Genomic DNA, 144,179 nt, shown 5'->3' on the forward strand with positions numbered 1-144,179 from the left:
AAAGCCCTAGAAGAGCCCCAGAAAGTGGTTAGAAGGAGCTATTGCATCTTCTGCTTTAGGCACATCAGGAGTTCAGCAGTGTGAGAGCAGAAAAGGCCAGAACTGTAGTTCATGTCAGAGAAACACGTGTGAGTGGTACAGGCTGGGAGGATGTGATGGATGCATTCAGAAGGAGCAGCCAAACAATCAGTAGTGGTGCTCTTTTCCCTTGAAAAATGCCACTTTATCAAAACTGTGCAGGGGAGAAAGGAAATAGTCATTTCAGAAGAGCACATTGCACAGGGGTTTCAATGCCAAGTTTCATGCCACTGCTCTGTCTACTGCAAACGAGAGACTTGGTCTGGTCAGTGGTGAGACCACCAGTTCTACCAAATCAGTGTGCTCTCTTCTTTTCTGGCATTTCATAGTGAGCTCCAGAAGGTCTCATTTTAATTTCATGTGGGGAGGAAATGTAACTTTGAATGCAGGATTTTCTGCAGAGTGGATTTCTGTTCATCTTAGCTCTAATGCTGACTGACGCTGGGTGAGCGTCAGAAGCCGGGCAGAAGGGACCAGTTGTGATTATGAGTCGGGTCTCCAGCATAACTCAAGTCAGGACTGCACCGAGCACGCCCAGTAAGTCCTCTGTGGCAGGCATAATCAATAGGGTAAGAAACTGGTAGCTAAGTGGGATTTGGAGATGTTAGAAGTAGCCTTTCTCAGCTGAGGGTGGTAGAGAGCCACATTCCTAAGGGAGCTGTGGGATTGACAGTGCTACAGGTCCCTGATCAGGCCAGCCTTGTCAGTGATGATGAAGGTACTGCTGGCTCAGTACACGGGTGACTTCTCCAGGGTGCCTTGTACCCTGTGCACTGTGATATCAGCTCATCTCTTTTTTGAAAGAGGTTGGCTCTTAGGATGAAATGATAGCAAATCCATCATAACTCTTTCCATGTTGTTCTCTTGATGAATTACCTTTGATATTAACAATAAACATGAGCCTTGCCTTGACTTACAGCCTCCAGATCTCACTCTGACTTTGCTGGATTGAGACAGTCCCTCCTTTCAAAAATGTTCTTACTGAGAGGTGAGAGATTTATCAGTCAGGGCTAAGTTTTCTCTGTCATTTTCTTGGACGCCGAGGATCTCAACCATTTGTCTTTTGTGGACAGATTTTCAGCAACACCAAACTATCAGTGGTTATGGTATTAACAGGCTAAATACAGGTGAGCACCAAGAGCATTTTCAAGAGTGGCCCTATGTGAATCCCTGTAGATGTGCTTATTACTGCGACCAAGAGACCAAACTGCTCATGTCTTTCACTGTATCCATATTCTTTGTAGTCCTTAGACTCTCTATGTTCTGCCACTTCTGAAGTGTGGCAACCAGACTTTGGGACTCTTGTGATAGTGGTGTTTGCTGCACTGGGTACAAATGTAACAGAGCACTACTTATTTTTCTCTCTATTGCTCCATCCATCCATGTGTGGGCTTGGTCTCTTCTAGCTGCAGTTCTGTGCAGCAAGCTCCTCTTAGCTGAATCTCTCTTGTGGTTTCCGATTCCCAGAGTCACTGCTTTCTGAGGAAAAAAAATTGCCCAGTCTTGAAGTAATACAGACTGCACAATTCCTCCCCAGAGATTTGATCGGGCTATGTTAAAAGGAAACTTGTTTCTATGAACTCTGTTTCCATGTCAGTTAGTTTATTCTCTTCACCAGACTTACTGCGATCATTAATTACTACTGCATTAGTCTTTGTATCCTTGGCAAACTTAGATTTCCTTCCAGACCACTGATATCTTTATTGGTGTCTGGATTGCAGCAGCTCTGAGAGTCCAGGGAAAGAGGACACAGGATTTCATTTTGCTGGAGAGATAGAGGAGTTGATTGATTGCTGGGGAGGGAAATAAATTACGATGCAAATAGCGAGAGGTCTACGCGGAAGCCAGGGGTTTGTGGGGGAAGCAATGTATTCACCCAGATCCTTTTTACCCAGCACTTTAGGTCAGCAGGGGATGAGGGAGTCTTCAAACCTTGGCCTGGCTGCATGACAGCTGTAATCTCGCATTTACATTTAGCGTTGAATATGCCCTTGCAGTACACAGGAGAAATAAGCAGGTTTTGTTAAGTAAGGTGCAATCTGAATGCATGCAATTTCAGAGGCATCCTTAGGGCAGGATTAATGTCCCAGCACTCCTGTACTGCAGAGCTTGATGGCAGTGGGAGTACCAGGTCTTGTCAGAGTTGCTGCTTTTCCTCCAAGCTCTCCAAACTGGAAGGACCCTTTGCTGAGTGGCAGAGCAATGAGCTGCCCCAGCGAAGCATTGTTCTGCTGAGCCAGCAGGATTTGAGATATGACCTAGCTCAGGCTGCAAATCCTGGGCTTGTGGATTTGGAGACTGGATGAAGGGACAAGCAAAGTTTGGGGTCAGGGAACTCTTCATGGCCTCTTTAGGTCTGTCAGAATCCATTATGTGCACAAAGACATTTATGGGTCTGGAGGGAGTTTGGTATTTCTCCTTGACAGCTTCTGGCCCTTCCTCCCCCTCTTGACCTACTCCAGTGCCACAAAGGTGCATTAAGGAGGTGGATGTCTTCAATCTCCAAGCCTTGACTTGCTCTGAAGCAGATGGTCCCACAGCCCTGCTGGAGGAGCACAATAGGGGTTTCGCTCTCCCTCCCTCCTTTTTATCATTCTCAATCACATAATCGGGCTGGTTTGCCTCAGCCAAGGTCTAATCAGAAAGGATCTCTTTGACTTTCAGAAAAGTCAGCTTGACAGAAACTTTAAATTGAAAGGCTTTTCCTGATGCACTTGGAAATGGTTTGGGTTGAAATTGGTGTCTGGCTGCATGGTTACAACATGAGGAGTTTTCCTTCCTCCCAGGGAGAGGGAGAAGTATGGGCAGCCTCTCAGACCTCCTGAGCCCGGGGGCTTGGGGGACCTGGGCCTGAAGCTACACTGTGGGGTCAGACTCCTCTCTCTACCCAGACCACACCACCTTCTTGCAGGTGACATGTAAATCCAGTCACAACCAGGTTCAGTGTCCATTGGACCTGGGCATCTCTGGCATATTGAAACTATCGGCCAAAATGGGCTACAGGTTGTCATCAAATAGGATTCAAAGAGAACAGTGGGCATGGCTGACCTCTCCTAGGGAGAAGAGTAGGAATTGTCTTGTTCTAAAAGTGCTGCTATCCGGAGGTCTGGGGACTCAATCTCTGCTTTAGACAGAGAAGGGCATGATGTGTGAGTATTCAGCCTCAGACTCACAGCTGGGGTTGTTTGGTGATGCCTGTTCCACCTGTTCTCTTCAAGCTTCTGCTCTGCACTGAAAGCACAGGGGATGTGGTCTTTTTCTAACACACTGTGAATACAGACATAAGACCTGGAGTGAAATTTCAAGTCCACACTTTCCTTCCTCTTCCAGGTTCTTGTAGTTCCTGTGGCTTAAGGCTATTTGACAGGTAGCCATGAGAGGAAAGTCCCTAAGAAAGTGGATGGAGTAAGTTGCTGGGTGGTGGGAGAAGCCCAGTGAGGAAGAGGAGGTAGAGGGAGGAAGAAAGGAATAGAGGCAGCTGTCTGTCCTGTCTTTTAAATTCAGCAGCTCTAGTACAGGCAAGAAATATTTGAGTTTTCTTTCCGGATGTGTAGATGGGTGGTTCTAAGCCCAGAGCAGCTGGCTGTCTGTGTGCCCCTTGCTCAGCAAGGGTGGGCTCTTGGCTCTGCCTTGCACAAGGTGACTTGCAAGCAGAGTGTCCATCCTTCCATTACTCCTTGATAGGAGATCCTTCAGTGAGGCCTCCTCCCTGCACTGCCCTTATGACTGAAGTGCTGTGTGGGAGCTGTCACTGGGCAGGTGTTTGCAGGCTCTTTCTCTTGGACTCCTGCCACTTATGAAGCCACAACTGAAGTGTATCATTGCAAGGACAGCAGTTTTTTATGCCCTGATCCCATTGGGGAAGGCAATGACAGAATGGTTGATGAACAGGACTGTTGGGCTGAGGTCATAAAAACATATGTGTGATGAGCCCACCTTGAACAAGCCTCATGTTTGGCTCTGGCATGTGGGACAGGCACTGATCTGTCTGCAGGGAGGTCTCTCTATATGTGGGAACAGTTTGAGATGGTTCCTGCTACTGCTCCTTTTCAGGCTTCGTTTCAGGGAATTGATCCCAGCAGGTGCTTCCAGAACCCTGGAGACAAAAGTCTATTCAGCCATACAGGAGGCTTGAAGAAAAATGCCTCACAACATTTTCATTTCTAGACAGCCACAGTTCCCTTCAGTGAGGCGAAGCTTTCTTGTGTTGCCCTGCCTCCATCTGATATAGGTCGCAAGTCAACAAGGAGAAATAAAAGCTCCTGCTAAGTAGAAAATCTCTTAAAAAGGAAAAAAAAAAAAGTATGTGAATGTGTAAAATCCTAGTGGAATTATTTCTTTTTCTAGGATGCAGTTAGTTTTGTTGTGTTGGTGCTGTTTGTGGCCTGCTTTTTGCAATAGTGGTTTCATTCTGCAATCTGCCAGCTGTGTACCTGCCCCTTGCTTTAACACCCAGACAAGCCTAACTTCTCCCCAGGCTGGAGCTGGTCTGAAAGACACCAGCTAAACTAATAAATATTTCTTGCGATGAGTTGCAAATTTTGTTTAATTGAATCTTTGAAGGCAAAAAAGGGAGTGAAGGGCCCATTAAATGAATTATTTCAGTATAGTAATCAGGTGATGCAGGCTCTTCTGTGTTTATTGAAAGGCCAAGTCAGCTCTAAACTCAGCTGTGCAAGAACAGCCCAGAAAGCTGGCCAGTTCTTGTACTCTGCTGCTGTTTTAGGGCCAGATCTCTCTCCCCGAATAGCACATTTTAAAGTGGCCGTGTGAATTCTTATTAGGCATCCAAACATAGATATAAACTCACGCATTGTAAACAAAACTACCCTGCACAGAAACTGAGCAAAATACAGTAAGGTATTTTCTTTATCAGGTTACCTAGGCATATTTTTTTTTCAAAAAGTCCACCCACGCAGAGAGACTGGAGAATGCCAAAGCTGCATGAATTTTAATTATGCTAGACATGCAACAAGGGGCTACCTTGTAAAGAATAAAACTAATAAAACACGGATATGGGTTTAATTCTGCTTAATAAGCAGCCCTGGCAATGCACATTTTAGATGTAATTTACACAGCATGGAAATTTGGTAGAATTCTTAAGACGTGTCTGCATGCAGACTTTCAAACTCAACAGTGCCTTCCTATTGGAAGAGATTTGTTGCTATGCTGCTGTAAAATGGTGAATTAGGCCATTCATAATTATTGGCCAGAGATGGGTGTCTTTCTTTTTCCCATTCAACTACAGCAGCATGCACACTATTTTAAAGTGGTATTAAATGTAAATCTCTTCCCTAATTTTCATGTATGCATTTTCAGTAGCTCTGCAGATAAAACAGCAAAAAACCTGCATATGTTTGTATCTGTAGTTAGTTCTGTGTGTACAGAATTAGTAAAGCAGAGATATGCCTAATTACTGAATCTACAAAACATAGCCCATGGCTTTTGAAGGCTCTATGAAAAATAAACAGGATATTCTGTTAGCAACCCTGCGGGAATTATTGCACTTCACTAAGGAAAGATGCCAATAACCTCAGTTTTGACCTAGATAGATCATTCTGTTTAGGAAGGTAAGGGAATGCAATTCTAGATCTCTTCTCTGCTCAAGTCACCAAAGCCCTGAAATTCAGCCAGGCCTTCATTTTAAACCTCAGCACTAAGGACAGAAGAGTTTATTTATCAAGAGAATGAAACTTCAGAAATGGCAATGTCTTGAAATACTGATATTGGTCACTTTCCATAGTGAGGGCCTAATGGAGAGGCTCTTGTTTGGAATGAGGTGGGGATATTTAGTGAGCACAGCGAGTCTGAACCTCTGCCAGATGGGGTCTTTCTCCACAAACTGCAGGAGGAGCACTGGCATGTCTCTCCAGTGTCATCAAAACAGTCTGTCTTGGTCCTTTTATGAATTGGTGCTACTCTTGCATTCCCTTTTCATACAGTGCAGCTTTGCAGACTGGGACTGAAGTGAGGAGGAAGCTCGGGGAGAAGAGGCATGGGAGAAAAACTGCCATAATAACTACATAATATAGATATTATATTACATATAAATATATTTTAAAATTATGTTCCTTAAGGAAAAATGCCGTATTGGCCCAGTTTACTCAAACAATTCAGCTTCCATTGGTAGCAATGAGGAATGCAGCCTGTGCATTTCATGGGGGCTGGTTGGTTTGGAACAGTGTAGGCTGCACAACCATCGAAGAGGTGTAGCTGATACAGATGAAAATGGGAGATGTTTTGAGCCCTGTTTACCCAAATGGAAGTTGAAGGAGAGAACTTCCACTGTTAGAGATAAAAGCACATGGAGGCTTTTCTGTTTTACTTGGCAGCCCACCAAAAGTAATGTTTCACTGATGAGAATGACAGTGAAGGTGCATGATGAGGTTGGTCTTCCATTCTCCAGCTCAAGAGCACTCTGGGCTTGCTTGGTGTTTATAAAAGCTTGGGCTCTTCAGAAAGTTTTGTGAAGTTTGGGGCATGCTCTGACTTGTGTGGGGCAGATGCATGTGTCAGTAATGTCACCAGGAGCTCATGGCACTGTGCCTGTATTCAGAACCAAACCCCGTGGACTCCTTGGCCATCTATAGATATAGACAGACCTGCATGTTGGCAAATACAACACTACATGCAGTTTCACAAGCTCTGGCTTAATTTAATTCAGTCACTGCAGAAGCAGGAAAGACCTGGGAAGAAGCCTTTCTTCTTAAGAGTTGCAGCAACTCTCTTTTCATATCCACAAATCATGAGGAAAAAAAATACTTTGGCCGACTTTATCACTGATTAGGATCATTTTTAAGTGCAGAGCTGCTGCTCCTAGTTTACAGCTGCACAACAAAACAAATGAGTTGCACATCAAAATAACTGGAACTTATCTAATATGGGATGGATAAAGCATTTTTTCACCCGAGATTTGAAGACTACAGGCAAAAAAGTATCTTTATATATAGATGGAAAACCTGTTTCTTGAAAAGATATGAGATATCCTCACATCCTTTGAAGATGAAACTTTGGATAATTCACTGGCAGTTCAGACAGTGATTCTCTGATTGCAAACAGCTTTCTTTAGGCCATGCCTGTACCTTGTACTGCAATAATTCTTTGATGTCAAGTGAAATAATCTGATAGAGAAAATTAAAATATGAAGCATTTTAGCTACAGGAAAGGGAAGAAAAATCTTTATTGATTGGGATGGGCAAACCTGCTCAAAAAAACTTGGCAGTAGTTAAGAAGAGATCAACAGCCTGGAGAATCTGATTCCAGCTTGTTTTGGTATGCATAGAGACTAAGTAAAAATCAGGAAGTAATCTCAGAGATTACTTGATCTTTATGGACATAATGGGTGATTGTTTTAGTTCTCTTTTTCCCCCAATAAATTAAAATAGCTTAGGGCTTAAATCTAGAGGTGAAGAATGAGAAAATTTTTAGAATTTAGAGGCGAAGTAGTTAAAAATATTATTTTGCTAAAGCTGGTTATTCCTAAGGCGTCACCAACTCGTTTAAAATGCTCTTGTCAACTGGGGACATGCATCACGCCTACACCTTTAGGACTGGATTAGTTATGTCCTGCCATTGCTACATTGCATGTATCTGCACCTTCAGTTTTGTTCGGTGCAGTTTTATGGCTGGAGATAGGCGGGAGCCGGCCCGGCACCTGCTGATGGCGGTGTGTCGTGGGACCGCTGTGGCCGGGAGCAGCCCAGCAGTGCCCACCGCCGCTGCAGCCGCCCGCACGCTCCCCGGCTGAGGAACCGGCCCCCGGCCGAGCAGCCCTCGGGCTGCCGGGGTTGTCCTTTCTCTCTGCTTCCACGGAGAAGCAGGGAAAGCCACGGACACGCTCGGCTGCCACGGCTGAGTGCTCGGGCGCCGACAGCAGTGGCCAGGGAGGCGGCCGGGGTGGCTGCACGAGCGGCAGGCGGCTCCGCCGGGAGGGCTGCTGTCCCGGGGAAGCCCGGCTGCCCGCGGGGGCGGCGGGTCTGCCCGGGCGGAGGGGGCAGAGCCACCGCGGAGCTGCAATTGCCTCGCTTTGCCTGCGCGATATTTCTCATCCAAACCTCGATCACGTAGGATTGCGTAGAGGAGGGCGAGCGGGAGCAGCTGCAATTCTCCCCAAGCCCGAAGCCCGGCTCCTGCCCGGCTGCCGCGGGGCTGCGGGGCTCCCCGCCGCCTTGGCAGCAGCCCTGCGCAGCGTGGGCGTCCGGGGGGGGGCTTCCCCGGCCCCTCCTTCCCCTCTCCTCCCCCCACCTTTCCTCGCCTCCCCCCTCCCGGGTCGGGCAGGAGGATGCAGGCGGGAAGCGGGTGCGGCTCGGCTCCTCCTCGCCCCGCCGCCGTCGGGCGGCACCGCGGAGCATCCTGAGCCCCGCACGGAGCAGCAGTGGCAGCCGCACCCCCCCGCCCTTCTCCTCCTCCACCTCCTCCCCGCCTTGCATCGCTCCTCCCGCCGCCGTCCCCGCCGCGGCAGCCGGGCCCGGGGCCGCCCCGGTGCCGAGCGCTCGGGGGCCGCCCGGTCGGCCGGACGATGTGGGTTGTTGCCGTCGGAGAGAGCCGGTGCCGGGGCAGAGGCGGCGAGCAGGGCAGGAGAAGCTGCGCCAGCCATGGCGCTGTGAGCCCGGGACGCCGAGCTGCGGCGATGTGAGCCCGCACTCGCGGCCGGGGGCTTCTTTTTTTTTTTTTTTTTTTTTTTTTTTTTTTTTTTTTTTTTTTTTCTAATTTAATTTTTTCTTCCTTCTTTTTAATTTGTTTGCTGGCCTTCTGCTTTTTCCTGTGGCTGCTTTTCCCTTCCCCTCCCGCCCTCTCTGAGAGCAGAGTGGGTAGGGGGGGAGAGGAGAAAGAGGAGGAGTGCGAACAGAAATGCAGCGCGGCTCTCCCTGAGCCCGGCCGCGGAGCCGCGTCCATGTGCGCGCCCTGCCGCGCAGCGCCTCGGAGCCACCGCGCTGGGGCCGGGGCTGCCCGCGGGCCGAGGGGTCTCTGACTCATCCCACAGCCCCTCGCCGGAGGGCGGCCGGAGGGAGGAAGCGCCGCCGCCTGCGCCCGGGTGGAGCAGAGCGGCACCGCGCCGCAGGGACCCGCGGATCCTCCGCGTCCCCCTATCCTTTGGACACAGCGGACCTTCGCCAGCGGGGCGGCCACTCCCGGATCTACACGGCGCTGCCAACCCGGCCGGGGGTCTCGCCGACGGCCGCCCGCGCCGGGATTTGCGCTCCCTGGGGACAGACCCATGGGCGGCGGAGTCCGGCGTCCAGCCATGGTTGTTAGCCTGGGCGCCCTGCTCCGCCTGGCCGGCTGAGCCCTCCCTGGCGCCGGGACTCGGGGCTGCAGCGCGTTAAGCGGGTTGTCCCGGTCCCCGCGGGGCGCGGCGGCGGCTCGGCCCCAGCGCGCCCGGGCGGCGCACCCCGGAGCTGAGCGGCGAGGGGGGCCCATGAGCGGCGATGGCAGCGGCTATCGCCAGCTCGCTGATCCGGCAGAAGCGGCAAGCGAGGGAGTCCAACAGCGACCGGGTGTCCGCCTCCAAGCGCCGCTCCAGCCCCAGCAAGGACGGGCGCTCCCTATGCGAGAGGCATGTCCTGGGGGTCTTCAGCAAAGTGCGCTTCTGCAGCGGCAGGAAAAGGCCGGTGAGGAGGAGACCGGGTGAGTACGGCGGGCCGGGGCTGTGGGAACCCACTCTACGGAGGGGGGCAGCCCCGGACCCGCCGGGATGGCTGCCCCGGGGCGCTCCCGGCGCCGCCGGGTACCGGCTGGGGACGAGGCTTGCTCCGCGCTCAACTTTGACTTGGGTCCTGGCGGATCTCCTCCCCTGGTCTGATGGGATGGGTGGGCAGTGACCTGCTGCCAGCATCCCTCCACCACTGTCCGAAGCGTGAGCACAGCGGGTCCTCCGGCGGGAGTGGCCCAGCGGCTTCATCTATGTGAGCTTCACCCAGAATTGTATTTTTCTATTTCCTTGTAGATAAGTTTTTAAATGGTCTCTTATTTTCTGCATGGAGATAAGGAAATCGATAAGCCGAGGATCAGTTAAAATTGTGGCCATTTGATAACTAAATCCATCAAGTGCTACTTCACGAGCAGAGTTGCATAGGGAATTTCATTAGCTTAGAAAGCTTTCTCAATGGCAGCTGCACGATGGTTGCACCTGATCCTGAGCTTGCAAGGACCTAGAAATGCTCTTTAGGGTGGTCCTTTTTTGTCTTCTTTCTTTCCTTTATTCTTTTGTGCTTGTGTGTGCTCAGTCTTGGTTCCTTGTGAAGAACTTTGCCCCAGTATACACACTGCTCACATTCCCACGATGAAGTCCCACCACCCACAGTTTCAGTTCTGAGCATTGCTTTGTGCTCTCAGCTGTCCTTGGTAGGCGTGAGAACTCAGCACCTGGCAAGAATAGGCCCTCCATGATTTCTGAGTGGAATTATGATTTATGTCTTGCTTTATTTTTTTCACTGCTATAAATCACCATAAAGGTAAGAAAACAGAGATTAGTTTGAGAAGCTGCTGTGAAGACGTAGTTTTCTCAGGTGTTCTTCAGTATAATGGTTAAAAAAGAGGGATACTTATTCACTTAGCCATTCAGGATGTACTATCAACCTGTGTAACCCTCCCATGTTTTCTATGTACACTGGTTTTGTGTTTGTTGATTGGTCTCATCATGAAGCCCCTTCTCCAAAGCTGGGGTGTCTTGGTAATGGCTCTCCACCGAGGTGTCAGGCTGCTCTTCTGATCTGTAGACTGAGGCACATGACCTGTACTCATCTGAACAAGGGAAGGAAATGGGGCAAAGAAGTGACCTGACCATAGAAGGTCACTTCTGTCAACACTGTCAACAAAGGGGAAAGAATAATTACTCTGGTTTGCTGTCAGCACTCCAGATTCACAGGCTGTGGGGCAGGGACCATATTTAGTTACGAGAATGTTTGGAGACTCAATGCATGGGTTAGGCTGTGCAAACTGGTTTCTTGAATGGTCTGCTTTAAAGCAGGTATCACAAGAGGCTGTAAAACACATACAATATAGCATGACTTGAAATATTCAAAGGGAAAAAAGTTGCCCATCTTTTTTTTCCTACTCAACTTGTGATGACTGGTGGCTTGCTGGACTATCCTATATATTAGCTAATCTGTGAGCCAAGACCAGAACACGGCTCTTGCCCAGAAAATGTTGGCATTTTGTCTTGGGAATCACTCTTTGCAGGATGAAGAATATGAGCTGGGAGTCTCACTGATGTAATCTTTTCCTATTTCTCTTTCCTCTCTGTTTTAATCTGCTATTAAGTGTGGTCTCCTAAGGACTAATAGGGCTGGGAAGTGTAGACTGTTACCTAGATTTCAAGATGCTTTGTCTCATTAAAGTTTGAGTGGCTTCCAGCAGGATGTGGTTGGGAAGGCTTTCTGTTGGTCCTACCCCAGTGCTCCTAGCTGCACAGGTCCAATTCTGCTTCCTTAGATTCAGTAAATGCCTGTGAAGAATCGATGAATTTTAAGAATTCCCTACACTTACATGGACTTTCATGCTGAGGAATGTTTTCGATAACTTACAGTCCAGAGTGATTTAAGGGAATCTTTTTATTGACTTAGAAGGAGGATCAGTACTACTCAGTGTTGTAAAAATAGAACTGCTCAATCTTTAGAGCTGTCAGTCAGCCCCTTGTAACCAGTACTGTATTCATTTTATAAAATCAAAGAAGTAGAGGAATTAAGTTGCTATGAAAAATATCCTAGTGTCCTTTCCTAGGCTGTGGACTGTGTCTGCTTTAGTTCCCTACCTCCATCTTTTAAATAGGGATTTATTTCGCTGATACATTGTATTCCTGGTCTTGGGTGTGCTGCTCAGGAGGCAACAGGCCACAGGCATTCTGCTGCTCAGACTGTTTATTCAAGGGAGTGTATTGTGCCCAGATAACCTGCTCATTTCAGAATTCAGTTTCTGCACGGAAAATGACATGCAAATGAATTGAAAGTGGTTTAAAGAAATGTGCATACATTGTGCAGGGACCCACAACCCCAGTGATTATGTGTACTTAATGGTATGCTGGTTCAGTAGTTTGCAAGTCATTGAAGGGAATGAGAGAAACACCGATGTTCAAAAGAGGTACAGTGGTATTTGGAGATTATACAGTGCTAGGGGATCTCTCCTTACCTTTTTAAACATGACCTTGTCTTACAACTATGGGGAGTAACTGTCAAAATACTTCAAATTTACAGAGTGGTTCTCATCTATAGTACTCAACAAGCTCTACCAAATGGAGAGGATTCTTCCAATTTTACGGAAGGTGAGACTAACTCCAGCTATGGAGCAGTTACCTGACACAGAGACCTAATTCCTGATGCTGGTACCAGCACACCACGCTTTGGGCCCTGCTGCCACTGAGCTCAGGATGCAGCAGTGGTGGAGCTGTAGCTTGCACCTTATACAAATACAGCTCTGATGGAGGTTCACGTTCCCTTTGCTGTTTGCTTCTGTAAAGTAACTGTGTGAGTTTACATCAATTAAGTAAGCGGTTTAATACATGTTTTAATATGTGATTCAAACAGTACTGTAAATATTCAGTAAAGACGTGGGTGAGCAGAGGTACTCGGCACTGGCTGGCACCTTGTGCTCCACTTTGCAGCCTGTGTGAAGTGAGGGTGACATACTCCTGCTCTCGTATGGGAAGGGAGAATTTGCACCCCGGAGCAGTTGAGTCTCGCATACTGGGTATGAGTAGTCGCAGATTTTGGCAAGCTATGGGAACCAGATCCATGCAGGGATATCTTGTATAATCAAAGCTATCAGCTTCTGGGGAAAACAGACTGCAGAAACATCTCGTTTGTTGGTTGCGATAGGGACCGTGTTGTAAAATGAGAACTAGTTTTGTCTGCCTTTTCAGTAGGAAAAGGCAGCTGTGTTACAGGCACACCATGTTCTTTTAGAGCTCTTGCATGTGTTTTGCTCCATGACTTACTAGTTTACAATAGGCCAAATAAGGACACTGAGTGCTGTGGACTAAACTGAACATTTGCACATGGGGGCTTAATCCCATTATTGTGAGTTAATACAGGTCATTTGCTACAATTGTACATCTATAAGTTATATATTTTGCTCTAAACCATAGTGACTCGATAGAGGATTTAAAAGAAATTACTGTGTGGCATGGCTTGTTGGTGCAGCTTCAAGAGGTGGATTCTTCCTCAGGGACTGATGGATCCAAGAATTGAATGCAGAAGACTAGACAAGCAGCTCTCTCCACGTGGCTTCCCTGCTAACAAATAGTTGAACAAAAGTACTTTCATCTCATTTGTGTCTGAATTAAAGCATCCAAGCACGTCCCTTCTTCGGCTGTTTTATAGCAGTCTGGAGAGCCTGGGCTGGTGGGTCCAGCTTGTTTGTGAAAGCTGTCACTGTTGCTTCACCAACCATCTTCTCAGGCAGAGCACACCCCAGAGGGCTGGGGTAGAGGTGGCCTTCCATCATGCCATGGCCACTGGACAGCAAAACTGAGCAGTTTAGCAGCCTTGCACGAAGGGAAACAGACTGGAACATCAGGCACAATATCTCTGGGGATTGCTAGAAATTTTATGCAAGTGAAGTCTACTGAAAGGGTGTTATTACTTGGGGAAATCATGTTTGAATTGAGGCAGCTTTGGGTCAGGTCATGCCAGGCACTGTATAGCATTGTCTCTGTCCCCTCATATGTTGCTTCTGTAGATGAGTTTCCAGTTTAGAATGCAGAGCTCATTCTCAAACAGGTTTTTCACCCCAGGAAAAAAGAATGCATTTTTTTAATTCCTTTTTTTCCCCCCTGCCTGATACATATTTTGGGCTCTTCCAGGGAAAGGATGTTTTTCCTTAAGGATATATAAAGGCTTCTTCCAAAGTGAAGGAAATGGCTTGCATGTAGGAAAAAAGCAATAACTTAAACCATGTTTTCCCTTTGCGGTATTTCTCATTTTGAATAATAAATAGAGATTTGGAACTTAAATATATGGATGTAGATATTTTTGCAGCAGTATAAGTAAAATATAAGAGCAACTTTAGTTGAAGGACGTAGAAAGACTTTGTTCATTCAGAGATTTATTTAAAACATTTGAGAAGTCTGTCATCTGCAAGCTGTTAAATTCCCGGACTTAAATCCTGAAGTCCTTTCTGATTTCATGCAGGGTGAAAATGATAATTGAAGCTCAGGGTAAAAACCACCTTTTTAGCTCATAGTCCTTGCCTCCTTTTATGGAGTGGTACATCTCAGAACAGCTGTAATATCTGCCCAACCTGTAGAATTTGTCCCCTCTGTTGCTACTGTCCAAATGCCAGCTGCATTACCCAGGGCATAGCTGCTCCCTGCAGGATGATTGCGTCTGGATCCCAGCTCTTCTCTGTAAGTGTGTCCATGCATGTCTGGGTGTGTGCCCAGCCAAGGGGGGGTCCATCACATTCTTCTGCCTGCTCCTCCACAGAATTTGGTGCTGTGTCCTGTATCTAAGAAGTGGCTGACAGGAATGGAAATGGCTGGAAATGTGGCATCACCTAGACAGCAAGAGCTTGTAGAAGTGCTAGCTGAGATAAGGGCATGGATGCCAAGTCTCCAGCCAGACATGAGCCTGGATAACACCAAGGGGAAGGGCACAGCCTCGAAGGCATCCATCCTCCTTGGCTGGGGCAGTCTGTCGCAGGTCTGCCGGCGGTGCTGTAAGCTCCTTCTGTGCTACTCGGGCTAATGAATGCCAAAATAATCAGGAGGGAGGAAGAGGCTCCCTCCAGCTCATGACAGCTCGGCAGATGGGTTTCATTTTATCCAGTTGATCCCTGGGGGTGGTATCGCACACATTTGTGACTTGCAGATGTGGTGGCTGTCGTGGTGCGTGGCTGCGCTCGGTTACTGGGAGGCCAGATAGCAGCCCCAAGCTCTCGGTCTCTAAAATCTGGGGAAGAGCTGCAGGTTCCTGGCTTTCTCCAGAGCATGGAAAACTGAGCTGCCAGCCTGCTTCCCAACACAGCTTATGGGCGAGCATGTCCGTCAGTAAGCCACTTTGTACTAGTTCTGGACTGAGTGTGGTTGATGCCAAGAAAATCCATGGAAGTCATCCAAGCTCTGAGAGGGATAGATATCTTCTGTCCCCATGGCCTCAGGGGTAGCTGTGCTTGTGAGAGCAGTGGAAATCGTTAGCCAGCAGAGGCTCACCATTAGAGCAATAGAAATGATTGATTCCTCCGTCACCAGCCAAATGGAAGAGTCAGGGCAAAAAGTGTTTGATGAGTGATTATTTTCCTTCCCCATGAAAGATCCATATAAATCAGTTTACCATTGACTGATACAGCTGTTGGGTCTTTTTTTTGGGGAAGGGGGGGGCGGGGAGGGTGCAATTGCATTTGGAAGATTTTTATATGTGTATTTTTCTTTCTTCTGAAGGTTTTCTTCTAAATGAAATGTTCCTTTGAAATATAAACCCAAAAGCTTGAGTTCCAAAAAAATACCAAAATGGAGACAAGGTTTTTTTCCTTCCTTGCTTTGCTGAATTCAACGCAAATTTAGAATTTCAGTAGCCCAGATACTACATATTTTAACAGAGAAGTTATCTATTAACCAAAACAATCATCAGCTTCACTTGGGCAGTGAGGAGAGCAGAGCTGCCATGGGAGCTGACGAGGCTGTTTAAAAGACAAACATAATCATGAGTCTCTGTGGTAGGTAGCAAGTGCAAACATACTCGGGCTTATCTGCTTTCTTTCCTTCCCCTCCCCAAACAGGAATACCATGAACCACAGTGGCCAGGTAGGCATTTGTTTCATCCCTCTGACATTTGTTTCATTTGATCTATCCTTCTGAACAGTTATGTGCACATTATTTCTGTGATTTTCTACTTCTGCACAGTTGAAACCAAGCTGTGATTTGTTATTACTAAAACCAAAGGAAGAATTTTATCAAGCAAAACATGTAAGAGATTGATATCCCTTTCATATTTGTAAACTCCATGGCTTGGCAGAAGGGGTGACCAAGAGCCCAGACAAGAACAGGTCAGAGAAAGCAGCTCCAAAGAACTAACTTTTAAATAAAGAGCTAACCATTGAGTACAGATACGTTTCTGTATGCTGTCGTAGTGTCATTGCCATGACTGCATTATTGTTGTGTCTTAACCTTGGAAATGTCTTGAGATGTGACCTGTACTGAAGTCATCTACTCTGTGCCTGGGCTGTACAGGCTGTAGTCTACCAGGAAGCAGTGCCTTTGTACTCTGTTCTCCTGTTCAGTGTGTGGTTCATCTCTATTCCCCAGCTAACACAAGATTCTTCATGTTAATGCATTATCCTTTCTGAGCATGGAGTAAGCTACTACATCTATTGTTTTATCTTCACCCTGTTCTGACATGTGTCAGAGTCCTGAAATAACTCGGCCTTTCCAGAGGCTGGTTTTACTTTGCATCTCTATTAAAACCTGTAGGAGAACCACAGACACGCTCATGGGTGCCTCTCATCCAGCTTGCAGGAATGGAGGGGTTTGTGCTTTGAGGGAGTCAGTGCGGAGACTGAGTTTGTGCAGCACGGTCACAGGGCTGTAGGGCTACAGCTTCTTAACAGTACCTCTGAAAATAGCAGCTATAACACATTTCTGAAATGGTAAAGCAGAAGGCATCTTTCTTGAGAGCTGTGGAACACGACTGTGGGATTCACTGTTCAGGCAGACCACTCACTTTGGCTTTTCCAGCCCCCACGCTGCAGCTTAGACAAATAACTGTGCTTGTTCTGAGCACTGAAATGAGACTTTCTGACACCCTGATGGAGCTTATGTGGCTGCTGAGAAAATTTACCTGGGTGCAAGCTGGCACTTGTCAAACACCTCTGCTGTCCTGTGTTCATTCCAGAATGCCCTGGCTAAAGGTGATAGAGAAACAAAGCCATGAACCTGGAGGCAGGGTGGTGGCCTGGGTCCTGAGCCCTTGTCTTCTGGGAGGAGCTGCTGGCTGGTTGCTGGTGTGATGGGACTCCATGCAGCACCTCAGGGCATTTCTGCTCTCTGCCCTTTCCCTGTGGAGTGGGCTGTAGTGGGAGATGAAGGTTAGTGCTAGAAGCAGCAGCATCATGGTCTGTGCAGCTCTGCTCCTACATCTGCTCTGTGGCTTTGGGTTTGTCATAAGGAGGTGACTGTTCTGCTGTGCTGGGGTACCCACTGAGGAGATGCTGCTTGGGGTTCTGCTGCTCTAGGCAGAGCTCTACATTTGGGAGACTGTTGAGCTCTTGTCTCAATAGCAAGGTAGCAGTAGCAGCTCTTCTCTTTTCTTGGCAGCACGTGCACCTGTTGTACCTGAAGTTTTGTGTGGGAGGTGGAATTTTGTCCAATTCAGTCTGATTTGCATCAGTGCCCTCTAGTCTTTCAGTGTTACTGAGCACAAAAACAAACTCGATTTCTGATGGTGCTTGGCTGGCACTGCTGTGTTCCTGAAGAGAAACTCTCAGCTATGGATCTGTGGCACTTCACTGGCCAGAAGGTGGGCAGCTGTGGTGAAAGGAGAGGAGCAGTTATGCTGTCACCTGCCCGTGCTCCCTGTCCTTCCTGGGACCTTCTCAGCATAATAGTTCTTGCTTGGAGTGCACAACTTCATCTTTAGATGTCAGAAAGTGGCTGGTTGCCTCTCATGGTGGGGGCTGTATGTCAGGATGAAGACCCAGGGCTAGATGCAGTCACTACAGTGATGGAGGGCACAGAACTTTTCCCACATCCCACAGCAGCATCCATGGGGTGCTGTGTGCACTCCTGTCTCACCTTCCCTCTAGCAGCCTGCTCTGTTAAGGGCATGTGTTAACATCCAGTGGACAGCTACATGCTGTGAACTGGCAAAATAACCACAGAGAGGCAATGTAATTCTGTTACTAGTGCCTCTTTTCCAGCTGAAACGCAATTGCAGTTATGATAAAGGTAAAATCCCCCTGAAATGTTCCTTTCTTGAGATACTTAAGCATTTTTGATTGAAATGAAGGAACAAAAGAGATAGGTCTTGGGGTTAATAGAACATGCTCACTTAATTGATATTTATCTAGAATAGCATAGTTGGCTGTCCCCTCCCCTTGCTGGCTGCACAGATAGTTTCTTTGCCTAGCAGTTGCCACCCATGTTGCCTGAGCTGCCAAATAAATACATTTCATTCATCCCCCAAAGCAAAACTGTTTGCAAAAGGTCAAGTGATTGGGTCTGCTGCAAATGAAGCCAGGCTGCAAAAAGCCAGTCCACATTTTCCAGAACATTGAGAAGCAGCAGATATTAGCAAAAAGACAGCTGGTTTTGGCTTTCAGTGCCCAGCTTAGGGTCGGGTTGCTGAAGGGTTCCCTGCGGACGGGAGCCACTGGGCTGCAGGAGATGCAGGGATCAGGTGCTGGCAGGTGAGGGGCTTGGACGATCCACCTACTCTGGAGCTGGTGCTTTTCCCTGTCCCAGCTCCTGAAACCGGAGCCGGGGTGAGTCACTGGCTGCCTCTGGTATCGATCTGCAGCCGTCCCTGCGGTCATTCTCTGGTGATCAGCATCACACTCTCGTGGGGATTGTCTGTGATGGTGGCTAAAAAGGCTGGCAGAATGTGTGGTGTAACCAGTAGTTCTCTGCTGGCTTTTATAGTGTGGTGGTGTGCTCATCAGTACGGGCTCTGCCTGCTGGCAGGCACACAGCATCAGTAATGAAACATTTCTGAATATTTCTTTTGGCTTTCTTTTAATTTCATTCTGTGCCACTCCTACCTTTGTTGCATCCATAAACATTTCTTCTTCTGTTTTTCTTCCTATTTCTTCAGTAACACAGCTCTACTTTCCATTAAATAAATTTTAGTATTTTAGAGCTACAGCCCAATAGCAGCTCTTGAATGATTAGCAAGCACCAGGTGAAGTTTGAGAGCTCCTCTCTGAGCCATCCTGGGGAGCTGGAGGAGCAGGAGCTCTGTTCAGAAACCTGTTGGAGAGGCACATTTTCTGTTTTCACTCCATCTGCACTGTGTCATCCTCAGCACGCTCATCCCTGGAGAGGGAGCTCACTGATTTCAGCTCTCTTCCAAGACAGCATTTGGGTGGCAGGTGAACCTGCCTGTTTAACTGGAGTCCTGAGGGCTACCTGATACCAGAAATGAGGTGTTTGTGCTGAGAGATGAGCAATAAAACATCATCATTATTTAAAACAGGGCTTTAGATGGAGCGAAGTGGATGACGGCTTTCTCACACCTGGAGTGTTTTCATTAGTTCGAAGGAAACTTTGGCTTTAATGGAAAATTAAAATCATTATGCAGATTAAAAAAGGTGTATTTTCACAAAGCAAAAGGAAAGAACTTCAAGTGACGTGGAGTTTTGGCCATTTTTAGCATGATCTTGCTCTTTGATGTATAAGGTTTCAGACCAGAATGGCACAAGCAGCACATTTTCAGTATGCATTTGGGTGTTGTGTAAGATTTGTTGAAATTTAGTAACATCATAATTTTGAGTCAAAAATGCTTCCAAACTGCTACAGGAATGCTTAAGCTGCATTAGTGCAGTGAGCAAAAAAAATTCTTGTAATAGAACCCGACTGATTCAAGCTTTAATTTTTCCACATCACAGGCTCATTACCTGTTAAATAAAGGAGTTTCACGTGCTCATCCATTGGAAAATGCTGTGAGATTGCAGGAGGAGTACTGTAGCAAAAGAGGATGTTATCACTTAGGCCTATTTAAAGCTTGCAGAATGACACTGGGACCCAAATTTTTCCCTGAGTTGACATCCAGTGATTATTCAGGGCACTTCTGTGAGAGCCGGTGTTGGTAGGACCAGGTGCCCTCCCCGGGACCGATAGCATCTGAAGTGATTAATTTCTGCTCAGTGCTTTTTGGTAGCATGTTCTGTCCATTTTCCATTTTAATGAATTTACTTTTCTAGGCATTCAGAGCAGGGTGGGAGATTGATGTGGTTGTTTCCATAGTATGTTTTGTTTGTGTGAGGGACTTCTTGGTGTTTCTGCAGTATTTCAGGCCTGTGGGATTGATAGGGGAAGTGAAGAGATTTAGCATCTGAGAATAGCATAAATCCCAGCACTGTGGCAGGCCTGAATAGCAGGGATGGTGTCTGCTTTGCTCATGTGAGCACTGTTAGTGATGGGCTGCCTTGAATACAGAATGTGATAAATGCCACCAAATCATGGTCATCCAGCAGCAGGGCTGAAAGGGACCCCCACTATTGATTGGTCCAGCCTCAGTCCTATGCTGAGTCCAGATATGCATTCCTTAGAAGGATGTTCTTAAACTTGTTTTGTACATCCTCCCACGGACCAAATTCTGGGTAGAATGTACAAATATCCAAACCACATCTTTGTAGGAAACCAGGATGAAATGTGATTAACAGGCAAGAAGTTTTATGTTGTATGTTGGAGTTAAGAGAACAAAACAAAGTCTTTCTAAATGTACACACAGCAGAGCACTCCCACAACATTCCCCAGGATTTCTGAGCCATCAAACAAGTTGTTAGGATGGGTCTGACATGTAGGTCTGTAGGAAACCCTCTCTCTGGGAAACTGCAGGCCAAGAGGTGCTGCAAGTATGGCAAGAGGTCAGAGCTGCTTTTCAGTTTCTCCTTTTGTCAGCTCCAGGCAGCAAACCCTAGCAAGTAGCTTCTCCAGACATCCTCCAAGCCCGCCTTTCCACCTCTCTTGGGATAATGTATGTGGGAATATATCCCTTCTTCTCTGGTGTGGGCTTTGGGCTCAGTCATCCTGAAAGCTCTGCAGTGTGGCTGTTCCCATTTGTTAAATCCTCCCGCAGCTCTTGTGCTCTGATTACTGGCATGGGGAAAGTCAGGATTTTACTCCCAATGTTTCTTCCCCTTTGTGGGTGTCGGCTCAGGAGCTGGCACAGCCCAGGGGGCCAGGGAACCACGCTTGGTTGGTTCATGAGACACGTCTGCAGCCAGATGAAATGTGCTCACTGACTGTGGGCTCATACATAATATTTATGCTATCTTCTGTTTCACTCTTGGTGAATATGCTGTAATTTTGGCTAATTACACAATATGTCAGGAATAATTGCAGGGTGTTCCTCAAAATAAATAATACATCTTGTATGCTCTGCTATCCATACTTATGAGCAAGCTTTAACCTTCAGTAGCCAAGGCATTGACTGTGCTGGAAAATGACAGCTTTGGAGCTGTAGCTACAACTTCTTTTGCATTAAATTTCTCATTTTTTTAATTCCTTTACCTGAAAAAGCTCATCCTGCATAAATTCTGGAACAGCCGTACATCTCCTGTATGCCTTTTGTTCCTGCCTGGCTTTGGTTTTATCATCAGAGCTCAAGTCAATACAGGTGTAGAAAATTGCTCTCTTGAAAGGGAAATGTTTTGAAATTTTGTCTGCTGCTAAAACACACTGGATCAACAAAGCAACATAAACTGCATCCTGGGGGAGGCAGAGACAAACCTGGGAGTGAACTGTATGAAGAATTGATTTTTTTAGTTCTCTGGTCAAATAAAAGAAGTTTCTGGGGAGAAGAGGATTCAGACTTAATGCAGTATTTCATTGTACTCAAAATGAAACTTTGGATTTAATCTCTGGCTCTTTTAATATTTTTTTCATTAAATTTCCAAGGTAAAAGTTGTGTCAAAAAAAAAAAGAAAACTTGCACTATTTTCAGATCTCTCTCTTTTTTTCTGCTAGTGAGATGGAGTTTGTGTATAGCTTTATCTACTCTTACTCTGAGCTTTTCAGCAAAATAGTCAGCTAGACAGTTTTACCCAGAGGTAGTCAGCAATTCTGTGCCAAAATACCTGATGACAGCTTGGCCGTCACTTCTCATCCACTTTTCTGTCCTACTGTTTCACCTGCACTGGTGTTTGGGTTCCTCTTTGGCCCTGCAGTGCTGTGATGGCTGTTTTGTCCTTGGTGTAGAATGGGTAGCTCATGTCATGTACATTAGTTTGGTGTTTGCCTTCTAGGAAAACTCACCCACAACTTTGTACCTCAGTATCCTTGAGCGGTTGACCTTAGGTGGCTGTCACATGGGATCCAGATCTGGGAGAGTGGGTGAGCTGCAGGGTGACTTCTCTACCTTCTGACATCCACAGGCTGTGCTAAGACTATCCACAGACATGGAGCCGTGATTCCATGTGGCACCCCCAATTTTCAATGCTTTATATGACTAATTTCTCTGCCCCTTACCTCAGACTTTCACTAACATCCCTGTGAAGCTGATTCCCTGGATATGGGAGGGCCTACATAAATGCCACAGAGATGCAGTCATATCATTTCCACCTACTCTGCAAGTGAGAAATAAGACTTCCCTGGAGGGACTCATGTTTGTAAGAGCAAAGCAGGCATCATGGAGGGGTGCAGGCAGGCAGCTGTGTTCCATGCTGGAGAGCTAATTACTATTCCTCCTGGCAGGCACCAGCACAGGAAAGGAAATCACTTCTCTGGATGCTCCTTTTGCCTACAAGGTGCCATTCTGCTCTAGTGACTCACTGATGGTGACAGGAGGCGATTGCTTTGATGGGTGCTGTCAACGGCTTGAGCCCATCATCCCTTTGAGTTAGGGAAATGTCATTTTTGGAAGCACGTCCTTCAAACAGAGAGGCCAGCCCTGCCAGCACAGCCTGTTATTTCATGTAATGCATCCTGGAAACACCAGTTGTTTCTTTGTAGTTATTAGCCCTGGGTGGAGATTCACACTTGAGATGAGTAAATACATGAGTGTGCCATGCAGCACTGTTGTCCCAGAGCCATTTTATTCTCCAAATGAATGCTTTGTAATTGGAGGCTGACACTATCCCTGTAATCATGTTAAACTGAAGCTGGGTACAGCCTTCATTCTACATCATTGGGAAAGGAGCTGGGATAGACTGTTTGGTGCCACCAAAACCACGGACCTTGTAAGCAACTCCTGGTGTCAGTAAGTCTGTTTATACCTCTCCATCCTACTCACAGGCTGGGTGACGTGCCAGTGTGTTAAGCCAAAGGGCTGTATCTAAGCTAAAGGGGTTCATGGCGGCTTTGCAAGGTGGGGTTGGATGCCTGCTTTGCGACAGAACCCCATAATGCTTGGGCATTGTTACCCTCCATGACTGGCTGTCTGTGCAGGCAGCCTGAGGAGACATCCAAATAAACACAAATGCTCCCGTGTCACTCACCTCCCTAGGCTCTGCAGTTCTCTGGCCCTCTCCCTGCCTGTTACTCAGGATGCTACAGACAGCATTGTCCAGGCCATCCTGGCTACCTGCTTGTAGGCTTTCTCAAGGAATACCTGTCTTTCAGCTCCGAACAGTTCTGCTGAGTTCAGCAACAGAAACTGGAAAACACTGTGAGGCTGGGAAATAACTGTCTTGCCTGCCTGTGCACTTCTGTGCACTGAGTAACTCCTGTGGGAGCTGAAAACGCTCAGCGCTTTGCAACAGGATTTCCCACCTCCGCACCTGCATGACACAGTTGGAATGTCCTCCAGGATCCCCGCGCGTGGCTCACGATGCTTTGACCTGCTCTGTGCGTGACTCACTGCAGGTACAGCCACAGCCAGCCATGTGCAACATCTGCTGAAGACTTAGAGCCGTGGTCACTACATGGCAGAGTGGGTCGGGGTGTTTGGCCAGAGGAAACACACTCTGGGTCTTCAAGGGCAGCAGCTCCTGTCACAGCTGCAAGTGGTGTTATTCCTGAGCTTCCCAGTTTGGGTGGATACAGTGAATCATTGTTGGGAGTTGAGCTATTAAACTTAATGTCGACAGTAATGCATTTAATTTGAGACAGCCAAATTACTTCATCTTAACTCCAAACACCCTGGAGAACTTGGCAGCTCCTGGCTGGGAAAATAACCCCAACATTTATCTCCCTCAGCTTTTCATCCCTGAGTTCTGTGCTGATGCCTGTCACCATAGTAATCTGCATGGAGCTTCCTGATTTTTGTGCTGATTTATTACAAGCCTTCATTAATATTGTACTTCTGAAGGAGGGATTTCGGTGCCCTTCTCTGTCTACAAAATTTGTGTTTGCAAAATCTGGCTTACCGAGTATTCTGGAAGCCATCCTTTTTAGGGGAGGGGAACTGCGGTTTCTGCAGTGGCACTTAAAATGCAGAGTTAATCTAAGTAAATTAGGAGCAGTTTATGCTCTGACTTGCATGCTGGGTTTGGTGTGCTAAGGATTTGAGTGCTGGTTAGGTGAGTCATAAATCAACCTCCCATTATGACAGCTGCAGCCTGAATAGGGGAAAATAAGAATAATGGAATGTGTAAATTCCAGGCTAAAATGTTTAATTGCAATAAACAAATGTTTGAAGAACATTTAGGTGAAATATGCTCCTGAGATGTATTACAGTTCCTGTGTTTGCAGTCACATTCTCAGCAAAACTGTTGCACAGGCACAGAAGGGAGTCAGCAGCATGCCGAGGTGGTTCAGAAGAGAGCTGGAGGTGCTTTCTCCCTCACCAGACTAATATCCTTAGGAGGTGCCAGAGGGAGTGTTATGGGAGCCTGCTGCTGGCATCTGACAGCCTTGCTATGCTAAGACCAGACAGAGGCACTGAGCTGCAGTGAAAGAGAGCAAACAAATGGGCAAGTCACCTGTGGAAATTCTGCAGTAGGTACCTTCCTTGTACCTTATTGCAGGTTGCTGGATAGAAAATGGCTACTTCCTATCTGAGCTTGCAGAGTCCTCTGTTATTTGACAGCTCATTGTGCAGAGAGCAGTAACCCCAAGAGCTTCAGAGTTTATGCCATAACCCACACTGAGTACCACTGACACCCAGCCCAGTAACTTCTGGATTAGATTTAGAAGCAGTTCTGCACCAGTAACCTCAAGTAGAGGCTTGCCTGCCAACTAAGAGCATTGCTGTGCATTGCAAGAATCCTTGGAGCCAGTGGCTCAAATCCCTCAAAGGTCACTAAGCCCTTCATCTTTTTTAAGAGTTCGTTGAAAAGTGGCTCCTCTGAGTTCTGTGCCATTGAGTTGGAGAATTCAGATTAAGGTGACTTCTCTGAGTAGGGTTGTGTTGAGTGCTTTTATAATTCCCAGCCCAAGGCAAAGTGGGGACTGGCTTGCTGCAGCCTCAGGCCATTGCGTTGCCGTAATAAGGGGCATTCTGTGAGTTACAAGAAATGAGACTATAGTAGACTGCCTTCCATAGTGGAGTTGCAGCTGGAAGAGGGTGTTGTGCCCTATTCTTTGGTCTTCCAGAGGTCAGGGTTTGGAGCAAATTGAGCTACCCTGCAATGATGATAAGAGAGTGGGGTTCCTCCTGCAGGGGTTTAGTGCTGCTGCTTCGCTGGTGGAAATAAACAAGAGTTGGTGCCCTCAAGTGGGGCTTTGCTAAATGCTGCATTAATGCATAACCTCATAGCTCCTCTCTGCATTAAGGGGAGTTATTACACTTGAGTGTTCTCCATTTTCCAGTTAAGGGGTGAGTTGCTTACTCACCTTAAGTAGGAGATCTAATTGAAAAGATCATTAAAGAGGGATATTTCTGTCAGTGCTCTTTCTCTTTTCCCCATAGCACACAGCAGATATCTTCAACAACGCCTGCAGCTTGAAGGTGAGGGAGGTGACTGCAGAGCAGGTGATACAGCCATGATACTCTGGCCTTCAGTGAGTGTGTCTCTGGAGATCAAACAAAGTACATGTGAGCACCCTGCAACTATCATGTCCTTGGCAAGCCCCAGGAGGATGAAGATCACTGTGTAGCTGCATAATAAGGCAGGAAGCACAGCAGCTCACGGTGAACTGAGATGACTTTAAGGCTCAGCAGCAGGACAGCAGAAGTGAATAATGGCAGCATCACATTACCATTTAAGAAGAGACAGGAAGATTAGCAGTCAGATCATGATTTAGTTACCCTCAGCTGTGCCAAAGGGCTCAGAAAGTTAAAAGCAGGGCAGGCAGAAATGGTGAGTTTGGCCTGTGGAAGGGGTAACCAAGCAAGATGCCCTTCAGGAGATGTTCAGTGAGTTGTTAGTGGATGACTGCTCTAAGAAGGGTCATTAGGTGTCAGCTGTGTCTTCACTGTAGGGAAAGTGCCCAGTCTGGCAGATCCTGCAGACTAGGAGAGTTACAGCTTAGTCTTGCTTTGTGTTATTGTTCTGTTCTGCACTCTCGTGTCCCCATTGTGGTGCTTCCTGAGCATGATCTTCTTCCCTTGCATCTTCTGGAATTGCCACATTTGAAGGAACTGAGCTTACTGCACCTGCGTACAGTCCACTGAGTTTTCTCCAGTACTCCCCAGCCCTCAATAGCTGTATATGAGCAACTAGAATAGGATCTTTAAGGAAAGCATCCTAAAGTATAGCAGTATTGCTTATAAAGTAGGGATAAAAATATCCCTTTGTATACTGCATGGGAAACCTGGTAGTATGGGGTCTGCACTGGGAGTACAAGCTGCATGGAAATCTCTTCTGTTGAGTCAGTAGTTTGGGATTAAGGCAGCAAAAACATCTTTCTTAAATCCATTCTAAAGTGCTTGACTTTGTGTTTAGGGAGACACTAAGTTGGTGCTGAAGTCTTGTCCATCTTAGTTCAGTTCCATCTCTGCAGGGAAAGCTGCTTCTACAGCAGAATAGAAGCACACACGGAGGAGCCTGAGTGGGAGGAATAGGCTTATCCCAAGTGTGTTATGCAGTATTGTGCCTTTAAAAGCAAGAGGATTTGGGTCCCATTTGCTGTACAAGGCTGAGGTTAGGGAGTAGGTTTAAGTTTGATTTGTGGTACATTCTATGAATTATAGAAAGGAAATGCTCAGAGCAGAGTTTTTGCTTATCTGTGCTGTATGTTTTCTCTTTATTTTACGGTTTGCTTATCTTTCTTGTCGATTATAGCCTAGAGCAGTATCATTGAGGAAAGTATAGACAAAAAAAAGTATCAAGGTTGTGGGGTTTTATTGTATTTTTTCCCTCTGGTACTCCAATAAGCACTGTCAATATTGTCTGCTGGGAAGGGTGGTTCTCTTTTTATTGCAAAACTGAAAAGTTGTCAGTCTATTTCATTGTCTTTCTCTTCTGACTTATCAGGGTGTCTCAGCATCCTTAATTGACTAGGAGACTTACTGGTTTTGAGGGGTTTCATTCTATAAATTGAGGTTTTCAGCACAAATGCTGCAGCATAAGGGTTAGCAGTGCTGGAAGACTGATAAAATTGCTCTGTAGATGGAAAGAAGTGATGTTAAAATATATGATATGACAAAAGTAGGTCTCTTAAAAGTCACGTGCAACATTTTACGTCTGGGCTAGTAGGAAAATTCCTGTCCTGTGATTATACAATTTTCTCTTCAGGTAGTAGTTCCATAGTGAGAGGGAAAGATGGATAAATCCTTGTTCCTTGTTAAAAGTTGCCTTTGCCTAAAATTTTGTCTGTAGGCCTCCAACCACACTGCTTACGGTGTGAATGGCAAATCCCAGTAGCTCACTTCGTGCCCAGACATAAGACAAGAGGTTCCCTGGTGGGAAGCAGCTACTCCAGCAGCTGTTGTCACCTGTGCACCTGTTCGTGTTCGAGCTGGTTCCTTTGCAGGCACTGCAGAGATGCACATGGTTTCTAGACCCTATGGACCTGGCCTGGCCAGCCTGTTGGGGTTTGAGGATGCAAAGAGAGACCAGTTCAGGTGGAGAGATGGCTGTACTGTGTGAGACAAATCTCCCATTGCCCAGGCAACTTCCCAACCCTCTTTGCATTAGAGGAGAGAATTCGCTGCTGGCTGTGCACCTCTCTGCACTGCTTCTGTGTTTAGTTCAGGTAGGTAAAGGTACCCAAAGGTGCAGCTGCTCACCAGTACTTCTCTCCTATAGAAAGAGACCCACGGAAATACAGAAACCAGGGAAGGAGAGACTGTGTGTCTTCAAAGTGCTCTGATCCTTCAATGTCTGAAAGAGGCATTTTTTGCTGGTGCTACAGGGCATCCTAAAAGAGTCTGGGCAGGGATGTTCCTGCAGAAGAGGATCTGTGCAGTGAGGAGAGACAGGAGCTCCGCTGCTTTCAGACTATGTTAGGGCCAGGAGGAATGTGGTTTTGTATGTGGCTGAGAACTCTTTGCTTCACTCCCTTTGAGTTTTACTTTTGAGTGTGGGTGTGAGCCTTAAAGTTCAGCAAAACCAGGTCATGTAAGACAAGATTTCCCTTCCAATTTGTCCCTAGGAAGGCAATGACTCAGAAAAGGCTGGCATTATGAAGGGGGCAGCTGTTAAGGCTGACCAGGTGTCTGTCAGGTCAGTAATAGAAAAGGGACCCTGGAGCTTTACCCTGTATTTGCTATGGTGATACAGCTTTCTGTTTGCATCTATAGAAAGGATACAAGGAAACATCAGGGGATCTTGGGTGCTATTCTGATAAACTCTAAAAATGTGATAAGTTCTTAATAATAAACAGATTTGGTCAGTGTTTTACTTGGTAGTCTATTTAGTAGAAGTGGGAGAGATTTTCCTTTTCCAAAATGATTTGCATGGTTGAAATATAGTTTGCATCCCAAAGAAGGAGGAAAAGGTGCTATTCTAATTCTATCCTGTAGCTAAGTCATCTTCCAAAGAAAAGAGATAAGGTCAGGTTGTTTTCTCTCCCTGCTCCTCTTCAGAAAGCTTGAAGACAAGACCTCCCCACTTCTCCAGCGTACAGAAAGCCTCAGACTGCAGGACTATCTTCTATATCTTTCCTTCTGGGAGCTCTTCCATTTCGTGCAAAGTACTTAAACATTAAAATTTAACCAGCGAGTAAAATTGAGGCTAAGATTCATTCAGGGATTCAAATGTAGGTGTCTCATATCAAAGAGTGCCTATTAGTGCCTTTACTATTGTGGTATTAGATAAAAGGGAGGAAAGGGACAGACCTGAGGAAGGTGGTGCAGGCATCTGTGCCTGAAAATACAGCTTTTCATTTCCTCTAGCTTTGATGAGATTTTCTAATGAAAAGCAAGTTAAATCAAGCTTCTGCATTCAACAAAATAGATAATTCATTTAGGTAAGAAGAATGAGCTAAGTGTTTTGCTAAGTGTCATTTTGACATGTGTTGGCTTGACCAACACTAGCTCTTAGTAGAGGACCAGTACAACTGTACTTATTTACTGTCCTAACATTGAGTCTTGCTGGGAGAAAGCCTGACTGCAGCCTACAGCGCTCACGGCACTGAAATCACTTCTTTTTTAAGGCAGCATAGAAACCAGCTGATCTGATTTATTCAGTGGCTTTTGTAGCTATGAGAAAGTACCTGACTCTCCCCTGGCTGGTGTAGGGATTGCTGCAACTGAAATCCTTTGCGCCTGCAGCCTGTCTGCATCTGAGATCCCCACTGCTGCTGCAGGGGGCTTGTGAGTGCAGGAGAGCAGGGCGAGGGTTCCCCAAAGGGGAGTCGTGCAGTGATGCAGCTCCGGATGGGAACACTTAACACACAACGTGACCACGGTTATGTAAGGACCATGGCTTATTAAACAGCCTCACTGGGGGCATGAAAAGCAGGAGCCTGATGAGATTTTGGTATGCTACGCTGGATTCCTTCCTGTCCATTGAGCCAGCAGTAATTAGGTCTTATTTATTTAGTTTTGGTGGGTGGTCATGTAAAACCACAACCTCCCGTCACACAAGGAGGATCTTCTCCATCCAGCGAGTGTGTCTGCTCACATGCAGCCAGCTCACTAGTGTTCCAGCAGCAATGCCTGTAACAAATTTTAAGACTTGCATGATTACAATTGAATTTAGTTTTGACCACTTAGTTTGTGTTTGATCAGTTGGGTGATGAGGAGACAGTTAAAGCTGCACGACACCTCTGTCATGTAAAGTTCAAATTGGTTTTGCTTTTTTCATGTTTTCCTTTTCCCCTTCAGCAGGAGGGTATAAAATGTTGCAGAGGCAATAGGAAGACACAGCCAGGGCATGGCTGGCTCATGATACACACGGGCTGGGAAAAGGTCCCTGTTGGAGACAAAGATTCTAATCTGCCAGAGTGTGTGGCATGTTTCAGGAGGGGGGGAACATGCAGGATTTTAAAACAGAGGTGGTCCAAGGTGCCCATAAATGCTTCAGAGGTCAGTTTTGGAGGTGTCTTGTGTCTGTTCCTTTTTGAATTTTGCTCCCCAAGTCCCACAGAGTGGGACTCACATGCAGCCCTGATTCGGCACTCGGTTGCTCTGGGTTTACACCACTGTAATACCAGTGATTTAAATAGCTTTTCATTGGCATAAAACTGTCACTGCATGACAGTGACTCAACCGTACAAAAAGCAAGGTAGTTGGCTTCACAAGCAGAATAAGAAACAATGGGCACATTCTTTGCAACAGTGCTAGCAAATACTCTTCTGAACAAGCAGCATATTCCAAATACATCAACTGTCTAAATACTACTATTTGGTAGGTAACTTACAGAGAATTGATGTTCCATAATCTATTTCTACAGCACCAAGTATGCATTTCATTTTACCTGCTCATCTGATCTCAGTTTTATTTACCTGTATGTCTGTGTATTGTATATGAATATTTTACAACCATGCTTGAAAGGAGTCACCAAAAGTTGTCTTTCCTGCTAAGCACTTCTACATTTACTCAGGGCTTAATGGGGGACAAGCAAATTCAGTCTTGTGCTACTCAGTATATCTGGTAATAATTATTATTTTTGTTTTGCAGAACCCCAGCTGAAAGGAATTGTGACAAGGTTATTCAGCCAGCAGGAATACTTCCTGCAGATGCACCCAGATGGTACAATTGATGGGACCAAGGACGAAAACAGTGACTACAGTAAGAAAAATTAGCCTGTTTTGCAACCCAATTACAATGAAATGCATCACCTAGTGGGTCTCACTTGTGCAGCTTCATTTTTGAAAAGCTCGAATTTGGAGGAAGACAGCTGTTTTCTGCACATTTCTTTCTATCTATCCTTCCCCTTTAAATCTTGCCAGTATAATTTCATATGTTTCCTCTCTGATCTTCTTCCCTCCTGCCCCGATTCTGTAACTGCCATCTGGGTGGGGTGGAGAATAAAACCCATGATTTGAATTGCTGCCAGAAGAGAAGGATTATATTTATACACATGCCACGTGGGTAAAGGATACGGGGAATTCTCTCTCCAAGGAGAAGAGGAGAAAATTGTTTTCACTATTTTAGCCTCAAAAATTCAGCAAGCATCAGGAATTTCTAGGCTGGAGAAAAGCAGCTGTTCACTGAAGTCTCGTGCTTTGAGGCTGGTGTAAAGGCTGAGGGTATCAAATAACCTTGTCAGAGGAGGTCATCTTTCAAAACCGTGTTCAAAGGAGTTGGGTTCGTGCTGGACAGCAAAGTGCACCAGAGGCACACAGTTTAAAATCCATTGCCATGTGCAGGAGCCACACTGGTTTAAATACATGCAAAGTAGTAGTCAGTCTTCCTTTTTAAGAAGAAGTTGTTTTGTTAATACCAAAGCTCTTCAAAAGGTTAAAAAAGGTGTAGAATATTTTCAGCAGCATCTCTGCGTTTCATAGGCATCAGAGTGATGCCCCTAAGTGGGCAGTTAAGCTCAGATCCTTGCTGCCCCAAATTGCATCAATAGAATAGGACTCAAGTCTTGCTTTGTCTTACCTATGTTGGTTTGGAGCTCCCTGTAACCCTGCTAAAGGGGTTTTTAACCTGGCCAGCATGGAATTTGGCTTCCCAGTCATTATTAGAGGTGAACAAAAGTTCATCTGTGTGGTAGGGTTGATGGAAGCAAGCTTCATGGACTTTGTAAAAGGAGGAGCCTGCTTGATTTGTGGACCCATTTTGCTCTAATTTAAGGAAGCTCCTAGCTGGATTGAAGGTGACATTTCTCCAGGAAGGCAGGGCCTGGGCTGCAGGTGAGGGTGTCTGTAGGGGTTCAACACACATGTCAGGGCATTGACATTCTCCTGTGAAGGTGCACTTGGACAGGGGTGCAAGGTGGCTGCAGCCCCACATCCGTGGTGTTTGCCCCATCCCCAGGAAGCTGCAGGGTGCTGTAGCAGGAGCATGGTGTGTTCTGGAGCTGCCCTGCTGCTGGGGGTCCATACAGGAGAGAGGAGCTGTGAGAAGATGGTGGCTGAAATTGCAGGTGGCTGGCAAAGCCCTTGTGGACTGACCCAAGAGGCTGCATCTACCAGAAACGTGGCCTGTATCAAATGCAAGTGTCAGGTTTTAGTCCTTTTTCATACACTGGTGTTGAACAAAGTAAATATTGGAAATTGCAGTAGCACAATTTCTGATTTATGTGCGGAGCAGGAGAATCTGTGGACTTCCACACACACACTTTTACTCTCAGAGACTCAGCAGGTCTCCTTCAAGAAGTGTCTGGCCTTGAGATACTCTCAGGCAGACACCAACACATGAGGTGAGTTCAGTGGGCTGTATTAGCTGCTTTTTCTTAAAGGAAGAAGACGTAGGCTGTTCTTAAACTGCAGAAAATCCCATTGGAGGCCTATTTGTCAAAAACATGGGAAGATATGCTAGAGATGACAGGGATTCATTGCCCTCATCTATCATGGAGGACTGAACAACAAAGTAATGGGCTTAAATGGGAGCAGGGATGAATTTAGGTAAACAGCAGAGAAATGTAAGAGCAGTTCAGCAATATTTCAGACTGACAGGGGAGATGAGGGAAGCTGCTGCACCCGCAGTGGATTCAGGGGAACCTCCTGAGTTCCTATGGCTGAGGTTGGGCCCCAATTTGTCCAAAGAGCTGTGATGTATATATCCCCCCAGGAATGTCAGAGATGAGTTTGGCCAGGTGCTGAGTACTTGAGAGCTGCTTCCACCCAGTCTTCTTAACTGGAAATAGATGGGCTGAAGTACCCTTCTAGAGTGTAAATTTGTCTGGTGAGATGGCAGCCCTGTCTCAGCAGCTTGGTGGGACAGGAGGTATCTCATTGAAGTGTGCCAAGCCACTGGCTCAAAGTCAGGGGCTGAGCTGGAAAGTTTAGGCAAGTTTTTGAGAGAAGATCGAAGCCAAAGAATTCCCCATTTTCTGATCTCAGGGGATCTCAAAAGAGGGAAAGAATCCAACCTGATAATATTTGGCTCCTGAAAATGAAATTAGGACTGTGCTTTATCCGATTTTATGTAACTTTTTACCACATAGTCTCCTCCATAAATCTTCAGCTTGAATGAACATTATAAACTATGTGAAGCTTCCAGTTACGGCTTCAAAACGAAATCACATTTTGCGCTTTGGAAGTGCCAAAATAAAGCTGAGTGTCTTTTTTTCTTTTCTCTTCCTCCAAAAATCTCAATTTTTTACCAGAAGAAAGTCAAAGTTACTTGTCTAAGTAAACAGCTTACAGATTCACTTCACTGCTGTTTTCTGTTTTGAAGTACTTCTCCAGAAGATTCCTGACCAGCCAGTCAGAAGTGTGTGCAAGAGCAAAACTCATCGAAGACTAGATAAATAATATTTTTCCATCCCTGAAGAGGGGTAGGTTAACTTGCATCCACAGCAGAGAAGGGCACTCTTGAGGGCCACAGGAGAAGATCCTTCCCACTGTAGATGACCATCTATTCTCCATGCAGAAGTCATCTTAGCACAGTTAAATACTGATGAACACCATCTTCCATACATTGCTTTGTGTTCTGTGTCCCCACACAGATTATTCAAATTAGCATTGTGAAAGGATGCATAATTTTCATGGAATTAGGAATTAGCTTGGTTTACTCTGGCAAAATAAATGTTTAAAATGAGACACACCATGTCCCTCAGATACATCTGATGCAATTAAAAGTTCTAATAAAAACCCAGTTATTTATACAAGAGGAACTGCTAATATTTAAGCAATTTTTCAATTAATTATTTGTTGCCCATTTTATGTGTGTTCTTGAAGCTGATGGCATTTATTTTCCACCTCCTCTCACTTAAAGAAAAAAAAAACCCAGAAGCCAATTTCTAATGGCATTTGAATGGGCATCCAGCCAGCTTCCCAGGAACCAGCACTTGGGACATCTGTTCCTTCTGCCATGCCGTTAGAGACATGCCATCTCAGTGTAAGCAAGGGGGCACATTCTCTGGCTGCTGGCATTGTGGTATGTGAAGAGTTTTCTTCCCACTGGAGTGCATTTTCATGGTGTATGAGGCCCCTGTTTGTGTTCTCAGGGTGATGTATGAACCCCGTCTTGGGGCAGTATCCTTTCCTTCCGGCTCCACTGATCTCAAATGGCCTTTCAGAGCTCACTGCTGCTGTCAGTGCTTGCATTATTACTGCTTTTCCGTGGGCTGAGCAGGATAATGCCCCTTCATTAGAGCAAGTGGCCTTCCTTGTCTGCCTATATAATCCTGCTGAACATCTGAAAAGCCTTGGCAAACGGACAGTACAGAAAGGATAGGTGAACTGGACTGACCAGGTCGAAACAGCCCAGCATATCTAGGATATTGCTTGGGGCTTTCCAGCCAGAAGCACAAAAAGATTAAGGAGGCTTGCATTTCAGCATCCCACTTGGGTTATCTTCAGCTGTGCAGAGCCTTGTCCAGTTCTTTCAGACATTTCCAGGAATGAGCTATTCCATAACCTCTTGTGTTCCAATGCTGCACTATTCTCCTTGCAGAGAATTTTCTTCATCCAGTCTTCATTTCTGTTTGAGGCTTTTGTTTAGTGCCTCTTCTCCTTTCATTGTGTTCCTCTGAGAAGAATCTGTCTGTGGCTTTCCTTTTTTTGAGCTAAGCAAATGCAGTTCCCTCTGTTTCTTCTTTCATATGTGTTGCACCAGAGCCTCTTGATCGTCTCAGCAGCTTTCCCCACTCCCCTCAGGGTCTTAATCCTCACCACCTCATGGTGCACTGAGGCTGCTGTTGCCCGTTGCATCTTCCATTAGTTCTTGTTATTCACGTGTAACACAAATGTCTTGCTCGAGAACAAATCACCTGTTACAGATGAGTTTAGCTCCTCTGACTTACTACTGTTTAAAGCTGAGCATATGTACCACACTTTGTATAGGGCAGATCTTGCCTCACTCTTCCATTTCTGTAGAGAACTTAGACCCATAGTGAAACATGCATTCAGAATTTAGCTGATAAATTACCATAACATAACAGTGACAACATACTCGTGGGTTTTGGACTGGAGTGTGCTAGAAGTAGTAGGGTCAGGCATAAATACTGCTAGTTGAAGATGGTAAGATGTAATGGAAGAAAAGGGGCACAAATATTCAACGTTTTCAGGTTTTATTTCCTTTTGCCCATGGGGTAAAAGAGCATGTCCCTTCCATGAAACAGCAGATGGCACAATATATGTGCCATTTGCATTTGAGAAACAGTTTTAAAAGCAGTTTTTAATTTTTCTGTTTTTCACATCAGCACACCCAGTGTCCAATTCTATTCTACCACAGCTAGTCCTCTTTCCCATTTTCAAATCTGGTGATTCAAATGAATCAGATTTTTTTTTCCTGACAAAGAATGAGACATCTTGCTTTTGAGGTTGATTGAGGGGTTCCCCCCCGTTTTTATATTCTTACAATAAAGCTTATAAGCTTTTAAATCTCTTCTAAACCAAGATGAAATACTTATTTGGAAGCATGATAATAAAAGGTATCAACTTCTATGAAGGTATTTCTAGATTTGATTGCAGACATAGCTCTGGGAATTTACGAAATCTTGATTGACCCAAACTGCTGGTTTTTTTAATAGAGGAAGATATTTGCTTTCTAAAACTTTTGGTTGCCAGTTACCTATGTCAGCTTTGTGTCCCTATGCTTGCCTGCCCACTTGCTCCCCTGCATTTGAGGAGATGCTCTGCCATGATGATGGGTGCAGCAGGGAGTTTGGGAACTGGCAGTGGTCCTCCTGCTGTAGCATAGCACTGTAGTATTGTTCCTGTGCTCCCTTTGCATGTAGAGGTGGAAAGAGATTTGGAAACATGTGGATGCTTCCAAGTGGAACTTCGCAACCAGTAATTCTGAGTGTTATCACCTTGCTGCCTAATGAATGCTTTGAACAATCTGTCACAAGTTTTCTATGCAAGACAAATTGGCTGTAGGAAATGAGTGATGATGCCCATTTTGTTTCATTATTAGCCATAATATGCTCTATTTTTCAGTAGGGGGAAGAAATAGGGAAGGGGAGTTGCTTATAGACTTGTTAATTGCAGAAGGTTTTAGACCTTCATGGTAGGGAGAAAGGGATAGGTAACACTTTTAATGCTGAGTAGTTGCTCTGGGGTGTGTTTGCCTTGTCTAGGGACAGTAGCAGAGTAGCACTGTCCTTGACTCCAATTACTCACAGACCAATACTCAGGCTGGACCGCATTTGCCATACACATCTATTGACATTCTCCCCCAGAAACACAAATACAGGCACTGGATTTGATAAGCCTTCAGCATGTGCTTTGATGTTTTACTGAATATGGTGCTTAAAAGCACAAGAAGGAGCTGAGAGTAGGGTTTTTTTCACTAGACTTGAGGTGCCTCCATTTTGGGGAGCTCATTGAGGGGAGTCCTCCAGTCTTCCTTGGGAATTAAGTGAAGAAAAAAATTATATTCATGTGTGCTGGAATTTATGGATCGTGTTTTGGAGACAACCTTGAAACCAGCTCAGCCAAGACACGTGGTAGATGTCCTGACCAAAGTGGCATTTCATATTCTTGTTTCAGGGCTGTTGTGTGGGAAGATAACTTGAGCGAAGTATTTCCGCTGTGTTTGTGCTTGTATTTCTGCCTGACCCTGTGCCCATCATTCTGTATCTTCAACTTCCTGGGATGAGTTCTAGTTAGCTCTTTGTAAGCTGAAGCACAAGGGATCTGGCAACATCTAAATACTCTTGTCCTATGAATCTCAGTAGAAACAAAGCTGTGCTAATGCTTCAGTGCTCAGTCTGTCAGTGGTAATAATAGTCTCTTCTTTGAGCCCATGCTGTAGGAAAGCTGACAGTACATTAATGTATATACTCATAGGAAGGGTCTTTCAATGAGATACAGGGTCTGCTGGGTGGGAATCAAGCAATAAAGTAATTAACCAGGAGGAAGTGGTAGCAATGCTTTAATCAGAAGGACTGCAGTAAAACTGAATAATGAAAGATCTTGTCCTCTTCTGTCCTCTCCAGTGCTGCTCCTGAATGGGGAGCAGTGCTGAAGTCCTGGAGTGGAGCACTATTTCTTGAGTTTCTTCATTCCCTTGACAGTCCAGGATCACATGGGCAAACACACAGTCAAGTTAATTTGCATCCTTCTGGCTGTGGTCACTGTCTGTGTACTCTTTTAGCATATGGCAAATACAGGAAAGTGTGACTAGGCTTAAATGTGTTTCAGGGTGAGCTAAACTGAGTTGTGTTGTTGTGTTTGCCACAGGCAAAGTCCTGTATATGTGCAGTTACCTTGGCTCAGCTGGCCCTCAGAAAGCCATCATGATGCACTCACTTGGGAGCACGGATGAGCCCTTGGCATTGCAAAGGCAGTGATCAGACAGACTGATGGGTGTGTTAAGGCATTTGGGAGGCAGCCAAACCCAGTACTTATAAAAATTTCCTGTCACCATCAGCTCCATGGCTGCAGTCCTTCCCTGTGGCTGGAAGCAGGATGGTTGATTCTAGTTCAGTCTCTTTTGTGAAGAGGCAGGAGTGGGGTGGGCTGGCCCTGGAGCAAAAGCAGCAGTGGCCATGCAGGGTGATGTGTCCCTAACATTTGCTTTTCTTTTCCTTCCACAGCCCTTTTCAATCTAATTCCTGTGGGTCTTCGCGTGGTGGCAATCCAAGGGGTGAAGGCAGGTCTATACGTTGCCATGAACGCTGAGGGATATCTCTACAGCTCAGTAAGTACTTTGCACTGTTGGGCTCCTGGAGTGCCTTGGTTTTGTGGGTGGGAGGAAGCAGACTGCGCTGGGACTTCCAGCTTTTTCTGAAAACAGTCACATATCAGCAAACCTTTAAAAGCAAGAGCAGCGGGAGCTGGTGCAAGGCCATGCAATATTCACTTTAAAGTGTCTCCACAGAGAACTGTGGCAATAATTCCTGACCTGTGAAGATACACTTTCTGTTCCTTTGAGTACATACTTAACGTAGGTCACGTTGTAGAGGAGGTTGTGTAGAGTTGGTCATACTCTGATTTCACATTTGTGAAATGGCATGGACTCAATGGGATTGCTTCTGAATTGCACTCAGATACCTGATCATAGGTGGTGCCCCAATGGGTCATATTCTGCTTTTGACTGCAGTGTAAATCCACAGCAATACCCTGACTCCTTAAAAAGGGTTCTGGACTATTCTGTTGGCAGAAATTCCCTGTATTTGTGTGGTCTTTTTAATGCACATAAAAGATAAGTGCAGCAGTTTTTGCCGACTAATTCCCTTATAACTTTCTTAGATGGCATGAAAGGGCATGAGGTTATTCATAAGATTCTCATTTAAAGTAAGTAATTGATTTTCACAGTGAATAATTGATTTGGTGATTTATTAAATATGGCAGCCCTTTGCCAGAATTTTTATGCTTCAAATAACTTTGTTCTAGTTCTACATAGTAAAAAGTGATAGTTAATAATACACTTCTCATTTCTGTAGTTATGATAGCTTTACAGTGTATAGCCAGATTCTTATCTTGTCTGCCTTTGTGTAAGTTTACAGTGCAGCGATTCTGCTCTTGTCTGGGCACTTACTTTGCTTTAAAAGTGTATGTGAGCATGGAGATGGGACCACTGAAAAGACAGCAGCTGGGGTTGCTCTATGCAATTTTTCTGTCTTCCATCTTTTTTCCTGGTCAGTTTTATACCCCTAAATGATTGGGATTTACCCTTTTCCCTTGAGATGTAACAAGGCTCTGTCTCCCCAGCAGCTCAGGGTAGAAAACAAGTGGATGTGTTAGTATGCCTGGCGAGATAGGTCTCAAAACTGGCTGCTTGTCAAGAAGAGACAGAGATCAATCTGGATCTCTGTGGATGCCAGACGCTTCCTGTTCTTTCATAGCCCAGTAAACATAATTGACTGCTTCTAAATAAATTAAATTGCTTTACTAACAATGAAAACTTCCTCTTTTTGTAAAGCTATCAGAGTCCTAAAGGTAATACCAAGCATGGTGTGGTACTGCATTATTGTGCACGTGTTCCTCTGGGTACATTGTCAGGGGCTCAGGACTGCTGCTTTGCCCTGTTTGTGCAGTGCAGAACAGGGTTCTGGCCCAGTGCTGAGGCTCCTTGTACCACCAGTGTCCTGTAAATGAGGATTGCAGGAAATCAGAGTGTGTCACAGAGCCACAGCCAGCCAACAGGGTCTTCTTGGACCAATGAGTGGTCACTATTTTCTGAAAAAATAGTGCAGGGGAGGGAAAGGTGTGGGTCTTGGGCAAAAGAAGAAACAGAGAGTTGGAAAAATGATGTTTGACAGCTGAGAGACTGGAGAAGATGCAGAGAAAAAGTATCTCTTTCTAGTAGTGGTGAGACACGATATAAAGGGTGGGAGGGACACACCAAGAAGTGGTGGTCGGCAGGAAGACCATGTTGTTCAGGAAGCATATCTGTTAGTCATTTCAAGGATCCTAAAAGGCACCAGATCATACATGTATTCAAGTGAGGGTGGTTTAATGGGGCCTGCTTATTTCCAACAAGTGTGCCTGTCTTGAGTAGGAAGGTTAATCAGGGAAGGCTGATGGGGAAGGATGCACTGTGATGGCTGGTGGCTAAAGAAGCGAACCTCATAATATGCCACAGCTTGATGGCATTGAGCTCTGTCTGAGCTAGTAAGAGTGAAACTGTTCATTTTATCAATGGGATCCAAGGTTTCTGCTTGCAGTAAAAGGGTGATACTGGACCGTTTCTACTCCAGGGTGATGGAACTTTTTGGATATTTTCCCTGTGATGACTGGTGGCTCTGTCTTTGTCTTGCAGCAGTAAATCAATGAATTCACTGTGCTTGGGAGCAAACCCCAAGGCAAGAAAATAGAAAATTTGTGGATAAAGTGTGTTAGGAGCAGGGAGTGTGGGTCAAGCTCATTGTAAAGGACAAGGGATGAGATCAGGATGCCATGAAAGAACTGGATATGTCTGAGAAGAGCTCCACCTGTTCAGGCAGTCTCTTTTGGCTGCTGCAGCTTTCCTTGTGGGGTGAGGGTCCCTAGGTTGTGCTGCCTGGACCTCATTGTTGACCACCCCAAGGGACACGTTGTCCCTGCTCTTTGCTTAGCAGACCCTAAACTACAGCTTTTCTGTCTCTGTGCATGTACGTGTCTTTTTTCACTAGCCTTTTTTGGGGGATTTCTGAAAAAAATGGGTCAACATTCCCCACGGATATTATTCACTCACACAGACCAATTGATAAATGAATTGCTTGGGTGCCTTCCATGCTGCATGGAAACCCTGCAAGGACTTCTTAGAACACCCTCAAGTCTAGGACTGGTTTTAGATAAAATTGTCCAGGGTAATGGGTTTTGTTTGTTTGTTTGTTTTTGGTTTGGTTTGGGGTTTTTCCCTCCTCTTGAACCCAGATTGATGCTGTAACTGAACATGTCATCGCTGTGGGTTTGTTTTGGTTTTGTTTTGTGGGGTTTTTTGATGATATTTAATCTCTCTGTGACAGCTGAGGTCTTGGCTGACATCTTCTGCCCTGGATCAAACCACGGGCTGTTATCAGCCTGGTCTTAGGGATGGTTTGTGCCAGCTCCTGAGTTTGGGCCAATGGGCTCTTGAATGAATGGGCTTAGAATAACCAGCCCCTGAAAAAAGTCTTTCTGGTGTTGATTAGCACAGAAGTAGGGCTGAGTAGAGTCCTCTAAAGCCAAACGTGGTGAGACAGCGTTTTGAGGAAACATGTGAGACTTTCTGATGGGCTCGGCTACATTGATACCTTCAGCAATGAGTTTCCTCATCCCTACCTCATTTGTTCAGGTAGGGATAGTGTGAGGTTGGGTTGCTGGGTTGAAGCCAACCATATATTCCTAGCCAGCTTTAGAGGCCTAAATTTATTAGATGCTAAACCTTCTTTGTTTGGGAAGCAGCTGTTGGGACTTGTGCGCTGTTTACTTACACAAGATACCTGATTTTGTTTCCCCCAGACTAAGTTATTGCTGTCTCTGAGGTCGACATGGGAATTAGGTAATAAGTAGACAAGAAAGTCATGTTTTGGTTGGAGGCATCCTGCTTTGCAGAAAGTAGGATGCAAGCCACTGTCTGCATAGCAAGCTTGCAGAGTCATGGTTTATTCACTTTTGATTTCCTGTAATGTACAGCGGCTCTGAATTCCCCGATGGTGCACAAAGGTTTCAGTCAGCACCTGTTCTGGGGAGGGGCATGACTCTCTGGAAGACCCACTGTTAGCATTTGATGGCAAAGTAAAAATGCACAGAATGAATGAAGGGCAATGGGTATAACTTGTCTGTGGTGTCTCAGCACTTGGGAAACTGAGACCAAGGGCTGGTTGTTGCACAGGATTCAGAAACATGGAATAAAGAGGTCTGTCCCACTCCAGTGAGTTTACAGCCTAATTGTAATGGGAGAAGACACAGAACATGCTCTCCTGTCTGTCTGGAGTTAATAGTTCCACCAGAAAATTAATTCCCACTCCTGTGTAACTTTTCTTTGTGAAGTTTCTCTCCTTGGTTCTCATCTTACCCTCTATTATGACTGCAACAACTCACAGGGGCATGGGAAAGGGACTGTCTGTGAATTGTCTGGCTGGGAGGCAAACCTGGTTCTCCTGGAGCAAATCTTTGTCATGGGGCTGTAGAGTCTCCACAGGTCTACCCAATCACTCCAAGTATGCTGAAAGTGCAGCTCTCAATATGATGATATGTATAATTCAGTGGCATTGCAGCTGGGATTGGTTTTGCCCCAAGTGCAAAACACTTCTCTTCTAAAATGTATTGCCCTCAGATATTCCTTGTTGTTTAGCTCAGAATTCTAATTATTTTTTAAATGGCAAATTGTGATACATAATTTATTGGGAAGACTTAGAAAACACTATCAGAGATAGAGAACATAGAGGAAAAAAAAATGGGTCGCTTACAAGAGCTCACTGTGGTTTTTCAGTATAAACCTGTGAGTTTGAAATGCTGAAATTAGAGCCTGAATCACTTCGAAGATTCCTGCTAATAAGGGAATGATTAAAAAAAAAATCTAAGCAGCATTGAGAAAACTCCAGTCACGCTAAAAGCTTAGTGTGTCTTTCCATTTTCTTTTCGTCTCCTTCTTTTCTGCTTTATCATTTTGCATAATAAACACGTCTTGCATAAGAACAAACAAGCATCTGGGGAAGTATGTATGTTAACTGTATTTTTAATCTGCTTGCAATGCTATAACTATTTTGCTACAACTCCTCTAGGGTTGCTGCACTCCTGTTTACATCACTCCAGGGTCAGGGGCTGGAATCAATAATGTTGCATTCTCTCCCCTGATAGGCTTGGGGCATTAAACCCGCTCCTGCCAATGCTGTTTCTTTAATCCCCGTTTGACTCCTGTGGTACTAGTTGATTTGGTCAGAAGTACAGTTAGGCCAGGCAAGTGTCCTGGACATTTTGCAAGTCATACAAGAAAGCACGCTTGCTGGGGGAATTCCCTAGTTTACATGCCTCATTAGGGAGCCAGGTCAGTGGAGAGAGAGAGAAATGTCTCCAAAGGCAAAGCACAGCTGGAGACCGATGTAATGTGCTTTTAATTTCTCTCCAGAGTATCTGCTTTTCTTCCCTGGCTGTTTAAAGGGGCTCGCTGAATGAAGGTATTAACTGGGAGATATAAAACTCCTCCTGTTTCCTGACTTATTCATAGATATGGAAACAAAATTGATACTCAAGGAAGCAGCTGTTCTGAGAAGAGCCAGCCCCTGGGAGCAGATTCCTGCCTTGCATCAAATGTTCCTAAAGTTCAGCTCCTGGCAGGCACCCTGGCATGCCACCCTTGTAGCGTGGAAATTTGTAAATACAGCTGTCATTAATAAAGAGGTCCCTTTTCTGCTGCTGAGTTGCTGCCATCCATGTTGTTCTGCTCCTAAGGTGAGGAGAGTGGCACAGTGAAATTCTGTGGCTTTTAGGGAGCAGGTTTCTCATCTGGTATCTTGTTGAAGTACCTGTATTCCCTGAACTTACCAGCGCAGCACCGTGGCGCGGCTCCCTCAAGGAGGGGTGGGACTGTGTGCCCCTTGTATTCACATCTGGGATGAGTTAGATCAGACTTCGCTGTTCAAGCAAGAGACCTTCAGAGGACAAAATCAGTACCAGCAGGGCCTAATCCTGCTTTTCTAGCTGCTGTTACCTTGTCTTATCTGATAGCAATACAAATTATAAAGGATAAGTAAGCTTTAATAGAGATACTTCTCGTAGCCTTAGTTGCACAGGTTATTTAGGAACCTGAAATGATCTACCTAACACCAGCTGGAGGAGCAGGGATGGGATGTTCTCCTTTGTGAGCAGTGGTCTGTCGGTGCTGGGATGCATTATGATCTTTTGTTGAAATTTCATTTTGGAAGAAAATGGGGGGAAAATGCTTCAGTCAGAGGTGCTGACTCATCTCGTTTTGATGTTTCCCCAAAGAAACATTACAGATTCTCATTTTGAAAGAACTTTAGAGTGGTTTATATTGCCTTATCATTCCTAATGAAATCAGAACAAAATGTTTAGATTTTGGTGGAGCATCTTGATCCCACATGATTGCCTTGAAATTTGGAGGGAGGGTAGAACACCGGCAGGGAGGGGTTGCTGTAAATTAAAGTGCAGGCAAGAGTAGAAATCAGAGATGAATCAGTGGAGGCTGCCATATTCTGCACAGTGTTTCTTTTGCTGATTTCCTTGAGGCCAGACAGGCCTAACCATGGATAAGCAGGTAGGCAAAGCCTTTGGAGCAGGTGCTAGGCAGCAGTAGTGTTGCATAGAACTTGCCCGTTTTTGTCCTGTGTGTTGTGTGTGATCAGTTAACCACTCTAGGGGAAATGATGAGGTTAAAGCAGAACAGTCAGTGGCAATACAGTGTTTGAGTTGGATTTTGGAAGGAAACTCTTAACACGTGTCTAGACTGAGGGCAGGACAGTGTGCGGTGAAGTCCCTGTTTAGCAGAAATGGTGTGCAAGTGGAGCATTTATCCCAGCAGGTAAAAATCAAAAGATGACTGTCAAAATGTCCTTCTGGAGATGCATTTACAGCAGAAATCCCTTTCATTGCCATTCTTTTGCATCCTGCTAGCTGGGGGGTGCAAGACTGACTGATAACTGAGCTTCTCTCTCTGCTACCTGCCTAGTATTTGGCTTTTCCTAGAACTCTCTAGGCTGCTTTGCTTGTTTTTAACACCATTTATCCAGTGTCTATTTTAAAATTAATTTATTGTCAAATAATTTGTCTTTTGTCTGTTTTCCAGAAGCAAAACCTAGAGAGAACTCCAGGATATCCAGGGTTACAGTGGGACTACCATTAACATTTTATTTTGTAGTGGAGGGAGGACAAGTATTGTCCTTCCTGGGTCCAGGACACTGATATGAAGAGAAACAAGGAAAGTTTTGAGTGAGGCTATGTTTGACTGAGGTCAGGTGTGTATTAATGAAATTATTTGGATCTCCTTTCTAATCATTCCAAACTCAAATACAGAATGGGTAAAACTAGGAAGTGGTGTGCCTTTGCCAAACAGTGACTAACAGCTCTGGAGGTGAAAGCTGGAGAGAGGCTAAAAAACCCAAGGAAGAAACTTTACTGACTGTGTGCATGTAATTGTAACTGGGAGCCAAGTGATAGAAAACTTTTAATATGGGAAACATTGAGTTGTAATGCAGTTTTCCAAGGAAAAGGAAGAGAGACAGTCCCTAGGCTGTTTCAAGCCAGACTAGCTGGAACAGTGGGGAATGTAGGGTACTGTAGCAGAAAGGCCTGGGTGGGAGCCTGAACTATCCCTGCTTTTCTGTCAAAGGGTGATGTCCTGACTATGCACCTGCAAAACAAAAATAACTTTATTGAGGTCTCTGAATCATGGGAACTCAATTCAGGTACTATAAATTCTTGTTATCATGCATCCCAAGATACAGGGCTGGCTTCTGGCACAGGACCCCCCTGAAACTGGTGAAGTAGACATGCATAGCAGGAGTTACAAACCTGGCCTGAAATGTGCGTGTACAAGATCTAGTTCAGGGAAGTGCTGGAATTACACCTTGGTGCTTTTGTGAATCTGTGTTCCCTGATGACCCCTGTCGCAGGGACGGAGGCTATGGGGATTACCAGCCTCTCCAGTTGCCTCATTTGGCATCTTTCTGAATGAGACGCTCCATGCTGCAAGGAAAACTCCAAATCTACCCATCTTCTCTTGCAGGGCATCCATTTTTGAAAGGATGCACAGGGTGGAAGGGGTCTGTGTGTGCTGCTATCCCTGCTCTGATGTGTTATGAGGTGGTGTGTGCTGACAAGCGTGCTCGGCTCTGCAGAGGTGTGGGATGGCCAGCGAGCTGTGGCAGGAGCCTGGGAGCTGTGTGCGAGCGGGGAGGAGCTCAGGGGCACCTTGCCAGCAGCACCGCCCAAAGGCAGCAGAGCAGGAAGGCAGGACACAGCTCTGGATCTGCTCCAGGGCCTCCTGAGCCTCGCCTGGTCCTTGCATTTGGCCTCATGGCATCTGAGGTGTGCCAGGGTGGCACTGCAAAGACTGTGTCCTGTGCATGCTGGCCCTGTGACAGGGCTTGGAGGGCACTGGGAAAGCAGCCTGCAGCAGAGGCAGGGCCTGTCCTGCTCCCCCACCACAGCCACTGCCAGAGGGACTGACTTTTTTTAAAAAATATGCCCAACGCTTCTGGGAGACTGAAAATGTCAACCTTGAGGGGAAATGGCTGAGTGTGTCAGGTCTGCTGGTTGTTTATTTCTAGGGCATTTAATTATATTAGTCAACTTGTAAATTTTTAATGAATGAATATCTGCTGTAACACCTGGGTTTTTTTCCATGGGTTTTTTTGCCTCTGGAATGGTACGGGAGTTCTAGGATGGGGCCCACAGGGTTTTGAGATGATGCCACCCAACACCATGGAGACAGGCACATTCTTCAGAAGTCCTTGGTTCTTTAGGGCAGAAAGTTGACACAAGACAATCATTATTACGGTAGAGGCTTTGCTTCACCCTGGACCTTCTGCAGAGCAGGTCAGTTTAGCAATCATCCCAAACCCACTGCAGCACAGTTAGTTTAACTAATGTCCTGCAGAGCAGGTTGTTTCACACGTTGACCTTTACCTGAGCTCAAACACATACAAGGCTCATTCACCCCAGCAGCTGGTCCTTGTCCTGCCCAGGAAGTTGTGACAGTGCAGGATAACAAGCAGGACACTGCATGTGCTTGCACATTCCTGTTTGTGCTGTCAGTAATTCTGATCAGCCTGTGGGCTCGGGACCCCTTTAGAGAAGTGTTAGTTACCCAATGGCCGTGGTTCATGGCCACCAGCCTCACACAATGGTGCGGTGCAGGAGGCAGTAGAGGGTGTAATCATAGATGCAGGATTATGAGAAATTGGGGATTTTGAGAATTCCAGTACTAAAGTCATGGCCTCTTCTGCATCATGAATAAGAGCAGAAAATCCTCGCTTGGCTGGAGGCTGAGCCCAGACAGGATGATTCAGAGCAGAGTTTGGACTTGCAGCTTGGTCCTTCTTTACCAAACTTAAATGAAACACTCTCTGCTGCACCAGCAGTTGTTTTTAGACTGCTTGCAGGACTGGAGAACCAAGTAATCGTAGTTGGACTGGTACCCATTAGGCCCTTTATGGTGTATCATCACCTTTCTGCCTGCAATTAGGTTACATGCTTAATCTTTTGTGACTAATTTCATTTGCTTGCAGCAGGTTTGCTGTTCTTTAGTTAGAATTTCCTATAGCTTCTGCTGCTCACCTTAGTGCTGTCCTCCTTTTTCCTGTTCCTTAACCACTTCTTCTCACTCTCACATCAGTGTGTTTTGGACAACATACCCAAACCAGCAGATTTATCTTAGCATGTGCAAACTACGTATTCTTATGTGTGTGGCCTCCTCAACAGCTTTTGCTTGATTAAAAAGGGGACCTTCTTCCCTGCTGATGAACTAGGGACGGCATGCTTTGTTGTGTGGAGGTAGCTACTCTTCTGTGGAAAAGCCTGACAAGCCCTGAAATGTTTAAATGCCATTAAATTAATTGTTCTTCTGTGAAATCAGTCCCTCACGCACACGTCACAGGTTAATACGATGGTTCAATGTCTCAGCCATTGAGAAGGCAGTAAAGAGACTCTGAGGATGTCCTGCCACCTCCCACATACTGATGGTATCCAAGGTACAGAGGAGCTGTGCTTTGGCAGCAGTGGTAGCCTTTCATGCAACTCTTCCCTATAAGTTAGCTGATTGCAGTAAGTTGAAAGTATTTTGGTATTCACAATGTGCTCCCTAATCCCCCAAATACATATCCATGCAGCAGCCCCCTGCTAAAAGCTTTCTGAAATGTGAACAACCCCTTGACATAAATCAGGTGTGGCACAACAATGGTAAGTCTTTCTATCTCCTCACCACTTTCCTCCTGAGAAGACCAAAGGATTTCCTTCTCTTTATAAGACACTTCCTTGGTCAGCTGCTGAAGGCTGCACATCAAATGCATTATTGATAACAGCCCTTGGAAGTTGCATCCATGCCTTACAGACTCCCAGATGCTGTCTGGAACACTGCAGAGGAATTACTGTAGCTGGACAAAGATTATCTGCTTCTTTCTAAAGCCCCTGAGATAGAAATCAGTGTGAATCTCCTGCACAGCCTTTTCTCTCCCACCATTAGATCATTGTAAGCATGAAATAGAAGAGAAGAAAATAGAACCTCAGGGATTTTGAACAAGGCCATTGAGTGAGGAGGCACCAAGGAAGATAATGTCCAACTTTCTAGGCACTTGCAGAGTGAGATGAGGAGTGAAATTTAGCCTAATTCTGACATTCCCTCAAGCACAGTGGCCATGCTGTGCTGTTCCTTCCCACAGCAGGAATCTGAAGCAAGCAGGGGTTGAGAAGGGCAGTTCTTGGTGTTCCTGCTCAGTGTTCGAAGCCTGTGCACTCATGCCAGCCATGCCTTTAAAGTGACTTTCCTGCTTCTGGTGACTTGAGTCCCCACATTGTCCCATATTGCTCTAAGTTGATTCATGTGCACTGCAGAGAGATTCCCCCCTTCCTCCTGGGGCTGGTGGTGGAGCTGGGGCGGCTTATGGGTTTTGAGCATTGGACTGTACTCGGTGCCAAGGAGAACCGTCACCCTCTGCGGCTGGTGGCTGCTGTCTGTTCCCTGCAGCCCATTCTTCTGTTCTGTGTCCATTCCCATGGCAATTAGGTGGCTGCACAGAGCCCCTTCCTTCCCAGTAGGGTAGAGCACACTGCTGGAAGAAGGATCTTTGCCAAGGATCCAGCCAGCTCAGGAGAAGAGTGCCATGCAGGTGTGCAGCAGCTGGGTTCCATAATGTTGGTTGTTGCCCTCCTAGTTCTTAGGAGAAAAAGTCTTACAGCTGTTACACTGGCTTGTCCAAAGCAACTTCCATCTTCTTGCACCTCTTACTACTGCTCTGGGCATTTTGGCTGGACAAAGCACTTCTTCTTGGTTCTTCTGACATGCTGCAGAAGCTGTTGCTAAACAGCACTGGCTGTGCTGTCCTTAGAGATACTCCGTGTCTTTTTTACCTCCTCCTTGTCTATCTTCATAGAGACTCACCACGATCTTGTCCACAGGAGATGTCTGTGGTGTCCTGTAGACACCTGGTGTGATAGGAAGGCATCTATAAATGCTGAGCTTTTGCTTTTGGGAGAAAAAATACAAAGCACCTCTAAGAGCAGACTGTAGCTTGGCCAACCATGTTAAAATCTTCATAGTCCCGTTGCACTCAAGATTGTTTCTGGTTTAAACCCTGGCCCCCAGTTGATAATTTATTTTTACTGCCCACAGCAGAGTTTCCCCATGGATGCCAAAGATTCCCACCATACACTGGGCTGAGCAGGAAGGGAACAGAGCACAGGGGAGGACTCTCAAAGTGCTTGAGGTGAATTCAGTAATGGGTCATCTGGTGACACCTGCCAGTGTTGGACTGGGAGAACGAGTGAGAGCTCATGCTTAACATGGCTTTGGGTGGGAGTCTGGGTCAGGGATGTGCTGTGTCACTCTAATGCCTGATGGGAGCACCACACAGATGCAGGACCCAGCCTGTGGCTGTCATGTCTGCTAGATAGAAAGTTGTTAAAATGCAATTTTTTTGCCTAAAACTGTATCTATGACTGGCCTCCAGGGATGTGTGGGTTTGAAGGTGTCTGGAACATCTGGATCATTGACAGTGTGAGTAATTAACTTAGCTGGGGCTGTAGAGGCCAGTGAGGTAGGCTCAGAAAAGAATCTGTTATCACTTACCTGTGAGTTCCTCCTGGGCTCTCCCATGCTCTCTGATAATTTTCCACTCAAACTGGGAAACTTTGTCATGTAGTTAAGGAAATTGAGTATAGAGGAGTGATGTGATATGCCCAAGGTCAAGCGTGGAGACTGGATTAGGCCTTCTATTCTCCCTTATCCTAATGCTTTGCCTTAATCACAAGCTTTCTTTTGTATCACTGTGATTGTTTAGGGAACTGGTGCATCAGCAGCAGCACAACTTGTTTGTGTAGCATCTTGTGTCTGAGCAAATCAGTTTGCTTTCAAAGCTGTGCACTGTGTAGGCTGGGATTGCTTTTCCCTCTGTGTTCCCATTGCATTTCTTTTCTGGCTCCTCAGCATTTATGTCCCTAGCAATCATCATTGAGGATAATGGGAGCAGGCAAAAGAACCACAGGAGAGTCATCCTTTGCCAGCCATCTTCCCTTGCACATCTTAATACCATATGTCAAGCGCAGTTGCTCAGGGCTCCACAGATATCTCTTTTTCAGCCACCCAAGGAGCTGGGGTTGTTTACGGTGTCGGCCTCACAAGATGGCAGGTGGAGAATTGGAAACTGCTCCTGAGAAGCTCAGGATTGCAGCAGTGCTCTGAAAAGAAACACTTGGTATGTGCTGATGCCCCCAGGAGCTGAACAGCTGGGTCTTACAAGAAAACTGACTGCAGTAACAAAAGCAGGCATGGGTCTTCAGATAGCTTAAAGCCCTGCTTTCAGAGGTATTGAGCACCCAGTACATCCCCTTGCTCTCTCTGAGGTGAACATAAGGGAGGCCCTTGCGGGTGCATTTAACTCAGTGTCCACCTCCAGTGAGTGCCACTCCCAGTGACAGCTGGAAGAAACCAGTAACAGAGACAGTAAGATAGCGAGCTCTCTGATGTGCAGAAATACTTGTTTTCTCAGAGCTAGGTTGAGTTCTATAAACCATCCAGGTGGCTTGCTGGGCGATCTGTCCAGAATTCACAGAGCTTCAGCAGTGCTTTACAGTGCTGTTATGGTGCCATACACTGCGTCATTCCTTCTCCAGGGCATCTCGTGCCATCAGATCATGACCAGACACTCAGTGAGAACTGTGGGACAACTCTGCACTGGTGATTTTGCTTGGAGGTGGACTGGGTGAGACTCAACAGAAAATATTATTCCGTAGGGTTTTTTCAGTGGTGGAAGCATGGCTGTAAAGCATCACATAACAAGGCAATCAATAGTGGAAGGACCAGCACAATTTGTGTGGTATTGAGGGATATATTTTAGTGTCTGCTGTCACTACCACTGGCTTATACCTAGAGCAAACCAACTGGTATTCATGGTATTCATTAGAAAACTGAGATGAGTGTATTTATTGCAGAATCCCTGAGACTGGTCTGCTCAGTCTTTGGGTAATGTCCAGTGAATGGGTGCATGCTCATGCCACTGTATATATGGAAGACCAATTCCTTTTTGAGGCATCAGAGTATGAATTTTCAGCGAATGTTCTTTGTTAATAGTGGTTGATGGTTTTGGTGAATAAATGGTAATTGATTAGAAATAGTGCCTGCTTTGGAAACTGAAACTCATCATGTCTTTCTGGGATGTAATAGCAAGATTGGCTTGTCTACCAGAAAGTTCAAAGTGTTTTCCAGAAAAAGGAGAGAATTACCCGCTTTTCTACACAAGAAAGGAGAGGTTTGGAAAAGGGAAAGGTGCCTGTTGGCCACACTTTGGTTTGTAATGCCTTGGTGGCAAAGCACCCAGGCTCCCATAGCCTCAGTTTCTTGCATGATATGGGCTAATTTCAAGTAGTCTGTAAAATTTTTCTGCATCCCCATAGAAGTGTTTCCCACTAGATTCCAAGTGTGAATGTCTCAAACTTCCATGGTGCAATAATCTCCATTTTTGTAAGGAGCTCTGAGAGACAATTTATTAAAGGTTTAACAAAGTATTTTATACTTTCTTGCATCTCCAGGAGTTTCTTGCAAAGAAATTCTTTGTGAAAGTTTATTATTCAAATTTGGAGGGAGGGAAGGAAATCAATTTCCTCCTTCAAAACTGCATTTTTTCACTTTTCTATGTGCTTATCACTCTCTGCCTTGCCAGGATTATTCTAATCAGATTTCACATATAAAAAAAAACAATAACGTAAAAATAATTCTCCTCTTTCAAGTCTTTGTGAGGCTTAAGTAAATTAAGACATTGATCAGATTCTGCTCCCTGTTGAAGCTGTGAATACAATGGAGAGTACCTGTTGTGACTGGGGAAAGGATTGTGTCTGATGTGTGTTTTTCATCTTCAGAGGGAGGCCAGAAGGAAGGATTGAAGTCAGGCTCATGCCTGGGGGTTATTTGGTTAAACCTGTATTTCAGGTAGCAGCTGGGATGTGGACCTGCCAGCCACATGGCCACAATCCAGCCCAAAGGGGACAAATGGCAGAGAAGAGATGCTTGTGTGGCTGCAGGTTGTGCTGCAGGAAGCTGCTCCAGCAACCAGACCTTCCAGGCTGTGCTTAACCACCACCTCTTGCATCCAGCTGTTGGAAAGGGGAACCAAGTGTCCGAATTGCTCGAGTCGTTTTGCAAGTCTGTCCTCAGCCTAATGCACCAAAATGCCAGCCTGTAGCAAAGCCAGCACAGCTTCTCTGCATACAGCTTATTTCTGGTTTGGCAGCTGTTTGGGAACCTTATTTGCTGTACATGTCAAGAGTGATAGCGCTCCTATGGGTGCTGTGACCTTGAGCATCCTTTCATTCTTCCTCAGTAAGCTCATTACAAGCTCCTAAATCGTCATCAGGGATTTGCCATGAGCTAAAATGAAAGTGTCTTTCTGTAAATACTGCCACAATGAAGTACATTCAGCTCTCAGATGAGGTCTGGGCTTGTGGGCTTGGTGGAGAAAGGCCACTCTGATACCAGTCCTTGTATGACAATCTATGTTTTTACTGAGTTTGACAAGGAATAACTGTATATTACATAGATCCTCAGAAGGTTCCATAGGGACCTTGTTGATAGTGGCCAAAAGGTGTGGATGAGTGTTTATACTCAGCCTGGAAGAAGACAATGCACAGGCTCCTGGATGTGGTAGTTTTTCTTGGAAGTCCCAGGCACACAAAGTTTGGTACTACTATTTAGTAATAAAACAGGCCTGCAGTCAACATTTAAAAAAAATGTTGTGTCCTTCTTTGCAGATGGGAGTTTTGTATTTAGCGTGCTAATAGGGCAGTCTGTAGGGTTCAGCTCCCTGTTCTCCCACACATACCTTGCCTTGACTTGATGATTCAGTTCAGTTGTCTAAACCTCGACATTCCTCTCCCTCTGCAATGTGCCAGCATCCCCTGCCTGGCTTCCACAAGACCATGGATCTCCCTTAGGACCTGCGTCCTACCTGCCAGCCCTCTTCGTGTCTTGCATGCCCCAGGACATCTTAGATGGCACTGGAAACCTATGTTAAGGCAACTAGATCGAGCCCTTAATCTCTCTGCCTCAGCTGCTCATCAGTATGATAGAGATAAGGTTCCTTTCTTCCTCCCACAGAGACAGTGTGGAGATAAGCGTGTTGCTGATTGACAGGCACTTGGATGCCGTGGTAAGGGCACTGTGTAAGAGCTTGAGTAGATAAGAGAGTGACTACATGACAGCATGAGGTTTTTTTGCGTTGTTCTATACCTCAGAAGATTTTCTCCTTCACATGTCCTTTTCCTATCAGGTTGTTAGTCCTGTGAAAGAGATGAGCTCACATGAGTCTCTCACACCTGAAGCCTTCCAGGGTTGAAATTGCTCCAGACCTAGCTGGGTTTCTCTCTGAGCCCAGCCATCCTGTCCCTGTTTGACCTCTTTGCCCCACATTACTCAACCAAAGAAGTGTCCCAATAATTCAGCCGTGTTTGGAGGCAGCTTCTATTTGGGATAGCTCTGTTATTCATTAGAATAAAAGGCAAAAGGAAGCACTTGGTTTTCAGGTTTGTCAGGTTGGAATGGTATGGGGAAGTAGGGAAATACCGTCTGACTTCAAAATGGAATAAATTGGCCTGACACCACCTTAAAGAATAAACCCAGAAGCTAGATACCGTGTTTTTCAGTTAAATCACTGTTCTGACACCTAGTTACTTCATTACCAGTGGTGCTGTAAATTCTTGCAGCTCCCTGTGGTTTCAGTGGGATTTCAAAGTAATCACAAGCCCTGCAGTTCTTTCCCCTTTTATTTACAGACTTCAAAAGCTCAGTTTTGTGCTCATCATTTAGGACTCTCTTTCCTGTCATCTGTTTGGAGACTGTCTGAAAGAAATTTTCTATAGCCAGGAGATCTTTTCAAAGTTTCCACTAAGGGGACTAAATACCAGGAGTCTCTGGAGCATAAGAGACCAAGACAGTCAAGCTGTAAGACCCCACTGAAATCTGTGGCAGGGTATGAGCTCATCTCTGTGCTAGGGTCTTCTCTTCCCTGGGAAAGATCAAACCATTACCCTCTACAGCAGAGGACTGCCATGCTCAGCAGGGGTGGTGGGTACGTTGAGGGCAGCAAGAGGAAGCTGTAAAGAGCTGTGTGCTCTGCAACCAAAGCTTCAGCCACACGGTTCTCGTAGGAGCCTGTACATCTTTCCAAAAACCCTGCGAGAGACTCTGCAGCATGCACTTCTTAGGTCATTATGTCCTTTTATTTATCTTCACTTTCACAGTGTCTCCTTTCTTTGTGCCTGTAGTCATCAATCATATGTTCAGATACTTGGGTATAATCTGCTCACAGTAGCGTCACTTCAAATTGTAAAATTCTTTATGGTTAATAATTTCACAGTTTCTGTGAACATTGATGTAATTATCAATGATGGACTTTCCCTCCTGCAACTCTTGAATCTTGAGTCATTGAAACCTTCATGAAGTGAGCAAAAGCTGCCAGGCATTCTGAGTGTATTTTTAAGTTGATGTCCTTGCGTAGATTCTCCGATCACTTTTATTCTTTGGGTTTTTTTACTGAAAACACACCTAAGAGAAGGCTGCAGTGGCCATTGCTGTACTTCCATGAATTGCTAGCACTCGGAGCCAGGAGCTGTTCATATCCATCTTGTTCAAGCTGGTTATATCTGGGGCTGATTCAGTGGCCTTATACAGTTACTAAGTCATGAGGGACGCGAGCATATCCTCAATTCAACAGAAAGTCTCTTGTATCTGCAGTTATTCTTCTGGTCAAATTCTTGGCTGAACTGAGGAAGTGTTTTTCTTCAGAAGATCCTGGGGGACTAGCTTTTGATCTAGACCTCAGGGCACCTCTTGTGCTCTGCAGAATTTGGCAGCATCCATGTGGTGAAAATATCCCTCCCTGTGTCTTTCTAACTCATCTCTCTGTAGGAGCCATCTGTCTGTCTAATCTTCCCAGGGCTAACGGATGGCTGTGCTTAAGAGTTTGACCATCCAAATAGAGTCCTCGAGTGATGGAGCCAATGATGCAATGACTGCTGGTGCATGGTGAGCTCTGTGCAGCCTGGCTACAGCTGCCTCCTTGCTTTCTTTGCACCTCTCAAATCTGCAGTATAACTTTTAAAACTGACATCCCAGATGACCCTAATCTTGTGGTTCTAATGCAAATATTGACCACATTTCCTTTGAAAAATGTTTGAGGAAGGAAGGAGGAATAGCTCAGAAGACCTACATTGTCATCTGTACAAAGCTAAATCCACATTGAGTAATACAAAGACGAATTTCCATACTCAGAATGTGTAATTGCATAGCAAGTACAGTGTGCATGCTTGGTAGGTAAATTATATTGCTCTGAGGCTGTCATAACAAAAATGTTGAGGACACAAACCAGATTTACATATTTGGAAAAGTGGGCTTACATATGATTCTTGCTCATTTAGATAAATCAGCTAATGTATTAATGTATTAGCTTAATACTTGATGGAGACAATAGCCTTGACTCCTCAAATATACATGTTCAGAGAAAAATAAAGATTCAGAAGCAATTCTTTCAGTAAATAGGGGGATTATTCACAAATCCAATAAAAATTTGCAGTTTTTTACTTCCCCTCCTACAGTCTTTTATGGTTTGAAAGCATCTGAAATAATGCTATCTTCTGATTAGATACCTTTTTTAAAATTCCCTATCAGTCATTTTCCTTTCTATTTTTTTCAGTTTCTTTTCTGTTTTTTAAATAATAAAAGCCACTGAATAGTTCTTTTGTTTGTGATTGCAGAGTCAGCAGAAAATAACTGTCCAGACTGCAAAAGAGAACTTATTTAACCTGCTCTTTAGATTACGGTGAATAAATGAGAAGGAGAAATGTGTTTCTGGACGTTTTCAGCCTTTAGCAATTCAATGACCGTGCCCTTTTCAACCTCAGCTAACTGAAATACACACTCCTAATGAAGTTCTGCCATTCAATTATTTTCATGTTTTCATTGCTTTGATTTTTTTTTAATCACCTTCATTGCCCAGACAAATGGCACCTCAGTAGCTTTATTAGTCTGTCCCTTTTCTGCTAAGGACATCCCATCACCTTTAGTGTTGGAATACCTGCAGATTTCTTTGAGAAAGCAGTTGCAAGATGGAAAGTGTGACTAAGCTGTCCTGTTCTGTGGAAAGCAAGCTGTGAGGGCCCTGTCAAAATTGGTTGAGTCATTTTTACCTGGAGCAATATTTTAATGTAGCAATTGGGCCAGGACTGAAGGGTTTTCATCCATCCTGTAAGGAGGATGGTGTATTCTGAGTGACTGCTTGTCCTCTCACAGCAGTTTGGAAAGGACCTGAAAAGTTTCATGTGATGTGACAGAGCAGAGCAAATAGAAAACCAATTAGGTGTAGGCACATAGTGGGGCAAAGCAGGTCCTGGAGACAGTAAAGTGTCATAAAGGCTGGTGTGCAGAGAAGAGAGACAAGGAGATGAGTTCAAGCATTGAGGTGAGTCCTTGGAAGCCCAGCCCCATTGAGAAGTCTCAGAGGAGGGTGAGCTTCACTGTCTGAGCATCTCTGACAACATTTTCCAAGAGAGCATTAGCAAGCTTAAAACAGAGAAAAAAGTGTTCTTCACATAATACGTGATGGCTGTAAAGGATACCACAGATGGCTGGAGATCAGGGCTGTGGGCAGTGTTCTTAAACTTTTCACCAGTATAGCCAGTACTGATCCCTACCAGCAACAAAATACTCATCTAGATGCACCCCTGGCAGAAGGAAACCTGTGTTCCAGAGGGTCAAGGAAGAGTGGGTAGAAAAGGTCCTGGAAGACCTGAACATTTACTTTAACTCATGGTGAAAAGTCATCACTCTCCTGCCTTAGTTATTCTTTTTCCTATCTCCTCATGTTTCATGCAGTCTTTTCTCTTGATGTCACATGTCCTGGGGGCATTAGCCCAGAGGCCTGGGAAACAAGGGGGCAAGCTTTTTGGGCAGGGCTGGATTTTTCAGCTGGCTCCAGGTTTGGAGGCAATGGGCACAAAATTAAACACAGGTTCTGTCTGAACACCAGGAAATGTTATTTTACTGTGAGGGTGGCTGAGCACAGGCACAGGTTGCCCAGGGAGGTTTTGGAGTTTCCCTCCTTGGAGGAATTTCCTCCCTCTTTGATTCTTTGCATCCCTGGTATGTTTTAATGGTCTCTGCAGATGTCTCTGGAGATGGTTTGGAAGACTCAGCTGAAGTGGCTTCATGGCTCTGGAAACTAGGGGACCACAGAGTAGAATAAAGCTATCCAATGTCTTTAGATGTCTTTAAGGTGCAAATGCAAATAAGTTTCCAAGATTAGAGCCAGTGAAAGAAGTGCAGCAACAGAGCAACCTGCTACAATAAGCTAGTGCATAAATATTCCAGCAGAAAGGTTCACAGCCATCTGCAAAGACCACTAAAACTTACCAGGGAAGTCAGAAATCAAAAAGAGAGGTAATAATCAGTCTTCAGTGTCTCAGGAGCATACAGGCCTCTTTCCGCATTATGCTACGTGAATGTCTTTTGTATTGCAGTATCAGCCTTTAGGTGATTAAAAAACCAGGGAGGCACAGCAGTTTTAATAAAGCACTCAGATATAGACTGGAGCTATTAACTTGCTGGAAGTCCTGGTTGTTTTGAAGGAACAATCTGGTTGCCATTAAAAAACAACAGTAAAAAATATCTCCTGCCCCCAAAAATTTTGCATGCTTGCATTTGTGTTAATAGTTTCCTTTGTAAGAAGTAGGAGGAAAGTGACAGGAAGGTCACTCCAACAGGAAGGCTAGCGAAGACTTGGGTATGAGAAAGTGGGTTGTGGAAGAGATTCATTATGTCATGCAAAACCTATCACCCCCCTGTCCAGATTCCTCTGTCCAACTCAATACCACTGTAATAAATCTCCACCTCTTGGCTCATGTCTGCATCCAGGACATGTTATCAGTCACTGCTGACAAGGACTATTAGTCACTATTGCTAGTGTAGAAATTCAGTCTGAACAGACTGGATGGGAGAGAAACCAGTTTCTTTGCACTAAGAAATGTTTGCTGCCAGGGATGTGTGATCTAGAAGTTGGTACAGCTGCCTGTTGCCCAACACTGTCCGTGCAGCATTCCCATTTCTTGGGCAATACTCACTGTTTTAATGAGTACCATGTTCCTCTGTGCATTGATTCCTTTGGTGTGCACCAGCACTCCTCCCAGACACTCCAGAAGCTCTGAGATGATCCTGTAATCATCATTAATAAAAATGTTGCCACTTAATTTGTGCTCTCATTTCAGAATGAGGAGGTAACATTCCTGATGATCTGCCTTTAAAGGGAGCTCATTTGTTGCTCTTACTCAGTGAGAAGGGAGGGAGATTATCTTGTTCCATTTGGAAACTGCAGTGTTAATTAACAGGTCTCCAGAACCATCTGTGAGTTTTTATTACAATTTAAGATTTTTTTCCACTTGTTGATGTAGTTGGTGGGGGGAGGGAGCAGGGGTTACAGGTTGAGAGGTTGTAATTGTTTCACTTGCGTGTATAGATACCTGTGAACACATACACAACAAATGTTATTAAGGGCAGTAGTGCTGTCTCCCTGCTTTTCCTCGGCAGATTCCCCCAGCCACCCAAGTTCTCTGTATGGGTGTTGCCTCTCGTTTGGTATCTGACTTTTTTTTTTTTCAGCAGAATTCCTCCAGACGAGCTGTCATGGATTGCTCCAAGCCACGGTCCAACAGGACAGAAGGTGCCTGAGTTAGCTTCAGCAGTGAAATTATACAGCAGAAGGCATTATTAAAAGTGGATCTTTTGTCCAATAAATCCTCCTTTATGACTCAGAGATTGGAAGGAATTCAGAGAAGGGCTACAAAAACAGTTCTGTGGCTGAGGGTCGAGTTAGAGGGGCTATGTTAAGAGAGGGAAAGGTATTGGCATTTGTTAAGGGAGAAAACTGAGCGTGTGATGTGCTGTATTGGCTAAGAGTGGGGATGTTTTCAGGAAACCAGCAATGACCATGAAATGAACACAGCAAATTACATAGGGAGTTTCAACCTGGTGATGGAAGTGCACTGGTTCAGTGCCTTTAGCTGGAAAATGGAGCTTTCCAGGTGTGTAGAGAACATAAATACAGGTATGTGATGGAAATCACTGTCCTTGCACTGCTAGGGATGTATCCCTTTGACCTGGCCCATAACCAAGGGTGGGAAGACAGGGGTTAGTAGTACCCTCTCTTTTGATACCCTTGTAAAATGGACATTTTTGCTGTGACAGAAGAAAAAGCCCTCTCATTTGCAAAGAATAACAAGTAATTTGGAAGCTGGAGAAAGCTTTTATTTTCCACTGAGTGTGTGTTAATTAACTGTCTGTCTCACAAATTAACTATTAGTAGAAGGTGCTTAAGTGAAATGCCCTGAAGCTTCTTAAGCATAGTCTCTGGAAAAAGAAGTTGGGATCTGCTGTAAAGTCCAGTCACAGATCTGAGGAGAGCCTGCAGCAATCCTGCAAGAAGGATGCTGGCAGCATTTCCATCCTAGCTTCATTCTCTGATCTCTTGGCAGGTTTTCATTTCAGCAATGACAGTATTCTTTTAACCCAGCTTTTGTACCTGTTGGGTTTTCCTGGAAGCACTGGTTTTCTCTGGTTTGTGCTGCATATATTCTAGTCTGCTGGACTTTGGATGTCTAAGATAGAGGTGCATCTGATCTTAAAATCTGTTAGTTAAAGGAGCTTCTAGACTTCTGACTCTTAGGTGATGTTTATGTTTTCCCAGCTCATTAGAGGAATAATATGTGCTGTATTCCTGACTTCTGACTCTTGGGCTCCATTGTGGGAGGGAGGGGAATGTGGTTGTTTTCATTTTGCTCTGTTCATGGCTGAAGGTCGTGAGCATCTCCTTATGCCCACTCTGGGTGCAGGCTCTGTGGCCTCCACTTATTAGGGTTTTTAACTCTTCCCCTTAGTTGCTGCCTGTTACTTGCTTCCTGTGCCACTTCTTTTCTTGGGAAAGCATCGTGGTGCTTGAGGCAGCAGCGACTGCTCTGTGAACACCCCCTGCTCCCCTTTGGGGGACAGGGCTTCTCTGTTTAGGGCACATGGGAACCTGAAAAAAGCAGCAGGGATATGCACAAGGATTTGTTCCAGCCTGTCAGCAGCCCATCAGCACAGATGCAGCAGCGTGTTTCAGGCTGATGCCTCAGCACCTCCTTTCTTCATCTCCCTGGGAAGGCAGAACGGACAAGCCCAGCTCTATTTTCACCAGGGGAAAGTGAGAATTACTCACCGCAGCTCCGGGCGAGGCAGTCTGAATTTCTGTCGGCTTGATGGGAGTGGGTGGAGAAGGGGACGCTGGACTGCTTTGCTCCAGCATCAGTGGCCATGCCATGGAGCAGGAATCCTTGCCCTGAGCCTCAGAGCAGGTTTCCAGCAGCAGCAGCAGGAACACATGGGGGGTGGGTGCCGCTCCCTCTGCTCCTGGCATCACTGTTTCATTCCCAGTTTTAGCAGCCAAAGGTACGGGTAACACTTCTGCATACAGAACTTTGCTAGGGCATAACAGCTTGCGTGATTTAATTATTTTAATTGGAATTAACTGTGAAAATAATTCCCTCTTTCAGCAGGAATAAGCAGGATACAGCCTGTCAGAATTTTTTCAAATGAGCTCTGCTGAAGGCAGAGGTGCAGAGATATGTAGTCAGCCTGCTTTAATGAGATTTGGCTGTAATTTTGTGATGAAATTATTCTAGGTTAAACTCAATCACAAAAAAAAAAAAATGTGTTTCATTGTATTAAGGCATATTTGAGACCCACAAATCTCAGTCACATTATTGGTGAGATAAAAACCATCAGAAATTATGTCATTTTGAAAGATTTTCATTTTCCAAATAGATGTTGGAGAACAAATACTGCTCGTAATGCTGGGTGCAGATATACCAGGATGTGATAATTCATGGATTTCTTTCCCGAATAGTTATTAAACTAAGAAAAAGCAGTGCAGATTTGCAAAATATTGAGATTATTATAGAAGTCTTAGACACAGAAAGCGACCTTCAACTGAGAGGCCATGAGTTGTTTCAATTTAAATTAGATGGAAGGCTAAACATTCAACTGTAACAAAGATTTATTATTTCATAAAAGTGAAGGAAACTAGTTATAGAGGCAAACTAGGCTGTAGAGCTGTGGACTTGAATACAAAAGTGGCCTGGATGGATTTTTTAATTTGTGAGAGAGGTAAAAAGCTGTAGAATTAGTATACCAGATCTAGGAAAAGTCTGGTGGGGAGGGAAGGACATTTAGTCTAAGAGATCTTTTGAAAAAAGCAACAACCACCCCTAATAATAATAATAGTAGTATTAATAATAATAGTAATAAACAACCCAAAAAAGAAAACCACAGACAAAGATAAAAAATGGGATATTTGCAGGCAGGAAACCCACAAAAATTCAAAATGCGATTCAGTGAGGAAAGGTACTGCTCTTTGGCCAGAAATCATAGAGGAGAAGTGAGAATTACCAATATGGAGAGGAGTGAGATGACCGTCAAAAAAACAGTGAGAGGAAAAAAGAACGGAGAAAGGAGAACAATTAGTGGAATGCTGTTTAGCCACTAATGTGTGAACAGAAGGAATGGTGCTCTTCATCACTTAATCTGTTGCCAGAGAGGATGGAGAAAGCGAGTGTTTAGGAAGCAGAATGAAGCAATTGCATCTAAATAGGAAACAGTGCCCCAGACTGCTGAAGGATCTGACATCCCAAATCATGAGTCTGTTGACACACAGACATCTGCTCATTCTATGAAGACTACATGAAAAAGTCCTTCATACTGGGGAATATGGAAAATTTTGTTTAAAAATGAGCAAAATAAACATTATGAACATGTAGAGGCTCATCCTTTTGGCTTCAGTGTAGTCCAGAAAGGGAAAAACTGTTTCAAATGATGGAGATAATAAGATAAAATGTAACTTGATTTTAATAAAGGTAGATAGTGCAGGTTATTCTGTTACTGGTGTCCTAGACAGGGGGAATGCAGTAAATCTGGTTTGTCTGGATTTCAGTGAGCATTTGCTGTCATGCCACACGTGTTACTAGTGCAGTTGGGAAGGGCAGGATTAGCAGAAGAGAGGACTGCAAAGGGAGGGACGATCCCTGCAACAGAGCTGACCACAGGTTGTGCTGCAGGGTGAGCCTGTCCTGGCTGCAAAGCTGCTGAAGTTTAACTGAGGGAAGCACGAGGGAAAGCCAGGTCTGGGAGATGCTGTCACTGCAGTGGGCAAATGGAGCACTGTGTAGGAAACACTGTAGTAATTCTGGGGTGCTGGAGTTGGTGCAGCATCAGTGACACAAGAAGTTGTTATGTTATGTAAATATTAAAGAATTTGGCCTAGAAATAAGAATTTGCAGTCCTAAGTTTGCTGTAAAACTGTGAGCCAGTAGTGAAATGCAATTCAGAAAATGCCAAATAACCACACAAGTTGTAGTAGGAACAAATCAGCCACAGAGAGTTGAGCACATACTGAAATGCTAAAAAAATCAACACAGACACCCAGTCTAATTTGTGTGTGCATTAGTTGTATTAAAAAAGGTTGAGCAGAGCAAGTTCAGAGAAAGTCCTTTCATATGATCTGCTTTCCACTGATTTGTTTAGTCCCCAGCAAAATGGAAGATGAAAATGCATTGTAATTACTGTATAAATTACCACCAGGGGGTAAATACTGGCAGTGTTTATGCTGAAGGCCAAAGCTGGCACAAGAACAAATGGTCACTGCATGGCAGTGAATCCAATCCAATAACTCATTTAAAAGTGAAACTTGATGGACTTGTGAAAGAGATGATGAGGTATTGCAAGGAACAGAGCAGTGGTGGACTAGGAGGGTACTTTCCCTCTAGTAATTTTCCTCTGTCTTAGAACAGTAATTTTTTATAGCCAGAAGTCCAGTTATGGTGAGATTGGTTTTTTAAATGGAAGTAGTTTATTAATGACATTGAGAGAAGCAAATTATAAATGGCAAAAACCCTGTAAGTATTCCCTTGGAAAATTGCAGAAGTGTTTATAAATGTGCTTCTGTAGGATGCTGCCTGTGAATTAGAACAGGCAAAAGCGAGGAAATTACAAACCATGGATCATGGTGCTACCAAAGACCACCGCAGTGGAAGCCTGTGTAAATGGCTGAAGTTGTTTTCCTGTGGTTAAACACGTGTCTCACTAAGGGGCTTTTCCCAGCCATGCCCTGGCTGTCTCCAGGACACACCTGGGTGCCCAGCAAGTGCCCTTTGTGTCCATGGCACAACCTTTGCCAAGAGCAGTGCTTCATTTTTCCTGAAGCTAAATGTAGTGAATCACCTGCTCATCTCTTTGCATCTTCTGTGGCTCCCTCACTCTTTGCTGAGAAATGCAGATGTTTATGATGTTTTTGTCTCACTTGCAGCGTGGTGATTAATATTCTGCAAGTTGCTGAGCTTACGGGTACCGATTTCCTGCTCTACTTACTGTACTTAAGTCAGCTTGGTTTGTTTTTCTTCCTCTTGCTAATATCCACCTGGTGAGTTAATTGTGTAGGAAAACAGCCAGTGAAGACAGAAAATGCAGAAAATGTGACATCGAGCTCAGCTGGGAGTATTCTGCAGTTCATTTCTGTGTTGGGAGTGTGTGACGGGCTGGATGGCAAAGTTTGCTGTGTCAGAGGAAGCTGTTTGTGGTGATGTTCCCTTGGTAAGGTCCTGACTTGTGAGCAGGAGTGATGGGCTCTGTCCTGGCTTGATTTTATGGGTGGGCAAACGATGTGTGGTTTCTGGACTTCCTCCCCAGAAGCTTGTGTAAGGGTTCACTGTCATTCTTGAAAGTGAATAGATATTCTTGAAGGTAGTTCCTCTCTTCTTCGATATCTGTTGCCATTCTGTGAATTGATGAGAATTCACACTGCGTTTCTTCTTTTACCTGACATGGAAAAAGATTTTACAAGACTAGATTAAAACCAAAATCTGGAGGAGACGCATATGAGGGTGTTCCCTTCTTGCTGGGGAGTTCATTACCAGGATAAGGTAGATCCTTGTTTACTGAGAGCATCAAGACTTGCATCTCCAAGAAAATCCTGTAAAAAACAGCAGAATTTGGGATGGCTGGACCTGGTACTTTGGTTGCACGCTTCCACTTTGTGTAAATAAATATCCAGTGGATCATGAGTTTGAACAAGTTCCCAGGACCACCAGGCAGAAAGAAGGGTGTATTGGGATGGGGCTGTTCCGGTGTCTCCTGGGGAAAGTGCTCCACTTCATGGAAAGCATCGGTGGTCAGAGTAAGGGAGACAGTGGTCTTCCCTTCCAGCACAGCCCTGCTTGCCTACTGGTCTGGTTTCTTGTCCTTAGCAGTCTGTACTAATTCTTCCTTCGTCTGAAATTGAATAATCTTAGTAGTTCCTCTTACTGATTCCTGCCCATTCAGTCCCAGCTTGCTTCCTGCCTTCTTCCTTTTCCCACATTTCCTTTTGTCTCTCTGGTTGGTGGTCCAGCTTTCTCTCATTTGTATTCAAATTGGCCAACTCATCCATTTTGTCAGGATCCAGCAGAGAAGATAGATGAAAAGAAATCTCTCTGCTGTCAATTCAGAGCAGTCCTGGCACAGCCTGTAACCATCCAGAGTTGAAATTGCCAGGAATTTGTTCACTGGAATGCATTCAGTTTGGACAGAATCAGTAGGAAATAACAGCTCTTGAACTATAGCACATCTCCCCTGTACTCATGTGTGAACTGCTCATTTTCACAGATCATCAGCTTAGCTAAAGCTTGGGTGAATATTCTTTACTCTGAAGGATGAGGCTGAGGGATGTTTTCTGCAGGAAAACTTCACCAGAATTAACACATTTTTCTTATATTTTTTCCTGTAAATGTCTGAGCTGTCATCGCTGAAAGTTTCCAGGTGAATTAATCTTGAAATAGTTGAAATTATCAGTTTAGTGGTTAAAACTTGGCAAAGTTATAAGCGTCTGAAAACAGGGGGTTATCACGGGATTTGTCATACAACTTTAATAATAGTTTCAGCTACAACAGCAAAATTCAGTAATGCAATGTAATTCTGAGGCATCAGCACTGCATGGATGGACACCATTACATAAATGGGACCTAAGAGAGTGAAAAACACCAGAGTACCCTGGTACTTAACGCCCTGGATCTATTCTGTATTCAGAAGGGTCTGAGCATAATGACAGAGTGGAAAGCAGCTCCCAAGATGTGTGTGCAGCAAAACCCGTGCTATGTGCGGGTAGTCCCCAGCACTGTCACACCTAAGCCTCGTCGCCTGGCCCACTCTTCCACCTCCCAGCTCAAATTTGAGTGAAATTTTTGGCAGCGCCAAACTGATGGATCACCATCCAATTTTCTAAAATGTCCTCCCTGACAGCATAGGCTGTGCCAGCAAATCTAACTGAGAATGTCCTGGATAGCAGCTCCAGGCCATTTGTCAAGTCTAGCTAAGGCTTGCAAGATAGAATTTCTCACTGCTCCCAGTGTCAGTGCCAGGAGTACAAGATATCCATCCCCATCAGGTGTCCTCCTGCATAGCTATGTCCTCTTCTCAAGTGTAATGAACAGATCAGTTCTGGAGCCCATATGTCATTTTAGCCTATCCTTGCTTAATAGCTGGAAGAGAAAGTATGGGACAAAAGAAGTTTATCCCTCCTAGTCATGTACAACCTTCCTTGCTCAGTTTCTTGAGTTTATTGAGTTGCCTTTGTTCTGCCTTCTTACAGATAACATTGACTTAATATGAGTTTTGGTGTTCCAATAGGATGTGTGTGAAAATGTGATATTACAAGAGGGGCAATGGCTGTAGCAAAGAGAAGGGACTTGGTGAGTTTTCAGCAGTTGGGGAGTTGCTTGATGTTGCAGGGAGAATGTTTGAGGCTCTTCTGCAAGTCCATCTTTAGCTTACGAGCTGGAGCAAAGGAGAGCTATGGACGCCTCTGTGACCAATCATGAGATACTATGAAAATGCTTTGAGCTTTAAGGTGTTCTCTAACTGCTAGAGATCAGGATGAGACCTAATATAGGGTATTTCCCCGTTTCTGATACTTGGTCCTGGCCTGCTCCCATATTTTCCAAAACATTCTTCAAGGAGGAGATTCCATGAGTCATCCTGGTCATGGTGATAAGCCGAGCAAAGGCTGCACAAAAGTGTTGGAAGTGCTTTGCTGTGACAGTAGCCTATGACTTGCTTCTTGCCACAGGGACCCGACGTTGCAGTGGGATACCGGCAGTGGGAAAAGCTAACTGGTTCCACTTGCTTTCCTCATTAAATGGGCCGAGCTGTGCAGGGCGGTTTGGGGAGTTCAGCTCGGGCTCTCCTTCCGTTGGTCTCCACTTTGGGAACATCGCTGCCAAGACAACCAGACAGCTTCTGCATATGTCTGATAGTTTGGGCAGGCAGTTGTCATGGTTATGAGCGCAGCATAAGGACCAAAATAGATGTATAGAAAGATGGTGATGGAAGCTGGCACATACCCTGTCTTTTCTGTACATGAGCTGACAGGATGTGGCATGGAGGAACCACCTGTGCCCGGGCTCCCTCCTGCTCCCGCAGAGTCAGGACTAGCCATGCATTTGGCCTTCACTGCTGCAGGTGGCAAAAGGAGCCGAGCTGTCTGAAAAAGGCAAAGTGAAGTTTTTCTGGGGGAAAAAATAGACAAGTGAAGATGTTAATTTGTGAGAAGAAGCTCATTTCTTGAGTTTTAGATTGCAGAGTATGAAAAATCTCAGTGTCTGAGAGTGTCAAACTTTCTCTCTCCTTCACTTATTTCTTTTTTCCCTCTTGAAGGGAAATATCAACCCATAACACTGCCTTTCCTCCTCTAAAACTGATTGTCAGATGCTGATTTTTTTTTAGCAATATCTTTTTTACTGCTTCTCATCATCACAAAACTCTTCCTTGGGTTTTGCTGTACAAATGCATCAAAACTGAACAGCATTCATGTTCCACTGAAGAACAGTGAGCTGCTCCTCCATGGATGTCCATTTCTGGTGGCCAACTGAGCACAGAGGGGAAGCAGAGTTCTTGCTTGGCTCCTGCTGCAAAGGTCCATGAGGCCCCTGGAGAAACCAGCCCCGCCCGTGCAGCTGCACCACTTTGTGAATCTCAGTCACAAACCCCTGAGAACTGAAAGGCAGAGTGGTTTGTCTGTGCAGCAGGCAGGTAGGCAGGTGAACAGCAGAGAGGTTGCCTAAGTTCATTTTCTCCTCTGGATTTGTAACTGGCCTGGAGGACAAATCAGAAGACACAAAGCAAAAACAGTGGGAGGAGGTGGTGGAGAGCTTTAGTCAAAGATGTTGCAGGGTTTTGGACAGAACCTTTGGACAGGGTCAAACTCGGCAGCCAGGTCCTCACAGGATCCCTAGCAACAGTAATGTTGATTGAATTCGGGCTGCCAGCACCAGGTCCTGCATTATCATACCTTATTTTACTGCTTTTCTTCTGCCCTCTTTCTGCTACAGAACCTAAAGCTACTTGGACATCTGTTTGTAACACCGTGGGATAAAGGGTAAAAGCAGAGGGGTTATTCTGAATGCTTTTTAGCCCAGATCTCCCTTTTGAAAGCCTCTTATGGCAGGGTTTTAAATTGGTTTAGGGACATAGCCTGAATGTGATAAAATGTTAGTTAACACGATGGGATAATCAAGTCACTTTGATTTCTCCCCAGGCAAACCTCTCTGCAGTCTATTAAAATAAAATATGATGCCACTGCTGTTTCCCTCAGCTGTAGTCAAGGAGATATTTGTTTTAATTCAGTACAAGATTGGCCCACAGGCTCCGATTTCTACTATCCGTATTGATGTTTGTAATTTATTGCCCTTTTACAATACACACTAAAAGGATGTTGTATTTGCCAGGGTGGCTTTTGAGAACTTTATCTCCGAATCAGTCTGTATAGGATACACAAATTGTTCTCTCTGTCGTTAATGTTCTGAGTCACACAATACTAGCACAGGCTCCATTCGTTTTACAGGCAGGGCTTAGTAAGGGACACAAATAGAATACAACATATTCACAGAATATAATCATATTATCCTGGGTATGATGAAAACAGAGACACCCTCTTGTCCCAGCTTGCGTAAATGTTCAACATGTTTCTGATCAGCTGGCACTTCAACTGTAAATGACCTGAGAAGGTACAAGTGACCACACCAGAGATGAAAGTACGTGTTACTGTCGTGTTCCATCCAGCAGGGATACATTTCATTAGACGGTGTGTAATTTATGAGGCATGTTGGGACAAAAGATGCTGTAAAAGTCCAAGAGCATATTTTAAGCTCGCAGTTTAAGCAGACCCATGAGAACTGAAACTGTCTGAAGGTCACAGGCACCAGTGCCATGTGAAGCTGTGCTCAGTGCAAGCCACAGGTCAAAGTAGTGGTGCAGGCAGCTACTTCAACACTTTTATCTAATACATTTTCTAGTTGGCAAATCTGGGTTTCACAGAACTAGACTTTTTCAAAGGGAGAATGACAAATTGATGAGATGTTACAATATTGCAATTAGATGAATTGAAACAAAGTTTTCATTTTGACATTGATATGTCATAACATTATGATTTGATTGAAAATGTCCTTTCTGCTGTGACAGATTCCACTTTCTTTTCTCCCCTTCCTGATTTTTTTTTTGACTGCTTAATACATCAATATCTCGCCTTGCTTTGAACTGAGAACATTCCAGACATTTCCAGAATAAGAAACTTTTCCTAGCAAGGCTGTTGGTTCAGTCCCACTGTCTTGTGTCTCGATTGTTCAGCACCCACTACCTCTTTGGATCCAAAGAATGAAACTAAATCTTGTGCAATATTTTATACTTCTTAAGTCTGAAGAGAAAGGTGAAAGAAAGGTAAAAGCAAAATTTTTGAAAGGAAAAAGAGCTGCAGACTAATTCAGATCAGATTCCTTTGAGACGTGGCTGAGGATTTATAGTTGGATCTCATTGTACCTCAGTTTGTTTGAGATACTGTAGTGAAGCATTTGAAGCATAAAACTCCTTCATCTTTCCTATCCATCACCTCTTACTCTTGGCTATCTCAAAGGCTTGACTTATTAGAAAAATACAATAAAAGACTAATTGCAAAGAATCAGAGATTTTAATTACTTCATTTGCATATAGAGAATTAGTCTAAAATCAATATTAGGCTGTCAGTAAAGAAAACTAGCTCAATGGGTTTTTTTCTGGGTTTTCATGTCAAGGAAATGTAAGTTTAAACAATGCAGTTTGGAATACTCTTTGGGATTACTTTCCTCTTCTTCCCTTAGCAACTCATCCTTGTCTGTTTCAAGACTTTTTTTTCCCCCATGAAAATTCAAGAATAAAGGGAACTTCCAATATTTTCTTTGTACTTGTGGCAAAAAGCCAGTTTTATCTCCAGATCCAGTTGTTAGATGGTATTGGGAAGGGACGGTGTTGTGCACTGAGAGTCTAAAGTCAAGGCTGAGATAGAAACACTGAAAAACAAGAACATGTTGACTCTTTTGGAGGAACAATGTCATCGTCCCTAGATACGGCCCTGCTGGTGCCTGGAGAGGCAGACACATCCTGAAGATTGGCCTCCATAAACTGGTGCCATTATTCTTCATCACCCTGTGAGCACTGCCTGGTATGAATTACCAAGCAGAGCATCACTGAAGTGGCCACACAATTTGCAGAAGTTCTTTATTATTTGAAATTGCCCTTCTTTACTGCAAAAGCTGTTGCAATAGACTTTTCTCTCTTCGGCATGGGGCTCCCTCTCCCTCTAGGGTTAAGCCAAATGGCAGAGTGAAGTGCTGTCCCAGCAGCAGGACACTTGCTATGTCCTGACGTGGTGGGCTGGCCATGCCTTTGGCACATAGCAAGTGTTGCCAAGGGTCTACACCACCCCATCAGTCCCTCTTGCTGAGCCTGGAGGGCAGCCAGCTCCCCTCCCTGCCTTGGGGCAGGATAGAATGTAGTTTGTGTCCAGTGTCTCTTTGTACATGTGTGTAATGCCATACATGCTAGTGCCACTGCCCATATAACAAGAGATCCCTGTAATTTTCACAGAGGTCTCAGGAGATGCTTTACTGCTCTTGGAAGTCCCTGTAATTAGTGCCAGTGATTGATCCTTTGGGATGGGATGTGTGTTTGCTCCTTGCATTGCCATCTTACCAGTCCCTCTGGGTGCTCTATTCCTTCTCATCCACTGCTAGCCAAGAATCCCAGTTATCCATTAAAACTACTTTCCTACTTAAAATGCAAGATTAAAAAGAAGTCATAAAGAGCCTAGAACTCCCACTTGGTGAAAATGAGAGTTATATAAAACACTCAAGTGAATGGACAAAATGGAAGAGAAAAAGCTTCAATGACCTCAGGTGGGTAAAAGAAGTTACTTTGGACGATCAGTGATTCAATTCTCTTCCTGAGGCTTGTTCTAGCTATTGGATTTAGAGTCTCATTGTTTAAGGAGATGTTCAGAGCACAAGGAGTGTATCAAACTGTGATGGACTTTTGGAGGAAGAGGTGTGAGGAGTTTGTTTTACTTAATATGTGAGAAGAATCTTAGCCCAGATGGTCTTAGTAAGGACCCACTATCTGTCCTGGTTATGTCTCTGCTCCGTGCTGGACCTGACTCCACTTTGCTCTTCACACCATTTCTGTCCCCCAGCACAGTGGGGTGGGGGCCTCCTGTGGAACTACTGTGGTCCAGATGGGAAGGACCCTCCTGCTTCTCCCTTCGGTGTGGGCTTCACTTGCACTTCTGAGAGATGGAAATTCACATTCCACTGGGTCACCCTTCAACACCCCCAAAACTAGAGCAGCTGGCTTGCATGCATCCATCTGTATTCAGTTCATGCTCCTGAATTTGAAATATAAGGGGGAAGGGAGTGGACAGGAGCAAAATCTGAGTTTTTGGAGAATATAAAGGCTGTTTAAAGAGTTGCTATTCCATTATAGTGAAAGTGATCTAAGTCTGAACTGAGAGAGGTGTTGTGGTTCTGCAGAGCTGCTGCTACACAGAGTTTGTATAGTCCTCATTTGTAGTATGTGAATGTGGACTCGCCACATGTTGAACCCCCAGATTTCTGCAGCACTTTGTCCCAGCTGTGTAGCACCTGTTTTTGCAGGTCTCTCTTGCAGCCACCACTAAAATTCTGGCAATTTGACATGCACAGTGTTGTTTTAGATTCATCATGCATTGTAGGAACATTTTCCAGTCATGATACCCTCTGGCTGATTTTAAATTGTCCAAGCTTAAAGGCATAAAGAAGAGAAAAACTTCTTAAACACAAAGATATTTACTTAGTTGTATGTCAAGAAGAATAATTTTTCATCCTGCATTTTCCCTTGATTCATACATAATAATGGTCAGCAAAACAGAGCAGTATCTCTTTTCATGGATGCTGAGGCTGTTTCATCACCGACATGAACACTGTTCCCCTTCCTGCCCAGGGAGGAGATAGCTCAGCCTTTGATCTTCGGAGTGACAGGGGATGGAAAAGCCCTCAGAAGTCCACAATCTCTCTTATTTTTAGCCCTGTCTGCATTGTGAGGAAGGTCCTGCAGGTTTTTCTGTATCCAGCTGTATGTTAAGCTTGATTGAAGGTTGTAATTTCCATTCCACTTCTCCTAGAGGCCTTTCTGCTCTGTGGTGGATCTACACCTATCTACACACAGGTGTTGGTGTTCCCTGCCAGGGTGAAACTTGGCATGAGTGAAGTCTTCCAGAATGATAGCCACAAATCTAAGAAAAGTCAGCTGTTTCCCCTTGTGATCTGACCTGGCCTACAACTCCTGTGGTTAATGGAGGCTGTGGATTACCCACTGACCACCACAGTGGTTTAACTGGGCAGAAATGAGGAAGAGATCTAAAGAAGGAGTGTGTCTCAGAGTGGGGAATACAGACATAAGGTGCTTTGATATCACCTCTAATGGGGCATCAAAGTGTCCTAGGAACAAATGGTGGGGAAGGGTATACAGCATGTTCTTCATGTTTGCTTTTCATGATTACAAATAACTATGTCATTGACTTTTATTAGATACAGATTCACAGAATATCCACTCAGAGTCCCACAAAATGTTTCTGTGAAAGATCAGACTTAAAGGATATAATAGGAGATGCCAAAGGCCACAATAACAGTGTTAATTTTATGACTACAGAGGATAGAAATGAGACATCACATTCAAACTTTGCATAAAGAAACAATATTTTTATATAAATGCAAACCAAAGCTCAGAACATTCTGACTGAATATTATTTAGTGGCTCTTGTTCTCTCAGGACATTCCAAACACAGACAGATCCTTTATCTAGAAAAATACATCCGCCTCTTCTGTTCATAAAATATACGATTCCTCAGTCATCATTCACATGCCTACTGTTATACTGATTTCCTTGTCTGTAGTTGATGAAAATGGTTCCATTCAGGCTGTATTTGAGAGGAGAAACAAGGACAGGCATATGCAAGTGAACAGAACTGGGCTCATATAGCGAGCTATAAACCACACTAATGCCCAAAATTTTGTAGAAGTACAGCTCAACTATGTGTATGTAGACTAACATGATACCAATAGTTTAGTTAATTAAACCAATGACAGCCTCCTGTTGTTACAGTATTTATTAATCCTTAATAATAGGTGAATGTATGCAGACACTGCAAACAATTTTATGAATTGTGAATAATTAACTCTCAACCTACCCTATATTGCTGGAGGGAAATGATTACTTCATCTATTCTGTATCGCATATGTTCTGAGTCCTGGTCTCCCTGAGTGTCAGTGGGCAGGTAACCATTCCTTATTTGCTGGCGACAGGTTTATGACTAGAACATGAAAGCATAAGTAAAGCTGGGAAAAGCCTCTTAATAGGTACTGCCAGCAGCTGTTTGCTAAGTGGGAAAAAGAATAAGGAAAAGTAACCAAAAGTACCACCTTAATTAACAGTCTGTGTTGAGGAGGAGCTGTGTGATACATGAGGACAATCCTTTGGGACTGATGTCCAGTTACTCTCATGGTCAGAACTGTCTTCATCTCCCATTTGTCTCTTCCCATCTTCCAGGCAGTAAGTCAGCTTAGGTCTTTGCCCAGAGCATCTCCACAGTCTCCTCTCTGTGTGGGGTCCTCCTGCCCATCATGGAGCTGATTTCCAGACTTCAAATAGCAAAGTGATAAGGGGTGGCTGGAAAATCATTCTGTTCCATGGAGCTCTTGGTGTCACATGAACATGAGAGTTTGGGAACAATTTGGGGGCAGCCGATGAGATTGGGGTGCCCAGTCTCTGCTAGAGCACACAAATCTGCAAAGGGCATGGAGGCCCAGACCCACACCACAGACATCCCACCAGAACCTTGTGCAATGCACAGATATTTTCATTTTAATGAAGCCCTTCTCAAGAAGTTTCTTTTAAGTTTTGGAAATTTTTTTAGGCAATGCTATGCTTTGTTTGTTCATCATTCTTTAGCTCCACCAAAGAAGAGTGTGAGAACAGGAGGTGTGAATGTACTGTGGAGGCCCCCAAGTCAGACACAAGTCCCTCCTTTCTCAGGCAGGCAGGGCTGGCTGTAGCCATGGTGAGGATGGGAACAAGAGGGCGGGTTCACAGCCACAGAGAATGCACTGCAGGCCTTGCCACATACTACCTCCCACCGTGCCTAGTTCATCCATCCTCGCTGTCTCCAACCTGGAGAGCCCGTCTGGGGACCTGCCCTTGGCCTGTCCTCACCAGCTGATGGAAAGACTGAAAAGGGGGGGAGGATCTTCCTTGCAAAGCCCCCGTGTGACTCATGGGAGGCCAGAGGGAGAGAGTTGAAGGCACTGTGAATAAACACGGTGCCCTGCTAGTATATGTAGGTGTTTTCCAGGGAGGATTTGGGAAGATTTCCCATGGGAGGCAACCAGCCACCTGTGCAGGCTGTGATTCTGAAACCCTTCCTATCAGCCCTCAGATGGGAGAGATCACAGCCAGTTCATTTGATGTTTGAATCAAATGAGGCTACATTTAGTAAGGCAGATTCAGGGAGTGTTGCAGGCCCCCTTCTGCTGCTGCTGCTGCCTGTGGGTTTGTTGTCAAGGTTGTTTAACAACCTTGACAAATGTTCTTAATAAATGACAGGCTGCTTTGGCAGGGTTTCCATGCACATCAAACGTGCTGCTCGAGGTTAATCCAGCCATCCCACTCCTGCTTGGAAGAGACTCTCAGACACAGCCTCATGTGTTGCTGGATCAGGGCTGACTTGCAGTGGGGATATCCACATGGAGCCATGTCACGGTCCTGTGGACGCAAATGGCAGGGTCTGATGGTAACATTTCTTCGCTTTGTTTTTTGTTTTTTGTCCTTGCAGCTGCGACATGTCAGGGCAGACGTGCTAGTGTCATTTTCCATCCTTGGTCAGTGTGTGACATTTTTTATGATGGCCCTTTATAGGCCGCATTATCTTCCCTCCTATTACTTAAAAATCTATTACCTTTTTATGCGTCAGTTCAATCTCCTGTTCTGCAATGAACTGCTTTGTGGTAGGACACGGAGGTTTAAAAATGCTGTGGCTGTGGATTTGGCTTCCCCAGGAGGTGAATTGATTCAGTGACTTTTTATTTAATCCAACCTTTAAATTTGAGGCTACAGAGGAAATTTTCATCAAGGCAAGTTATGCCTTTAATGCCTTGGTGGGAGCAGTTACATGCTCTCTGAAGCAGCTTGTGCTGCTCTGAGAGGGGATGTTTTATTGGAAACCCCCCAGGTCATATCTGAGGTGGCAAATCCTATGTATAGTAAAAACTTGCATGCAAAAAATATAATCTGTGTCTGCACTTGTCTGTATCCAATGCAGATATTATCTGGGACTCCTTGACAGCAAATTAAAATGGGGAATACAGTCTGAAGAAGTCCTTGATGGTATTGATAATTTGTGCCCTTTTGGACATGAAAAGGATTTCCTGCTCTGTCAGGATCAATACTGAGCTGAGCTCTGCACAACTGGTTGCACCATCTTTCATTAACACAGCACCCAGAGGAAGTGATTTGAAATGGTCATGTCACTACACTTTTGAAATTATTTTTCCCTTCCTCTCCTGCCCTTGATTCAGTAATCAATATCCTCTTGGTCTCACCAGAGCCCAAATATTAGTTGCAGATAATAATAAAAATCATCAAAAGCTTGAAGAGCATGCTTTTCCTTTTGTTCTGTTCAGACAGTCAGTGCCTGGCATCAGGCACTGTTGGCCCAGCTGAAGGCTGAGACTGCTGGAGGATGAGAAGCAGGATCCCTGCTTTCCTCTCTGACTGCAGGGCCCTCAGGTTGCAGCTCTGCCATCTTAGTTTTATTGGTATAATCCATCCTGTGCTTAAGTCTGCAAAACTTTTGTTGAACAGAGACATTGTGATGTGTATTTGCCTGTGCAAATACATGTTTTCATGCACTTAAAAAGGGAAATTTTTAGTGGCTGAAGTTGGTTTGATCAATTAATTGGATTTACAGCCCTTGTGACTAGTAGGTAGCTCACTGTGTGAGTGCCCGTGTAGCACGTGAGTATCTGTATGTGTTTCCTGATTTCCACAGAGCCTGTCCACTCATATGCCAGTGTTAGTTCCTATTGCAATCTCAAAATGAGGATTTAGCAGCCGTGGCAGAGCAGCAGTGAGGATTCCTGTTACTGAGAATTAAATTACTTTCCAGAATAAGCTGTGGTGAGATGGTCCCCAGCACCCTGTGAAGCAGTGGCATGCATAATTAAAACCAAACTACTCATGTCAAGTAAATGAACAGAGCATGTCTTGTCAGCTTTCTCTTTTGGCTTTTTATTTTTTGTTACTGTATATCAATCCTTGCTTTGGAGTTCACAAAACTCAGTCATTTGTGGTGCCTCTCTCATCATTAGTATGGCAAACACAGCAGGAATCAGCTTTCTTGTGCTAGTAAAAAACAAAAGCACAGCAACTAACAGACTGGGTCAGCTCCCAGTATTCCCATCTCATCTCATAGCTTGTCCATTCAGAGTAGACAAAAAAATACCCTCCAGCCAACCCTACCCTTTTGTGTGTTGTTGGATAATTTTGCTCTCTGTGACGTTCCCTGGCCCAGTTTTCCCAGCTGTTTGCACTGGATGCATGACAGCTTACTCCCAGGCTATTTTCTGGAGTCAACAATCTGATTCCCCTGAGGCTGTTGCAGTAGTTGACAGCTCTCCAGAAGGCAGAACAGAGGAAAAAGCAAGACACTGTGTTTTCTTCCAATCCTTGTGCAGTCCTCTAAAGTTATCCTGGCAGGTCTTGTACCCTCTTACATGCTGCTGATACATAACCCAGGGCAGGCAGTGCTTGATCCCATGCTCTAAAACCATCACCACTGGGCTTCACCATGGCACTCTGGTTATTTCAAGAGCACACAGCTAATTGTACTGGTGTGACAGAGCCACAGGAGCACCTTGTACAGCTCAGGCGAGTGGGCCAGGGGGTCTGCAGGCTCAGCAGCCTGACTTTGCTATAGCAGTTTGGACACAAGTCCACTGACAGACCTGGATGGACTGGATAAAGGAGCGTGCTGCCTGTTGCACGCGCTTGAACACTCACCCAGGTTCCTCTTATACAGCTCGCAAGAACATGGTCTCTGTCTGCTGTCTCCAGTCCTTCTGCTTGCCACCTGTGCCTTCAGCCCTGGAAAAAGGTGAAACTTGAGCCAAAGAGAGAGAAAAATGCAAATAGAAGAATCTTAGGTGATGAGTGGGGAAGAATTCAAACTTCTCATCAGTCCAGCATGTCCGCTAAAATTGCTCAGAATCTCATAGAAATTTTTCTTATCCTGAAAATCAATAGAAGCTAATTAAGTAGAGGTTAGAAAGGGTCCTTGCTGATAAGCCAAATAGGCTCTTGGCTCCTTCCATTTACCTGCCAGGCTCATTAACAAAATCTGAACCGGTGCCAGGGACCTGCTTGCTGCTTCCCCTCAGGGCTTGCCCTTCCTCCCAGCTCTCATAGCCCACCTCTGTGAAATGGAGCCCTTTGAGCAAATCACTTAGCTAGGCAGCTTTCAAACACTCTCTCAAAGGAGAGCTGAATTGGGAAGATTTAACTGAAGATGGGTGAGAAAAAAACAAGAGAAAGCAAGGACACAGAGGGGCTGTTCCAAGGGGAAATAGTTATTAAGCAGCTGAAGAACAGAGGAAAAAACATGCTGTATAAAGAATTAGCTGCATGAAAGTTCATCCAATTTTTATAGACTTACCCTGATTTTTCCACATTCCAGTTACCATTATTAACTGCCTAAACCTGTATTTCTGAACAGAAAGGAGTTATGTATCTGAAAAGCATGTAAGTTTGGAAAGCCCAGGCCTTAGGCTCTCTTGGACCCACTGCATCTATGCAGTGACTGCCATCAGGATGCAGGGTGAGGAGCTCTGCTTGCTTCTTCCAGGACTGTCATCTTGCATTAGTGTAAAGCATGGGAGATGCTACAGCATTTCATTTCAAACCTGCCTTCTGAGCCAGAGCAGCTGTCAGACCTAACAGGCCAGAGTGAAGGAATGGGGATGTGATGCACTGTGGTATCAGTAAACCTTGTGAGAACTCTCCACAAGGAACTCCTACCTGGACAAAGGGGCCTGGATTAACTTAATGTAAGGTGGAAGAACACATAATTAAAGAATTCACTCTGCATAGCAGTGTGTTGCAGTTAAATGGGGGACAGACTCTGAGGAGTCTTGAGTAGTTTGTGTTGAGTTTGATTTAAACCAACATTTTCATTAATGGTGTGTGTGATAGGAGACCGTACTCCTAGAAAAACTATGTGGATTGTGCCAAACTGGGATTCACTTTGAAGGATATAGCCTGAATTAAAGTATCGTCTTGATACATTGGAGAAGTACTCAAAATCAATAGAGCAGAATTCAGTAAAGACAAGTTTCTTATGAGTTATGCTCTAGAAAGACTTAAGTGCACAGATAAAGTGTGAAAAATATGGAAGGCATCAACACTGCAGGAAAGAAACAGGAACTTACAGTGGACCACAAATTGAACATGAGTCAAGATTGCTTGGGAATCTTTTTATTAAAAAAGCACTTTTCAGTCCGGCTCTGAATGGATGTCATTGGGGAGGAAGGGCTGTTACTCTGCTCCTCAGGTGAAGGGCTGGAGCCGGTTCTGGGTACTGTACTTAAGAAAATGAGAGGAAAGCTTGAGGGAAAAAAAAAGAAGGCTAGAAGGAAAAAAGAGATACAAGGAAAACAATATTGTTTAGAGGCAAAAATTATGAAATATTGGGAGGATGGTGTGCATTTACTTTGTTTTTTTCTTAGAAGAGAGAAGGTGAAGTATGGCACAGAGACATTAAGACCATGTTAGGCAAGTATATTGCCTATAAGGATTGTGTTTGGTGTATTTGCTGCTACCTCAGAGCAGATAGAGAGATTTGAGGTCTCTAGAGACACTCCTGGCACTGAAGTCAGTGATTTATATGACAGCAGTATTTCCACATTAAAATGATGCTTGGCTGCTTGAGTGTCTTCTAAGCAAAGACATTTGGAATCATATTCCATCCTCATCTTGTGGATCTGCAGTCAGTGAATTAATTTCTATATATACATAGCAGGCTGTAGGTGCAGGCATGTCACTGACCTGGGATGGCAGGCTGTAGGCACTCTCTGTATTTTAATTCTGTTCAATTCCTCTTCTTCCACTTTCTGAGACCTGTTTGATTACCAATGGCATTACAAGTCATTGAGCACTGTTAATAATCCCAGTTAATCACAGCAGCACATTTCCCCTTGAAAGAGTTCAAATGGTGAGAGCGAGCACAGCCGAGTTTAATGCCTCCACTGCAGAGATTATGTGCTCTTAGCCCTCACTGCAGGGCCATCAGGACCAGGCAAAAAAAGAGCTGCAAATGTTTAGTGCCTCTGTGAGCTGGCTCTCCTGGAGTCTCATTGGTTTCTCAGAGGAGGCTGGAGATTTTCATATGGTTTGGGCCAGGATAATAGTTACGATCCAGTTTTGCACACAGAAATTTGTTTGCTGTATGTTTTTTGTTGCATTAGAACTTGAGCCTCATCCCACATCCTGTTATTATTGAGCCCTGCATGTAGAACAGCATAGCCACTTGTAAGTCTTTAATAGCACTAACAGTTAGAGTATTTATAGATCTTTATGCATCTTCTACTTTGCTTCTACATTACAACACAGATTTCCAATAGTATTTGGATGTGGAAAGATGCTTACAGAAGCTTTATAGGATTTACAGACATGCTTAAATGACTTAGGTGCCTAATTCCCTTTTGATGCTCAGCTGGAGCTAAGGTGCCAGAGCTGTTTCATATCCTGAGCAAGTGAACAAACTACATGTTGAAACTGCTAAATATCTACTTTGGGAGATGGGCATCCAAGCGTGTACTGTGCTCTGGTACAGTCTGGCTGTGACAGTAATTGAAGTATGAAAGACAGATGATTTTAGGTTTAAAAATGCAGGGTCAAGTTTCCACTTGTGGCCATCCACTGTGATACAACACATACAGATCTGAAGCCATTAAACCTGGAGGTTATTACTGAACTGATGACAAAATTAAAAGAGCCACTCAAAATCAATTAATTTTAATGCAAAAAACCTCTGACCCTCAAACCTGAAAGCACATCTGGGACAGAAAAGGGCATGAATTGGTTAAAGGCCAAATTTAGGAAGGTTTAAGCTGCTCTGCAAAGCAGCTGTGAAGCAAAAGAAACAAAAATGTTATGTAAAAAATGAAATTATTAATATTCATGCAGGTGCTAAGGAGCGACATTTTGATTCCCTAACACCAGTATTAGCATTTTGCTTTTTGTCAGCAAACCTGAATTGATTTTTGGCTCAGTTTAGCCCTTTGAGGTAAATCCATGGTAATAAAGTTGTACTTTCATAGCTTACCGAGTGTGCATGCATGCGTTGGAAAAAGGTGGCTGTTTCGATGTAAAATGAGAGTCTGTGGAAAAAGTAATGTAGCAAGAAACCTTTTAGTAATAACCATTTCTGTTAGCCACTGGTTTGTATTTTCATGGTAGCTGGATAGCCTGGGGCCAGGAACATGCAGGATAAAGAAAAGTTTATCTTCCCAGGTTTGGATGAAACTCAGACAGGTAGAGATACCCGGGAAGGCAGCTGGAAGGACCAGCAGGATACTCAGACAGGCAGTGCTGAGCTCCATCTCTCAGGAAAATCCTGCTGTGCAAGGGCTGTGCCTGCGTGGGGCTGTCACAGCACAGAGGTCCCTGGAGTAATTACTTGAGAGCCACTGTTGTGAGAGGTTTTTTGCCCTGCTGTTGAGGTTATTTGTCTCGGTTTAAAGAGCTGCACAGTGAAAATATCATTACTGGTAGAAGATCCTGGAAGAATGAAGATCTTGCAGTGCAGCTGGGCATTCACTGCCTGCTGAGCAGTTGCGGGACCTTTGCGCTCTGATTAGAAGCTGAGTGTGACACTTTTTGTTTTCAGAAACTCCCAATTTAAATTAATCAAGCACCAGAGCACATTCAGGCTGGCAGAATACTCAGGAAATCAGCTGGGAGCCAGGCTGGTATCTCCAGCTCTCGTCTTGTTTCACTCTTACTGCCACTGCTTGGTGACTCTTGATTTGAAAAATATTGGCTTAGCAGAAATGGGCTTGTCACCTGTCCAAACAGCCGATCTCCGATCCTCTGAATGTCTAAAGGATTTTCACTAGGCAGAACTGAAGGATTCATCAATAATATAAAAGCAGCATTTAAAATACAGAGGAAAGTTTCATCGAGGGATCTCCAAGGTCAGGGGAGATCATTAGAAAAGTTTTAGCCGTCTGTGGGTGGTGTATTTGTCTTCTTTGAAGACACAGAAAATTGCAATTAATATTAAATCTGTATTGACAGAACATCAGGGAAATCCTGCTGCCAACCACAGCCAGTCACAACCTGTCCTCTCCCTGATAGTAGCCTTCCAAGAGCAACCTCTGGTGTCTTCATCCAACACCAAAGAGGCTGCAACTTTGCATGGGCACCATCAGACCAAGGTGAACATTCGGAATCCCATGAGGTCCCTGATGGCCCTTCCAGGATGGAGACAATGCACATCATTGTTTTTTCTAGTATTCATAACATCAATAAAATATTCAGATTCTGGGAATCATTGCCCTAAATATTCCCTTATGTACAGAAGGGATGACTGACACTGGAAATTCCCTGGAGAGTCTGGTCCCTGGTTTCTGTGCCTCCAAGTGACAAGGAGCCAAGCACACTGTAATGAATTCCTCGCAGACAGAACAAGCTGCAGCACCACTTTAGTCCTCTCATAGTATATGAATTTGGACAAAATCAAACCTAGAAAGCACAAACCATGTAACCCACTGGCACCAAATTGCTGTCTGTGCAGACAGCCTCTTTTAAAAACATGCCTTTCTCCCTGAGCTGTCAGGGCCCCTGCTTTGTCACAGAGCCACCTGGTTTGACTCTCTAGCAGCCAAACTCCTTCCTCTGTTGTGTCTTCCAGGCCCTGCCCAAACAATTATTTTTTTTTTTTTGGTGCTAAATGGCTCTATCAGTTTTAATAAAGAGAGGACAGATGGCAAACAAGATTCTGAATGCGTTTGCTGAACCCCAAACTGGTTTAAGGGTTTTCTTTCTCTTGCTCTTTATCTCAGCAGTGGCAACATTGTCTTTGCTGAGCCCAAGGTCTAAGTTGCAGTATGGTTGTCTTGGGAAGACTGCTGTTTGGATAAGGTGGGGATTGATGAGCAAAAGTTACTGAAATTCTCTGGTGACCTGCTTTTAAATAGGAGAGATAAACAGAAGGGAGGAGAAACCTCTGTTGCCTAGAGTGGTCCAAGCACATTTTGTGTATTTGTTGTTGCATTTGTAGGCTAAAGACACCATAAACCCAGTAGCTGAGGGAGTGATTATATGAGAACAGTTTCCTACTAAGAGAAAAAAAAATGCTTTTGTTACTCTCTGCCTGCAGGTGCTGTGGGGTAGGGTATACAATTCCACATGGCCAAACCAGAGGGATTATCTTTTAGGGGAAGGGAGGCTGGAGGTTGGTTTGTGTTTCAATTTCTGATTGTCTTCTCCTTGTGAGCATGAGACTGCCCAGAGTGCTCTCCCAGCTCTGGGATTGCTATCAGTGTACGCTGCAAAGGAGAACAGCTGGGCCACACCATGTGAGCTCTGCTTTCCTCCTCTTTCCTTTTCTCCTCACAGCAGCAACAGCTCCTTGCACTGGGGCTGTTCTGTGCAAACCCCTTTCAGTCCTAGTGACACACTCGGGGGATGAATTTCTGCATATGGCTGCTCCCAACCATCAATCACTGCGTGCTGCCTCTAACACTAGGATCCTTGGAAACAGCTTTTGCATGGAAATTAACCTCTTTGGCCAAGGTTGCTTGCTGCTGCTGTTTGGATTATTTTCAAGAGTGAGTTGACAGCAACAGCAATAAACTGTCGTGTTTGGGCAAGAGCCACATCTCTGCAGCACTTCCCAGCTGCTGCAAGGGTTGCATACAGGAGGTTTGGAAAAGTTGAGGGGTAAACCCAGAGGTTCTTGGCTGCAGAAGTGAGGCAGCAGAACAGGACACTTCTTTTTCGCACCAAAATTTCTCCCAGGCAGAAAGAGAAAGGTTTGGCCAATGCTGAGGTTTCATCCAGGGTAGCAGAAATCCCAGGCAAGCAGCAACTGCACATGTGTAGGCAGCACAATATATACAAATCAGCTTAGAGTATTAAAACACAGCGTGTGTTGAACTCATCGAGCCTTTTTCTGCAGCACCTGTGCAGTACTGATGCACTGGGTCATGATGAGTATCTATGCCTGCTGTGTGTGTTCCTGTTTCCCGTGGGGGAGTGACAGGAATGGATAAGCCTTAGCACAGTGTGACAGGCACTCCCACATCGCACAGGGCAGCCGGGATGGCATCGCTGCAGGGCCACCCTGCTTGCCTGCAGGGGGATCAGGCCTGTAGAAGATCCCCAGGAGCTCTGCTGGCTCTCAAGGTGGCTTGAGAAGAGCAGAGCCTGAATATCTGTTTCTTCAGAGGCTCTTTCCCAAGTTCCTGCCAGGAGGTGATGAGGCCTGTTTGTGTACCATGGATTACGCGTGTGAGAGCAAGGGAGGGATGGGAGACCTCTGTGCCATCCCATGATGGGCACAAGATGCCTTGTTAGCCCAGACTGGACCAGTTCACAGCTCCTAGTTCTAGTGTTGTCCTGTGGGCTTAGACTGCCTGCCAAGGGATCTTCATCTGTCATTGCTTTGTGCCATGATTCAGGATTGCAGCAGAGAGAGGGCAATCGATGTGCTGAAATCAGTTGCATGAAACCTCAATTTCAAGTGTGCAGCACATCAAGATTGCTTGCTGACTGCTGGGCTCAGGCTCTCTGTGTGGGGTTGAGAAGCTGACTGAGGCCTTGGTGCTGTTACTTTTTTGCTCCATCATGTCAGCAACGTTTCCCAGGGGAGTGATGCTTTGAGGGGGCCACCTAAAAACAGAGGTTAGACAAGAATAAGAGAATAAAAGTAGGTATTTGTTTGAAGGGCCTTCAAAGGTACACCTTGGGCAGTCAAAAGGCTCCACCCAAGATGTACCCTGGGTTATGGGTTCTTCACACTTTTATAAGTTTGGCCCATTTGCGTATCAGGGTTAATTCTCCAATTATACCTTCAGTTAATGATGTAATTACCCCAAGTTTGCCCCCTCCCTTCTCTAGGCTTTAGTTTACACATTTTGGAGCCTGGTGTCCTTGAAGAGGAAACCTACAGAGGCTTATTATGTCTAACCACCATGAGAGAACAGCAGCTAACAGGCCACCCAAAACTTCAGAGTTAAACACTTAGCAGTACAGGATTTGAAAAATATAAAAGTTAAAACCAAAGGCATCAGGAGAACAAGATGTCTCCTTCTCATTATGCTTGAAAAGCCCTATTCCTGTCTAATGTTTCTGTGTGTTGGAAATTGCCAAAGAGAAGTTGCTTCTTGCAGTCAGTCAAAATGGAAATGAAGGGGGAGACTGTCTGAGTGTTTGTGGAGCACAGTGCCTGTGACTCGTGGCTGAAGGACCCATCAGAGTAGCTGAATTTATAGATTATCTTGGTTATTGAAAACTGTCTCTCAGAAACAGAAGCTTATGTAGTGGAATAAAACACCAGGGAATAAAGAAGGAGGAATGGGAAGAGGAAGAAAAATATTTTAAGTTATGAATTAATGGAAAGGGAAGAGGTAGGTATGATGTGGCATTGCCCATATTGTGAGACTAAAGGAGACAAGTTGTTTGGGGATTTTAGAGTAAACTGGCATCCTGAAAAGCATGGGAGAGAGCACATCCCTTTCCCAGTCCAGACTGCCCTAAGAAACACTCTGCAGGGTCATTCCTGAAATTGTTGTCAGATATGATGAAGATGAAATCACTGTGCTTCCCTGCTGTCCCCAGCATATTTCTCCCAAAAGTGCAGTCCATGCAGTTGTTCTGCATGGCCTGTGAATGCCAACACATCTCGCCAGTGCTCTGTCCCTGAGTGCACACCTTCAGCTTTCAAATGGCTTCTGGAGCTGAGGGATTGCCTGACACACTTCAGGAATCCCCAGCTTCTCCCTGGTCATCAGATTTGCATCAACTGTTTGGTTTCAGCAATTTCTGCGTATCTGGACACAATTTTTTTCTAATCCCACAGAATTCTAGTCACTATCTGCACAGATTTGTCCTTTGTCCCAGCAGTGCAAGGGGGTGGGGAGCAGCTAATACTGGGGGAATTTGCCTCATGAGTGATTCATGCTGGGATGGCCCTAATCCTATTCAGTTCAAAATGAACAGTGAGAAATTGCACAACTAGAACCGTAACAGGAAGAGGCCCTTGAAGCACTGTGGCCACCCTACCTGTCATTGTTTTCTCATTGACTTCACATGAAATCAATGTATGTCACAGCACCCCATCTCAGGGCCTTTTGAGGATCCACAGGTTAGAGGGGTTGTGCTGGTGAAGCTGTGAGCTGCATCTGGCTCTGTTTTGGCTTTTGATCACCAGGAGATGCATGTGTCAGAGTGCAGTAGCAAGAATGACAGTGCGCTTCGATGTGTTGCCTACAGGGACAACAGCCCACTGCTTGGAGCACACGGGGTTCAGCAGTTTGCCACATTGATAAAGGGAAAGCATATCAGACTTTGACAAGTTACACTGGAGGCTGAACGTTGTCAGCTGGAGAGTACATGCTAGCACATATACTGCATGCATAAAAAGCTATTTATCTTTGCAAAGGGAGAAGCTGCTGATTCATTTCCATAGACCTTTCGGGGCTTTTTGATGTCCGTGTGCTCGGCATCACTGCTGAGTGACTTTCACTTTCCCAAACGTTGTGCTACTCCTGCTAGAGAGAGAAAAAAGATGGGCCACGGCAGTGTTGTGCCTTGGTGCCAGGGATCTTGGGCTCATAAGGTGATGTGGAATGGGGCTTTCGGGCAGTGGATTCTGCTCTGTCTGACACACCAGTGCCTTCCTGTTCTGTCCCAAATGCAGTAGAGGAAGGCTTTTACAGTGAAAGCTAGGATTCAGAAAATCCAGATCCTGACTCTGGCACAGCCTTTTCAAGGATCTTATGCAACTGACCTCATTTCTCTTAGTCCATTACCTCCTTACCATGGTGAGACTTTCTTGTTGAATCCTTGTGTGAGTGTGATAAATGGAAATACTCAGTTGCTCTGCTGGTAGGCACCATTTGTTTATCTAAAGGGACAAACCTCCACCCTTGCTTGTAGCATTATGGATTTGATCCTACTTCTGTGAGCTGCCTGTGTAAATCTGAGTATGGCATGATACAGACAAGTATGATGGTCAGAGTTGATTTTGGCAGTTTCTTATCTCCATAAAATACCAGGTTTTCTTTTGCCATTTCCTCCCAAACACCTTGAAATCTCAACAACGGCGAATTCTCCATAGGCTGGGACCTGATGGGCACTGAACTGGGCAGCAAAGTGCAATCTTGGAGCTGCTCTTCCAAGCTGAGCCCCTCCAGGAATCCTCCATGCTGTAATGTTTCACTGAAGCCTCTCCTGGCTCAGGCCCTTCTTGTCTCTCCTTGGGGATCTGCATCAGCTCCCACATCCAGCTCTGAACACATAGTGCCTGCCACACTTCTGCAGTCCCTCAGGAGGCTGGGTGCTTTGTCTAAGCACCAGGACACCCTTGCTGGATCCAGCAGGCACAAGCTTCCCACTGCCAAGAGCAAGAAGGAGCTTTCACTGCATTTTCCCTGTTCTTACCCCTTTCCCTTGGTGCTGGTGCTGGTCACTGCCAGACTGCCAATCTAGCAGCGGCCAGCAGTGCAGCAGTTCTAGTTTTAGTAAGTGTGTTTGAAAGAGGCTGCTGGCTGGAGAGATGTGGAGGCCCATCACACAGCATGCCTGTCGTGAGTGTAGGTCTGGCGTCAGGATGAAACCCATGGCTCTGACTGTGAGGCTGCAGCATGGAGAAGGTTTTCAGCTCCCCTATTAAAAGCAGCTGATGGATCAATGTTGCCAGCATTGTCCCCTGCGTCATGACCAGTAATTAGTACATGAGGCTGTGCTGTCCTTTTACAATAATCGCTTCTTTCATCGCCCTCTTCAAAGGTGGCTTTGCATACAAGACCAAGAGTGAAACCATAGCTCATTACTTGATTGCATAATTACATTCTGCTACAGTGCAATATGGTTATGGATGTAATTAAATGGATCAAGGTCAGCACTAGGGCTCAGGACATAAGTGGGGGTGAAAAAAGGCTGAGAACTTTTTTAGTGCAGAATACCATCTTGTTGGTAACTTTAGCAGCTCAGGTCAGTGTTTCTGTGGCCTTGCTGCTTGTCTCTCTGGCCTCACAAGCAAGATGTTTGTTATGCTTTTCAGATGGCTTTTCCCACAGTTGTGAGGTAGCCAGCAGCTGGCTGGAGGGGTGCAGGCGCTTGGATCATTTGAAGAGCCCCTTTGCCTTCCTGGCAAAGCTTTTCCACAGGGGTCCCTCGAGACTCCTGACCCCTGAACCTGATGCCTGTGTTCGTAGGGACTGTGGGCTAGATTTTGGCTGGAAAGCAGAAAGTGACAGCTATTGAAGCAGGTATCTCTGAAAACAGCTTTGTAGTACTTTTTGGATCGTATTATTTCTGGGGGAAAGAAATTGGAGTGTTATAGATGGAGCTTTGTTGAGAACTGTTGTTTCATAGTAAGGGCAGAATCAAGCAATTCAGGGAGCCTCTTCCACTCTGCACCCTCTCTGTCCTGCTGCATTGGAGCATGGACTGTGCTGCACCATGGCAGCTGCTTCCTGGATATGGACATTACTTGGTGCACAGACTTTTTTTTCCCTATTCACAAAATCAGGGAAAGAAGGAACCAAAGGCATTAATGTATGCCAAGACTTGTAATAATGAATGTATGGTCCTCAGAAAGCTAGCTGAAAGTAAGTCATGCAACAAAGTTTATGGGAGTTCAGCCCTTCAGAACAACCTAGTATTTCTACTGCCTTCCAGAGCCTGATATGAATAAATAATTTAATGGCTATTAATGTGAATGCTGCTGATTTTGAGTCTCAGTTCCTACCATATTAAACCCTACAGCCAGCTCTGCCCTTAAGGAACATTCTTTCTGCAAGGGCTTTGTATCCATGCAAATGTTATCTGCACCCTCTGAAGAGGCTGCAGCTAAAGAATGGCTTTTGAAAATGTGTAGCACCAGGATTATCACGCCTAGGTTTTTTATCAAATATACGCTAACGAAAAAACAAAAGAACAAAACCCAAGACTTTTCAATATCAAAGTTAAATTTAGAAATCAGACTTTTTAAAGCATCCTTGTCAGTTGAAAGTTTATTTTTTAATGACCAACTTAAAAAGCAAAATCTCACGACTCTTTTTTTTTTCTTTTGTGCCTCACTTGCCTCGTATTTTTTACTGCCCTCTTCTAAGTAAAATGATCCCCATGGTGCTCTTACTTTCTGTGTGTTCCTCTAAGTGCAGTTGCATGTATTTCTCTGTGAATTAGCAATTTACTAATATGCTTTGCCTAGGTAGGTTCAGATGCAGTAGTGTGGAACTAGTAAATAAAACCCAGTGATTTCATAGTATTTTGCCACTTGCCTGGTTGAATTTTTGCTTCACAGGTTTTCACCTTCCAGATGCTTTCATGTTGTGCCATAGGGTGATGGTCATTCATGGCTACACTGTTTGTGTGCACCCCTTGTGTGGCAGGTTAGGCTGGGGCACCATGCCTGTTGCTGACCCCAGTGCCATAGATTGTGGGGGCAGAAGTGACTGTTCAGGTCCATTAGTATGAACAGATCATTGCAGTTTTGCTAGATCATTCTGCTTGCATGAAGTCCCTGCCTTTGGTTGAGTTAAATCAGACAGTTTGACACAGGTTATCCTTGTGGGTTTTTCTCCCAGAAAGTTTTATTTCCCCAGGACTTCTCATCTTCTCCTTCATCTCTGTTGTTATGGAAGTGATAATATCAATTTTAATACACACATTCATGAATCAGTGTTTATTCCTAGAACAGATTCTTTAGTGATTCTTAGAGGATCCAATTCTGCTCATGTTGCTGCACTAATGATTCAGGACTTAGTATTGATGAAAACAGATGGAAACTAAGAAATATTGCGGATGGTAAGAAAGAACGGTTATGCCCATGAGCAAATAGTTTCTCTTTTGTGGGGCTTTTTTGGTTCAGTGGGGCCTTTTTCCCTCCCCCAGTTCTGTAATAGCACAGAAGAAAGCAGGGATGACATGTTTCTTCTTCAGTGATATGGTCAGGACAGCTCTGAGGTCTTCTTCCCCCTCAGCATGTTTGCTGGAACACATAAATAAGATTTCTTTAACATTTATCATGCTAAGGAAAATATTTTCAAATCTCTGAAGAATCCAGCTGTGCTGTGTAGTAAACTCCAGGCTTTCTACAAGCCAGGTACTGAGTTGAAGTAGGCAGGCTTAGCAACTGTTTTGTTGTTACCACGGCCAGTGTAGCTGCTTGTGGATGTTGTTGTTGAGTGCTTTTTGGAAGGCTTTGTGTTACTACATCCAGTGTGGCTGAGGCATTTGAGATCATAAAGGAACAATGTGAAGTGTAAACTCCACATGGCAGAAGAGGGCCTTGTGTACAGCCCCCACCCGGGTTACAGCTGCTCACATCCCTCTTTTCCAGAGGGCATACAGTGCCCTCAGCCCCTTTTAAGAACACTGACATTTCACATCATTGCATGCCTACTTTATTATACCCCACTGCAGTAAGCCAACTATCCCAGATATCTCTGGGATGAATGCTTTAGTTCAGACCAGGGTTGCACTTTGGGAAAAATCCCTCCAGTCACCTTCACATGCCGCTCTTTGGTTTGCACCACCGAGTGGTTCAGGCTGTGCAAACTAGCTTCCCTTTTGGGTGAAACTAAACTGAAGGGTGCTCTTTGGGAGTGCCCCTAAAGTACTAGATAGTCAGACCATGGGACCAGGTGGCAGCTAGACCAGACTGAATGCATCCTGAAATATCTACAGCGCCAGCATCCAGCCCTTGCCACCAACAGTTCCACTCTATGCATTTGGTCCTGCAGTGTAAACACAGTCTATGTAAAAAATAATCAAATGCCTTCAGATCTAATTGTAAACACTGGATCTTACTGAGCCTGCATGCTGCAATAAGTAGCTACAAACAGAAAGTAGTAATTCTTAACTCTGGACTGCTCTGTTGATTTTGGGTCATACAATTTAAAGATGGTTGCACAATTTTCTGTATACTAGTCCCACAATAAAATGGTCTCCTGCTTTACTGTGCATTGTGCCAAATAGAGTTAGTGTATTATATTACTCTCTCTAGAGTGACTGTATTATTTTAGTTTGGAAGTTGAAGTCATTAGTTGGCTTCTGAACAGGATCAGATGCCAAAGCTGATCTGTGTTCTCTAGCAGTGTGCAACAGAGTGAAAAATTTCACTGTAGCCACTGCTGCAAAATGCCTGATGATGTACTTCCATCTGTCTGATTCCTGGGAAGCAAAGCATCAGCTGCAATGGGTCAGTTGGCTGCATACACTGGAACAGTCAGATCTGAGCTGTGGCGTAGTTTGGGTCCATTCAAAATGTTTGTGCATTGTCCATGGGTTATTTCACATCAAAAGGACACTAACAGAAAAAGAACAAGTCAGGTTGTCAGCACATACATATAATGGAAACCCATTCAAGGTATTAATAAGCCCGGTCTTGTCTGTGCAGTTGTTTTGGGCTGTGAGATTTGTCAGCTCACTCAAGCTATGCAGAGGTACTGTGGTCAATATGTGGATGGAAATTCTGTCACAGCAGAGTTAATTGATTTTCTTAATTCTCAGAAAACCAGTGAATAAATATCTAAAAGCCACAGAAATGTGCCTGCACACCCTCCACCGTCTTCCTTTATAGCACCTACTGACCTTCATTGGGGGTTGGGAGGATGAGCAGAGGGGTGTGAAGTGTCACCTGAGTGTCACCCTGCAGATATTAAGGTAGCACCATGGACCTTTTTTGCTGGCTTTGCCAGCAGAAACATTGCTGGGGCCCAGGCTTTGAGACACAGATCTCAGAGGGCTCCCTTTGGCTCTCCCAGTGGGCAGCAGAGCTGGCCTGTTCCCAAGAATATTCTGTGAACCTTTCCTTCTCACTGTGTAGGCGCTGCAGCAGTGGGTACAGGGGGGAGGGAAAAGCCACATAAATTTGTCACACTTCGTAACATTTCATCGTTAGTGTAAGAACCTGCTGGTCCAACACCAGCTCACCCCAGCCTCAGCTAATGCTTTAGACCGCAGAACTTGCTGTTAATTGCCCAGTGGTAGCCAATCTGTCAGTAAGCTGTCAAAATATTAATAATCTAGCACCACTCATTTTCAAAATGGAAGTTTCAGCAGCAAAGAAATTGAATTTCCAGCCCTGGTCATGACAACTCTGAAATTGGTTTAATGCAGGAGAGATCTTTCCAGCATTAAGAAAGATAGAGTGTGTTCCCAGTGAGTTGCACAGTTTGAATTTAAGAGTCAAAGCAGAGAGGCTATCTCAGCACATCAGCAGCTCAGGGCTGTAATAGGCCTGGTGAGCTTCTTGACAAGTCCTCTTATCTTCTGCCCACGTGACAATGAACTACACAAAAAATGAACTACACAAAAAATTGGGCTGAGGCCATTTTCTTCTTTCAGACCTTCACTCTGTGCAGGCTGTACCGTTGAATGGTTTTGTCTGTGTGTCAAAAACCATAAAACACTTGTAAGACTCTTTTTTACAAGGGCTGGGGCTCGTTCACAGTCCTTTTCTTGCTGACACTGTTATAACTGCATTATTTCATTTCTGTTAGAAAGAGGGGGTGTTTGCCTAAGAAACTGAACTGGAACTTGGTTGAAATTTGTTTCTCCACTCACTCTGACACCTCCTGTTTGCAGAGCACCCAGCAAGCTGTCTGGTCTTTCAGTGCTCAGGACCTCAGCAAAAAAATGTAGAAATGAAGAGGTCTACCCTGTCCTCCTGTCATTGTGATGACATTTTATTAAATGCTCAAGGCATTTATACTCTGGTTTGAGCCTTTGAGGATGATTTTCATATAAATAACAACACAACCCAATATTGACTGCTTATTTTCCACTAAAAGGCTTCTTTTGACTATCAGAAGAAAGTAATCTCATGTTTATAAATGCATAACCATTACTTTAGTTTATACATTGTAATTATTATCAACAATAATAAAAATAGCAGGATCGCAAACGTAACCAAAGGCAACAAATCAATTTATTCTGCCCTGTGCTCAGACTCAGATTGATGCCAAGAAACAGAGAGATCAGAGGTTCAGAGCATCCCATCTGGCTGTGTTTCTAGGGTTCTTACATTATTATTTTTCTTTATAGTTATTTCAGGCTTTAGCAGATGAGGCAGTATGATGCTAATTTAGGAAATCTGTTTTTCTTGTATGCAGCTAGCATATCTTCATTTAGTCCCATCTTGTCTCATGATCGTTATGTCTGAATGCAAAGATGTATTTCTGGATGGTGTTTTGGAGTAAGCAGAGTTGATAACATTGTTAGCAATTTCAGACACTTTGTCAGGAAAGCAGAATGTAGAAAAGACAATAGATGAGTTGAGATTCCCAGGTTAGAAATTATCCTGGGGTTTCACCAGATGCCTAGGCTGCCAGGAATGCAATACCAGAGACAATGGTGTCAGGAGAAACCCCTTTTGTGGGAAGCAGTTGCTTTCCTGGAAGAGCAGTGCTGCACTGGATGGGCCAAGTGCCACATGAGTGAGCTGTGCTGTGATCACTACTCCAGTTCATAGCAGTCAAAACTTTAGAGGCTTTAAAATTCCAGCTTGAAATAAGATCCAAAATTAAAACCCAAATCAATCAAGTACATTCCAAATATACCTTATATTTTAAAAAGGAGGGATGAAGATTTACTCCACCCAACCATGAATTTGAATGTGGGGTCCACCATTAAGAAGAAGTGAAGCAAAGGGCAAAATATGTGACTTGCTCAATGTGCCACATGGGTGAGCAGCTCAATGTGCTGGCTTCTGCAGGTCACACTGCACGTGGAGCTGTGCAGTCATTGGTACCCAGACCTTACTGACAGAGCCTGTTCTCTCAGCCAGCCCCCCTGGGCTTTCCAGGGAGGTATGGAAGTGAGCAGCCTAGCTGGAAGAGTCATCCCCAGTTAGGTTCTTGTCAGCAATCATTAAGCTGAAAGCTATGTGCCTGTGAGGATTGCATAAGCAGCTCACCTAAGGCCAGTGCAATGAATTTGGGCACTTTATGAAGTACTTGGTGAAAACGTGCCTGCACAGTGGGCAGGCCAAGAGCTGAAAGCAAAAAAGCACAATACTGAGCTGTGGTGGGATGGACAAGTCTGGATTACCATCCCCAAAACTCATCTGCTTTGTAGCCAAAGGCAAATTAGTGTGGATCTGAAGGGGCTCACTGTGATTTAGGTAACTGGTTATCTGAGGTGAAACCGAGCTCAGTGTCTTGCAAACCTACCACAGGTTTTGGTCAATACTCTGCTGCGTGCGGGGCAGATGTCCTTGCTGCTGCTGGACACCTTGGGCATGTCCATGCTGCAATCACACCTTTGTCTCCAGCATTCCTTAGTGGCGGTGACGTGAATAATTTAATCAGTCCTTGAACATGAAAAGATGCTTTAGGACAACCTTTGTCCGCATACAAAGATCTGCAGCCTAATTACAGAGGCTTGTCCAGCACTTGGGGTTTTTTGCCTGTCTAGGAATATTGGGTCAGCTCACAAGACTTAGCAGATTTGCACTCCATTTCTTGCATGGGCATTTTAAAGGGAAGCCAGCTGAAAAATTATTTACCTTGAGCACAGAGTTCCCTCAAAAGTGAGGGCAGATAGCCCTCTAGTTAAATTTTCAGAGGCAGTAAGTTAGATGACTTGCTAATGCTGCTTCCCAGCTTCCAGAGCTGGAGAACAGACCTGCATGGATGATGATTTATTTGAAAATGTGCTCCCTCCAGCCCACAGATGGTCCAGGCGGAGTCAGAATGCTTTCAGATACCATATTGCCTCATCAAGTGAATCTCTACTCTGCAGCGGGGCTGTACACTCCCATGTAGCAGCTTGTTATTTTAAAATGTATCTGCTCTCTCCTACTTCTAAAAGGCCACCAAGAAGACTTGTCACCAATCTCTTATGGAGCTAGAAGGGGGAGGAAGAGTGGAGTGTGAAGAGTAGAATATCACCTGCCATCTGGACAAAGATGTGATGAGATGTAAAGTTTGGATGCACATTTGCGGTTCTTGATCACATGCCAAGAGAGAGCTCAGCTACAATTATTTTAAAGCATTTCCAGACAGATGCAACCCTAGGTCAGGGGAGCAGCTGCACTGAGGGAGGTGGGCACTGAACTGCATCAGACTCTGTGCAAGGCACCTCTGCTTGTGGCAGTGCTGCTGGGGCCTGCACAGGGCTTATCCTGCAAATGGAATCTCTGTGGTTAAAGACCTGTCCTGGGAAAAAGAGTATGCCAGGATCAAGTGCTGTTGTATGAGGTTTGTGGCCACAAATTCTCAGATACTCAAAAGACGTGGTCTCTGAGCTTTCACGGGTTTAAATGGGAGTTGGGCATTTGCATTTCATCTGGAAGCCCAAATGTCTTCAAAACTACGGTGTCCTGCGCACATTGATTTCAATGCTGAATTTCTCAGTGCTGTTGGTATCAGAGGAGTGTTGATAAAGCCCTGCCCTAGCTGAGGTCAGTGAGGAATGTAAAATGGGCTTAACTAGGTAAAGAGCACCGTAAAACAGATGCTGTTCTGTAATGCCATCCTTTTCCCTGGGATAAGGGATAAGCGCTCATACAGACAAGTGAACACAATCCAATCGTTCCGTGCTCTGCCTCCGCAACAACAGTGAAATGCCACTGCTGATAGCTGTGCTGATATTTATGATTCCTATTTAATATGTTTTAAATGAGTTGACGAGCTCTTAAGTATTAACACTAACATCAGTTAGTATCCTGAGCCAGATTCTCTGGGAGGGAAACCTTGCCATGCCATAGACTATGGTGCAGTTTAGTGCTTCTATCCCATCTGAAGATCTGGCTTAGTAATTGTGCAGAATGTAAAAGAGAAACCCATAAGTGCTGTAAACAAAGGAAAACTGTTACTCTGGGAGTGTGTTAGTTAGATATTTCAACACTCATAATTAACATCCCTTTCCTAAACTGTGGCACAAACTACTTGCAGAATGGGTTTTTTCTTTTATTGCTGCTAGTTTCAGTGACTAAATTTATTAAGTCATTAGGTTTGCTTGTGGATGTGTGTATTTGCTGTTCTCCTTTGGGTTATAATAAAAGGAGATCTTGGGAAAAAAAAAAAAAAAAAGAGATCTTTATTTATCTGGCAATTTTGGGAATGTTTGTAGGGAAATGGTGAGCAATATGAGCAAAGCTGCCCAGTCTGGGGGGACGCTGAGCGAGCAGCTGGGTTTGAATGCAACAGCAGCCAGTGACAGTTTCCTGCTGGCTTTCCCTGAGCATTGCACATGAAATCTGTCACCATTTCTGCCATGATCTGGGGACACCAGGGGTTTCTGGGGAGCAGATTGCTGGCTCTCATGGTCAGAACCCAGAAAAACCATGCTGTTGCTTACTGGGGACCCTTTTTTTGCACCTCCTGGCTGAGGATGCTCAGTGGTAGGGATCCTCCCAGGCTGGTACAGCAGGGGCTGGCACTGTTTTCTTGAGCAGCACCAGGGCCATCCTTGCCCTGGCAGCACTGTGACTGCACCAGGGCTACAGCACTGTTGGGTTGGCTTTTTTTGAAGGAGCTGACATCTCCGAGGGTGTCACTGCATCACTGAAGCTTTGTGCCCACAGGTTTGACAGCAGTGCCTCTGCACTCATGTCTGTGGAACTTCTCCAGCTTTACAGAAATGCAAAGGAGAGTCCAGTCAAACTTGCTGTGTTCAAAGAGGCTAGGTTAGATCTACTTGACCACACCAGGTGAAAGATGAGGTGGATTAGAAAAAAAATCTGCCCTCTCACAAACCACTGCCAGCCTGTGCTGTGGTGAGGGATTGGTGGGCCCAGAGATTCCCAACATCTCTCTGAAGAACTAAACTGGCTCAAGTGATGCAGAGGTTGGCTTTTGCTGGAAGTCACATCTTTATTTCCATCTACAAATGGCAGAAAACCCTACTGGGATCAAGGATAAATGAAACATCTTGGTTTTCTAAACCAGAAATAACTTCTGGGGCAATCCGTGGTACCTTATACCCTCCCTGAGCAGGTCTGACACACTGAATCCCCCCCAGTGGCAGTTGCATCCATTTAGCTCCTTTTGATTCCAAGTGTCATTGAATGTGATCTCCCTTATTTTCTCTGTGATAGCTACTGTGTTGGGTTTTTTTTTAGACTATGAAATTTCCAACAAAACTACAGTTAGCACAAACCAGACCTACGTTTGTTTTTTCAAAACAAATCTAATTACTCTTCTTAATAGAATTGCCTTTTGTAGAAGGGACTGGATTGAGATGTAAGAAACAAGTTGCAAGCAGATGCTAATCATTTTGCATATAAATTACTAACATTTCTTTTACAAATATTTCATGCAGGTTTTTAGTTTTACAGTTAAAAAAAGAACTGCTTTTCCAAGCCACTTTCAGTAATATCTGTAGACACTTAACAAAATACCTCAGGCTCTAAATCTCCAAGTGGTAAACAAATAAATATATTTATTTACTTTGTATGCAAAAATTATTCAGTCAAAGACATATTTCACATTGAGTTAAACTGAGAGAATTCTTTTTTTCTACAAATCACAAGCATACTCTTTAATGAGAAGAACTGGTGGGCTTTCTGAATGAGTTGAGTTTGTGACAGTCCTGACAGGAGACCTCTGTGGACTTTGTGCAGAAAATAGAGTCACTGTTTATTTCTTTGTTTAAAGACTAAAAAAAGACTGGTGATTAAAAGACAGAAGCCATCTGTCCTCTCACTGTCTTGTACCTGGTCATGCTATTTCAATCAAGGAGAGAGTTGGAAAAATAATAGCGTGGGACTTGTTATTAGCCTGTTTCCAAAGGTCCCTGCGGCAAGTGAGGAAGTGAAGTGGTGCTCATGACCCCGGGGCTTTGCTATAGCATTACCTCTGGGGCAGGATGTCCTTATGTCCTGTCAGAAGCATGTGGGGGGCACAGTCTGAGGATCCCTTTGCTATGTTTACCCACTCTTTATCTGAGATGAAGAGAAAGTATTGGACTCCAGGTCTGCCTATCTAGCACATTTCATCAACGGTGAATTTATCTTATAAACAAAACCAACAAATAAAAAAACCTCTAAATCTTGCATGCCCTAGAGGTCTGGTCAACAGACCAGTGATTTTCCAAAAATACTTTCTGTTATCTCAGATTTCTGTCTGTGCAGCAGTGGCTGCTGCAAACTGCTTTGTTAGTGTGAAGCCTGTTATGCTCACCTGCACTTCTGTCTTTCTTCCCAGCTCATCTCAGCCTAAGACAACTGAAACAGTTCCCACCTGATTCAGCATAATTGCCACGATTAATTTTGACAGTGAAGCTTGTTCTGCCATTAATATCCCAATAGCCTTTTGTTATTGGTAGCCCCAAAGCTGACAGCAAACAGCATGTGATGAAACTAAATGATGCAGTGTAGCTGAAGGCTGGCCATGGGGCACCAAGAAGATAGCAGTGAAGAAAAACATAAAGATTTGCATGTTAATAAGATTTAGAGGACACTCTAAATGTCCTCAGGCAGTGCTTGGGAGAGTGGCCTGTGTCCTGCTCCTCTGCCCTTTCTCCTCTCTGGTCATCTGGTTCTTTCTTCATCCCCTTGCTCTTTGTGTCAAGTCCATACATGGTAGTGCCCACAAAAGTTTCTGCTGCTCAGGCCTGTGGGGACTCTGTGACTTGTCAGTTTGGTGGCAGGATGAGCTGTGTCCTGTGGGTGTCTGTCCCCACATGGCACAGTCGGAGCAGGTGAGGTGATGTACATAAGAAGAAGGGTAATAGTAGATAAACCCAGTATTATTTAACTAGAATTTAGCTATCAAATCTGTGGGTTTTCTGAGGTGCTGAATGGACAGAGCTGGGGTGTTTCATAGTACTGTTGCCATGGTTCATATCCTGAAGTGCTGTTTCAACTGAATTAAGGGGGATGAGGAATCAACCAGCCAACTCACAAAACCAATGGGATGCTTTTGTTTGCTTGTGGTAGAGCTTAAACATTTAAAGGAAAACAATAGATTTTTATTTATTTTTTAAAAAATCTTCATTACTTTGATGTCTTTACATGCATTTGCTTTAAAATAATATAAGAATTTAGTTGGTTTATTGGTACAAGTGGATATACAATACAGCATCTGCTTTTATGAACTACTGCTGCATGTCATAAAATATTATACTGCAGTAATTTTAAAATAGATATTTAGCTGAAAACTTAATTTGCAATAACTTTTAATTAAATTATTTTTTTTCTTTTTGAAACTACATTTTCAAAATGCATTAGCTTTTTTATTTCTTCTTCACTGAAAATTGTGTTAGTTCCATGTTTAGGTCAAATCGGGAGCTATCTTTCACAGCCTGCCAACTTTTTAGTCCCCCTAAAGGGAATTTTCTTGGTAAGTTTTTATTGATGGGGGTAGTGAAGGCATGGGAAAGGGGATTGAGTTGTCCAGTTTGGTTTGAGAGCTGCTGCCTGGCTGGGCCTGGTGCCAGGGAGTGCCCCTGAGCCAGAAGTTCAGAGGCAGCTCCTGCAAACCCAGCTCCCAGGTGAGCTGCGCCTTCCCAGGCAAGACAAAGCCTGGAGATAAAGGGCAGCTTTAAGGAACACTTTAACACTGCTCTTTTGGGAAGCTACTTCAAACACCATTTTATAGTGCTCTAAGTCATCTAGATCTCTCTTAACTTGTTTCATTCTCTTTTAAAAATATTTATTTTTCCGACAGAAACGACTCCCTCAGATAGGGCAAAATGGCCCGTTTTGCTGATGGTGTTTTTACCTGTGTGGTTCTAATGATTGATGTAAAATTCACGTGTGCAGCACAGCTCTGTGCTTTCTGCTGTGCTTTATCTTCTGTAGCTTCAAGCCTGCCAGGCTCTGCGGGTCTGTTGCATACTGGATTTATTGTCACACCAGCAACACTTTATATAACCCCCAGCCTGCTTGGGAACACGTTCCTGAGTGTTGCTGAATGTTCAGAATGTTCGCTCTTAAGGTCTGCAGTAAACGTGTGGAATTACTCCAGATGCTTTGCTCAGATGTTGGTCATGGGTTTTCCATTGGCAAGGATGGAGAAGCTCCCGAAGACTTGGGAGTGACAAAGGTTTGGGAGGGAGAATCACTTGCCTGTAGCAGCATCTGCCTTCACTCACAGGGCTCAGAAATGCCTTGTCTGGGACCTGTAAGAAGGGATTTTTTTGCTGAAACAGTTTTGCTTCAGAAAATTAACTTTCATTGTGACTTAAACTTTTTTTGCAAGAATAGTTTTTAGAAAGTTAGTTGGAGAATTTGTTTGCCCAGGATAAGTTTTCTGCTCAATATCAAAGTCTGGGAAGAAAACCCACCCCACTAACAACCGCATCTGACTCACTGAAGGTTTGGAAGCCCACTGCCACAGAATTCCCTGGCCAGCCAGATCTTTTAAAAGAGATTTCATGTTTCTCTGTTGAGAAAATCTTGAATACTGGCACATAACAAGTACTAGTCCATACCTGAGTGTAGTTTCATCCTGGAGACTTCATGCAAAGCCAGCACAAGTGGCAAAGGCAGAGCCACTCCCACAGCCATCACAGGCTCAGGGGATGTCCTGGACAGATCCGTATGTGCTCTGCTCCAGGGCAGGTGTGGAAATGCTTCTTGGTACCTGAAGAAATACCTGTGCCAGAAATCTTAAAAATTACTTCTTTCTCTTTATTGAAAGATGTCCAGGCTTTGTGCCAGCATTTCCTCAAGTCGCTTTTGAAATTAAATAGTTTACTTGCTTTTGTACACCCATTTCTTTAAATCCTCTTAAATGGTTCAATAACCTGCCCTTAGTCTATAAGAATTTGAAGAAACCTCAATATTTTAGACAACAAGCATTGTACATTTGCTCATCACAGTATGAGCAAAGCCAGGGGACGGCATCAGGAACAGCAAGGCTGTCTCTGCTTCTCAGCTCTCTTTTTCTTTCTTTTGCTTAGTAGTTCAGTCTAAAGCCTGGCAAATTTCTGACTTTTCCTGCACGTTTTTCATGCCTGTTCACTGTAGGCTGTTTTGCAAACCACAGCTCTGCCAGGGAAGGAGAGCCTCGCCTTTCAGCCAGGAGGTTTCTAGATGGGTGTTATTGCTGGGAGCTGGCATTGCTGATCCCTGTTGTTTTCTGTTGTTAACTACAATGCGTGACCATTGTGTATCACTCAGTGATGCCTAATTTAGAACATCAGTGATTAATTCTTCCACTGCTTTTTCTTCTTCTCTCTTTCTCTTACTGCAGGATGTTTTCACACCAGAGTGCAAATTTAAAGAATCTGTCTTTGAAAACTACTACGTTATTTATTCTTCCACGCTGTACCGGCAGCAAGAATCTGGACGAGCGTGGTTCCTGGGACTCAATAAAGAAGGTCAAATTATGAAGGGAAACCGAGTGAAAAAAACCAAACCCTCATCACATTTTGTACCCAAACCCATTGAAGGTATGGAATCTGCCCACTCTCTTCCTCAGTGGGGTTTGAGTAGGGGGAGTTAGCAACTCCAGAGTCAGGGTTTCATGGGTGGGGGTGTTGGGCTTCGAAACCAGAAAGCAGGGAGAAATATTTGTAACGCTTCAGGTAAGTGCTGGGCTGCACTGTTAGCATTTCCTTTGCTTTCCTTCTAGTCTCAAAGGGGTTTCTTAAATTTGGGATGCTAAAGGATGAATTTAAAAGCCAGGCAACACAAGAAATTACTGGTAAAGAAAAGCAGCCAGCAGTTCCAAAGGCATATGATGCAGCAGTGATCATAATGTTGTCTTCTCAGAGGATTTTGCCAATGTATTTCAGTGGGTTTCCAGTCCCTTATGGAGTCAGTAGAGACAGGATTTATCTCACCTGATTTTAGACTTTGGCACTCTGTTCATAGTAACAGAAGAAAAATGGGTCCTACCAGCACAGCTGTGGATGTTCTTTATATGTCTACCATGAGATAACTTAAATCTGTTTTTCCTCATATGTAAAGACATCCTAGTTAGTCACTGGGGGGTAGAGTTGTTGTCCAAAGTTAGATGGGATGCTGTCGTGCCATATGTCTTCATCACAGTCTGAGGCTTCAGTGAAAGTCATGGAGCTGAAGTTCTGTCCTCCTCCTGATGCCTGTACACTCTCTGAAGTGTGCCTCAGGCTCCTGACAGGACATTTTGCTTTTTGTGGGCTGGCCCCTGATAAATGGAGAGATAGTCTGATAAGCCTAGTACTTAACAGGTACTAACTAGGTTGTGGAAACAGCACTTTTTATTACTTGCTTGCGAAAAGCACTACTTTTTGATCCCCAAACTAGGTATGCCTTTCTGACCCCATCTTAGTCCTGCCATTTGTCCCCTTCAGGAACACAGCAGCCTGGAGCTGGCCTTGGCTGCACAGCTCTGTGCTCCCTCTCACTACCCCATGTTGGCTGTGGGAGAAGGTTTGAACTCATGCTCTCCCAACAGCTACCACTCACAAGTGGTGGAGGCTGCAGCTCACTGCACACAGCAGTAGCATTTTTAAAAGCTTCCCAGCTCAGGGGCCGGCCGGTGTGAGTGTGAGGAAAAGACCATCTGAAGCAAAGCACGAGAGAAATTCAGTGCAGCATTCCCAATCTGTGGTCTTTGAACAGGAAATGGAAGTGTTGAAAGAGCAGAGAATGGCCTGGAGCTGCTTGTCCTGTGCTTGTTTTCAACAGCTTCTCTGCAGCCAGGAACCTTTTGTTGTTGGTCTGAGGCATTAGTGGGATTGGTGCCCTAAGCCCTCGTGTTTTGCTAAGGAGCAGGGCCTGCTTCAGGCACGGGGTTGGTCACCAGCTTCTCTCTTGCCTTGACCAGGAGGAGAGTCTTTTGCAAGAACCAGCTGGGATTCCACCTCCTTCTGGTATTTGTTCGCTGCCTGGCTGGGTGTTGACACTGATCAGCGGGATCCTTTGAATCCACCCTTCTTTTCTAATCTAGCATGCACAGTGTTTGCTGAACAGCTCAATAGTTTCCTTCTGCGTGCATTAAACTAGGCCATTGCTGCGGCTCTCCTCATGGAAAGCCTTGCCTTAACAGAGCTGCCGACCCACAGCAGAGATCTTACTGCAGCAAATGCCGCTCTGGCTTTCATTTTGAATAACCCAGCCCAGCCCGAGAGCTTCCCTTTCCCGCAGTTGCATCCTCCCACACTTGCTTCAGTCACAGCTGTCACATAACCTCCCGAGCGAGTGAGCGCCTTGGAAGTTGGCAGCCAAATTAAGGGCTCCTCCACTCCTTCCCTCCTCCACATGCTTTGCAGTCAGGCTCTGTGAGCGCTGCTGCATCAAAGAGCTGGCAGTTTCCCAAGCCAAGGCACGTGTCAGCTTCCCAAAGCATTCAGCTGTCTGGGACTGTGGCTCCAGACGGAGGACTCTGTTCCCAAGCCTAAGATTCATTGTAGGTAGCAGAGGCTTGTGGGGAGGGTTGGAGTAAAACCCGCTCATCTCCACGTGACTTCTCTGCACCGCATCCATCAAAGTCGCTGTGAGCAGAGCTTGCAAAGCAGAGATGTTACAGAAAAGGGGCAATTCCTACCCTGTTTTAACAGCTTTTTTCTCTCTATTATGACTCCAAGGAAATACTCAAAGCACTCTCCTACTGTATTTGCATGTCGGTTCTGCAGAATGCTGTGGCTTGCCCCAGCGTGTGGGTTTTGCTGCTTATTCAGGACACAGCTTCCATCCACAGTAACTTTGCAGCTTCCATCCACAGTAACACCCCCAGGTTTCCTGTTGCTGGGTACCACCACCAGCATTAGCTCTGCCACGTGATGGCTGACACAGGAATGTGTGCAAGGAGGAATTTGCTCCCCGTGGGGAGGTGTCACATCCATTGCTGGGAATCACTTCACCTACCACTCAATGGCAGTTATCTCTGAGATGAAACTTCCCAGATGCTTCTGATGTACAGAAAAATTATGCAGCAGTTTAGTGAAGAGAGTGTTCACAGGGAAGGGAGACAGAAAAAAAACCCAGATTGCTCCCCAAGCTCATTTGATTCCCATTATTTCATCCTGTTTTCTGAATTCAGAAGTCTTTTTGAAATTGCAAATGGACAGCAAACTAATACATAAATAAGAAGTATCCTCACAGATAATGTCTAAGTACTCATGGGAGTACATGTGCATATATACACAGTGGTATCTGGGTATGGATGTGTGTTATCTGTGGCTTTTAGCAGCTACAGCTTTCTGCTGTGTTAAACTCTCAGTGTTTTGACTCACATAGATTCGCAGGATGCTGGAGGTATTCTGTACAAAATTCAATAGATACCAACTGGAAAAGTTGGGGTTTGGTTGGTAGGAGGTTTTTTAGTTTAGTGTAGGTAGGATTTGTTTGTTTTTGGAACTAAGATTAAGCTTAATCAATATGAAAGCACAAAAAACTTACTAAGTAATAACAGGAGAGACGTTAAGTTCCTCTCCCATCTGTGCACAGGCAAAGCCAAGGCAAACAGCCTGGTAGGCAGCAGTTGATGTACTGTGTGGTGCCAGTTTTGCTTCAAAACACACATACGCAACACATTTCTTTTTATTTCTGATCACTGATTATTTGAGCTAAATGAGCCCTAAAGTGAAGACATTGAGATTGAACTAGACTGCACAAGAAATGAGCTTGAGTATAATTGTCACTTGGACAACAAGCAATCTTTTAGAGACATTTCAGTCTCTTTAAATGTCTGTAATGATTAGTGCTGGAACAACCCTACCATCCACAGTGCCTCTTGTTCTTCTAAATATCCAAATCCATCTCAAACAATGTGAGAAGTTTCCAGTCATTTAAGTAGGAATGTTATCAGATGCTTACTGTGGATTTGCTCTGTTATTTGTATTTCCTTCTCCTTGAAGACATAACTTCCAGATCACTCTGCCAAAGAGTTATATTTCCTCTCTCTCCTGGCCCAAGCTAGAAAACATTTGGTGTGGCAAATCTGGCCACAGAAGCAGAAAACTCTTCCTCTATCTAAGTCAGCAGAGCAGCCCCTAACTCTGAATTTATGGTACTTCAGCCCTTAGTGACCTGTTAATGGCTAGTCTGGATCCATTATTACCACTGATGAGTATCCAAGCAGCCGGGTATTGCCCAGTGTCATTCCTCAGGGAAATAGCATCAAAGCTGTGTTAAGGCAGAGTCCTCAGATGTTGTAAAGAAGTACAAGACACTGTTGACTAGGAAAATGCAGTAGGCCTTGTGAAAATGCTTCAAGGTATCACCTTAATACATAAAGCATAGAATCATAGGCTTGTGTTGGAAGGGACCTTAAACTACATCCAGTCCCAACCCCCTGCCATGGAGAGGGATGCCACCCTCCCCAGATCAGGCTGTTCAAAACCCCATCCAGCCTTGCTTTGGATGCTTCCAGGGATGGGGCATCCACAGCTTCTCTGGGTAACCTGTGCCAGTGCTTCACTCCCCTCACAGAAAAGAATTTCTTCCTAATGTCTAATCTAAATCTCTCCTCTTTTAGTTTAAAAACATTCTCCCTTATCTTATTACTACCTGACCATGTAAAACATCACTTTCCCAACATCCTAAAAAGTATTCTTAAAAAATCAAACCTCAAAATCTCCACACTCTATCAATCTTTGCTAACAGAGTTCCTCTCTTGGGTCTGTCTTCCAGGGGGGAGGCTTTGGTATGTTTTCTATCCCACACTAACTCACTTGTTCATCTATCAGACTCTTGATCATCTTATTAGATGGCAAACATGATGTATTTTAACCATGATTTTGCTTGGCTTTTTGCCATCCTGTGCTGCCCTTCTTATCTGAACAAAGTGTGATTCCACCTGGCAGCATCCTTCACATTTACCACCAGACACACACAAGCTCAAATGCCTCTGAAATGCATCAGCTGGGATTTAGAACAGAGTAATTAGAGGCAGAAAACGAGGGTGCCTAATCACTCACTCCCTGCTGCCCCTGAGTGCTGCTGCTCAGGCAGTTAATTCTCTGCACTGAAGCATTGGCAAATGCAGGCACTTGGGCAGATACCGACACCCAGAGCTGTGGCATCTGTCAAGGGAAGGAGCCCTTCTCTGGGCTGCTGCCAGAGGATGTGTTCTCAGCCCTGCCCAGACCCAGCCAGGCACCATTTGGCACATGGTGATCCTTCAGGGCTGCCCACCTGCTGAATGGCAGCTTAGAAAAATTTTGGTTCCTCCTAACTCACAAAGGTCTGGGGCAAGGAAGGATACAGAGTGAAGATGGGCGGGTGGAAAATATCTAAAGTGCTTAATACACTTTTTGCCATATTCTAGAGAAAGGAAATGGAGTTTGTTGCATCCCCTGAACCTCCTCAACTTGCAGTGATGCCAAGTGAGAAACTCTAGGGTCAGGACACAAAACGATGCTTCCCAAACTCAAGCAGTCCCTGATGCCCAGGGTGATTTCAGTGTCATCATGTGGGTGGTGTGCCAGTGCCATGTCTGGGAAGCAGAAATGAGAGTGGGATCCTGTGCCAGCACGTAGGCAAGAGTTTGAGCTGTTTCTGGGTGACAGGCAGCCCCTTCCACGCCTTTGCCTTCAGGAAGAATGGTCCCTGCCACCACCTTCCTCCTCACTTGTACCCTCAGTCTCCTTCCTAATTGGTGAGTTTGTTCTTTTGTGCAAATTTTTCCCTTGTGCCTGTGAGTGGCAGGCACTGTGGGTTAGCAGGGGAGCAGGGAATTGAAAGCTGCAAGAACCAGTCATGGGCACAGCTCCACTGTGTTCACCCCCTTCCATTAATGCCTGCAGCTCTTCAGCAGATCAGGCTAACAGCACTTTCCAATTAAAGCATGAATATGGATGTGTTGATTGGAATCTGGGGCATAGGAGCTGATTATCTGATTGAAACTCCAAAGCATTAGCTTGGTTTCCAGACATTAAGGGCTGTATTTGGCTTGGTGTGTGGGTGTGGGTGGGTGGGAGAAGCAAGGCAAAGCAGGGAGGGAACTCTTGTTCTAGCTGAATTGCTCATCCTTCCAAAACTCCTTGTGCTGTGTGCTCCAGCAGACCTCCCAGGCGTCTGGGTGTGCCGACTGTCACACTGCTGCTGCTTTACCTCAGTGCAGGTGACAGGGAAGTGTGTCTGCACACACACACGTAGGGGTCCCAAAGAGACCAGCCAGTGAGTGCTGCAAGTCCTGGACCCCAAAGATGTACTTTCAAAGCTGGGAAGATCTGGGCACTCACAACAGTCCATTTGCAAACACCCTCTCCCCAGTCCATGACTAACATCTCCCCACGTGAGTCACGCTCAGACTTCCTCAGTACAAAGAGGAACAAGCTGCAGTCCAAGAGCCTGTGTTGCACAACACGTTGGGCTGTCCTTGAAGCCTTGTGCCTGTGCAGATGCAGGTGTACACACCTGTGTGTCACAGTGCAGGGGGTTTACAGCCCCTGCTGAGCCATGGCCACAGCTCAGCGCTCGTGCACAAGCCTCTTGAGTGGGAGAATATCCAGGCATCTCTTGTGCATGATGCCATGTAAGTACTGCATACACTGATCCTGTAGGTGTATCTAAATACTGAAAATATGCTTGTCCTATACTGCTACAGATTTTCTGGCATGGGCTGTTGGCACAGCCTGTCTGGTACAGAGGCTTTGACAGCTCTGTCTGAAAAGCTCAATGTGAGCAGTCTCCAGCCATGCCCCACATCAGTATTTCTATCATGCACTAGACTGGAAGATAAGCTAATAGTTCCTGCCCTATTTGTTTGCCAGGTACAGGGTTTCCTTAATTTGTAGCTGCAAATGTTGTTTACTGCTGCAGCTTGCTTTATATTCATTACTCTGTGGGCCTTATTAAGCAGCTCAAGGTTTTTGCCCAGAGGCCATGTTGAGAGGCACGGAGTTAAGGAAAGGCAACATGCCATGGTGCTGCTGCAGCATGTATGCATTCACCTGTGTTCAGTCTCTGTGGTTAAGCATCTGGCCCAACCTGGTGGGTTACTGGGGAGGGGTGTGGGCAAGATGAGCTTTTTACGTGCAGCTGTCTGAGGGAAGAATTCATGGAGGCCCCTCCAGTTCCAGCCTGGGACCAGAGTGTCAGGATGAAGGCAACAGTGTGCTTGAGACAAAACTGTGTATGGAACATCAGGGGGAATGTCAGGGGCACTGGGACAACTCTGGCACAAATTCGTAATTCTGCTGGGCAAACATCACATCCGAGAATAAGGTGAGTCACAGAAGTGATGCACACCCTCAGTGCTCTCCAAAGACTCTGCAGCTCAGGATAAGAAATCACAAGGGCAGAGGTTTTCCTCAATTGTTAACTGTTTCATACCTTCTTTAGGATTTTATTGGGTACTCTGCCACGACAGGCAAATTCACCATTACCGTGTTGTTGAGTGACACTCTCCAAGATGTGAGGGGCACTCAGGACTGAAAGGGGATGTGAGGGCCCTTTTGCATCTCTTGCTACCATGCTATGTATTGTCCTTGCAGCATCCGTTGTATGGGCATGATGGGCAGTCCTGGCAGTGCTCATCCTGGCCCAGACCCATGGGACAACTCCTATGTTTTCTCTTCTTTTCTAATTTTCATGAAAAAAATGGCTCCAGTACCAGTAACAGTTTGCAGAGCAGTACCTCCTTTGAGCCTGGCTGGGAGGCTGTTTGTGTGTGTGTGTTTTTAAACTGCTTTAAAAGCCTTGCATGAAAAATACTCTATGGGAAAAGTAATGTTTTTTCACTGCTCATATATTCAATTCAATATCCCTCCTATTAATACACAGTTGACTGCACTTCATCTCTGTCCTGTATTGTTGCACAGTGCTATAACTATTTATCTAGTCAGGAGTAAAAATGGAAAGCAATAATGTCATTTTCAGTCTACCTCTAATTGCTGGGATTTATTTGCAAATCAGGGGAGATTATAGATACAAGCGCTTACATTGCCTTTTCATACATGGGGTATTTTTTTCATTTCTTAGATAATTTTTGAAGTTTTGTTCTTGTTGCTTACCCAGAACCAAACCCTGATAGGCTCTGTCCTGTGTTGGAGCTCTGTGCCATTCTTTGTGATGTGACAACTTTACAAAATAAAGCAGTGCACAATCATTTCTTCATTTCCGAATTTTTGCAAACATCTGGACGTGACATTTGCAGTCTGGACCTACCTTATGTTCTCAACTCCATTGTGCCTGCCTTTGAGATGCTTCACTCTTTCAATCATGATTATACCCTGCCACATTTGCAGTGAGCTCATCAGAGATGCTCCCCTTGGTGTGAGCAGCCCATGCCCCTGCTCTGGCACACCTCACATGGCACACGGACAGCCGTGAGGACTTACAGAATCACAGAATTCTGTAGTTCCCGTGGACTTAGTCCCCATGGTGAGTTGGATAAATGCTCTGTCCTGCCAGGACATGGGGATGAGCCATGCCTTGGGCAGACATTGCCTTCTCTGGCTGTCTGGGCTCCAGCAAGTACATTTTTATAGGACATGCAGTGCATAGCCAGGGTCTGGAGAGAAGGTGCCCTCCAGCCACCCTGTTCTCAGGTGCTGCCAGACAACCACGCAAAGCTGGGACAGCTCCTGACTTGCTGTCACTGAATTCATCCCATGTGTCTGCTCACAGCCCTGACCTTGGCTGGCTGGCTTGATTTACAGAGGAATAAATAGGAAGTGCTGAGAGCAGACCTCAGCTCTCGGCCGATGGAGCCAAATGGGCTCGAGTCACCACTTCAGATCCACAGCTCAACACCCAGAAGGCTTGCATGGCTCAGATGCAGGTGTAGTTCGATTCAGGTCTCAAGGGCTTTTGTTGCAGGTCAGGGGCTGCAAACCAGGTCATTCTTGGACCTGTTGTTAGATAATAATCAGCATCTCAAGGCAATATATGGTTCTGTCAGCTAAAATGTTTATTTTATATATATGAATATAACATGAAAAAACTGTTAAGCACATAAAACCTAGAAAGATTTACCTGTGAGCAGTCAATCCCCTGTTTCTCTCTCTGCCTGTGAAAGAATCCAGAGACAGAAGCAAATGGCAGAGAGGGCAGGTAAATGGATCCTGCTCAGTAGCAGGAGCTGCTGCTGCGTCATAGAGGTTTTGTAAGTGTGTGTATGTGTGTGTTTGCAATGGGGCTGGAATTCAGCATCATATACAAAGAAATAATTTGTTATGGTCACGGCTGTCTGTGACTTCAGGGCTCTTAATGGGTGTCTCTTCTGTTTGCAGTGTGCATGTACAGAGAGCCATCGCTGCATGAAATTGGAGAAAAACAAGGACGCTCAAGGAAAAGTTCAGGGACACCAACCATGAATGGAGGCAAAGTTGTTAACCAAGACTCGACATAGCTGACAAATACCCTCCCTTCTTCCAACTCCTCCCCTCCCACCCACCTACCCACCCCACCTGGCGAAACCACACTGAGACGATGACAACTGAGCAAGGCAGGACCTACCGGTAGTGGCTTGGAGTGTGAACTCCAGAATCTTTCTTTGTGTAGGACGAGAAAATCGAAACCCAGATCCTGCCTGTTGCAACGTTTTAAAAAACAACAACAACAACAACAACAAAAAGTGAAGAAAAAATGTTTTAAATCAGGACTCCATTAACATTTTCAAAAGCAAACTGTTTGCTCTGTGATCAAAGGGGGAAAAAAAATCTCATCTCTGCATAATAATAATAATAACTAATAAATATAATAACAATAATAATAAAGATGTTACCTTTAAAAATAAAACAAAGCTTTTGGAAAATTGAACTTAGCATATGATGTGCAACAAACATGTGGGAGTTGCATCCTGGGACTGTGCTTTCTGTCTTATCCTTTCACCTCACGGTCACACCACTGTTTTTAACATCCTTGCTTCCCTGGGGATGGATGGGATTTTTCACAAAGCAGGAAAGGTAGGGATGCATTATGACTGTGTTTGCTCTGCTATCAGTAAAATATGGCCTGCCCAAATTAGGAGCCTGACAGTTATGGGCAATGAAGTAGCTACTCTGTATTCAGCCTTTTCCATCTACATTCAAACCCTGCGTAGTTATTTGTTGCTAATGTCACTCCATGAGTATGTTTGACCCAAGTCTGGCATTTTGTGCCTTTTTATCATAATTATTTATATTTATAGGCTTGTTTTACTGTATTAGTTGCCAGGGGAATTTCAGAAATGGGTTTTCAGGTCTCATAGGATGAAGTGATCATATTTATTAGGGTAGAGTTAGGAGATAAAGGGCAGGAGGGATAGCTGCTTGCTTTAAAATATGAAACAGATCAAGAAATGCTACTGAAATCCTTGCTGTCAGATGGAAATGGTGAGGCATGTGCTGTATGAGAGGGTAACAGGATTTCAGCAATGGAATGAGGGATGTGGGGAGGGAGTAGATGGGGTGTTCCTAGGAGGGAGTAGGTATAGGGGAACATGGGTAGTTGTGCCTGTCTGGCTGTGTCAGGGTGAGGACATTTCCTTCTAGCAGCTGGGGTCTCCCTAAATGTTCTGGCTCCACACTTACCACGCATGTTCAAAGCAGAGGCTGCAAGCCCCTCCAATCCCCAGCCTTACCACTGTGATGGTCTGAGGCCCCTGAGATGCTGCAGCAGCCTGGGTATGGATGTGGGCACGAGTCGTGCCAGTGCCAGGGCTGCAGATGCTGGAGAAGCACTTCAGAAATAATTCACAAATGGGGAAAGGCCAGGGCTGAAGCCCACCTGCAGTAACCATGGCTTTGGTGGGGACTGACAAGGCCCTCCCTGTCTGGTGCTTTCTGTCCTTGTGGGTCGGGGGTCAGCAGTGAACCCTCACTGCTGGGTGGGGCTGAAGCAGGGCAGTGTGGGCTGCTGCCCCATTTTCTGATCACACACATTAACTTCAGGCTCTGACCACTTTTGGCTGCCAGGGCCTGCAGGCACGAGCAGCAGCAGCAGTGATGCAGCTGCTGTGATGCAAACAAGCACTGCCCTGGCCGATGGACCTGGGAAGCCTTTGCTACTCAGGCCATGGGCACAGGTCCTTCAAGGGGTGAAAAAAAATGAAAAAGCAATCACCCAAGGGCCTGGAGAGGGGGCAGAACAGCTCTTTACACACGGGGAAGCAGCCTGAAGCGGTTACAGGCTGGGTATGAAATCCCAAATACCACCTTAATTGTGGAGGCTCCTGTGCCATCCTGGCCAATGCCTCAGCTGGCCGGCAGCCACACAGGCAGAGCTGCTATGGCTGTGGGAGAGGGCAGTGCCAGGGCTGTGCCAGGGCTGGCCACAATGCTCCTGCAAAGCCATTCTGCCCCAGGTGCCTCCCTCCCCACGAGGCGGTGTCCAGGCGCGTCAGGGCTCGGTGAGCGGCTCCGTACGGGAAGCAAGGAGTCAGCCAAATCTCAAGGTTATGGAAGACTCCCAGGATCAGCATGAAGGAATGAATTTCAAGCATGTCCTTTTGTGTTTTGGAAAAGTTGAAACCTTGAAATAAAGAGCCTCTTGCCATGGCTCTGCTGCCTAACACTGCACCTACATCAGGCAACCCCCCCATGCTCCCCGTCGTATCAGAGCGACTTACTGCTGCCCACCAGCCCCACAACGCTGGAGCAGAGTCACTAACACATCTTCAGCTTGTCAACAAACACCCAGCCCCATATGATGTAATTCATTGCCTACATTTCAGCTCCCTCACAAACTAGAGAGCGCCCCCAAATTAAAGGATGAGGGGCTGCTTGCTCACTGGAGACATGTACACTCAAAGAAATGGGAGTCTCAAGGCCAACGTTGAGCTAGCAGTTTCCTGAACTAACCAAGTCACCAAACACCAGGCCATGTTTAGGCACTGAGCCATGGCTCTTCCAGCTGCCCTTGTGGAGAGAAAGCCCAGCACCTGCCACAGAACACCCACAGCACACCTGGATACCACAAGCCTCTTCTGAACCCAGCCACAGGCAGCTTGCCAAGGGCACCGATGTCATCTAGAGCAGCTCCAGCACAAGAGACTAAAAATTGCTGTGGCCTTATGTGCAGGATACCCTTTGCCTAAGCCCCAAAAAGCTGTGGGCAGCAGCACACCCAGTCCTACCATGTGCTAATTTTGCCATTGTGAGATTCACTTATCACTTCTACACTAGGCTTTTGCCTTGTTAATAGTCTTTGGCCAAATCATTACAAGAATCCCTGGAAATGCCATATTCAGGCCTAAATGTCAAAATAATCTACTCCTTTATGGTGTTTGAGCTACTCCCTTTCATGTGACACACTGAGTTTGCCCACAGCGAGAGCCAATTGCTCCTGCTCTCACCCCGTGTCTGCCTGACCTCGGAGCAGGGCTTCTGCCCTCTGTTGAAATTAAGTGCTGGCTCTTCTTGCTCCCTGCTTAACCATGAGCCACATATGATGGCATAAACCATGATAAAAAGCCCTGAGGAAATACTGGGCTTTTCCTTGACCTCTAGGAAGCTGCAAAAATCAGCTCATGGTGTAATGCAGGGACTCCTGACATCATGGCAGCCCAAAAACCAGTGAGGCTGCACAGCCCAGCTCCACAGTGTCTACCTGCACCAGCTGCTGACTGGGAGCTGCTTGGTTCCAGGTGCCCCAACACCTTCCAGATGCCTGGGAAAGCCCAGGGGATCCACAGCTTGTAGATACCATGAAGGGTTTCATGTATTTTCTTTACACAAGTGTCTTGCAAACTCTATCCCCAGCCCTTATCTCAAGGAGGTGATGTGGGTTTTGTAGATCATCCGTCTGCTGCTTCCCAATTTTCAGGGAAAAGGGGAATCCACAGAGAATTTTTTTGCTTACTTTGAAGTTCCTACAGTCTTTTTCATTGCTTCTCACTCTTCTTGCTTGGTGTGAAGGTCTTGGTGAGTGATGGGGTTTTTTTCATTCGTTAGCCACACATACAACAACCATTTAGGAAGCTTTGTGATTCAGTTTAACATTATAGTGACCAGAGCCCTTGTCTGGCTGCATGTGATACCAGCAGGACAAATTCCCTTGCTATGATGGCATGGCTTTGGGCAAACACCTACCATAGAAAAGTAAATGATAGAAAAGAAGCATGTTTTTGTCTAACCTGGCCCATAGCTACTGTTAAGTCTGGTAAGGCTGCAGCAAACCTTTGCTCTGTGAGTAACTGATGCTGCTACAGAAGATCTTGAGCATTAGAAGTTCAGCAGCAGCAAATACTTCACAGAAATATGAGTACATTTAAAACATTCATTTTGTTTCACCCTGTTTTTAATTGTGATGTTGGCACAGTGCTGGCTGTATATGCTGTGCAAAACAGCCCCTCTCACCTATGCATCCAGGGCAAAACCTTATGAAATGGCTCCAGTTTGGACCATAAGGATTTTCCTAGGAAGAAAGTGTAGAAAAAGCTACAGACAAGCATGCCATACTGTGCCAGCAAGTTCTGCCACAAGTGTCAGCACTGGCATGTGACAATGTGCTATAAAGTGAAGCTGACACTCAACAAAGCAATTTATGAAAGTTGTCTGTCAACAACATTTTTGTGTTTGCGCTCAGAGAGGTTCTGGCTGATAAAGGCCCACGCAATCCCTCAAGCTGTCACGGGCTTCACTTTACACCTTTATATCTTAAACTGCACTTATTGTGCACCAGGAGAGTTACTGCCCCAGAAAGGCATCATTGCCACACTCTGAGCAATGCTGAAGAGGAGATGGAGTAAGCACCCAAGGCTGAGCAGAACTAGCAGGGAACAAAGTGTGCTATCCTTCCTCGTTCCAAGCCAGCAAAACTGCAGCCTGGATGCATGATTGGCATGAAAAAACATCTTCATGAGGATGACACTTCCTAGAACAAAGAAGGCATAGAATTCTCATTAGTTAAAGCACACAAACCCAGGCTTTACTAATGGGCATGCAATAAATACACTACTATTAACATGGGGAAGATGTTGGCCCCAAAACATGTCCAGCACTAAAGCTCTATTAACTGGGGCATAGCTTAGCCCTTGTTCTAGACGGCGAGGATCAGTTTGTATGTCACTGCATCGAGGAAATTTTAAACAAGAAAAGACACAAGTGACTGTCTTCAGGGACAGATTTCTCTCCCACAAATGAAACAAAATGTTTAGTTGATGCTGTGGGACGACCCACTGCACACACCTAGGAGTAAAACCAAAAGAAACAGCACTGCCCTTCCTTAGTGAAGCAGAGATGTTTCCATGGCATTCACATTTTCCCTCCCAGTACCAATGCTTCAGCCTTCTAGCCTGGAAAGCTGTTTCCATGGAGCAGAAGGCATCAAGGCTCACATCCTTCTCACCTGCACAGAGTTAAGCTTGACTGCTCTGCTTCAGCTGCTGAGCTACAGTCATGGGCATCCACCAATTTCCCCATATTCTTCTTACACACCTTTATTAAGAGCAAAAAAAAACCCCAAATAATTCCATAGCCAGGCTGATACATTTTTAGCACCGTATTTAAGAGCATGAACATCTCAAAACTGCTGAAACATTTATGGCCACGAAGTTAAAGCTAAATAACTCCCATTTCAGGACAGAGGATTTCTATTCATGATAGTTGCATAATGAACTGCTGCATGCACAGAAAGTTGGACATCTTCCCAGCCTGCCTCCCTCTTGGACTTCAGGCGGCTTCTCCATGGCAAAGGAGGTCTAGGCCAGCATAGCTCCATTTCACCACTGCATTAGCAGGAATTGTGGTGATGCAAACACAGGGAGCTCACATAGACTCCAGAGAATTCCCAGCTGAGGCAACTGGAGTTCCAATGCAGAAAAATTTGACCTTCTATGGTCAAATGTCCTTTCTGGAAAGGACAGGATCTCTCATCAAACAATTGCTTGAAAAGAAAGAAGGGAGTTTGTTTTATTCAAAATACTCTGGTGCAGGCATAGGGATAATCCATCTTTGGAAAATGTCATTAATGTTTACTGGGCAATACAAATGGAAAAAAAACAAGGCATTATCAATTATTAAAAAAAAAAAAGTCTGGGTATGGGATCTGAGAAGTAGCAGAGGATAACCCTCCCAAGAGTCTATTAAGAATAGGTTATATATTGTTCCATTTTCCATGCTCATTACAATCACTGCCCCAATAATAGCTGCGTGCTGTGCCTTTCTCTATTCTAGTACAATTTTCCCCGTGGGAACTAAATAACTCCATTTAAATACTGAGCAGAGCTGGTAGAAGAAAGCAGGATGTTTCTGCTGTGCTACCCTTGTGTGCAATCTGTATCTGAGGGAGCTGGTTGCGACCCTGCTTTCTCATAGATTGATACAAGAATAAAGGGACAGCCCTGGGGAGGAGGAACACGTTGGTCAGTCCAACTAAATGACATTGTGAAGGACAAATTATGTCAGACTTAATAACTTTCAGAAATTAAGGCTTTGGTGAATTTTAATTCCTTGAGCCTTAAGAAAAATTGCAGGGAGAAAAGCAACCAGTGGATCCATCTTAATGCCAGTCCCTAAGCAAGGACTTCGGTGACATTTAAGTCTCTATATCCAGCTCCTGGCTTGTCTCCTATGTATGGTGATGCTTTCCTTTCTCAGAGGTCTGAGTTTCCCTGGGAGATCCTCCTCTCTGAGTCCTTGGGAACTGTGGTCCAAAGAGGGCAGAGGAGTTCCTGCTTGGGCAGCAGTGGGACCCCAAACTAAGTGCTCTGCTCAGGCTTTCAGCTGATGGCCCAAGCCAGAGGGGCTCCTCACAGAGTCCTCCCCAGAACACCTCATGCCTCCTCCAAACATGCCAGGAAAGACAGGAAAACAAAGCTCATCATCTTGAGCAATTCTGCTTCCCAAGACCCTGATTTGTGCAGAGCCCACAGCAAGAACCCCAAAATCTCACAGATGTCAGCTCCCCTACTGTGCTGTTCCCAGTCTGGGCTATGGTGCCAGAAGCAGCCCCGAGCAGAGGTTATGAGGATCACAAAGCTTATGGAGTGATCAGATGATAACAGGACACTGCAAAGGGGAAGAATGTCTGATTCAACTGTGCCTCTCAGGGGTCACTTACACGCTGTTACTCTGACACTGCCACTTTTTAATTTTATTTTCCAACTTACTGCACAAGCTGGCAAGTCAAATAGTTTCACTCAATTCACCATTAAACAAAGAAAGTGCACAGGGAACAAGCTTTACTTGACATCAACTCAATTTGAAGATCATAAAGAGGTGTGTTTAACTTTGTATTATCTTCACTTTTTAATTTTCACTGGGTTTTGTTCTTCCTGCTTTCAGACAGCACAGAAAGCAGAACTAATAGGGAAAACACTGACTTCTGCTGTGGGAGCAGAAAACATTATCTCACAAACAGATGGGATATTCTGGTGACTCCCAGCTCAGTTCCTCTGGGCTTCAGATGAGGAGTTTTCACATGAGAATATAATGAATTTTCACAAGGTCACAGTTAGGGTGCTGTGAGGCTTGTCCTTCACGGATAAGTTCATGTGATTCTCCCAGCAAGGTCAATGGGCTGCCAGGTGGGACCTAAATCTGAATTCAAACTGTGCATTCAAGGTGTGGAACCAGAACTTCCCAGGGAAAGTTCCCTATGGGTACTTAGAGATCTAAATTTGCCATGGAAAAAGGTCTAGTTTAAATCACCATCTTTGGATTTCACTTCTGTATTTTTCCCTATAAAACCAAACTCAACTTCTAAATTCTATGCACACCCCTGTATTCTTGAATCTCCAAATTCAAGCACTAGACTATTTCAGAATTTTATTCCATCTGTAGGATTGAATAGGCCTTGTATAAATTGGTAGCATTTAAAATGAGAAAAAAGCTCAGTATTGGCAATATTTAATGGCCAAGGAGCACAAAAATTTAGCTCTAGACATGCCCAAACTGGGGAGTCCACATCCATGTAGAAATTTAACTTCAACTGCTGCAGTTTGATCTCACTTATTATTAATTAAGTAAAACCAGTTTTCTGTTCAGAAATATGTTCTTTGGGACAAGCTATTGCAAGCACATCAGCAGGTGGTAGCTTCAGAGAGAGAGAATGGATGCAGTCCTGAGAGTCAAAGCTGGGGGTATTTCAAACAGAAAGACATGCTCATCAATAAAAGGAGATCTTTCCAAAGTAAGCATGAGCTGGTTCCAGGTAAAGGCTTTATCTTTTCTTTGTAAAATAGTTGCCTGCTCCTACAGATTTGCAGGAATAAATTTTACATCCTGTGTAGCTTGTACTAAAATAACTGACCAAAAAAACCCCCCAAAAACCCAAACAAAAAAAGCCCATCACTTCCATACTGCCGCCCATCTGGATTCTGCTCTGTTTTGGAAACTTTAAAGAGTTGAGAATCAAACTCACCCCCAGGGCAACTCCAATGAAATCAATGTGAAACCCTGGGAATTATTCTGGCCCAAGTCTCATTTTCTCTTTAACTGCAGGAACCAAGGTCATTTTCCCATCTGGATTTTGCAGAGGCTTCTGCACATACTGATGAGTTATGCATTTTATCAAACCTTGACCATCATTTTAAGGGCTAGAAAATGATTGCACGGTGTCAGAGGATCACAGGAGACAGGATGAAGACTCTTGGTGTTAAAATCCAGACCTCGTATTTACTATGTGCCACCTCTCCTGTGTCCCCAAAGTTATATCCAGTATCTTTCCAGAGTGCAGGGCAGGAATCTGTCCTCCTTTGTCTCCAAAATCTCACACTTAATGCCAAATGACACCACACATCCTCTATCTTGACTTCAGGGAAGTTAAATTTTTCCACATCTGTAGGTTTTATCTAACAGTGTGACCAGCATTTTTTTTCTGGTGGTTGAAGGACTGAAAAAAAACAAACTGTAGGTTTTTTGTTTTGGGGGGAGAGGGTGTCTGTCTGTCTATGCCTATAGGCCTGTACCCCTCTTCCCTCCTCAGTAATCCCCTCTGTGCCAGCATATGTGATGTCTGGATGGATCTGGCCCTGCAGGAATCTCTGATGACAGCAGAGCATCATGCAGTCAGCCTGCCTTAGATCCTGGCTTGGTCAGCACCTTAAAAACTGCTTTTGAGAATTTGAGGGCAAAGACCTCACACAAGCAAGCAATTAGAGCAATTGTTCCAAGTTTCAAAAATGGTAGATGGGTCAAAAAATGCATAAAGGATTGGCTGCAGACACCTTCTCCATCACAAAGTGGTCTGTGTCAGATATACTAGCTAAGGCTCCACCTGATACATTCAACCTCATCACGGCAACAAAACACGCCATTCAAACATGGCAGTGACTGTAAGACAATATACTGGAATTGCAAAAGCAATTCCTGACCAGAAGTAGACTGCACAAGGCTATATTTTAATATCCTGAGCAGAGAATTATTTGCTGTTTAGTGTGCTTTAAAATGTTGTCCTTCTGTGCAATTGATAGCTTTTACTGCTCCTGGACAGAATAACAAACAGCTGTGCTGCTAAATAAAAGAGATCTTTTGGATCGTCTCAGAGCACTGCCTTGGCAGCCTTGGAGCCACAGTGACTTGTGAACAGGGTGAGTGGTTGTGGGGCAGATTTGCCAGCTGGTGCAGGCACTTGCAGCTGCTTAGAGTTCATGTATAAAAGATCTCATCACAGATTATTAAAGGCAGAAAGGACAGTTTTAAACCAGAGAGTCTGACCTCTTGTGTAACACAGACTGGTGATTTCAGAGCAGAAGTCAGAGATTAGCCTGACCAGAAGTACCCAGCTGGGCAATGGAAATTCTGCTCTTAGCTCACTGGAATCTCACATGCCAGTGTTGTAATTCCACAATGCAGCAGAGAGTTCATTCAGAGGCTGTAGACCAGGTAATCAGATTCTATGCAGGTTTACTTCTTGATTATTTATTCAATAAGGATCACATTAAAAGCCCACTGGAGGCAGTGAGAGACTCCTGTTGACTTTGCAGCAGCCTAAATCAGACCTGAAGCGCTCAGAGTTTTAATATGCACAATTGGAATTTGGTAGCGTTGCTTCCAGAGGTCTGCATCAAATTATGAGCACATTCAGAGGAATGTGCTTATCACACATCTTTACTTGCCCGAGGGTAACCTCTTATAACTCGTTCCAAGCAGCTTTCCTGCTGGGATTGACACTTCCTCAGATGACCTCTGAACTAGCATCACCTACTGACCTCTTTCCATGCAAAAATGATTTTTTGGCCAAGATGAAGCAAAGCATGGCTGGTGAGGATGGCAGAGAGACAGAGCCAAAGCTCAGGAGTTAGGAGCAGTTGGGGCAGAACTGTAGGAAGGACTCCAAATAGCTTTGTGTGAAGTCTCAGCTAATGTTGCCCGATCCCTCTATTTTATTTCCCCTTCAAAACAGGACACCACAGGCACTCCTTCCTCCCACTCTCCTGCACCACCATTCTCCTCCAGCAAAACCTGAATGCTGTCTTTTGTCAGAGCTGCTGGGGTTCCTGCAGAGCACAATAAACCACAGAAACTGCCCATATTGGTGGATTCTGGGGTAAAACCTTTCTGGGTGCTGAGTCACATAAGCCAAAAAAAAAAGTGTTCTCTGGAGCTGACAACCCTTGCTATGTGTAAAAGCACCAAAGAGAATATCTGTCAATATCTGGATATGTCCGACACGGAGCCAGAATATGTTACATTGTCTGTTGACCACTTTATAATCTTCTATCCCATCTGTAGAAGATTAAAAATTTATGCAATATTTTTTGGTATAACAGTATTTTTCCAATGAGAAAAAACACAGTCTGATTTGTATTCCTCTGACTTGAAATCATTCATTTGAAATGACTGTTTGTTCTGCTAATTTAGAATCCGGGCAGGCGTGGAAACAATTTATTTTGGTTTGTGAAAGGAGCTGATCTTGGGTTTGTTAAGTGCATATGTACTTTGTTGCTTTGGGATGCAGTACAGCTCCCTGCTGGAATAAGAGTTCTCCAGAGGCAGGAGCTCCACAGTGAGCCCATGATGACACCCTTAGAGAGGAACCTGTCCTTGATTGAACATCAGATCTGTTGCACTTCCCTTGTCTCCTCTGCAAGAGGTTTTTTCTACAAGTCACTTAATGAACTAAGCCCTCCATGGCCACCCCAATGTGATGCAGCCCAGACAGTGGATCAGTGTTCACTCGGGAACCCAGTCTGACATGGACCTGCTGGCCAAACTCAAATGGGGACTGCTTGTCTGCAAAATCCAATGTGACCCGTGTTCCCTGCTCCCATGAAAAAGTCCTTGTACTTCTTACAGCCTCATTAGGAACCTGGAGTCTCCTACTGCTGGAAGCATGGAAACCCATTCAAAGAACCTACTCGTGCACACACAGATAAAAAAGGATTCTGACATCTCTAAAAATGCCACCCTCCCAGTAACTAAATTATCTGCACTCACCTACAATTACTTTTATTATGCTTGTACCTGCTTTGCACCAAATTTCCCACGACAGAGTTCTGATGTCTGCTAACTTTATTTTCCCTAATGTCTAAGCAAAACCAATTGGTTTTGAAAAATGCTTCTTAATATTTGATGCAGAAAAGTAATTGGTATTGAACCAATTCAAAAGCTGGATAATATTGTCTTTCATGATATGCTGGGCAATGACTTGGACTACAGCAACATTACGTGAAGCAAGGATTTGTTTAAATAGCTTTCATTCTGTTTTGCCACCAAACCTCAGTAACAACACATTAAATACATGTATTTCAGTACCCCAGCACAGACATTTTGTTCTGTAACTCAAAATGTTTCATCTTATTGCTCTGAGGATTCTTGCCAGTTGGCACCTTTGCTCATGTGCTAAATTTCTAAATTTTTAATATTTACCCGCTTACCTGGTTTGACACAGCATACCTATGTGAGGCAGAGGGAACTGGCCCTGGGAATGTGGGCACTGCACTTTCAGGGTTGTCGACAATTTTACTGGCACTCTGCAGACAGACAGCACAGCAGTGGGCCTCTTGCATAAACTGATAAACAACAAAATATGTTAGCATCTGTCTGAATTGAAACCACAGCCATCTAGAAGCAAAGTAATTTGCAAGAGAGATGGCACCATCAGGAAGAGAATAAGCTAAACCCAGCTGACTTCCTGCAGACATTTCATCCCTTTTGAACCCAAAGAGTGAATTCATGCTGCATCCTTGCACCAACCACCCATGGGTTTGGTCCACAACCAGAGAAGAGTTGGTCTCTATGTCTTAGGCTGAGTGAAACTGGTGAGGCAATTTGGCTTCTGCCAAGCCAAGGCTGGGGCTGTCCCAGCTCATGCTCATGCTGTCTGTGGTCTGAGTTAGGCCAAAGCACTAAACCAAAAGAAAATTATTTGCTGGTTTAGCCTCTGAGGCAGACTCACCCCAGGAGCAGCCAAGAGCCAGCAGTGGCAAAAGGGACAGGGTGGGATCATGTGAGGACAACAGCTGGTGGCAGGGCTGCTGCTGTGGGAGCAGAGAGCCCTTCCATCACTTTATCCACAGCGTCAGGCCATGTCCTCAGTGCCTGCTGCCCTCACTGCAGATAGAACATCTCTTCTCACAGTATCCTGACTGTGGAAGATTTCTTGCCACTGTCAGATTAATAAGAGACTCACAGTCTTAGACTGGCTTTTGCTCTGAGCCAAAGACTTTTCTTTCTCCATTGAATGGTATGAAATTAATGAAAATTAACAACAGCCCATGAACAGAAGCACATTAAAGATATGCAGATGCTGTAAACACACAGAGACAGGGTCATCTCACCACAGATGGCTGCTCTGAGTATTTCTAGCACTGTTGCAAACTAATCCTATTAGAGACAGCCAGGACTGTCCGAGATTCCCCAGCCATGTGTCCATAGGCATGTGCAGACAGAAATGCATGGCAGACCCCAAGATCCCCTGGCCACGTGTCCACAGGCAGTGTGAAATGCCTGTGAGAGAAATGCATGGCAGTAGCTGCTGACAGCCTGCCTGGTCCTCAACTGCCTGAACTCCATACCAGTGTTGTGCTAAGCAGCCAGCTGTGCCCAGCTCTGTTCTGCGTTCACCAGGGATCTTGTTCCAGCCACATCTGTCCTGCCAGGTTGATGCTAGAGCAGGGAGTAAATTGTGTCCAGAGAGTGGCCCTGAGTATCCAAGGCAGGCAGCACAGACTCAGCTGTCTTCACAGAGAGGAAAATTGGCTTCTAGAGCCTCTTAAAAATAAATAAATAAATAAATAAATACAGCTCTTAATTCAAAAGTGAGAGAGGCTTGTGGCCAAAATTCCCCATTTTGCAGTATTTCAGGGAGCTCTGGTCTTTGTTCCAGGCTGAAACTCCAGCCCATTTGGCACAGGTTCCATGGGTTTCAGAGCAGCTCAGATTTCATTCTCTAACACACACTGCTGAAAGCACTGGCTTATGAAACTTCTAAGAAATGGGCTAGAGCCAGACCTGACCTTCCTTATCACTGTCTCCTGGTGGTTTAGTGTGAGTGTGAGTAGCAGACAGGTAGCTGGTGGTGAAAAGAATCCACAGTAACAGCAGAGTCCCAAGGACTGTTAGAGGCAAAAGCTCCAGCCCATCTCCTGGCTGAGCTGCACAACAACATTGCAGTGAGACTGCCCCTAAGATGCTTTATAGGGAAGGAACAGAACTCCACCTCTTCTGCTGAGCTCTTTACCTTTGTGATAATCCAAGAGAGAGAGTTTGAAAAGAACTGGTAATCCTCCCTCTGTGCAATACACCATGGCTCTTTCTCCCTGGGGTGAACAACAGCCTACTAGGATGTCAAATGTCTGAATGTCCCTGATCCACAGGTGTTTGAATGCTGGAATGAAAATGCCATCTGGCTCTGGGAGTCAGCTTCCACCACCAGTACCAGGTCTGCCTGCCCTCACCCTCTGCTCCCCACCTTTAGGGGAGTGATTTGGGCTGGTCTTGGCTCCAGACCAAGGCCAGCTGGGCACTATTCCCAGCCCTCCTCCCCCTGCTTCCTGATGCTGCGCAGTTCAGATCCCTTCTGAGAGCCTCAATCTCCCTTTCTGTAGCAAAAGACTGAGCCATAGGTTTGCTTCTGAAAGCTCCAGAGAAGCAGTACAACACGAGAGAGAGCAGTATTGGGACTCTCCAAGCTGCTGCTGTCCCTGCAATGGCCTGAGCTCAAGAGTTGATGAGAACTGGGCTCCAGCCACCTCCAGCTCTGGTTTTGGAAGCAAATTCCCACATCTCCAAAGAGGAACAAAGCTAATTCTCCTTCCTCCTGTACTCCTGCCCGTTCTCTCTGGTGCCTCTGAAAATTACAGTTTTGCCATTTGAAAACAAAAGTGCTTATCTGGTAAGAAAGACTCCATAAAGAAAACAATGGAAGCTGTCACATCTGTACTGTCTGAACACCATCTCTATCCCAAGTTTACTCTGAAACAAAGACAATACCATCCAGTCCTCCTGCAATATAGTAGTAAATTGCTTAGCAGTGGCACTTGGAGAAAGAATGAACACACTTCAATTAGACAATGGCATCATAAAACACCAGCTCAGTAAATAAAAACCTGGAGGTTAACATTTGTAGAGATTAAGCAATCTGTTAAGCAAAGTTTAGGCATGTTAGGGGTTTTGTTATACAGTTATATACATGTAGCATCCAAAACAGCCTCCTCAGCTTACTTTTAAGATTATTTTTGCTTTAAGCATATGTGATTACCTGAGAGTTACCTGAGGTCCAGAGACTGGTTTGGAACTGTAGATACCTGCAGAAATAGGTGTGTCACTTCTGGTAGAGAAAGAAAGGACAGCAGAATGATGGAGAGGGAAAGTAAAACCACAGAATGGTTTGGGTTGGAAGAGACCTATAAAGATCAAAAAGGCAAATTGTATCTTTGCTTAAGGGGCTGATGACAAATGCTGGAAATGGGATGTAACTGCTGCAAACAGGCTAGTTACCAATTCAGGAAATCCTAATTCCAGGTTAGGAGGAGCTGAAAGCTGGGATAACACCTAGCTGGAGAATATGTGTCACCTCTAATCTCCAAACCACTATGGTTATGACATTTTAATTTACTGCTTTCCACCCTGCAAATCTCAAAATAGCCTCACACATGTTTGGCCCTGGAAGGACTGTATGCACTGCAAGCCTAAGTTAAGAGAAGGATCCTATTTCTTGGCTGATTTTACAAACAGTCTTTGCATCCAAAACAGAGTAAACCTGGGCAGGCCTCAACTTCTTCCAAACTCAGAGAAGTGTTTTTGATTACGATAAAGCAGTACAAATCCTTAAGAAGGCTGCTCCTGCAGAGTGCTCCTGCAGGTCCCCGCATGGACAGGGAGATCTCACTGTGCTTTTCGGGAGCGGTTTCTCTGCCAGCTTCAAGGAGTGGCTGCTCACACCTGCCATCACTGTGACCCTCCATTGGCTCTCTGAGCAGGACTTGAGGCAGAATTTGTTTTCAAAGGACCTTGTGAATATTTGGTGTAAAAAGTAACCAGCACATTTTCACTGCAGTGAGTTGTGCCTCACAACAGCCAACACCAGTGTTATACAGGGGAAATGAGTCTCAGGCAAACACAGCCTGTGATGATGCACATTCCACTGCACTCCCCTAAGTGCTGGACCAGACCCACCTGGTACAAACACCTCAAAGAGGTGCTGAAACCTGCTGGCTGCTGAAATGCTCCTGTACTACAGCACTCTTGCTCCTTACTCCTCCTTCATTGTAAATTCCCCCCTCTCCTTCAACATCACTGCCCCCCACACAAGCTGGGAGATTATCTCAATTATTCCAGCTGTTGTGCTACACCACACTGAACATAGTAAAAGCTGACAAAGCACCCTTCACTGGCTCCATTATCATCTGGCACTGGAAGCTGAGGATCCTAAATGAGCAGGGCTCAGGCTGATGTCATACTTGAGAAAGTTTGGCAGGGGAGAGGGAGGAGAAAAAAAAAAGCTGTGGATTTTACATGGCTGTTTTTATCATTAGAAAACTTCAGAGGAGTATTGATAGGGTGGGATGAGGCTATGATTCTGGGGGTTTATTAGTCTTGATACCTTTTTGAAATGCAGACTTCTTAGACAAATATTTCCAGGTATACCGTGGATTATTAATTCAGATTTACCTAGAACTGTGCTCATTCAAGGTCCTGGATAGTCTTGCAAATCCAATCACTGTGCTGATACAGGCAAGATGCAGTCTTCCACTTTAACTCCATGATTAACACAGTGGCATCTTCAATGCATCCACCTGAAACAAAATGGAAAGAATAAGAAAGAAAAGACTACAGTAGAGCCCACATTACACACACTTCTAGCTCATTTTCTTAAGCAGAGAGTTCCAGACTCACCAGCACCAGGGTGGATGATAAATAAGGGCCATGGCCTTTGGCAAAAAGAAGTTCATTTGCTCACCCAGCTCCTTCCAAACTTGCAGCAAGCAGTGCACAAAGGTGCTCAAGTAGGAAAGAGGAATGGAAATAATTTGCCAGTAACAGTTGGGACTGACACTGGATCGTAACCCAGTGCCCAAATGGTGAGAACGAGCACTGGTTAGGCAGGAGGAGCAGCAGCTGAAGACGATCTCTTCCCTAGGCCTTGCTTATCTAACTGGGCATAGCTGTGAGAGCTCCTGCCAGTGGCTTACAGGGATATGGTCTCAGTCCACTTCTACCTTTTCGGCTGCTAAGTTTTGCTGCAAACAACTGACAATACACTGCATGCCCATAAAATGGCCCTTCCCTCCCATGGCTGGATTTTCAGGTGCTGTTGGGCTCCACATCCAGCTGCTGAGAGCAGCTCTCTGAGGGAGACACGCTGAGAAGGGATCCTAAGGTCATCTCCAAGGACTAAAACAGCAACAATTTCCAAAACACAAAGAATTGAAGCTCTTCACACATGGCACAGACTTCTAAGCCACTTAGTTGTTTTTAAAAATTAGTGATGACATTCACATATCCTCTCCCAAATGCCAGAAAGGCCAGAAACTTTGCAAGTTTTCATGTGATGCCACTTCAGCAGGCTGAGAAGCGTTTCTTGGCTTCTCAGCATGTGAACTGCAGCAAACTCCTCTCCATTTTCATTTTTAGTATTATACCAGGGTTGTGCATTCCAGCGGCATCCAGAGCTTCGTGAAAAGCACAGAATAATTTCCGAAATCCAGGTTTATGCTGAATGAAAGAAGGGACTCCCTGTCCCTCTGGCACACAATCAAAGAGGCCAGCCTCCATCTCATACAGAGCAACACTGAACATCCACAGAGCAAGCTTTGTGCAGGATTCATATACTGAATATACATACACTCTCTAAGATACCGTGCAAAAGTGATAACCACATGCAGAGCTCACCTAAAACCCAGCACCTAAAGTGTTAATACAGCACAGAGGAAACCATGTAATCCCTGAAATGAGGACAGTGCTCCAAGAATGGATCGATGCAGGGTTGCCCTTTGGTTCCCAGCTGCTGACAGACAGCAAATTGATCAGTGTGGTTTGAATTTCTCTCCTGACAATTCAGGCAGGAGAGGGCCAGGAGCTCTGTAAATGCATAATCTGCGCCTGGCACTCGCTCACTGTGTACTAAGCAACGATAAAACCTTTGGAGCAAGCTGTTTCCCCTCCAGTTGGTTAACATTTGTATCCAGCTGAACTCCTGGGGTGATAACTATAGCAAACCTCCTCCTTTGAGGCAGATAAATAAAACATACTGTAAAGAAAAGTACAGGGTATTGGCACGTCTCTCCCACAGGCTGTAAGCAGCTGAATGCCGCATCCCAGTGAATGCGAGAAGCGAGCGGGTTTTTCCCGAGGAGGCTCTGCTCACTCTCTGCCTTTCTCCCCAGTAACCGATCCATTTTTTTTGTTCCTCCTTCCCCCTGGCTGGTGCACAGAGCCATGCCCCGGCACAGGGCACGGCAGCATCTTTGCTAATTCTCAAAGTGCCACCTACAGTTTGCGCGAGTGCATGTGTGTGAGCAAACACAGTCCCAGGCAGAGATGGAGACATCCTGTAAATGAGATATATTTATCTCTCTGGGTACTGAGACATGATCAAACCAGCCCGTAGCTCTCACATGAGAGGACAGAAATAATTCTGGGAATGCTTCTGTTCTAGGAGCAGGTCTTCTGCCTGCAGGGGAAATCGGGCACTGAGCACACAAACTCTGCAAGGGCACAGAGAGCCTTGAAGGGAATGAAACAGGGTCGTTCGTTCTGGCTGCACCTCGTATGCTTTGTGAGTGGCCCTCCATCCCTAGCTCAGAAGAAGCGCCACGAAAACAGAGCAGGGATCCAGTACCTGGTTTCTCCCTGATGAAAAACACCGGTGGATGTGGCAGAACCAGCTCCCCCGAGGTGCCACGAAAAGGATGGTGAGTGGGGGCAAGTGCTGGAGTGGAGCAGTGCAGTGGCTTCTATAGCCACAGCGATTTAGCAATCCCCACCACCACTGCCATCCCACAGCCCACCCCCAGCAAAAGGGCCCTGCACAGTGGAGAAGCTTTTTTTAGACAGTAGGGAAGGCAAATAGGGCAAAGGAAATGAAGGCAACAGCTGAGAGGCTTAGGGTTTAATCAGAGCTGGCTGTCTACTGCTTACTTGCTTTCTTCACTTATTTTCAAAGGAAAATGTCCACATCTATAAAAAATATAGAAACCCCCAAAACCCAAACAGCTATTCCCTGTTCCCACTGTGCAATTAAATTGGGGGGGGGGGGGGGGGGGGAGGGGGAGGGTTTTGTTTGTTTATTAATTTTCTTGCAGAGGTAATTTAAAATAAATAAGAGAAGACTTCACTGGTCCTGTGTTGTCTTACAGTGATCAGGCTGGTTAGGGAGCTCACAAAAGCCATGCCTATATCCACAGGAAGAACAGTGGCCAAACACACTCTCAGTTAGAGGCTTTCCTTGGAATTTTGCCTCCTTCACCTGTTTTGTTTGGGGGTTTTTGGCAGTTCTGTGCAATAGCTTTGCACCCCTTTTCCTTGGGGTTTCATCCAGCCCATAGTAGGCTGTGATGGACTGCCACCATCAGGGGGTTGCACTGACCAGATTTCCACTGGTGTTACGTGCAGAGCTCAAAAAAACTCCCCATGGTTTGTTGAAGAGCCCGATCCTGGCTGGAAAAACCCCTTCTCAGGCTTGAGCAGACGTTCGCAGGAGACCTGGAGAGGCTTGAGTGCTCTGCTCTGGAGCTCCTCATCCTTTCTGCCCCCTGCTCCAACCAATCCCACAGAACCCAGCAACAGCCTCTGTTTGGACATGGGCACTCTTGAAAATGGTTGTTTACAGTGATCTCACTTGGACTGACAGGAAAACCCGAGCACAGAACGGTTTTTAAATACACCCTGTGGCTGAAAGCCTGGAAGCAGCTGGCCTCTGGCCAGGCTGTGAGAATGAACAATGGCAGAGACGGAGGCAAGCCCAGATTCTTCCTGCTATAATTTGACTTTTTTGAATGTACTTAAATGGAGAGGTTGTTAACTAATCAGATGTCTTTCAGTTTGACTCTTAGCTTTGGCTCATGATATAGCAGATACACAAAGAGCACATTCCCTATACCCCCTTCAGTCATCAGTTATTCCTCTCACCCATCAGTTTGTTTCTTTCTTTTATTTTTTTAACATTTCTTTGCTGTAAGTTTGGACCTTTTGTGAGAAAAAGAGCATGGAAAAAATTTTCTTCCTTTCTGTTCTTAATAAATACCTTTACTCTGCATGTTAACTGACTTCTTGGCTTCTGAAAAAGTAAATAAAATGTTAGGAAGTCAAAATCAAAGATGAAATATTGAGGTTATCCAGACTTCTTTTTTCCTTTACAGCTCTGCCATCAACCATTTGAGATTTTAATTTCTGTTCCAAAACAGCAAGCAAGAAAACAATTTACAAATTCCTCAGAACTCCCACAGAAATGGGAAAAACAGTCATACTTAACCATCTGGACAACTATTGTGCAGCTCATGGCTGCTCCAGCTCATGGCTGTCAGACCCCAGTCTCTTTGTCAGTGGGGGCAGGAGCCACCTCCATCTGCAGGTGATGGGGGCACACTAACTCCAGCACGAGGCTGAGTTCCCATAGGGTAGGAGGCTGTGGTGCTGTGAGACTTGTCCTGCACCATCCTGTGCTGACACAGGACACAAAGTCACTGCAGGCTGGCCCAACACCACTGGGAATGGCATGGAAAGCTCCTTCAGGGTGGGTCTGGCAGTATTTAGGGTTGAAGGAGCACTTAAATCACTGCATCTGAGACAGGCTCTCAGCTCTTTTTAACAATACAAGAATAACTAAACAGGCCTGCGGTTATCTTTAATTTTTTTTGATCGGCAGGTGGTTCATCTGGCAGAACTTAGGCATGCTACTCTCCTGGTCTTTTTTTGCTAATGAGAGATATTTGGTGGGGGTGGAGAGAAGGAAGTTGAAAATGCAAAAGGAAAACTTGACCCAACTGCTCCCTCTCTTTGAAAACCCAAAATACATGTGTGCATGTATGAGCTGGCTACACAGGAGCTTAAATCCCAGCTGTATGTAGAGCTACCCGGCCATATCCTTGTTTGTACTTTTACTTCTTCCCTCCATTGAATTCTGTTGGCTTGGAGCCTTGCAGTGGGTTGAGAAGAGCCCCAGAGAGCAGGAGGGGCCCTTGGTCAGGGAACTGCCTGGGGATGGTCCCACAGCCCCACACTTGTCTGAAGGAACCTGCTGCCATCAGAAGCTCAGCCAGGACTGGGAGGTGCCCCAGTTGAAGACAAACAAAAGTAGCTGAAGGTCCCCTCTATGTTTAATTGCAAATGGGTGGGGAGAATTTTTCCAGCCTGCTTGTTGCCTGAGGGATAAAAGGCAGAAGGACAGAAAATGAATCCTGTGGCAAGCTTGGCTGCCCTTTTCCTGAGGAAAACACAATTTTGGCAATCCTGCTGCAATCCTGTACCATTTTGTTGAAGCCAGCGCCGTGCTATAACCAAGTATGTTTGAGTGGTAGACAACCAGCAGATAAGCATGAAAACAACTGTCTGGGTACAAGAGACCACAAAAGTCCTTCAAGCAGGGGACAGACTGCAGAGATGTCAGAAATGGGACACTGGGACAGATAACAATCAAAATGCAGAGTTGATTCTGTTTTTCCCTTAGAGACCACAGTCAGCTAGCCATGGCAAACCAGCCCAGAGGAAACTATACCCCATGAATTCCAACTGTTGTGCAGGGACTCCTAAAGCTTTACACTTTTCTATAGGTCTGAAACAGCCCAGCAAAGGTGCAGGTTCAGTGGGTGATGTTGCAGTGGGGACCACAGGGTGAGGCTGGCTGAAGCCCAAGAATAAGGTGTGGCACCACTGCAACAGCTTGATCAAAAGGAAAGCAGTGGTCCAGTGAGTCCAGTGACCTGGACCCAGACCCTCATGTGGCCATGGAGCTGGTGTGTGGGTGTGCAAAGGCTGCCAGTTCACATCTTTAGCTCTTAACCAACATGGGTGCAGTTTGCCACCTGCTCTCACAGCACCTTGCACAAGAGAATCTTCGTAGGAAATGCCATCAAAACACTGCTGAAATGGAAACAGAACAACAGGGCAAACAGGGGAACAAGGTAATAATGGTCAAAGGGGCACATTTTGCATCAAGAAGCAGCAGGCTCCAAGTGCCTGCTCGGCACTGCTGGGCTACCAGAGCTGGCTTTCCTTAGCAGACATCAGCCTGCCTCCCTTGTGGAAATGGCTCCCCTCTGTGTGCACACGTCCAAGCAGCTGGCAGGGCTGTGACCTTCTCCCCTGCCTCCTGAGATACCTACTGAACATGCCCTGGGGAGCTGTGCACATAAACAATATGTGAAAATGTGTGTGAGGAGGAGTGTGCAAGACAGGGGGAGGAGAAGAAAGGAGAATATGAGAAACCAGACATCTAACAAAGAAGGAGGAAAAATGATCAGGCAAAGCAGTGAGATGAGAGAGAGAGTTGTTATTAGAGGCAAGAAGTGAAAAGAGGCAAATTAAACACTGGTTCAAACCAGAGTAAAAATAGCACAGGAGGAAAAGGAAAAAGAAGAGACTGCAAAGGAGTACAACTGATGTCTTTCAGTAGGTGCTATCATACTCACATACCTGCTTTGCCAGCTTTGCAGAGGAGTACACCCCAAAATTAACTGCAGGGCAGCAGGATGACCCTGGAAACGGCCCTGGCTGTAGCCCTCATGCCCTCCAGCTGTGCCAACTGAGATAACAAACTTGGGAATTGCTGCTGGGTCACTGCAGTTAGTTATCTACATAAAGTATTGACCAGTCACTGGAAAAGAACTTGGCTCTGTGGCTGCTTTTTGAGACATCTGCATCTCCCTTCACCCACAGAAGCAGATGCAGTCTGGTCCATGGAACTAAATCCAGCTAAAAGCCAAAGTTACACCCAGATACAAAATTAATTGGTGCAGAATTCTTTATGTGGCAGTGTCAAGAAGGATATCTCTATGAAGATATGTCAGAAAGTTAAGACAGACTCATGGTCTATACATTTATACTCAATTTCCATTCTGTCACAAATTAAAACTAGGGATGAGGTCAAGATCAAAACTTAATCTCAGGCCATGATCTCTCTCCTGTGCCCCATGTCCAGCTGGATGCACACAACAAGCTGCATTAATCTCTGGGGACAGCAAAGAAAACAGAAAGCAAAGCAAAGCAGTAATTTATGTGAAAGAAAGAACCATATGACAGGGTACAAAGCAATGATAATGCATCACTGAAAAAATCACAGCTAATTAGATGCATCTTGGGGTTGTCTCCCTAGTCCCTTTCCAAAGCAGGCTTTGTCCTCATCCTGGATGCCCAAATTCCCAACCACGTGTCACCAAAACATAGCCCAAGAATGCAGCTGCTACCACTGTTACCTGTGGCTGACACTCAGACATCTGAGCAAGCCTAAGGCACTGGAAAGGCAAAAGTGAGTCACTGCATGCCTGCCCTGGATTGCCCCCAGGATTAGGCTCAAGGGCAGGAATGTCTCTAAGAGTTTAAGAAAGCTGTCCTGCTCCCTTTTCTGCCTTCAGTTTTCCTGGCTGACTTTTGCCAGGCGATGCTGCTGTTCAGCTCCCTCCCTGCAAAAGAAGGATCACAGAACCACCCTGCTCCAGACAGCATTGCAAGAATAAAGGCATTAACAGTTGTATTAGGCACAAAAGCAAAGAGAGGTTGGATGAATATGAAAGATTACTGCACACTCGATTTCTAATGTTACATCCCCAATCAGACCAGGCAATGTGATGTGCCACTCATGCTGACAGCCTCTGCAGAGCAGACAAGGCTGCCTCCTCTGAATAATCTCAAGACCTGAGTGGAAAGACCAGCCCTGGCCACTCTTTGGTTCTGCTGTCACTTCTCTTACAGTGCTTCTCCATGTTTCCAGGTGTGCACACACTCTGAGAGCTGGAGATCTGAGCAGAATGAAATACCAAGAGAAAACAAAGCCCTAGGACACATATTTATATGCAGTCATAAAAACACAATTCTTGCTTTGATTGTGTATTATCCTGACAATCTCCAAGTGTTAGTACGTGGTACTCCAAGTAATCTGAGATGAATCCAAATGTTAGTGCACCATTTATTTGCTTTAACATGAATACTTCTCTTTGGAGAAAAGAGAAGCTGTGTTTGTGTGTCTGTGTGATAGACAAGTGGGTTTGAAACATTGACTAAACATTTTTGTGCCATAGTTTTACAGGTAGGACTCGTGTTACGAACTCTTTAAAGAATAATAGCTTTACTCCAAGCCCCTTGTCCTCCCCTCCCTCCATCTCTGTGTTGCTGCTCTGCTTTGGGAGCTCTGTAACACAGGATTTCTTGGTTCAGCTAAGGAATAGCTGAAATAATAAGGAAACAGTGGAGGAAGGTCGAGCTGACCTTGTGGTGCACACGCTGTCTGGGTAGGAGCCTGCTGGGGACCATCCACGTCTGGCTAAGGCGGCCTCCCTGTGTGGAAAGCTGCTGCTTGCTGGAGTTAATATTCACACCCACTCTGCGCAGGGGTTGCAAGTACCCAAGGAGCAATTAACCTGCCACAAATGCTTGTTTAGTCATTTTTAATCCAAGGCATTGACAGGAAAAAATTATGTTTTTTCCTGCTTGGCTTAGAGTAAGAAGTGATGATGTCTACAGATTTACTGAAGAAAAGCTTCCTAAAAGGAATTCTCAAACAATGAGCCCTCCAAACGGCCTCTCTTTACCCTCTGATTTTCATGCAGCGAGGAATTTAGATTTCCTATGACTTATACCTGCTTTTGGGAGAAAAATGCCCTTTTAAAACATGCCAGTACCTCCCTACTGGTGCAGCTGCCTTCCACTTAGAAAGAAACAGTTAAAAGAAATACATTAAATCTTATGCCAGAGCCAGACCTGCTGTCTCAATTCCTTTGAGTCAATCAGCACATTGATGCTGCTGTAAATCAAAGGCAATTCTGCAGTACAACACCATTTTGTAAGGCAGGTACTGCCCTGCAAAGGTAAATGCATATGCATAGTAACTATCAGAATTTATTCAAAGTTCATAACCTCCCAATGTTTTGCTTATAGTCTAAACATTCAAACACATTATTTTAACTGACATATTTAAGTGAAGTGCCAGAGACATATGTACAGGGCATATACTATAGATGTGTGGATACATCACACATACATATTTATTTCACTACACAAGAAGATGGAATCATTGCTATAGCTCACGTAAGGCTGGTTGCTGTTTTCTGTAGATCATGATGACAGCCTCAGTCGGAAAACTACAGGAAATTAGCCTTGAATACTCTGCATAAATTCTCAGCTTTTGAGGAGCTGCAAGAAATCAACTTATATTCAAGTTAAAACTCTTCCTCAAGAAACAGGCACATTCTGAAAAATGTGATTTTTCAAGCCAGTTTAACTAAAGACTGTGAAGCAGAGGAAATGAATGTGCAAAAGAAAAGACTTGAGAGCACGCTGAGAATATTGTGTTGTTAATTACCAGATAGGAAGAAAATATTAGTGTGCCTTATTATCACTATATGCTTCAATATTGTAACAAAAATGAAACAAGCCTTATAATGGTAAAATGCTTTTTCTACAAACAAGTAGTTTATTATGAATTTGTCACCACGGTTCTTACCCTTTAACTAGTAAAAGGGACACTCAGCAGCAAAGCATGGCTTTACCAGAAAGCCAGAACATGGCTGAAATACCTTTTCTGATTTAGGATTTTAAATGTTTTAAAAACTAGGTCCAATCCATCTCCCACTTTTCTGCAGTATGGGCATGTGAATGCATTACTTGAAGCTCTGTACACTCTAAGCATCAGGAACCACAGAAATTCTTGCAAAACCCAGCAGAGAGCATGAGATGCCTCTCCCAAAATGAAAGTGGCATTGACTGCTATCCTCTTGATGCAATAGCACAATCCTCTCTCTAGATGAACTGGCAACCTTATCATCTACCAAGTCTTTTTTTGTATTGATGAGCAGGAATAAGGACAGCTACGGAAAAGCTGTGGTCAAGAGATGGCTCTCAGAGCAACTCTCACTGGATAAAGCAGTGAAGTTCAGCTACATGAGCCAAGGGCTTATGGCACAACAAATAAAGCAGGGGTACGTGCCAACTTTCCCTTCAGTCAGTGCCTCGGGTGCTGCACTGCTTCCATGTACCTTTCACAGGAGGCACCTTGAATGCTGAGAACAGGGGGAGCTGAGCTGGCAATAAATCTCTGTTACAGGGGCTGTCTGAGGCAATTGGCAAGTTTGTAAGCACGAAGACTTGCATGCATGTGCTCTGTGCACCTGCACTGGGTGTGCACATAGCCAGTGAATTCCATTCTGGATGTTTATATAGACGTAGATCCGTTACATAAACACATAGACACAAAAGATGTATTTTTCAATATAACCCATGGCCATCCGATACGACCTAAATAATTCAAGGGCAGGAAAGCTACATAACATAGAATCTTTGCTGATAAGAAAGCAATAATCCCCTTTCTGTGAGGAAATGACAGGTTTGAAATTGCCTTGTGTTCCCAGGCTTTAAACTTGGCAGCATGTCGGTTCTTGTAAATGTTTCACTCCAGAAGAGTCTGGCAATCCATTATTAGCAGCTAATTCACTGTCAAGCATGTGGGCAACAACATTTGGACAGGAGCGATGAAGCATCAGCTGTTAGTCTGCTGCAACTCCCCACGTGTTAGAGATCGGGAGATTTTCTGACATAGGAATAAATTGCATGTGTTGAGGTTCACTCTTCTGGTGAGAACAGCAACTCCAGCAAAGTCTGGGCTTTGCAGAATCTCTTTTCCCTGTCTGAGGCAAAGTCCTGCTGTCCCCTGTCCCATGGACAGAGGGAAAGAGCTTTTTACAGTAAAAAGAAACATGATGAATACAGAAATGTGAGAGCTCAAAATTCCTGTCAGCCTGAAAAACCACTGTTGGTTAAAAGTGCATGTGTCTGCTACCTGGACAATCTTCCCTGGCAGTCAGCTTGAAGGGAGCATCTTGGTTGATGTTAGTTTCTGATAAACATATAGTTCAATACTTTCATAATGCTGTCTCTTTTTTTTTTTAACCGAGTAATTAACAGTAATGAACAATTAAAAATAGCTTTATAAATATCACCATGCTCTTAAACAGGAAATTACTAAACTCATTGTACGCTTATCTGCCGCAAAAAAGATTCAGTCAGCTCTTCTATTTATAACAGCATCTCCCTCAACTAATTAGCAGCATTAGCATTCACAGGCTGTTCACCAGGAGGATCCAAAGACCCTCATCTCCTGGTCTGGGCCTGGAAATTTTGCATCATATTCCCATTAGCTCGTGGGGACTTTCTACTACCTGTGTCCTCAAGGAGTCAAGATTTTCTCATCTCTTGTCTGTGTGCTTTTGTCACAGCCAAAGTATATTTTGCCAGGAAGTCACAGCTCTGTATGTGGGCACAATAGCACATAGCACGGAATTCTGGCCGAAGTCACCACTGTCACCAAGCCCTCAGCCCTGCTGGCTCTGTTATCTCCAACTGCTTTGCAGAGCCAACATAGCAGGCAAGAGCTGTTCAGCAGGAGTAATACTCAATTTTTGCCTATGCCTGAGTGACAGAGAGAAAAGTCTTTCCAGAGCAGTGGGGGAAAGTCAAATTATTCCAAATATTTGCCAAGAGCAGGAGAGATACTTTTAAAAAGGGTTCTGATACTAGATTGAAGCAAAGAAAGAAAATTAGGAGGAATATGCCCTAAAATACTTCTCCTTGCTGGGCTGTTTGTTTTCTAGGAAATAACAGACTGAGATTGCACTGGGAAGCCAGCTCAAGCTGCAAGGGGAAAAGTTGTGAAGTGAGAAAGGTTGGCTTGGGGAGAGATCAGACAGTGGGGAGTTGGCAGTAATGCAGTAAAGGATGGCGGGAGGAGTGGGGGTGGAAATCCCATCCTAGATTTGACACTCAGGGAACTGCAAAGCTGCGCATGGAATAGAAGTCAGGCAGCTCTTCAAAAATAGGTTGGGAAATCCAGCAAAGATACAAGCTGTGCTGGTGGCTGCTTATGAAGCCAGGACCTCTGAGGAAAGGGCTGTGAGCATTTGAATTGCCAGGAGGTGTGCAGAAAGCACTGCACCATGCTCAGACTATTTACACAATGATTTTCCTGGCTTCAGGAGGTGTTCAGACTGCCCCTTTGAGAAACTCATTTTGTATTTATAAGGCTTTATGAACTTGCAAAATCTTTCAGAACTTCTGATCTGTGTGTAATTTCCCATGCTTTTCTTCAAGTGCTTTTCCTCTCCATAACAATGTGTTATTAACTTTCAAAATCTTATTGCATGACTGTAAAATTCATGTGAGGTTTCAGAGCATTGAGTCTCAATGGTGCAAACTGATCCATCAGAACCAAAGGAAAACATGTTCTGAGAAACAAGAGAGGGCAGGAGGGCTACAATAATTCTTCGTAAGAAGAAAAGAAAGTTGGAGTTGTTTAATAAAAGGAGCACATGGCCATGTTCTTTACTCACAGGGGGAAGGTAAAGTGAAGGAGAAAGGTACAGTGAGTGCAAAGATCAAAAAGGGGAAGAAAGCAATTTTTGGCCTGCTCCAAATTATTCTTCATACTGAAGACTGGGTACTGTGAAACCCATCCACGCATGTCCTCAGGACATGTTGTTTCATGGCCAATACTTAATCTGCAGTCAAACAAACGCACACAAGCATCCAGACTTTCCCTAATATGCTGGGAGGTTCCCAGTAAGATTTGTCACACACCTTGAAATGCAGCCCACAAACCCACTTCCCAGGCATCCCATGCTTCAAAGATTCGCGGATGCCAAGGTAGAACAAAGCATTCGCATTTCCTGTGTGATACAGACCAGAGGATACAGGTAGCACATTTTAGATCAGTAAAATAATTCTCATCAGTATCAGTTTATCATAAGGAAACCCTAACCCTAACCCTAACCTGTAGGAAAAAGAAAAAAAAGAAAAAAAAAATAGGCTGTGGAGAATCTATTCTGTCTCATCTGTCTCAGTACTAATGACCTTCTTGCTGAGCAGTTCAGCTCTGACTTTAGATTCAATTTTTCTAGATTTGGAAATTGTCGAAATGCCTGGGTGAGACTCTCCAACCTTTGTGATAGAAAGGAGCTGACATTAGCTGATTATAACAGCATTTCTAGCTCGAGCATATCTGCATCTCTGAAAATACTATGAATTTTGACAGGTTTTCAATACATTTGTCCACCCACAGAGCTGATGTCATCTCACTTGCTGGAGGAAACTATAAAGGATAGATTTCCTTTGGCTCAAAAGAGATGTCTGAGTAGCGGAAAAGTCTGTTATTCCACAGTCATTTCAATTAGCAGGGAATAGCCTGAGAATCCACGGGCTGTTACAGTCAATCAATGGCCAGAAACAATTAGAGAGCCTGGCTGAGTGTTTCTTCATCCTGCATCCCTCAGACAGCCCAGCTCTCGTGGTGGGAAGAGCCAGAACTGCCTCTTGCTGAGGTACATGATTTAAAGGCATCCTCTCTTCACTGACACAAGTTTATCCCAGGATGGGAGCAGGATGACATTCCAGACTTAGTAGTGCAGAGGGGGTGGCAGCACTAATGAAGTCCAGATCAATGAAATGAGCCAGTCTCCAGCTGCTCCACCTCTGCCCATAGTGTACAGCCAGCCAGCTCAGTCCCACTGTTGTTCCCAACACCTCCTCCTCTCATCCCATCTCCTCCCCTGCAACAACCTCCCCACGGAGGGGCACCCTGACAGAGGCAGCTCTGGTGCCACGTGTGGCCGTCACTTGTTGCACTGGGTGTTGGGACTCTGAATCTAAAAACAAACTCCTGCCTTCTTCCCCACACTGGATCCCACCGTGCTCCTCACCCGCAGCAAGAATGGCAATATTGGGGCATCTCACTTTTTGTGACATTACTTATAGAAGAAGGGAGAAACCCCAGCACTGCCCCACACTTTGGGCATGCATCCCTGGCCCCATGCTCCCAGGAGCCCTGCTGGAAGGCACATTTCCCCAGCCCTCTTGCAGATTGCTCTTCCAGCCCTGTTCGGGAAGGGAGGGAGGAAGGTGGGGAGATCTGATCTTGGCTCTTCCTACTTGCAGCTTAGAAATATAAGAGCTGTAAAACTAATCAGTTGGTGAAATTTTCCTCTGTAGGAGTCACAGCCAGTGAAATAGGCATTAGAAAAAGATGAATGTGGCAGGTCTGATTAATCCAGGTGCTTTTCCTGAATAACGATAATTGGGGTTTAGCGTGGCTATACGTATAAAATCAAATTTAATCAGCAAATGGACTGCCTCCAAACTTACTGCCAACCCACCCTCACATTTATCTAGGACTACTGCTATAATTTCATTGAAATTGAAGTTTTCACCCTGAAAATTTATTCTTTCACCTTTGATGGCATTTTAATCCTTTCCTTTGCGAAATACAAATTCGGCCTTTCACTCTAAGAAGTGGAACTGCATGTTCCTGTGCCTGGTCCTGTCAAGAGGCATGAAAGATCAGTGAACTTTACGTCACCTATGGCCACAGGACTCTGTTAATTCACAGCTTAGAAGGAGAAAACAGCAGGGCAATGCACTGAGTGTCAGCTGGAGCTGCCAGCAGGAAAATTTACCTGAATATTCAAACCAGAGGAATAGACAACACCAGCTCAAGGAGCAGCCCTGCTAGCTGCTAATTGTGGTTGGCCTTTATCTCCAGTGGCTTTCTCATGGCAAATGCAATATGGCTCGTTAGCATTGCAGCACACAGAAACAAGTGTAATTACACTAATTACTTCTCTCATCTATCCCAATCATAAGCGTCTGAGCACCATCCCTTTGGATAGTCAGAGGACCTGAAGAGGACACTTGAAATGCATCCTGCTCTTGTGATGACATGGAAGATTGTCAGAGATTCTCCAAGTGGTTGTGAGGCAACTCCAAGGCATTTAGTATTACCTTGTTATTTACCTGATGTATGAGGTTGTGTGGGTTAATAAGCAGCCTTCTGCCTCACAACACCAGTGCAACCCAAACTATGCCCCAAAGGAGGGATAAACCCAGCAAACCAGAGCTCAAACCTCCCTGGCCAGCAGTTGGTAGCTGTGGTTTGACTCCAGCTCCCAGACCTGCTCAACAATCCCTGGCATCCCAACGTGCCTGGCTTGGCTCTGCTCACAGACAACAGATAGAGCTTCTGACCTCCAGCCAAGCCAAGCTATTGCCTGGATTGCCTGGCTGTGACCATCAGTAACGATATTCTGAACTCTTTGAATCGTTGCCTGCCAAGGAAAAGGCTTATACATGTACATATATGTGTATACATACGTACACACGCTTAGACATTTGCAAACTGCTTCTCTCAGCTTCAATGAAAATCTTATTGAAGCCTGTGGCTAAGTGACAGGGAAGGACCTGGATGCATTAGGAAAAATGAATAAGAAGCATGGCTGGGGCAGTTTGCCTCATCATTTCCACCAGAAAACAGGACCAGTGCCTGCACAATCCTGGAAAGAGGGAACAATGGTCCTGGCTTGTAAATCAGGGGCTGCATTACAAGGGAATTAATGGAGCTTGGTCATTGTTCATTCCTACAGATGTGGTGTTACTGAGCGAGAAGAGAATCAGCTGTGTGTATGTACAGACACTGAATTTCAGTGCAGCCCAGTCATTTAAGCTCAGCCTTCTTTATCCTACAACCAGCCTTGGAGTGGCATCCCAGGCTACATCCCTCCTCTGTGGGCTCTGCTGCCTGTGAGGGCTTGGCACAAATACTTAACAAGCCAAGAGTTGGCTCCAAAAGGATGAAATAAAGTGGGAAAGCAGCCACTGCCTCAGGGGGACGAGATACAGATGCTGGGGATCATCAGTCCTGGTGGTGCAGGGCACACATTCTTATTGACCAGGATCCAAGCCAAATGCTTCTTTTGTTTTCCTTCTCTTTCTTGTTGCCTTTTCAAATAGGCTCCTCTTGACTGTTCTGGGGTGAGCACAGCCACAGGGGGAAAGAAGAGAAATGCATGCCCTGCCAGTTCCTGAACACTTTGCAGTGATCAGACTCTGGTATTTGCTGATCTTCAGCCATTCCCCAGCAGAGGTGAGGAATATGATGGGAAATACAAGACTGACAGCAGGAAAATCCCTGTCCTTAGTCCCTTTGTGCATCCCCTAGGACTAGCCGGTCACTTGAGGGATTCCTAGCACCTGTGGACCAAAATAAAATGACCACCACTCTAGAGTCACATCTCCTCTCACAGGTCTCTGCAAAACCTTTATAGTCCTCTGCCTTTTACAATATTTTCCAGCTTTGTGTTATGTCAAACTCTGTATTTGTCTGATGCTAGCTGCAGGGAAGGGATGATTCTCCACTCTCTTGCTCCTTTTCACTGGAGTAAGTTGCTGATCTAATGTGTCCATGTTCATTGCCCAGTCATCCAAGACCTCTTTCTGTATTTCACAAGTCACTCTGAACGAATTTCTCTTAGCATTTATAATGAAAAAAGGAAAAAGGACCAATATTTACTTCCAGAATTTCAACTACTCAAATGATATTTTTATTATTTTAAGAGAATCAGTTTCAAATATCACCATAGGTGAAATTAAATAAGCTGATATTGTCCCTTTACTTCCAACTTGTGAAGAGCCCAAGAGATAGTGTTGTTACACTGCTCTTTTAGAGCACAGACCAGTGGTCCTGGGCCTGCTCCTCCCCTCTGCCCAGCCTGCAGTGGCTGGCACAAGGGATGATGGAGCACATCCTACTCTGTCTCACTTTGAAGCTGCCTATGCAAAGCACATGGATAGGGCTGCTGGAATCACGTTACATGTGACAGACAACAGATTATACTTGCAAATGTTTGCATAGTGGAACAGTTAATGGAAACAGACAGATGCTTCCATGGATTAAATCTGTTTTTGCCATGCAATATGGGAGCAGTTCTGCAGCAGGTACACCCCATGGTGACTGTGCACTGGCACAGTGACACATACTGATGTGGCACAGCTCTGCCACTGCTTTGGCACAACAAGAACTTGGTCCAAGCTGTGATTTCTACCCTTAATCAGAAATAGCATCTCTTCTGCCCAAACAGGATATGAAATTCCAACCTACATAATAGGAAAAAAACCCCAAGGTGTTTCTCAAGCTCACCAGACATTAATTGTATCAAGTACAAGCTGAACACTTTTTCCTAGGGCTTACAACATTCATAGAGCCTTGCTTTACTACAGTTTGGCCTCTATAATAATGCTAAAGATCAAACCACAAAATCTGCATTTCCCTTTAAGCAAATTGCATTTCAGTTGAGGGGCCTGGAAGAGAGGAGAGCTGCCCACACTGGATGGCTTCATCATTTCCTGAAGCTTCTGCTGGGGGCTGCAAAGCATGTAGTGTTGGTTGTGTTCCAAGAGGTTGACTTGTGCTGGCAACTCCCTGCCTGGGGCAAAATGCTGGCAGTCTGTGCTCTGCAAAGGGCTTTAATGCAAGAGGAATCTTTATCATCTTCCCTCAGGGAAAACTTCTTTATCAGGTACTTCAGGGTTTGAAGCTGTGAGAGCAGAGGTGGTGGCAGTGCCTGGGATGGGATTCACAACCCTCATCAGGGAAACCGTGTTGCAGCAAGGATGCCCTCCATGGAAATGCTGTGACCAGTCCCATGGAAAATGTTACTTTGGGCTGGTTACCACCTCTTCTTTGTAAAGGGTGTCCTGAGCTGGCACCAATGGGCGATGCTCAACTCAGCCCATTGCATCTACAGTTTAGAGTAAACCTCTTACTATTCAATCTGTGAATTTAGATATAAAAGAAACAAAAGCATCTGATGATGGCACAAGCAGATCCTGCCTAAGAGCTGATAGAAACTGGGATAAAATGTTATTGCTTTGGTTATTAGGACAAACTGGCCCTGTCTGTGAGGCAGCTCAGCCACAGTCGATGATACAGAAGGACCATATCATACTACTTTAACTTTTTGAACCTGAACTAAAACTGGAAAAATAATAATCAGAGGAAGAAAGGCTTGAATGATGTATGTTCAGATGATAAAGCACATCGCAGAAGGCAACAGGCATTTCTCTCTATCAAAATGTCCACTTAGATGGAAAAAAAAAATCATAAAACTGCACAAAGTAGCATTGCTGAAAGACTCCCCAAAAACCATTAAATGCAGCTGAAATTTGACTTGATACTTGGAGCTCAGACCACAGCTTCTCAGAACCACTTTGCAGAGTCTTTTGTTTATTAATGGCTGGAGATGCTGCATACCTCTTCTTGTATTTCTTTTTCTTTCCTTTTTTGTTTCTTTATAGATATAAAATCCCTGCCTTCCTGGATGAATGATGGGATGCCTGTGATTACAGCAAGAATCATGCACCCTGGCAAAGACATACTTGTAACCTGGAGGTCTAGAGGCACCTATCATACTCTGAAGGGCCATAAAAAGCTTCTCAATATCACAAAAAGCTGCCAGTGGAGAGGCAAACTCTTGTGATATGGTCCCTTCCCTGCTAGGAATCAGGCTGAGATAAAATCACCCTGAAAATTAATCTCTAAAGTTCACTTAAATTAAATAATTATCTGCATTAAATTAGAACACTTGAAACAGTATAGCATTATAATTTTCCCTCAACTTGAGAATAAATATTCATCTTTCCAAGATCTACAGAACACTTCTCCAAAGGTGTTATCCCCTTATTTTATCTTCAACTGCTGCAAAACATAGATTTTTACTTCTTACTATAAAAAAAGAGGCATATTTTATAAAGCAAAACCCACAGGCTAAATACTTTTTTTTTTGTTTTTCAAATCTGAAACAAATTTCTCCCAGCCTCAAAGATCTTCCCCAGGACTCATTTAATTGTAAACCTGGACTTGTACAAGCCTTATTAATTCAACAGTGTTAAAGGATATGTTATTTGATTATATGAGTTTGCTCTTCAGTAGCACAACACTTAGCCATTACACAAATAGAGATAAGTTACAATTACTTCAGGAATGTTCTGAAGATCACTTGTAATTGGCAACAACAAAAAAAAAAAACCCTAATTCATTTAATTAGGCAAGTGATGGGTATTATGACTTGTAAAACCTATCTAAGCTCATTGATAAGGAATAATTATTAAAAGCAGCTTCTGTTTACTGAAGGAACAGCAGCAGATATATAAACAGTGTTTATAAACAGTGTAGATCTGCACGTCTCTGATTAGGGTGGGCATTGTGATTTTTGCTCTCTTTTGTTCTGCTGTAGTGCTTTAAAGGGTCTGCAGCCTGGCAATAAGGGTAACACTGGGCTTCTGCAAAGATTTTGGGCTGTTCATGACAAATTAGCCGAAGATCAGGTCCAAAAGTGCTGTTTTCAGTCCTGTGCTGCAATAACACCAACATGCTGAAAGGATAAATGAATGTATGAAAGCCCCCAGAAGAGAGTTACTCCAAAATGCCAGGTATGATGACCTGAGTGTTCCCATTTCAGGTTACTGAAGGATATTACCATTTGCACAAGGTCTGGAAATTGGTCTCACACTGTGCTTTTAATGACAAGGGAATATCATGATCTGGAAATCTAAGCAACTCATCAGGAGGCTGGGCTCTTAAATGATGTTTAAATTGAATGGTGGGTAAGCTGTTCTCCAGAGCATCCTCTACCAGTTTTATGTTTTAAGTTTTGCCAATCTCAGGGTAAAAACTATAATTAATTTCTCCTTTCTGAACATTTAAATTATAATTAAAGACAACATACATAATAAGAAAGTTTTCTCTTGATATTACATGCAATGTTGGAGTCAATTATTATAATTTTAGCTCATGGTTTTTATCATTCAGAATGTTAATCTCCCTGTTACTCTGAGAGATTGAGGAAAAACTGGAAAAAAATTTGTAATTGGTTTTTCCAAATAAAAATGCTTCTGTGCACAACTTGAATGTGGCGTGCATCTAATTTTGATGAAAATATTTAATTGGCAATGACTACAAAATAAACTTTGTTCTTGCTCTCAAGAGGTTTTCTCCCTTTAAGAAGTACTTTTGCTAATTAAACAAAGGTGAAAGAATATCATACACAAAACTGCATTCGCTCATTAACTGGGTTGTTGTACAGATTCAGCTGGATACAGCTTTGCTGGATTTTAGCCCTGATCACAGAATATACTGAGTTGGAAGGGACCCACAAGGATCACCAGGTCCAGCTCCTGGCCCTGCACAGCACCATCCTCAAGAGTCACACCATGCTGCCCACTGTGCCTGGTTTTGCTCCTTTGCTCACAGAGAAAATTATAAAAGCATAGGACAATCACAACCCATCCTTGTAGAAACAGCTTGTTTCTCCATTGTCTCCCATACGTTATCACTCACAACCCAGGGAGCCTATCAATAACCAGGAACAAATCCCATATGTTGTTTTATTCTAGTATGCAATATTATTCAGCTTTTCCCCTTTTCAATGTGAATACATCTTTGTCAGGAAGAACACTGTTGCAGTGTCTGTGGTGCAAATGTCCACCCTGACCTGGGTTGTGGAAGGAAGCTACACTGTTACAGAGCTGAAAATCACAATTCAGAGATCTTTTTTAAGTCCTTCACGTGCAGAAAAAGTAATGCTTCTCCAGACAGAGGCAGATGTATTTACACTGGCTACATCACAAGCAGCAAGGACTTAAACCTTCACAGAT

At 44.8% G+C, this 144,179-nt stretch overlaps 1 protein-coding gene across 1 annotated transcript; it reads left to right on the forward strand.

Moving 5' to 3' along the window:
• Positions 1 to 9,506: 9,506 nt before the first annotated feature.
• On the forward strand, positions 9,507 to 108,541 carry FGF12 (fibroblast growth factor 12; the record flags this gene model as incomplete). Its single annotated transcript, XM_082287956.1, has 5 exons — positions 9,507 to 9,705; positions 30,615 to 30,725; positions 37,594 to 37,697; positions 99,509 to 99,707; positions 108,423 to 108,541. 5 exons carry the CDS (start codon positions 9,507 to 9,509, stop codon positions 108,539 to 108,541), a joined length of 732 nt encoding a protein of 243 aa, XP_082144082.1.
• Positions 108,542 to 144,179: the final 35,638 nt, after the last annotated feature.

Source organism: Coloeus monedula (assembly GCF_965178545.1).
Source record: "Coloeus monedula genome assembly, chromosome: 10".
Classification (NCBI taxonomy): Eukaryota; Metazoa; Chordata; class Aves; order Passeriformes; family Corvidae; genus Coloeus; species Coloeus monedula.